General features: G+C 47.5%; 2 protein-coding genes across 6 annotated transcripts in view; one reads left to right on the forward strand and one right to left on the reverse strand.

The window, feature by feature from the left end:
* Positions 1 to 6,562: 6,562 nt before the first annotated feature.
* On the reverse strand, positions 6,563 to 71,376 carry LOC110517270 (tudor domain-containing protein 3). Of its 5 annotated transcripts, none has more exons than XM_090206732.1 (15): positions 71,133 to 71,376; positions 69,774 to 69,858; positions 68,320 to 68,385; positions 63,784 to 63,944; positions 58,937 to 59,078; positions 57,184 to 57,255; positions 55,583 to 55,732; positions 55,075 to 55,296; positions 52,245 to 52,416; positions 51,820 to 51,966; positions 24,809 to 25,592; positions 23,123 to 23,648; positions 20,868 to 20,993; positions 19,970 to 20,105; positions 6,563 to 7,018 (listed from the first exon to the last, which is right to left on the reverse strand). In XM_090206732.1, exons 1-14 carry the CDS (start codon positions 71,168 to 71,170, stop codon positions 19,995 to 19,997), a joined length of 2,802 nt encoding a protein of 933 aa, XP_090062858.1. In that variant the 5' UTR covers positions 71,171 to 71,376; the 3' UTR covers positions 6,563 to 7,018; positions 19,970 to 19,994. The 5 variants fall into 5 exon arrangements, with proteins under 5 accessions (XP_090062858.1, XP_090062857.1, XP_090062856.1 ...); XM_090206731.1 differs by having other exon boundaries at positions 19,976 to 20,105; positions 51,820 to 51,969; XM_090206730.1 differs by having other exon boundaries at positions 51,820 to 51,969.
* A 45,103-nt stretch (positions 71,377 to 116,479) lies between these two features.
* The window catches only part of diaph3 (diaphanous related formin 3), a 711,417-nt gene continuing 683,717 nt past the window's right edge, over positions 116,480 to 144,179 (forward strand). The window contains exon 1 of the mRNA XM_090206735.1: positions 116,480 to 117,073. Within this exon, the coding sequence (XP_090062861.1) occupies positions 116,954 to 117,073 (120 nt within the window). The 5' untranslated portion in view covers positions 116,480 to 116,953. The remainder of the gene's footprint in view (positions 117,074 to 144,179) is intronic.

The raw sequence follows: 144,179 nt of genomic DNA on the forward strand, positions 1-144,179 counted from the left end.
GGTGCCTTTTGGCAAACTCCAAGCGGGCTGTCATGTGCCTTTTACTAAGGAATGGCTTCCGTCTGGCCACTCTACCATAAAGGCCTGATTAGTGGAATGCTGCAGAGATGGTTGTCCTTCTGGAAGGTTCTCTCATTCTAGTATTCTAATTTCTAATTCTATGAGTCATAGTACCTTTCATGTCCATTCTAGTATTCTAATTCCTAATTCTATGAGTCATAGTACCGTTCATATCCATTCTAGTATTCTAATTCTATGAGTCAAAGTACCTTTCATATCCATTATAATATTCTAATTCTATGAGTCATAGTACCTTTCATATCCATTCTAGTATTCTAATTCTATGAGTCATAGTATCTTTCATATCCATTCTAGTATTCTAATTCTATGAGTCATAGTACCTTTCAAATCCATTCTCGTATTCTAATTCTATGAGTCACAGTACCTTTCATATCCATTCTAGTATTCTAATTCTATGAGTCGTAGTACCTTTCAAATCCATTCTAGTATTCTAATTCTATGAGTCATAGTACCTTTCAAATCCATTCTAGTATGCTAATTCCTAATTCTATGAGTCATAGTACCTTTCAAATCCATTCTAGTATGCTAATTCCTAATTCTATGAGTCATAGTATCAAATTCAAGCAAGGCTACTGTTCACTATTGTATTTCACAACACGACTGCTCCCTGCCCTGCCAAAGTTCTAAAAAGTTTGTAGAGTAGGTCACTAGGGCCCTGCGTTCAATGACAAGAGGAATCAATTCCTCCCAACTCTATACAGTCTCCAACCAACCAAGCCTTCTTCCTTTTAAACAGCTCATCTGTAACAGTGGATTTTCTGCCAGCTCTGACCACGCCACTACACTTTCAGCACTGTCTGTCTGTCTGTCTGTCTCTGCCTGTCTGTCTGTCTCTGCCTGTCTGTCTGTCTCTGCCTGTCTGTCTATCTGTCTGTATCTGTCTGTCTGTCTGTCTGTCTGTCTGTCTGTCTGTCTGTCTGTCTGCCTGCCTGCCTGCCTGCCTGCCTGCCTGCCTGCCTGCCTGTCTGTCTGTCTGTCTGTCTGTCTGTCTGTCTGTCTGTCTGTCTGTCTGTCTGTCTGTCTGTCTGTCTGTCTGTCTGTCTGTCTGAATGTCTGTCCATCAGAATGTCTCTGTCCATCTCTGTCCGTCCGTCCGTCCAGACAGACAGACAGCTCATTTGTAGCGTTCAGCGAAGCAGCTCATTAGAGTAAGACGATCCTTCCTCCTGTAATAGAGACCGCTGGAGGAGAGATGTCATTTTGCAGATTACAAAGGGAGCGAACGCCTGTCCAGTGGACCTGCACCACAGCTCTTCAGCCATGATTGGACACCACAGCTCTTCAGCCATGATTGGACACCACAGCTCTTCAACCATGATTGGACACCGCAGCTCTTCAGCCTATGATTGGACACCGCAGCTCTTCAGCCCATGATTGGACACCGCAGCTCTTCAGCCCATGATTGGACACCGCAGCTCTTCAACCATGATTGGACACCGCAGCACTTCAACCATGATTGGACACCGCAGCTCTTCAACCATGATTGGACACCGCAGCACTTCAGTCATGATTGGACACTGCAGCTCTTCAACCATGATTGGACACCGCAGCTCTTCAGCCATGATTGGACGCCGCAGCTCTTCAACCATGATTGGACGCCGCAGCTCTTCAACTATGATTGGACGCCGCAGCTCTTCAGCCATGATTGGACACCGCAGATCTTCAACCATGATTGGACACCGCAGATCTTCAACCATGATTGGACACCGCAGATCTTCAACCATGATTGGACACCGCAGATCTTCAACCATGATTGGACACCGCAGATCTTCAACCATGATTGGACACCGCAGATCTTCAACCATGATTGGACACCGCAGCTCTTCAGTCATGATTGGACACTGCAGCTCTTCAACCATGATTGGACACCGCAGCTCTTTGACCATGATTGGACACCGCAGCTCTTTGACCATGATTGGACACCACAGCTCTTCAACCATGATTGGACACCGCAGCTCTTCAGTCATGATTGGACACCACAGCTCTTCAGTCATGATTGGACACCGCAGCTCTTCAGTCATGATTGGACACCGCAGCTCTTCAGTCATGATTGGACACCGCAGCTCTTTAGTCATGATTGGACACCGCAGCTCTTTAGTCATGATTGGACACCGCAGCTCTTCAGTCATGATTGGACACCGCAGCTCTTTAGTCATGATTGGACACCGCAGCTCTTCAGTCATGATTGGACACCACAGCTCTTCAGTCATGATTGGACACCGCTGCTCTTCAGTCATGATTGGACAACACAGCTCTTCAGTCATGATTGGACACCGCAGCTCTTCAACCATGATTGGACGCCGCAGCTCTTCAACCATGATTGGACACCGCAGCTCTTCAACCATGATTGGTCACCGCAGCTCTTCAACCATGATTGGACACTGCAGCTCTTCAACCATGATTGGACACCGCAGCTCTTTGACCATGATTGGACACCGCAGCTCTTTGACCATGATTGGACACCACAGCTCTTCAACCATGATTGGACACCGCAGCTCTTCAGTCATGATTGGACACCACAGCTCTTCAGTCATGATTGGACACCGCAGCTCTTCAGTCATGATTGGACACCGCAGCTCTTCAGTCATGATTGGACACCGCAGCTCTTTAGTCATGATTGGACACCGCAGCTCTTTGACCATGATTGGACACCACAGCTCTTCAACCATGATTGGACACCGCAGCTCTTCAGTCATGATTGGACACCACAGCTCTTCAGTCATGATTGGACACCGCAGCTCTTCAGTCATGATTGGACACCGCAGCTCTTCAGTCATGATTGGACACCGCAGCTCTTTAGTCATGATTGGACACCGCAGCTCTTTAGTCATGATTGGACACCGCAGCTCTTCAGTCATGATTGGACACCGCAGCTCTTTAGTCATGATTGGACACCGCAGCTCTTCAGTCATGATTGGACACCACAGCTCTTCAGTCATGATTGGACACCGCAGCTCTTCAGTCATGATTGGACAACACAGCTCTTCAGTCATGATTGGACACCGCAGCTCTTCAACCATGATTGGACGCCGCAGCTCTTCAACCATGATTGGACGCCGCAGCTCTTCAACCATGATTGGACGCCGCAGCTCTTCAGCCATGATTGGACGCCGCAGCTCTTCAACCATGATTGGACGCCGCAGCTCTTCAGTCATGATTGGACACCGCAGATCTTCAACCATGATTGGACACCGCAGATCTTCAACCATGATTGGACACCGCAGATCTTCAACCATGATTGGACACCGCAGCTCTTCAACCATGATTGGACACCACAGCTCTTCAACCATGATTGGACACCGCAGCTCTTTAGTCATGATTGGACACCGCAGCTCTTTAGTGATGATTGGACACCGCAGCTCTTCAGTCATGATTGGACACCGCAGCTCTTCAGTCATGATTGGACACCGCAGCTCTTCAACCATGATTGGACACCGCAGCTCTTCAACCATGATTGGACACCACAGCTCTTCAGTCATGATTGGACACCACAGCTCTTCAGTCATGATTGGACACCGCAGCTCTTCAACCATGATTGGACACCGCAGCTCTTCAACCATGATTGGACACCACAGCTCTTCAGTCATGATTGGACACCGCAGCTCTTCAACCATGATTGGACACCGCAGCTCTTCAACCATGATTGGACACCGCAGCTCTTTAGTCATGATTGGACACCGCAGCTCTTTGACCATGATTGGACACCACAGCTCTTCAGTCATGATTGGACACCGCAGCTCTTCAGTCATGATTGGACACCGCAGCTCTTCAACCATGATTGGACACCGCAGCTCTTCAACCATGATTGGACACCGCAGCTCTTCAACCATGATTGGACACCACAGCTCTTCAGTCATGATTGGACACCGCAGCTCTTCAGCCATGATTGGACACCGCAGCTCTTTGACCATGATTGGACACCACAGCTCTTCAGTCATGATTGGACACCGCAGCTCTTCAGTCATGATTGGACACCACAGCTCTTCAATCATGATTGGACACCGCAGCTCTTCAACCATGATTGGACACCGCAGCTCTTCAGTCATGATTGGACACCACAGCTCTTCAGTCATGATTGGACACCACAGCTCTTTGATCATGATTGGACACCGCAGCTCTTCAACCATGATTGGACACCGCAGCTCTTCAGTCATGATTGGACAACACAGCTCTTCAACCATGATTGGACACCGCAGCTCTTCAACCATGATTGGACACCGCAGCTCTTCAACCATGATTGGACACCACAGCTCTTCAGTCATGATTGGACACCGCAGCTCTTCGACCATGATTGGACACCACAGCTCTTCAGTCATGATTGGACACCGCAGCTCTTCAGTCATGATTGGACACCACAGCTCTTCAGTCATGATTGGACACCGCAGCTCTTCAACCATGATTGGACACCGCAGCTCTTCAGTCATGATTGGACACCACAGCTCTTCAGTCATGATTGGACACCACAGCTCTTTGATCATGATTGGACACCACAGCTCTTTGACCATGATTGGACACCACAGCTCTTTGACCATGATTGGACACCACAGCTCTTTGGCCATGATTGGACACAGGGCTATTTATATGGGCCCCACTATGGACACGACTCCTCGTGCGTTTTACAGATTTTGTGCGTCTCAAATGTTACCGTATTCCTTGTAAAGTACACCTTCGACCAGAGTCCATAAGATGTTACCGTATTCCTTGTAAAGTACACCGTTGACCAGAGTCCATAAGAATAGGGTGCCATTTGTTTCAATGGCTGTATCCCAATCTCCTCACCTCCACTCTCATTTCAAGTTTGCCCCACCAGGGTCCACTGGACAGAGGAGGTGAAGGTTTGAGAGGTCCACTGGACAGAGGAGGTTAGGGTTTGACAGGTCACCCACCAGATCCATTGGACAGACGAGGTTAGGGTTTGAGAGGTCACCCACCAGATCCACCTGGACAGAGGAGGTTAGGGTTTGAGAGGTCCACTGGACAGAGGAGGTTAGGGTTAGAGAGGTCCACTGGTCAGAGGAGGTTAGGGTTAGAGAGGTCCACTGGACAGAGGAGGTTAGGGTTTGACAGGTCCACTGGACAGACGAGGTTAGGGTTAGAGAGGTCCACTGGTCAGAGGAGGTTAGGGTTTGAGAGGTCCACTGGACAGAGGAGGTGAAGGTTTGAGAGGTCCACTGGTCAGAGGAGGTTAGGGTTTGAGAGGTCCACTGGACAGAGGAGGTGAAGGTTTGAGAGGTCCACTGGACAGAGGAGGTTAGGGTTTGAGAGGTCCACTGGACAGAGGAGGTTAGGGTTTGAGAGGTCCACTGGTCAGAGGAGGTTAGGGTTTGAGAGGTCCACTGGACAGAGGAGGTGAAGGTTTGAGAGGTCCACTGGACAGAGGAGGTTAGGGTTTGAGAGGTCCACTGGTCAGAGGAGGTTAGGGTTTGAGAGATCCACTGTACAGAGGAGGTTAGGGTTCGAGAGGTCACCCACCAGATCCATTGGACAGACGAGGTTAGGGTTTGAGAGGTCACCCACCAGATCCACCTGGACAGAGGAGGTAAGGGTTTGAGAGGTCCACTGGTCAGAGGAGGTTAGGGTTAGAGAGGTCCACTGGTCAGAGGAGGTTAGGGTTTGAGAGGTCCACTGGACAGAGGAGGTTAGGGTTTGAGAGGTCCACTGGACAGACAAGGTTAAGGTTTGAGAGGTCACCTGTTATTCTATATTCCCCAGCTCAATGCAGCTCCATCAGAGAGCATAGATTAATAATAGATGGGCAGTAATATGGAAACCTATCTAGCAGGATGGATGGGCAGATAGACAGACAGACAGACAGACGGAAACAAACATTAACCTCCTCTTCTGAGCCGCTTCGCTGAACGCAACAAATGAGCTTGAGCTGAGAGGAACACATGGACTGTAGTAACAGACTGAGCTGTCAGACAGGAACACACGGACTGTAGTAACAGACTGAGCTGTCAGACAGGAACACACGGACTGTAGTAACAGACTGAGCTGTCAGACAGGAACACATGGACTGGAGTAACAGACTGAGCTGTCAGACAGGAACACATGGACTGGAGTAACAGACTGAGCTGTCAGACAGGAACACACGGACTGTAGTAACAGACTGAGCTGTCAGACAGGAACACATGGACTGGAGTAACAGACTGAGCTGTCAGACAGGAACACATGGACTGTAGTAACAGACTGAGCTGTCAGACAGGAACACATGGACTGTAGTAACAGACTGAGCTGTCAGACAGGAACACATGGACTGTAGTAACAGACTGAGCTGTCAGACAGGAACACATGGACTGAGCTGTCAGACAGGAACACATGGACTGAGCTGTCAGACAGGAACACATGGACTGAGCTGTCAGACAGGAACACATGGACTGAGCTGTCAGACAGGAACACACGGACTGAGACAATAAGGGTGCAACATGAGACAGTTCATTGGACAACAGATTTCAAATCAGACAAATAAAAACCAGAGAAATACAGGAGCAGTATTTTTATTTGTCTAATAATAAACTATTTTACAAATCTTCCCCGTGTACAGCGGCTGTGCGCTTCACAAAGTCTGTTAGCTAGAGTCCTCGTTGTCAGCCTCCTTTTGAGCAACAATTCCAATTCCTGAATGTTTCACACTTCTTGATATGGAGACACAAAGTGAACACAGAGGAAGAGTCAGTCATCGTGTATTTGGTGAAGAGGAGAGAAGGCCTGCAAAAAAATCCCACTAACTTTCCCAAAAGTCTGTTTTTCAGAAATCCACAGTTGAACGATTCTGTGGAATCAGGAGGGAACAATAAGGACGTGGAATCCTCCAAAACAGGGATTTCTGGGAAAAATCCTGGGAAAGTCGCGGGAATTTTGCAACCCCCGAGAGAAGAAAGATGTGGTTTTTTTGAGGTCAGATGCGTCGACCTCTGGGATCCTTTGTAGATTCCGTCTGAGGGGGGGAAAAGAAACAGACAGACTGTCAGTTCATCAGACCACCTCATCAAACTACCATCAACCCTGTGTTCAGTTCATCAGATCACCTCATCAAACCACCATCAACCCTGTGTTCAGTTCATCAAACTACCATCAACCCTGTGTTCAGTTCATCAGATCACCTCATCAACCCTGTGTTCAGTTCATCAGATCACCTCATCAACCCTGTGTTCAGTTCATCAGATCACCTCATCAAACCAACATCAACCCTGTGTTCACCTCATCAAACCCCCATCCACCCTGTGTTCAGTTCATCAGATCACCTCATCAACCCTGTGTTCAGTTCATCAGATCACCTCATCAACCCTGTGTTCAGTTCATCAAACCCCCTCATCAAACCAACATCAACCCTGTGTTCAGTTCATCAGATCACCTCATCAACCCCGTGTTCAGTTCATCAAACCCCCTCATCAAACCAACATCAACCCTGTGTTCAGTTCATCAGATCACCTCATCAACCCCGTGTTCAGTTCATCAGATCACCTCATCAACCCCGTGTTCAGTTCACACTGCTTTGAACCAAGATCAATCCAGCCTTGGGGAGTAAAACAATCTTTCTGTCAATAAAACACACAAACCTTACCTATCATATTATCGTGACGTAGCGCTGGTAACCGCGGTAACGGCTGCTGTCTGCTCTCTGGGGGCTGTTTACTTGACGATAAGGCCCTCAGGCTAGCTACTGACTAACTGTGTGGAGGGAGGGAGGGAGGGAGGGAGGGAGGGAGGGAGGGAGGGAGGGAGGGAGGGAGGGAGGGAGGGTCTAGTGTGAACGGTCAGCGGGGTGGTTCTCAGAACGGGACATGCGTCCAAAATAGCACTACATTTCCAATACAGTACACTACTTTAGACCAGGGCCCGTAGGACTAACCCATAGGCCAGGGCCCGTAGGACGAACCCATAGACCAGGACCCGTAGGACTAACCCATAGACCAGGGCCCGTAGGACTAACCCATAGACAAGGACCCGTGGGACTGACCCATAGACCAGGGCCCGTAGGACTAACCCATAGACCAGGATCCGTAGGACTAACCCATAGACCAGGACCCGTAGGACTAACCCATAGACCAGGGCCCGTAGGACTAACCCATAGACCAGGGCCCGTAGGACTAACCCATAGATCAGGACCCGTAGGACTAACCCATAGACCACGGCCCGTAGACCAGGACCCGTAGGACTAACCCATAGACCAGGACCCGTAGGACTAACCCATAGGCCAGGACCCGTAGGACTAACCCATAGGCCAGGACCCGTAGGACTAACCCATAGACCAGGGCCCGTAGGACTAACCCATAGACCAGGACCCGTAGGACTAACCCATAGGCCAGGACCCGTAGGACTAACCCATAGGCCAGGACCCGTAGGACTAACCCATAGGCCAGGACCCGTAGGACTAACCCATAGACCAGGACCCGTAGGACTAACCCATAGACCAGGACCCGTAGGACTAACCCATAGACCAGGACCCGTAGGACTAACCCATAGACCAGGACCCGTAGGACTAACCCATAGACCAGGACCCGTAGGACTAACCCATAGACCAGGACCCGTAGGACTAACCCATAGACCAGGGCCCGTAGGACTAACCCATAGACCAGGACCCGTAGGACTAACCCATAGACCAGGACCCGTAGGACTAACCCATAGACCAGGACCCGTAGGACTAACCCATAGACCAGGACCCGTAGGACTAACCCATAGACCAGGACCCGTAGGACTAACCCATAGACCAGGACCCGTAGGACTAACCCATAGACCAGGACCCGTAGGACTAACCCATAGACCAGGACCCGTAGGACTAACCCATAGACCAGGGCCCGTAGGACTAACCCATAGACCAGGACCCGTAGGACTAACCCATAGACCAGGACCCGTAGGACTAACCCATAGACCAGGGCCCGTAGGACTAACCCATAGACCAGGACCCGTAGGACTAACCCATAGACCAGGGCCCGTAGGACTAACCCATAGACCAGGACCCGTAGGACTAACCCATAGACCAGGACCCGTAGGACTAACCCATAGACCAGGACCCGTAGGACTAACCCATAGACCAGGACCCGTAGGACTAACCCATAGACCAGGACCCGTAGGACTAACCCATAGACCAGGACCCGTAGGACTAACCCATAGACCAGGACCCGTAGGACTAACCCATAGACCAGGGCCCGTAGGACTAACCCATAGACCACGGCCCGTAGACCAGGACCCGTAGGACTAACCCATAGGCCAGGACCCGTAGGACTAACCCATAGGCCAGGACCCGTAGGACTAACCCATAGACCAGGACCCGTAGGACTAACCCATAGCAATCTGGTCAAAAGTAGCGCACAATCAAGGGAACAGAGGGCCATTTGGGACTAAACTGCTATAGTGTTTACCTGGCCAAGGGGGACAGTTGTGTCCCCCTGTTGTGTCTGTACCGTAACTCAGTCATGTAGTGTCCAGGTGTAACCTGTCTGTACCGTAACTCAGTCATGTAGTGTCCAGGTGTAACCTGTCTGTACCGTAACTCAGTCATGTAGTGTCCAGGTGTAACCTGTCTGTACCATAACTCAGTCATGTAGTGTCCAGGTGTTGTGTCTGTACCATAACTCAGTCATGTAGTGTCCAGGTGTAACCTGTCTGTACTGTAACTCAGTCATGTAGTGTCCAGGTGTTGTGTCTGTACCGTAACTCAGTCATGTAGTGTCCAGGTGTTGTGTCTGTACCGTAACTCAGTCATGTAGTGTCCAGGTGTAACCTGTCTGTACCGTAACTCAGTCATGTAGTGTCCAGGTGTAACCTGTCTGTACCGTAACTCAGTCATGTAGTGTCCAGGTGTTGTGTCTGTACCGTAACTCAGTCATGTAGTGTCCAGGTGTTGTGTCTGTACCATAACTCAGTCATGTAGTGTCCAGGTGTAACCTGTCTGTACCGTAACTCAGTCATGTAGTGTCCAGGTGTAACCTGTCTGTACCGTAACTCAGTCATGTAGTGTCCAGGTGTTGTGTCTGTACTGTAACTCAGTCATGTAGTGTCCAGGTGTTGTGTCTGTACCGTAACTCAGTCATGTAGTGTCCAGGTGTAACCTGTCTGTACCGTAACTCAGTCATGTAGTGTCCAGGTGTAACCTGTCTGTACCGTAACTCAGTCATGTAGTGTCCAGGTGTTGTGTCTGTACCGTAACTCAGTCATGTAGTGTCCAGGTGTTGTGTCTGTACCGTAACTCAGTCATGTAATGTCCAGGTGTTGTGTCTGTACCGTAACTCAGTCATGTAGTGTCCAGGTGTTGTGTCTGTACCGTAACTCAGTCATGTAGTGTCCAGGTGTTGTGTCTGTACCGTAACTCAGTCATGTAGTGTCCAGGTGTTGTGTCTGTACCGTATCTCAGTCATGTAGTGTCCAGGTGTAACCTGTCTGTACCGTAACTCAGTCATGTAGTGTCCAGGTGTAACCTGTCTGTACTGTAACTCAGTCATGTAGTGTCCAGGTGTAACCTGTCTGTACCGTAACTCAGTCATGTAGTGTCCAGGTGTTGTGTCTGTACCGTAACTCAGTCATGTAGTGTCCAGGTGTAACCTGTCTGTACTGTAACTCAGTCATGTAGTGTCCAGGTGTTGTGTCTGTACCGTAACTCAGTCATGTAGTGTCCAGGTGTAACCTGTCTGTACCGTAACTCAGTCATGTAGTGTCCAGGTGTTGTGTCTGTACCGTAACTCAGTCATGTAGTGTCCAGGTGTTGTGTCTGTACCGTAACTCAGTCATGTAGTGTCCAGGTGTTGTGTCTGTACCATAACTCAGTCATGTAGTGTCCAGGTGTAACCTGTCTGTACTGTAACTCAGTCATGTAGTGTCCAGGTGTTGTGTCTGTACCGTAACTCAGTCATGTAGTGTCCAGGTGTTGTGTCTGTACCGTAACTCAGTCATGTAGTGTCCAGGTGTTGTGTCTGTACCGTAACTCAGTCATGTAGTGTCCAGGTGTTGTGTCTGTACCGTAACTCAGTCATGTAGTGTCCAGGTGTAACCTGTCTGTACCGTAACTCAGTCATGTAGTGTCCAGGTGTTGTGTCTGTACCGTAACTCAGTCATGTAGTGTCCAGGTGTAACCTGTCTGTACAGTAACTCAGTCATGTAGTGTCCAGGTGTTGTGTCTGTACCGTAACTCAGTCATGTAGTGTCCAGGTGTTGTGTCTGTACCGTAACTCAGTCATGTAGTGTCCAGGTGTTGTGTCTGTACCGTAACTCAGTCATGTAGTGTCCAGGTGTTGTGTCTGTACCGTAACTCAGTCATGTAGTGTCCAGGTGTAACCTGTCTGTACCGTAACTCAGTCATGTAGTGTCCAGGTGTTGTGTCTGTACCGTAACTCAGTCATGTAGTGTCCAGGTGTAACCTGTCTGTACCGTAACTCAGTCATGTAGTGTCCAGGTGTTGTGTCTGTACCGTAACTCAGTCATGTAGTGTCCAGGTGTTGTGTCTGTACCGTAACTCAGTCATGTAGTGTCCAGGTGTTGTGTCTGTACCATAACTCAGTCATGTAGTGTCCAGGTGTAACCTGTCTGTACCGTAACTCAGTCATGTAGTGTCCAGGTGTTGTGTCTGTACCGTAACTCAGTCATGTAGTGTCCAGGTGTAACCTGTCTGTACCGTAACTCAGTCATGTAGTGTCCAGGTGTAACCTGTCTGTACCGTAACTCAGTCATGTAGTGTCCAGGTGTTGTGTCTGTACCGTAACTCAGTCATGTAGTGTCCAGGTGTTGTGTCTGTACCGTAACTCAGTCATGTAGTGTCCAGGTGTAACCTGTCTGTACCGTAACTCAGTCATGTAGTGTCCAGGTGTTGTGTCTGTACCGTATCTCAGTCATGTAGTGTCCAGGTGTTGTGTCTGTACCGTATCTCAGTCATGTAGTGTCCAGGTGTTGTGTCTGTACCGTAACTCAGTCATGTAGTGTCCAGGTGTTGTGTCTGTACCGTAACTCAGTCATGTAGTGTCCAGGTGTTGTGTCTGTACCGTAACTCAGTCATGTAGTGTCCAGGTGTTGTGTCTGTACCGTATCTCAGTCATGTAGTGTCCAGGTGTAACCTGTCTGTACCGTAACTCAGTCATGTAGTGTCCAGGTGTTGTGTCTGTACCGTAACTCAGTCATGTAGTGTCCAGGTGTTGTGTCTGTACCGTAACTCAGTCATGTAGTGTCCAGGTGTAACCTGTCTGTACCGTAACTCAGTCATGTAGTGTCCAGGTGTAACCTGTCTGTACCGTAACTCAGTCATGTAGTGTCCAGGTGTTGTGTCTGTACCGTAACTCAGTCATGTAGTGTCCAGGTGTTGTGTCTGTACCGTAACTCAGTCATGTAGTGTCCAGGTGTTGTGTCTGTACCGTAACTCAGTCATGTAGTGTCCAGGTGTTGTGTCTGTACCGTATCTCAGTCATGTAGTGTCCAGGTGTTGTGTCTGTACCGTATCTCAGTCATGTAGTGTCCAGGTGTTGTGTCTGTACCGTAACTCAGTCATGTAGTGTCCAGGTGTTGTGTCTGTACCGTAACTCAGTCATGTAGTGTCCAGGTGTTGTGTCTGTACCGTAACTCAGTCATGTAGTGTCCAGGTGTTGTGTCTGTACCGTATCTCAGTCATGTAGTGTCCAGGTGTAACCTGTCTGTACCGTAACTCAGTCATGTAGTGTCCAGGTGTAACCTGTCTGTACCGTAACTCAGTCATGTAGTGTCCAGGTGTTGTGTCTGTACCGTAACTCAGTCATGTAGTGTCCAGGTGTTGTGTCTGTACCGTAACTCAGTCATGTAGTGTCCAGGTGTAACCTGTCTGTACCGTAACTCAGTCATGTAGTGTCCAGGTGTTGTGTCTGTACCGTAACTCAGTCATGTAGTGTCCAGGTGTTGTGTCTGTACCGTATCTCAGTCATGTAGTGTCCAGGTGTTGTGTCTGTACCGTAACTCAGTCATGTAGTGTCCAGGTGTTGTGTCTGTACCGTAACTCAGTCATGTAGTGTCCAGGTGTTGTGTCTGTACCGTAACTCAGTCATGTAGTGTCCAGGTGTTGTGTCTGTACCGTAACTCAGTCATGTAGTGTCCAGGTGTTGTGTCTGTACCGTAACTCAGTCATGTAGTGTCCAGGTGTTGTGTCTGTACCGTAACTCAGTCATGTAGTGTCCAGGTGTAACCTGTCTGTACCGTAACTCAGTCATGTAGTGTCCAGGTGTTGTGTCTGTACCGTATCTCAGTCATGTAGTGTCCAGGTGTTGTGTCTGTACCGTAACTCAGTCATGTAGTGTCCAGGTGTTGTGTCTGTACCGTAACTCAGTCATGTAGTGTCCAGGTGTTGTGTCTGTACCGTAACTCAGTCATGTAGTGTCCAGGTGTTGTGTCTGTACCGTAACTCAGTCATGTAGTGTCCAGGTGTTGTGTCTGTACCGTATCTCAGTCATGTAGTGTCCAGGTGTAACCTGTCTGTACCGTAACTCAGTCATGTAGTGTCCAGGTGTTGTGTCTGTACCGTAACTCAGTCATGTAGTGTCCAGGTGTTGTGTCTGTACCGTAACTCAGTCATGTAGTGTCCAGGTGTTGTGTCTGTACCGTATCTCAGTCATGTAGTGTCCAGGTGTTGTGTCTGTACCGTATCTCAGTCATGTAGTGTCCAGGTGTTGTGTCTGTACCGTAACTCAGTCATGTAGTGTCCAGGTGTTGTGTCTGTACCGTAACTCAGTCATGTAGTGTCCAGGTGTTGTGTCTGTACCGTAACTCAGTCATGTAGTGTACAGGTGTAACCTGTCTGTACCGTAACTCAGTCATGTAGTGTCCAGGTGTTGTGTCTGTACCGTAACTCAGTCATGTAGTGTCCAGGTGTTGTGTCTGTACCGTAACTCAGTCATGTAGTGTCCAGGTGTAACCTGTCTGTACCGTAACTCAGTCATGTAGTGTCCAGGTGTTGTGTCTGTACCGTAACTCAGTCATGTAGTGTCCAGGTGTTGTGTCTGTACCGTATCTCAGTCATGTAGTGTCCAGGTGTTGTGTCTGTACCGTAACTCAGTCATGTAGTGTCCAGGTGTTGTGTCTGTACCGTAACTCAGTCATGTAGTGTCCAGGTGTAACCTGTCTGTACCGTAACTCAGTCATGTAGTGTCCAGGTGTTGTGTCTGTACCGTAACTCAGTCATGTAGTGTCCAGGTGTAACCTGTCTGTACCGTAACTCAGTCATGTAGTGTCCAGGTGTTGTGTCTGTACCGTAACTCAGTCATGTAGTGTCCAGGTGTTGTGTCTGTACCGTATCTCAGTCATGTAGTGTCCAGGTGTTGTGTCTGTACCGTAACTCAGTCATGTAGTGTCCAGGTGTTGTGTCTGTACCGTAACTCAGTCATGTAGTGTCCAGGTGTAACCTGTCTGTACCGTAACTCAGTCATGTAGTGTCCAGGTGTTGTGTCTGTACCGTAACTCAGTCATGTAGTGTCCAGGTGTAACCTGTCTGTACCGTAACTCAGTCATGTAGTGTCCAGGTGTTGTGTCTGTACCGTAACTCAGTCATGTAGTGTCCAGGTGTTGTGTCTGTACCATAACTCAGTCATGTAGTGTCCAGGTGTAACCTGTCTGTACCGTAACTCAGTCATGTAGTGTCCAGGTGTAACCTGTCTGTACCGTAACTCAGTCATGTAGTGTCCAGGTGTTGTGTCTGTACCGTAACTCAGTCATGTAGTGTCCAGGTGTTGTGTCTGTACCGTAACTCAGTCATGTAGTGTCCAGGTGTTGTGTCTGTACCGTAACTCAGTCATGTAGTGTCCAGGTGTTGTGTCTGTACCGTATCTCAGTCATGTAGTGTCCAGGTGTTGTGTCTGTACCGTATCTCAGTCATGTAGTGTCCAGGTGTTGTGTCTGTACCGTAACTCAGTCATGTAGTGTCCAGGTGTTGTGTCTGTACCGTAACTCAGTCATGTAGTGTCCAGGTGTTGTGTCTGTACCGTAACTCAGTCATGTAGTGTCCAGGTGTTGTGTCTGTACCGTATCTCAGTCATGTAGTGTCCAGGTGTAACCTGTCTGTACCGTAACTCAGTCATGTAGTGTCCAGGTGTTGTGTCTGTACCGTAACTCAGTCATGTAGTGTCCAGGTGTTGTGTCTGTACCGTAACTCAGTCATGTAGTGTCCAGGTGTAACCTGTCTGTACCGTAACTCAGTCATGTAGTGTCCAGGTGTAACCTGTCTGTACCGTAACTCAGTCATGTAGTGTCCAGGTGTTGTGTCTGTACCGTAACTCAGTCATGTAGTGTCCAGGTGTTGTGTCTGTACCGTAACTCAGTCATGTAGTGTCCAGGTGTTGTGTCTGTACCGTAACTCAGTCATGTAGTGTCCAGGTGTTGTGTCTGTACCGTATCTCAGTCATGTAGTGTCCAGGTGTTGTGTCTGTACCGTATCTCAGTCATGTAGTGTCCAGGTGTTGTGTCTGTACCGTAACTCAGTCATGTAGTGTCCAGGTGTTGTGTCTGTACCGTAACTCAGTCATGTAGTGTCCAGGTGTTGTGTCTGTACCGTAACTCAGTCATGTAGTGTCCAGGTGTTGTGTCTGTACCGTATCTCAGTCATGTAGTGTCCAGGTGTAACCTGTCTGTACCGTAACTCAGTCATGTAGTGTCCAGGTGTAACCTGTCTGTACCGTAACTCAGTCATGTAGTGTCCAGGTGTTGTGTCTGTACCGTAACTCAGTCATGTAGTGTCCAGGTGTTGTGTCTGTACCGTAACTCAGTCATGTAGTGTCCAGGTGTTGTGTCTGTACCGTAACTCAGTCATGTAGTGTCCAGGTGTAACCTGTCTGTACCGTAACTCAGTCATGTAGTGTCCAGGTGTTGTGTCTGTACCGTAACTCAGTCATGTAGTGTCCAGGTGTTGTGTCTGTACCGTATCTCAGTCATGTAGTGTCCAGGTGTTGTGTCTGTACCGTAACTCAGTCATGTAGTGTCCAGGTGTTGTGTCTGTACCGTAACTCAGTCATGTAGTGTCCAGGTGTTGTGTCTGTACCGTAACTCAGTCATGTAGTGTCCAGGTGTTGTGTCTGTACCGTAACTCAGTCATGTAGTGTCCAGGTGTTGTGTCTGTACCGTAACTCAGTCATGTAGTGTCCAGGTGTTGTGTCTGTACCGTAACTCAGTCATGTAGTGTCCAGGTGTTGTGTCTGTACCGTATCTCAGTCATGTAGTGTCCAGGTGTAACCTGTCTGTACCGTAACTCAGTCATGTAGTGTCCAGGTGTTGTGTCTGTACCGTAACTCAGTCATGTAGTGTCCAGGTGTTGTGTCTGTACCGTAACTCAGTCATGTAGTGTCCAGGTGTTGTGTCTGTACCGTATCTCAGTCATGTAGTGTCCAGGTGTTGTGTCTGTACCGTAACTCAGTCATGTAGTGTCCAGGTGTAACCTGTCTGTACCGTAACTCAGTCATGTAGTGTCCAGGTGTTGTGTCTGTACCGTAACTCAGTCATGTAGTGTCCAGGTGTTGTGTCTGTACCGTAACTCAGTCATGTAGTGTCCAGGTGTTGTGTCTGTACCGTATCTCAGTCATGTAGTGTCCAGGTGTTGTGTCTGTACCGTAACTCAGTCATGTAGTGTCCAGGTGTTGTGTCTGTACCGTAACTCAGTCATGTAGTGTCCAGGTGTAACCTGTCTGTACCGTAACTCAGTCATGTAGTGTCCAGGTGTTGTGTCTGTACCGTAACTCAGTCATGTAGTGTCCAGGTGTAACCTGTCTGTACCGTAACTCAGTCATGTAGTGTCCAGGTGTAACCTGTCTGTACCATAACTCAGTCATGTAGTGTCCAGGTGTTGTGTCTGTACCGTAACTCAGTCATGTAGTGTCCAGGTGTAACCTGTCTGTACCGTAACTCAGTCATGTAGTGTCCAGGTGTTGTGTCTGTACCGTATCTCAGTCATGTAGTGTCCAGGTGTTGTGTCTGTACCGTAACTCAGTCATGTAGTGTCCAGGTGTTGTGTCTGTACCGTAACTCAGTCATGTAGTGTCCAGGTGTTGTGTCTGTACCGTAACTCAGTCATGTAGTGTCCAGGTGTTGTGTCTGTACCGTAACTCAGTCATGTAGTGTCCAGGTGTTGTGTCTGTACCGTATCTCAGTCATGTAGTGTCCAGGTGTTGTGTCTGTACCGTAACTCAGTCATGTAGTGTCCAGGTGTTGTGTCTGTACCGTAACTCAGTCATGTAGTGTCCAGGTGTAACCTGTCTGTACCGTAACTCAGTCATGTAGTGTCCAGGTGTTGTGTCTGTACCGTAACTCAGTCATGTAGTGTCCAGGTGTAACCTGTCTGTACCGTAACTCAGTCATGTAGAGTCCAGGTGTAACCTGTCTGTACCGTAACTCAGTCATGTAGTGTCCAGGTGTTGTGTCTGTACCGTAACTCAGTCATGTAGTGTCCAGGTGTTGTGTCTGTACAGTAACTCAGTCATGTAGTGTCCAGGTGTAACCTGTCTGTACCGTAACTCAGTCATGTAGTGTCCAGGTGTTGTGTCTGTACCGTAACTCAGTCATGTAGTGTCCAGGTGTTGTGTCTGTACCGTAACTCAGTCATGTAGTGTCCAGGTGTAACCTGTCTGTACCGTAACTCAGTCATGTAGTGTCCAGGTGTTGTGTCTGTACCGTAACTCAGTCATGTAGTGTCCAGGTGTTGTGTCTGTACTGTAACTCAGTCATGTAGTGTCCAGGTGTTGTGTCTGTACCGTAACTCAGTCATGTAGTGTCCAGGTGTTGTGTCTGTACCGTAACTCAGTCATGTAGTGTCCAGGTGTTGTGTCTGTACCGTAACTCAGTCATGTAGTGTCCAGGTGTTGTGTCTGTACCGTATCTCAGTCATGTAGTGTCCAGGTGTTGTGTCTGTACCGTAACTCAGTCATGTAGTGTCCAGGTGTTGTGTCTGTACAGTAACTCAGTCATGTAGTGTCCAGGTGTAACCTGTCTGTACCGTAACTCAGTCATGTAGTGTCCAGGTGTTGTGTCTGTACCGTAACTCAGTCATGTAGTGTCCAGGTGTTGTGTCTGTACTGTATCTCAGTCATGTAGTGTCCAGGTGTAACCTGTCTGTACTGTAACTCAGTCATGTAGTGTCCAGGTGTAACCTGTCTGTACCGTAACTCAGTCATGTAGTGTCCAGGTGTAACCTGTCTGTACCGTAACTCAGTCATGTAGTGTCCAGGTGTAACCTGTCTGTACCGTAACTCAGTCATGTAGTGTCCAGGTGTTGTGTCTGTACCGTAACTCAGTCATGTAGTGTCCAGGTGTTGTGTCTGTACCATAACTCAGTCATGTAGTGTCCAGGTGTAACCTGTCTGTACCGTAACTCAGTCATGTAGTGTCCAGGTGTTGTGTCTGTACCGTAACTCAGTCATGTAGTGTCCAGGTGTTGTGTCTGTACCGTAACTCAGTCATGTAATGTCCAGGTGTTGTGTCTGTACCGTAACTCAGTCATGTAGTGTCCAGGTGTTGTGTCTGTACCGTAACTCAGTCATGTAGTGTCCAGGTGTAACCTGTCTGTACCGTAACTCAGTCATGTAGTGTCCAGGTGTAACCTGTCTGTACCGTAACTCAGTCATGTAGTGTCCAGGTGTAACCTGTCTGTACCGTAACTCAGTCATGTAGTGTCCAGGTGTAACCTGTCTGTACCGTAACTCAGTCATGTAGTGTCCAGGTGTAACCTGTCTGTACTGTAACTCAGTCATGTAGTGTCCAGGTGTAACCTGTCTGTACCGTAACTCAGTCATGTAGTGTCCAGGTGTTGTGTCTGTACCGTAACTCAGTCATGTAGTGTCCAGGTGTAACCTGTCTGTACCGTAACTCAGTCATGTAGTGTCCAGGTGTTGTGTCTGTACCGTAACTCAGTCATGTAGTGTCCAGGTGTTGTGTCTGTACCGTAACTCAGTCATGTAGTGTCCAGGTGTTGTGTCTGTACCGTAACTCAGTCATGTAGTGTCCAGGTGTTGTGTCTGTACCGTAACTCAGTCATGTAGTGTCCAGGTGTTGTGTCTGTACCGTAACTCAGTCATGTAGTGTCCAGGTGTAACCTGTCTGTACAGTAACTCAGTCATGTAGTGTCCAGGTGTTGTGTCTGTACCGTAACTCAGTCATGTAGTGTCCAGGTGTTGTGTCTGTACCGTAACTCAGTCATGTAGTGTCCAGGTGTTGTGTCTGTACCGTAACTCAGTCATGTAGTGTCCAGGTGTTGTGTCTGTACCGTAACTCAGTCATGTAGTGTCCAGGTGTAACCTGTCTGTACCGTAACTCAGTCATGTAGTGTCCAGGTGTTGTGTCTGTACCGTAACTCAGTCATGTAGTGTCCAGGTGTTGTGTCTGTACCGTAACTCAGTCATGTAGTGTCCAGGTGTAACCTGTCTGTACTGTAACTCAGTCATGTAGTGTCCAGGTGTAACCTGTCTGTACAGTAACTCAGTCATGTAGTGTCCAGGTGTAACCTGTCTGTACCGTAACTCAGTCATGTAGTGTCCAGGTGTAACCTGTCTGTACTGTAACTCAGTCATGTAGTGTCCAGGTGTAACCTGTCTGTACCGTAACTCAGTCATGTAGTGTCCAGGTGTTGTGTCTGTACCGTAACTCAGTCATGTAGTGTCCAGGTGTAACCTGTCTGTACTGTAACTCAGTCATGTAGTGTCCAGGTGTAACCTGTCTGTACAGTAACTCAGTCATGTAGTGTCCAGGTGTAACCTGTCTGTACCGTAACTCAGTCATGTAGTGTCCAGGTGTAACCTGTCTGTACTGTAACTCAGTCATGTAGTGTCCAGGTGTAACCTGTCTGTACCGTAACTCAGTCATGTAGTGTCCAGGTGTTGTGTCTGTACCGTAACTCAGTCATGTAGTGTCCAGGTGTTGTGTCTGTACTGTAACTCAGTCATGTAGTGTCCAGGTGTTGTGTCTGTACCGTAACTCAGTCATGATGTGGTCAGTCAGTCCCTGGCCCTGGGCGGCTGGTAATACTGGACCGTGGGCCGCGTCCTCGTGGTGGTCCTAGGCTGCCCGTCTCCCCCGCGACGGTACTCTAGCCCCTCCTCTTCCTTCTGCCACCACACATACAGACCTACCATCAGTTTGTTTATTTATTCAATCATACTGAATACGATTCTATTCTTATTTATTTTTTTATTTTTATCTTTATTTAACGAGGCAAGTCAGTTAAGAACAAATTCTTATTTACAATGACGGTCTAGGAACATTGGGTTAACTGCCTGTTCAGGGGCAGAACGACAGAGTTGTACCTTGTCAGCTGGGGGTTTTGAACTTGCAACCTTCCGGTTACTAGTCCAACGCTCTAACCACTAGGCTACCCTGCCACCCTCCCTCCCTCTTCCTTCCTCCCTCCCTCCCTAGCTCCTTCCCTCCCTCCCTCCCTCCCTCCCTCCCTTCCTCTGCCGTTCTGACAGGCAGGACCTGATCCTAGATCTGCCCTCTGGACTAAAGACACTGAGAATACACTGGGCTGGTTTATGAGATGATATTAGAGCAGCTGACCTTCCTGAAGGCTAAACCCACGTTGTATCAGTCTGTGTATTCACACCTGAATATGAGGCGCCATCTTAGACGCAACCAAGGCCTTTCTATTAGGTAGAACGAAGGCTCATTCTCAATGAGTCTTTCCTCGTTTCCTCACATCCTCTTTTCCTCTCCTCTTTCTCTAAAACCCATCAGAGACGACGGACTAGGGGTGGGGGCCTTGGACATTCTGCTCCAATACGGTTTGAGAAGCTGGAGAGGAGAGAGGACATGAGGGAACGTGGAAAGGTGAGTCGAGACAGAGCAACTGTAGTCCCATAGATACTTACCCAGAAGTCCGTGCTGACCGGTCTGATGTTGTGTAGAAGGACCTCCTCACAGTTTCCATACTCAGTGAAGACCACGACGGCCGTGAGACCAGAGGGATGAACAGCATCTATCCTGGACCTGTAGAACTACACACAGAGGTGTCATTACACACAGCATCTATCCTGAACCTGTGAGAACTACACACAGAGGTGTCATTACACACAACATCTATCCTGGACCTGTAGAACTACACACAGAGGTGTCATTACACACAGCATCTATCCTGAACCTGTGAGAACTACACACAGAGGTGTCATTACACACAACATCTATCCTGGACCTGTAGAACTACACACAGAGGTGTCATTACACACAGCATCTATCCTGGACCTGTAGAACTACACACAGAGGTGTCATTATACACAGCATCTATCCTGGACCTGTAGAACTACACACAGAGGTGTCATTATACACAGCATCTATCCTGGACCTGTAGAACTACACACAGAGGTGTCATTATACACAGCATCTATCCTGGACCTGTAGAACTACACACAGAGGTGTCATTACACACAGCATCCATCCTGGACCTGTAGAACTACACACAGAGGTGTCATTATACACAGCATCTATCCTGGACCTGTGAGAACTACACACAGAGGTGTCATTACACACAGCATCTATCCTGGACCTGTAGAACTACACACAGAGGTGTCATTACACACAACATCTATCCTGGACCTGTAGAACTACACACAGAGGTGTCATTACACACAGCATCTATCCTGGACCTGTAGAACTACACACAGAGGTGTCATTATACACAGCATCTATCCTGGACCTGTAGAACTACACACAGAGGTGTCATTACACACAGCATCTACCCTGGACCTGTAGAACTACACACAGAGGTGTCATTATACACAGCATCTATCCTGGACCTGTAGAACTACACACAGAGGTGTCATTACACACAGCATCTATCCTGGACCTGTAGAACTACACACAGAGGTGTCATTACACACAGCATCTATCCTGGACCTGTGAGAACTACACACAGAGGTGTCATTACACACAGCATCTATCCTGGACCTGTAGAACTACACACAGAGGTGTCATTACACACAGCATCTATCCTGGACCTGTAGAACTACACACAGAGGTGTCATTACACACAGCATCTATCCTGGACCTATAGAACTACACACAGAGGTGTCATTACACACAGCCATGACTCCCATCTATCTAACTATGACTCCCATCTATCTAACCATGACTCCCATCTATCTAACCATGACTCCCATCTATCTAACCATGACTCCAGTGTTAATATAGTTGATTGTCCTCCCATCTATCTAACTATGACTCCCATCTATCTAGCCATGACTCCCATCTATCTAGCCATGACTCCCATCTATCTAGCCATGACTCCCATCTATCTAGCCATGACTCACATCTATCTAGTCATGACTCCCATCTATCTAGCCATGACTCACATCTATCTAACTATGACTCCCATCTATCTAACCATGACTCTCATCTATCTAACCATGACTTCCATCTATCTAACCATGACTCCCATCTATCTAACCATGACTCCCATCTATCTAACCATCTAACCATGACTCCCATCTATCTAACCATGACTCCAGTGTTAATATAGTTGATTGTCCTTCCATCTATCTAACTATGACTCCCATCAATCTAACCATGACTCCCATCTATCTAACTATGACTCCCATCTATCTAGCCATGACTCCCATCTATCTAGCCATGACTCCCATCTATCTAGCCATGACTCACATCTATCTAACTATGACTCCCATCTATCTAACCATGACTCTCATCTATCTAACCATGACTCCCATCTATCTAACCATGACTCCCATCTAACCATGACTCCCATCTATCTAACCATGACTCCCATCTATCTAACTATGACTCCCATCTATCTAACCATGACTCCCATCTACCTAACCATGACTCCCATCTATCTAGCCATGACTCACATCTATCTAACTATGACTCCCATCTATCTAACCATGACTCTCATCTATCTAACCATGACTCCCATCTATCTAACCATGACTCCCATCTAACCATGACTCCCATCTATCTAACCATGACTCCCATCTATCTAACTATGACTCCCATCTATCTAACCATGACTCCCATCTACCTAACCATGACTCCCATCTATCTAACTATGACTCCCATCTATCTAACCATGACTCCCATCTACCTAACCATAACTCCAGTGTTAATATAGTTGTACCTTGTTGTCTTCCCAGTAAAGCGCTAGAACCTGGTCTCCTGGTTTCAAGTTCCCCAGGCCTTGAGCCACTGCAGGCTCCATGGTCCCAACCTGCCCCTGGTCTGACCTCTGGTCTGACCTCTGCCCTTTGACCTGCCCCGTTCTCTTCTTAGGGGCGGTGTTGGAGTTGTTATGGGCGGGGTTAGTGCTGTTCCTGTTGTGTGGCTCCTCCCTCTCCCTGGGGGCGGGACCAGAGGAGTAGTTCTGTTGTTTGATTGGCCCTGTCCGGTGTTCCGTTGACGAGTCACCGTTTTGGAGGTGTGGCCCCGTGCCTGGGCCGCTGCCCACTTGGCCTTTCACTGGACGAGACTCACCACGGGACACGCCCCAGTCCTGCGTCCCGGCGCTACAGTCCTTCTCTTGCCCCGCCCACGACGTTGAAGAGTTCGACGGTCCGTTGTCCCGGTAACGGTCAAAGTTGTCAGAGTTGGGCCTTTCCCTGTGGGACTTCCCCCCTCCTCCTCTCCGTCTGCTGTTGGGCTCAGCTCTGCAATACAAAACAACGTTACTGCACATCCCAGAATGCACCTTTCTTCGTTGGCACTGCGCACACATTAGAAAACAGTCAACTCTCGCACGTTGTATTCATAAACACGGATGACATTGACAATGAGACGACATTCATAGTCAAGTCTAATCAAGTATCCATACAAACTATGCCACTTAATATAATGTTTACATACCTTACATTATTCATCTCATATGTATATACTGTCCTCTATACCATCTACTGTATCTTGCCTATGCCGCTCTGTACCATCACTCATTCATATATCTTTATTTACATATTCTTTATCCCCTTACACTTGTGTCTATAGGGTAGTAGTTTTGGAATTGTTAGCTAGATTACTTGTTAGATATTACTGCATTGTCGGAACTAGAAGCACAAGCATTTCGCTACACTCACATTAACATCTGCTAACCGTGTGTATGTGACCAATAACATCTGCTAACCGTGTGTATGTGATCAATAACATCTGCTAACCATGTGTATGTGACCAATAACATCTGCTAACCATGTGTATGTGACCAATAACATCTGCTAACCATGTGTATGTGACCAATAACATCTGCTAACCATGTGACCAATAATATCTGCTAACCATGTGTATGTGACCAATAACATCTGCTAACCATGTGTGTGTGACCAATAACATCTGCTAAACATGTGTATGTGATCAATAACATCTGCTAACCATGTGTATGTGATCAATAACATCTGCTAACCGTGTGTATGTGACCAATAACATCTGCTAACCATGTGTATGTGACCAATAACATCTGCTAACCATGTGTGTGTGACCAATAACATCTGCTAACCATGTGTATGTGATCAATAACATCTGCTAACCATGTGTATGTGACCAATAACATCTGCTAACCGTGTGTATGTGACCAATAACATCTGCTAACCATGTGTATGTGACCAATAACATCTGCTAACCGTGGGTATGTGACCAATAACATCTGATAACCATGTGTATGTGATCAATAACATCTGCTAACCATGTGTATGTGACCAATAACATCTGCTAACCATGTGTATGTGATCAATAACATCTGCTAAACATGTGTATGTGATCAATAAAAATGTGATTTGATTTGATGAGACGACGTTCCCAATCAAGTCTAATCCAGTATCCATACCTGTTGTCTGTTCCGCAGTCAGACCTCTGGACCCCTTTAGGTTCTGATACACAGTTAGAACTGGACTCTGTCTGGTGCTGGCCTGGTTTAGAGGCAGCTGGTGCAGGTCCGTTGTCCTGCTTCATCCCTCCTCCTCCTCCTCTCTTATTAAACGACAGATCGGGTACCGAGTGCTGCTCTCTCCGACTTTGGTTCTGGAACCCTCCGGAACCAGTACTAGAACCTACTCTGATTCCCTGTTGGAAGGTTCTAGAACCAGAAGAATCCCCCTGGGTTCCGTCTCTGGGTTCTCTGTTCCGCTGGCCGGGGGCAGGGTAAGTAGCAGCAGGGCAGAAAACTGATGTCTGTCCTCTGGCCTCCCTGGCTGTTTGTCTCTCATGCTGGGCCTCTCTCCACCTCTCTGACCCTCCTCCACCTCCAGGAGGGGCCTTCTCCTGTGTCTGGCCCCTTTCCTGGCCTCTGTCCTGGGCTCTCTCCTGGCCTTGCCGGCTCCCTGCTGGAGCTGGGGCTGGGGTGGATGTGGCGATGGAGGGGTCGTGGCCAGGTTTAGGGAAATCCTTGTCACTATCCCTCTGGAAACGAGGTGGTCTGTCGTTCCTGTCGTTCCTGAAGTCTGATCTGTCGTTCCTCTCGTTTCTCTCCTTCCGTGATCTGTCGTTCCTGGACCAGTCGTTCCTACCGTCTGACCTGTCGCTGCGTTGGGGGTACCTGTCCTGGGACTGGCTGTTAGGAGGGAACGTCATCTTACCCTCATGATGCCTCTGGGAGGACTGGCTCTTTGGCTCTGGAGGAGAAACCCAGAGAGAACACACACACACACACACACACACATAGGTGTGAATGTTTAAACATTAAAACATTTCAACCAAATTGGATACGCAAAAGTAGTTTTTGTTTGCCGATAGACAGGCCTAGTGCCCGGTTCTGTCTGTCTGGTGTCTGACCTGCCTATACTGATAGACAGGCCTAGTGCCCGGTTCTGTCTGTCTGGTGTCTGACCTGCCTATACTGATAGATAGGCCTAGTGCCCGGTTCTGTCTGTCTGGTGTCTGACCTGCCTATACTGATAGACAGGCCTAGTGCCCGGTTCTGTCTGTCTGGTGTCTGACCTGCCTATACTGATAGACAGGCCTAGTGCCCGGTTCTGTCTGTCTGGTGTCTGACCTGCCTATACTGATAGACAGGCCTAGTGCCCTGTTCTGTCTGTCTGGTGTCTGACCTGTCTATACTGATAGATAGGCCTAGTGCACTGTTCTGACTGTCTGTCTGGTGTCTGACCTGTCTATACTGATAGATAGACCTAGTGCACGGTTCTGTCTGTCTGGTGTCTGACCTGCCTATACTGATAGATAGACCTAGTGCACTGTTCTGTCTGTCTGGTGTCTGACCTGTCTATACTGATAGACAGGCCTAGTGCCCGGTTCTGTCTGTCTGGTGTCTGACCTGCCTATACTGATAGACAGGCCTAGTGCACTGTTCTGTCTGTCTGGTGTCTGACCTGCCTATACTGATAGATAGGCCTAGTGCCCGGTTCTGTCTGTCTGGTGTCTGACCTGCCTATACTGATAGACAGGCCTAGTGCACTGTTCTGTCTGTCTGGTGTCTGACCTGCCTATACTGATAGACAGGCCTAGTGCACTGTTCTGTCTGTCTGGTGACTGACCTGCCTATACTGATAGATAGGCCTAGTGCACTGTTCTGTCTGTCTGGTGACTGACCTGCCTATACTGATAGATAGACCTAGTGCACTGTTCTGACTGTCTGTCTGGTGTCTGACCTGTCTATACTGATAGATAGACCTAGTGCTCTGTTCTGTCTGGTGACTGACCTGACTATACTGATAGATAGGCCTAGTGCTCTGTTCTGTCTGGTGACTGACCTGACTATACTGATAGACAGGCCTAGTGCTCTGTTCTGTCTGGTGTCTGACCTGTCTATACTGATAGATAGGCCTAGTGCACTGTTCTGTCTGTCTGGTGTCTGACCTGTCTATACTGATAGATAGGCCTAGTGCACTGTTCTGTCTGTCTGGTGTCTGACCTGCCTATACTGATAGACAGGCCTAGTGCACTGTTCTGTCTGTCTGGTGTCTGACCTGTCTATACTGATAGACAGGCCTAGTGCACTGTTCTGTCTGTCTGGTGTCTGACCTGCCTATACTGATAGACAGGCCTAGTGCACTGTTCTGTCTGTCTGGTGTCTGACCTGTCTATACTGATAGACAGGCCTAGTGCACTGTTCTGTCTGTCTGGTGTCTGACCTGCCTATACTGATAGATAGGCCTAGTGCACTGTTCTGTCTGTCTGGTGTCTGACCTGCCTATACTGATAGATAGACCTAGTGCCCTGTTCTGTCTGTCTGGTGTCTGACCTGCCTATACTGATAGATAGGCCTAGTGCACTGTTCTGTCTGTCTGGTGTCTGACCTGTCTATACTGATAGACAGGCCTAGTGCACTGTTCTGTCTGTCTGGTGTCTGACCTGCCTATACTGATAGATAGGCCTAGTGCACTGTTCTGACTGTCTGTCTGGTGTCTGACCTGCCTATACTGATAGATAGGCCTAGTGCACTGTTCTGTCTGTCTGGTGACTGACCTGCCTATACTGATAGACAGGCCTAGTGCACTGTTCTGTCTGTCTGGTGTCTGACCTGCCTATACTGATAGACAGGCCTAGTGCACTGTTCTGTCTGTCTGGTGACTGACCTGCCTATACTGATAGACAGGCCTAGTGCACTGTTCTGTCTGTCTGGTGACTGACCTGTCTATACTGATAGATAGGCCTAGTGCTCTGTTCTGTCTGTCTGGTGACTGACCTGCCTATACTGATAGACAGGCCTAGTGCACTGTTCTGTCTGTCTGGTGACTGACCTGCCTATACTGATAGATAGGCCTAGTGCACTGTTCTGTCTGTCTGGTGACTGACCTGCCTATACTGATAGATAGACCTAGTGCACTGTTCTGACTGTCTGTCTGGTGTCTGACCTGTCTATACTGATAGATAGACCTAGTGCTCTGTTCTGTCTGGTGACTGACCTGACTATACTGATAGATAGGCCTAGTGCTCTGTTCTGTCTGGTGACTGACCTGACTATACTGATAGACAGGCCTAGTGCTCTGTTCTGTCTGGTGTCTGACCTGTCTATACTGATAGATAGGCCTAGTGCACTGTTCTGTCTGTCTGGTGTCTGACCTGTCTATACTGATAGATAGGCCTAGTGCACTGTTCTGTCTGTCTGGTGTCTGACCTGCCTATACTGATAGACAGGCCTAGTGCACTGTTCTGTCTGTCTGGTGTCTGACCTGTCTATACTGATAGACAGGCCTAGTGCACTGTTCTGTCTGTCTGGTGTCTGACCTGCCTATACTGATAGACAGGCCTAGTGCACTGTTCTGTCTGTCTGGTGTCTGACCTGTCTATACTGATAGACAGGCCTAGTGCACTGTTCTGTCTGTCTGGTGTCTGACCTGCCTATACTGATAGATAGGCCTAGTGCACTGTTCTGTCTGTCTGGTGTCTGACCTGCCTATACTGATAGATAGGCCTAGTGCACTGTTCTGTCTGTCTGGTGTCTGACCTGTCTATACTGATAGACAGGCCTAGTGCACTGTTCTGTCTGTCTGGTGTCTGACCTGCCTATACTGATAGATAGGCCTAGTGCACTGTTCTGACTGTCTGTCTGGTGTCTGACCTGCCTATACTGATAGATAGGCCTAGTGCACTGTTCTGTCTGTCTGGTGACTGACCTGCCTATACTGATAGACAGGCCTAGTGCACTGTTCTGTCTGTCTGGTGTCTGACCTGCCTATACTGATAGACAGGCCTAGTGCACTGTTCTATCTGTCTGGTGACTGACCTGCCTATACTGATAGATAGGCCTAGTGCACTGTTCTGTCTGTCTGGTGACTGACCTGTCTATACTGATAGATAGGCCTAGTGCTCTGTTCTGTCTGTCTGGTGTCTGACCTGCCTATACTGATAGATAGGCCTAGTGCACTGTTCTGTCTGTCTGGTGTCTGACCTGCCTATACTGATAGACAGGCCTAGTGCACTGTTCTGTCTGTCTGGTGACTGACCTGTCTATACTGATAGATAGGCCTAGTGCTCTGTTCTGTCTGTCTGGTGACTGACCTGCCTATACTGATAGACAGGCCTAGTGCACTGTTCTGTCTGTCTGGTGTCTGACCTGTCTATACTGATAGATAGGCCTAGTGCTCTGTTCTGTCTGTCTGGTGTCTGACCTGTCTATACTGATAGATAGGCCTAGTGCTCTGTTCTGTCTGTCTGGTGTCTGACCTGTCTATACTGATAGATAGACCTAGTGCTCTGTTCTGACTGTCTGGTGTCTGACCTGCCTATACTGATAGATAGACCTAGTGCACTGTTCTGTCTGTCTGGTGTCTGACCTGCCTATACTGATAGATAGGCCTAGTGCACTGTTCTGACTGTCTGTCTGGTGTCTGACCTGTCTATACTGATAGATAGGCCTAGTGCACTGTTCTGACTGTCTGGTGTCTGACCTGCCTATACTGATAGATAGACCTAGTGCACTGTTCTGTCTGTCTGGTGTCTGACCTGCCTATACTGATAGATAGGCCTAGTGCACTGTTCTGACTGTCTGTCTGGTGTCTGACCTGTCTATACTGATAGATAGGCCTAGTGCACTGTTCTGTCTGTCTGGTGTCTGACCTGCCTATACTGATAGATAGGCCTAGTGCACTGTTCTGACTGTCTGTCTGGTGTCTGACCTGTCTATACTGATAGATAGACCTAGTGCACGGTTCTGTCTGTCTATCTGGTGTCTGACCTGTCTATACTGATAGATAGACCTAGTGCACAGCTCTGTCTGTCTGTCTGTCTGGTGTCTGACCTGCCTATACTGATAGATAGACCTAGTGCCCGGTTCTGACTGTCTGTCTGTCTGGTGGCTAACCTGCCTATACTGATAGATAGACCTAGTGCACGGTTCTGACTGGTGTCTGACCTGCCTATACTGATAGATAGACCTAGTGCACGGTTCTGTCTGTCTGGTGACTGACCTGCCTATACTGATAGATAGACCTAGTGCACGGTTCTGTCTGTCTGGTGACTGACCTGCCTATGCTGATAGATAGACCTGGTGCACGGTTCTGTCTGGTGTCTGACCTGTCTATACTGATAGATAGACCTAGTGCACGGTTCTGTCTGTCTGTCTGTCTGTGTGCCCCTCCCCTCTCTCTTCCCCACCTCTCTAGCTGTTCTGTCTGTCTCTGTGCCCCTCCCACCTCTCTAGCTCGCTATGAAAAGATGTGAGTGTTTGTGTTCTCGGAAGTACGGCAACTAATCCTGTCTCCGTTTTCAAAAATACTGAATGTCAGGAGGCGATTCGTAGAGGAAGATGTATTTTCAGTCTACTAAATGTCTCCTTACTACATTTGAACACAGTGAATAAACAGAGTTTTCTATTGTGTTATTGACTGTACGTTTGTTTATGTAACTCTGTGTTGTTGTTTTTATGTTTGTTTACTCCATGTGTAACTCTGTGTTGTTGTTTTTGTCGCACTGCTTTGCTTTATCTTGGTCAGGGTTGCAGTTGTAAATGAGAACTTGTTCTCAACTGGCCTCCCTGGTTAAATAAAGGTGAAATAAAATAAATGGAATTGGCAAGTCATGGTATTTAACGAGATGTAAAGATTGGTCTGTGCTCAGGCGGCAGGCAGCAGGCAGGCTGTAAAATTGTTTATCCCACAGGCAGCTCAAGATTCATTTGATGGACGTTAGTCCCACTTCAGAAGCGACCTTCCTTTAAAGTACCCGTTCAGCGGGCGCTTCGACTCTCCAGAGAACGTTTGGTTTGGGCATTTTAAAAGCTGTCGTTGTACACTTAACAGACAAACAAACATGCCGAAGCAGAGGTGCTTTCAAGGGGATATGACTGAGGGAGATTTCACTGTCTGACTGAGGGAGATTTCACTGTCTGACTGAGGGAGATTTCACTGTCTGACTGAGGGAGATTTCACTGTCTGACTGAGGGAGATTTCACTGTCTGACTGAGGGAGATTTCACTGTCTGACTGAGGGAGATTTCACTGTCTGACTGAGGGAGATTTCACTGTCTGACTGAGGGAGATTTCACTGTCTGACTGAGGGAGATATAACTGTCTGACTGAGGGAGATTTCACTGTCTGACTGAGGGAGATTTCACTGTCTGACTGAGGGAAATTTCACTGTCTGACTGAGGGAGATTTCACTGTCTGACTGAGGGAGATTTCACTGTCTGACTGAGGGAGATTTCACTGTCTGACTGAGGGAGATTTCACTGTCTGACTGAGGGGGATTTCACTGTCTGACTGAGGGAGATTTCACTGTCTGACTGAGGGGGATTTCACTGTCTGACTGAGGGAGATTTCACTGTCTGACTGAGGGAGATTTTACTTTCTGACTGAGGGAGATTTCACTGTCTGACTGAGGGAGATTTCACTGTCTGACTGAGGGAGATTTCACTGTCTGACTGAGGGAGATTTCACTGTCTGACTGAGGGAGATTTCACTGTCTGACTGAGGGAGATTTCACTGTCTGTCTGAGGGAGATAGAACTTCACTGTCTGTCTGAGGGAGATAGAACTTCACTGTCTGACTGAGGGAGATAGAACTTCACTGTCTGACTGAGGGAGATGTCACTGTCTGTCTGAGGGAGATAGAACTTCACTGTCTGACTGAGGGAGATGTCACTGTCTGACTGAGTGAGATAGAACTTCACTGTCTGACTGAGGGAGATGTCACTGTCTGACTGAGGGAGATAGAACTTCACTGTCTGACTGAGGGAGATGTCACTGTCTGTCTGAGGGAGATAGAACTTCACTGTCTGACTGAGGGAGATGTCACTGTCTGACTGAGGGAGATAGAACTTCACTGTCTGACTGAGGGAGATAGAACTTCACTGTCTGACTGAGGGAGATAGAACTTCACCGTCTGACTGAGGGAGATAGAACTTCACCGTCTGTCCCTAGAGGTCCTTATTAGGACCATTATTCTGCTTCATGAATTAATTATTCTGCATCGTGAATGAATTATTCTGCATCGTGAATGAATTATTCTGCATCGTGAATTAATTATTCTGCATCGTGAATTAATTATTCTGCATTGTGAATGAATTATTCTGCATCGTGAATTAATTATTCTGCATCGTGAATTAATTATTCTGCATCGTGAATGAATTATTCTGCATCGTGAATGAATTATTCTGCATCGTGAATTAATTATTCTGCATCGTGAATTAATAGGACCATTATGCATTGTAAATTGACGTGGAATTTTCAGATTTGTTTTTTTTATAGTTTTAACAGAAAATTATTTGTAAAAAAAAATACAGATTAAACGTTAAGCAACATTGTCCATTGGTCACATCCCTAACGTGTCACAGACATGCTTAATACGTTCTACATACGGTCTTTTAATTGGAGACCTGAGAAACAAATCAAATCAAACGTCATTATATACTTTTATTTTAAAACAAAGAAGGCAGAAACTAAAGTCTTTGCCAGAGTTCAGTAAAAATGATCCCAGACTCTGGTTTCCAACGTCTCAATACTTGAAATGAGCCCGAACATCAAACGGTAACTTCCCCTCATGAAAGGCAGGAAATGAAACCCATCCCTCTCTGTTGACTGTGTCCATTTCCCGCTCTGTGGTGAACCATATGTCAGTTTGTCGCCATGCCGACACACTGATGATGTCAGAGACTTAACTAACAGCAGCACTGTTTTATACAGATTAATACCCTCTGTAGAGAGACACAGACCATCTGGCCTGGCTCCTCACTGTAACCACCAGAGGAGAGGACAGGACGACGGCACCAGAGACTACAGCACCAGAGACTACAGCACCAGAGACTACAGCACCAGAGACAGGACTACAGCACCAGAGACTACAGCACTAGAGACAGGACTACAGCACCAGAGACTACAGCACCAGAGACAGGACTAGAGGACTAGAGACTATAACACCAGAGACTATAACACCATAGACTACAGCACCAGAGACTACAGCACCAGAGACTACAGCACCAGAGACAGGACTACAGCACCAGAGACAGGACTACAGCACCAGAGACTACATCACCAGAGACTACAGCACCAGAGACTACATCACCAGAGACTACAGCACCAGAGACTACAGCACCAGAGACTACATCACCAGAGACTACAGCACCAGAGACTACAGCACCAGAGACTACAGCACCAGAGACTACATCACCAGAGACTACAGCACCAGAGACTACAGCACCAGAGACTACAGCACCAGAGACTACAGCACCAGAGACTACAGCACATGGGACTACAGCACATGGGACTACAGCACCAGAGACAGGACTACAGCACCAGAGACAGGACGATGGCACCAGAGACAACAGCACCAGAGACAACAGCACCAGAGACAACAGCACCAGAGACAACAGCACCAGAGACTACAGCACCAGAGACTACAGCACCAGAGACAGGACTACAGCACCAGAGACTACAGCACCAGAGACTACAGCACCAGAGACTACATCACCAGAGACAGGACTACAGCACCAGAGACTACAGCACCAGAGACTACAGCACCAGAGACTACAGCACCAGAGACTATAACACCAGAGACAGGACTACGGCACCAGAGACATGACTACGGCACCAGAGACTACAGTACCAGAGACTACAGTACCAGAGACAGGACTACAGCACCAGAGACTACAGCACCAGAGACAGGACTACAGCACCAGAGACTATAACACCAGAGACATTAACACCAGAGACAGGACTACAGCCCCAGAGTCAGGACTACGGCACCAGAGACAGGACTACAGCACCAGAGACAGGACTACAGCACCAGAGACTATAACACCAGAGATTATAACACCAGAGACAGGACTACGGCACCAGAGACATGACTACGGCACCAGAGACTACAGTACCAGAGACAGGACTACAGCACCAGAGACTACAGCACCAGAGACTACAGCACCAGAGACTACAAGACCAGAGACAGGACTACAGCACCAGAGACTACAGCACCAGAGACTACAGCACCAGAGACTACAGTACCAGAGACAGGACTACAGCACCAGAGACTACAGCACCAGAGACTATAACACCAGAGACATTAACACCAGAGACATTAACACCAGAGACTATAACACCAGAGACATTAACACCAGAGACTATAACACCAGAGACATTAACACCAGAGACTATAACACCAGAGACATTAACACCAGAGACTATAACACCAGAGACATTAACACCAGAGACTATAACACCAGAGACTATAACACCAGAGACTATAACACCAGAGACTATAACACCAGAGACATTAACACCAGAGACTATAACACCAGAGACATTAACACCAGAGACTATAACACCAGAGACTATAACACCAGAGACTATAACACCAGAGACATTAACACCAGAGACTATAACACCAGAGACATTAACACCAGAGACTATAACACCAGAGACTATAACACCAGAGACTATAACACCAGAGACATTAACACCAGAGACTATAACACCAGAGACATTAACACCAGAGACTATAACACCAGAGACTATAACACCAGAGACTACAGCACCAGAGACTATAACACCAGAGACATTAACACCAGAGACAGGACTACAGCACCAGAGACTACAGCACCAGAGACTACAGCACCAGAGACTATAACATCAGTGACTATAACACCATAGACTACAGCACCAGAGACTACAGCACCAGAGACTACAGCACCAGAGACAGGACTACAGCACCAGAGACTACAGCACCAGAGACTACAGCACCAGAGACTACAGAGACAGGACTACAGTACCAGAGACTATACCACCAGAGACTACAGCACCAGAGACTACAGTACCAGAGACTATACCACCAGAGACTATAACACCAGAGACAGGACTACAGCACCAGAGACTATAACACCAGAGACATTAACACCAGAGACAGGACCAGAGACTATAACACCAGAGACTATAACACCAGAGACATTAACACCAGAGACAGGACCAGAGACTATAACACCATAGACTATAACACCAGAGACATTAACCCCAGAGACATTAACACCAGAGACAGGACAACAGCACCAGAGACAGGACTACGGCACCAGAGACTATAACACCAGAGACTATAACACCAGAGACTATAACACCAGAGACAGGACTAGAGGACTAGAGACTATGAACCCTGGTCTCCAGAGGGGAACGGTACATGTTCATGGAGCCACTCCAACACAGATTTACACCATACATTATAACACCAGAGACTATAACACCAGAGACAGAACCAGAGACTATAACACCAGAGACTATAACACCAGAGACAGGACTAGAGGACTAGAGACTATGAACCCTGGTCCCCAGAGGGGAACGGTACATGTTCATGGAGCCACTCCAACACAGATATACACCAGAGACTATAACACCAGAGACTATAACACCAGAGACAGGACTAGAGACTATAACACCAGAGACTATAACACCAGAGACTATAACACCAGAGACAGGACTAGAGACTATAACACCAGAGACTATAACACCAGAGACAGGACTAGAGACTATAACACCAGAGACTATAACACCAGAGACTATAACACCAGAGACTATAACACCAGAGACATTAACACCAGAGACTATAACACCAGAGACTATAACACCAGAGACTATAACACCAGAGACATTAACACCAGAGACTATAACACCAGAGACATTAACACCAGAGACTATAACACCAGAGACTATAACACCAGAGACTACAGCACCAGAGACTATAACACCAGAGACATTAACACCAGAGACAGGACTACAGCACCAGAGACTACAGCACCAGAGACTACAGCACCAGAGACTATAACATCAGTGACTATAACACCATAGACTACAGCACCAGAGACTACAGCACCAGAGACATTAACACCAGAGACTATAACACCAGAGACATTAACACCAGAGACTATAACACCAGAGACTATAACACCAGAGACTATAACACCAGAGACATTAACACCAGAGACTATAACACCAGAGACATTAACACCAGAGACTATAACACCAGAGACTATAACACCAGAGACTATAACACCAGAGACATTAACACCAGAGACTATAACACCAGAGACATTAACACCAGAGACTATAACACCAGAGACTATAACACCAGAGACTACAGCACCAGAGACTATAACACCAGAGACATTAACACCAGAGACAGGACTACAGCACCAGAGACTACAGCACCAGAGACTACAGCACCAGAGACTATAACATCAGTGACTATAACACCATAGACTACAGCACCAGAGACTACAGCACCAGAGACTACAGCACCAGAGACAGGACTACAGCACCAGAGACTACAGCACCAGAGACTACAGCACCAGAGACTACAGAGACAGGACTACAGTACCAGAGACTATACCACCAGAGACTACAGCACCAGAGACTACAGTACCAGAGACTATACCACCAGAGACTATAACACCAGAGACAGGACTACAGCACCAGAGACTATAACACCAGAGACATTAACACCAGAGACAGGACCAGAGACTATAACACCAGAGACTATAACACCAGAGACATTAACACCAGAGACAGGACCAGAGACTATAACACCATAGACTATAACACCAGAGACATTAACCCCAGAGACATTAACACCAGAGACAGGACAACAGCACCAGAGACAGGACTACGGCACCAGAGACTATAACACCAGAGACTATAACACCAGAGACTATAACACCAGAGACAGGACTAGAGGACTAGAGACTATGAACCCTGGTCTCCAGAGGGGAACGGTACATGTTCATGGAGCCACTCCAACACAGATTTACACCATACATTATAACACCAGAGACTATAACACCAGAGACAGAACCAGAGACTATAACACCAGAGACTATAACACCAGAGACAGGACTAGAGGACTAGAGACTATGAACCCTGGTCCCCAGAGGGGAACGGTACATGTTCATGGAGCCACTCCAACACAGATATACACCAGAGACTATAACACCAGAGACTATAACACCAGAGACAGGACTAGAGACTATAACACCAGAGACTATAACACCAGAGACTATAACACCAGAGACAGGACTAGAGACTATAACACCAGAGACTATAACATCAGAGACAGGACTAGAGACTATAACACCAGAGACTATAACACCAGAGACTATAACACCAGAGACTATAACACCAGAGACATTAACACCAGAGACTATAACACCAGAGACTATAACACCAGAGACTATAACACCAGAGACATTAACACCAGAGACTATAACACCAGAGACATTAACACCAGAGACTATAACACCAGAGACTATAACACCAGAGACTACAGCACCAGAGACTATAACACCAGAGACATTAACACCAGAGACAGGACTACAGCACCAGAGACTACAGCACCAGAGACTACAGCACCAGAGACTATAACATCAGTGACTATAACACCATAGACTACAGCACCAGAGACTACAGCACCAGAGACTACAGCACCAGAGACAGGACTACAGCACCAGAGACTACAGCACCAGAGACTACAGCACCAGAGACTACAGAGACAGGACTACAGTACCAGAGACTATACCACCAGAGACTACAGCACCAGAGACTACAGTACCAGAGACTATACCACCAGAGACTATAACACCAGAGACAGGACTACAGCACCAGAGACTATAACACCAGAGACATTAACACCAGAGACAGGACCAGAGACTATAACACCAGAGACTATAACACCAGAGACATTAACACCAGAGACAGGACCAGAGACTATAACACCATAGACTATAACACCAGAGACATTAACCCCAGAGACATTAACACCAGAGACAGGACAACAGCACCAGAGACAGGACTACGGCACCAGAGACTATAACACCAGAGACTATAACACCAGAGACTATAACACCAGAGACAGGACTAGAGGACTAGAGACTATGAACCCTGGTCTCCAGAGGGGAACGGTACATGTTCATGGAGCCACTCCAACACAGATTTACACCATACATTATAACACCAGAGACTATAACACCAGAGACAGAACCAGAGACTATAACACCAGAGACTATAACACCAGAGACAGGACTAGAGGACTAGAGACTATGAACCCTGGTCCCCAGAGGGGAACGGTACATGTTCATGGAGCCACTCCAACACAGATATACACCAGAGACTATAACACCAGAGACTATAACACCAGAGACAGGACTAGAGACTATAACACCAGAGACTATAACACCAGAGACTATAACACCAGAGACAGGACTAGAGACTATAACACCAGAGACTATAACACCAGAGACAGGACTAGAGACTATAACACCAGAGACTATAACACCAGAGACTATAACACCAGAGACTATAACACCATACACTATAACACCAGAGACAGGACTAGAGACTATAACACCATACACTATAACACCAGAGACTACAACACCAGAGACTACAACACCAGAGACTACAACACCAGAGACTATAACACCAGAGACTATAACACCAGAGACTATAACACCAGAGACAGGACTACAGGACCAGAGACTATAACACCAGAGACAGGACTAGAGACTATAACACCAGAGACTATAACACCATACACTATAACACCAGAGACTACAACACCAGAGACTACAACACCAGAGACTACAACACCAGAGACTATAACACCAGAGACTATAACACCAGAGACTATAACACCAGAGACAGGACTAGAGACTATAACACCAGAGACTATAACACCAGAGACAGGACTAGAGACTATAACACCAGAGACTATAACACCAGAGACTATAACACCAGAGACTATAACACCAGAGACATTAACACCAGAGACTATAACACCAGAGACTATAACACCAGAGACTATAACACCAGAGACATTAACACCAGAGACTATAACACCAGAGACATTAACACCAGAGACTATAACACCAGAGACTATAACACCAGAGACTACAGCACCAGAGACTATAACACCAGAGACATTAACACCAGAGACAGGACTACAGCACCAGAGACTACAGCACCAGAGACTACAGCACCAGAGACTATAACATCAGTGACTATAACACCATAGACTACAGCACCAGAGACTACAGCACCAGAGACTACAGCACCAGAGACAGGACTACAGCACCAGAGACTACAGCACCAGAGACTACAGCACCAGAGACTACAGAGACAGGACTACAGTACCAGAGACTATACCACCAGAGACTACAGCACCAGAGACTACAGTACCAGAGACTATACCACCAGAGACTATAACACCAGAGACAGGACTACAGCACCAGAGACTATAACACCAGAGACATTAACACCAGAGACAGGACCAGAGACTATAACACCAGAGACTATAACACCAGAGACATTAACACCAGAGACAGGACCAGAGACTATAACACCATAGACTATAACACCAGAGACATTAACCCCAGAGACATTAACACCAGAGACAGGACAACAGCACCAGAGACAGGACTACGGCACCAGAGACTATAACACCAGAGACTATAACACCAGAGACTATAACACCAGAGACAGGACTAGAGGACTAGAGACTATGAACCCTGGTCTCCAGAGGGGAACGGTACATGTTCATGGAGCCACTCCAACACAGATTTACACCATACATTATAACACCAGAGACTATAACACCAGAGACAGAACCAGAGACTATAACACCAGAGACTATAACACCAGAGACAGGACTAGAGGACTAGAGACTATGAACCCTGGTCCCCAGAGGGGAACGGTACATGTTCATGGAGCCACTCCAACACAGATATACACCAGAGACTATAACACCAGAGACTATAACACCAGAGACAGGACTAGAGACTATAACACCAGAGACTATAACACCAGAGACTATAACACCAGAGACAGGACTAGAGACTATAACACCAGAGACTATAACACCAGAGACAGGACTAGAGACTATAACACCAGAGACTATAACACCAGAGACTATAACACCAGAGACTATAACACCATACACTATAACACCAGAGACAGGACTAGAGACTATAACACCATACACTATAACACCAGAGACTACAACACCAGAGACTACAACACCAGAGACTACAACACCAGAGACTATAACACCAGAGACTATAACACCAGAGACTATAACACCAGAGACAGGACTACAGGACCAGAGACTATAACACCAGAGACAGGACTAGAGACTATAACACCAGAGACTATAACACCATACACTATAACACCAGAGACTACAACACCAGAGACTACAACACCAGAGACTACAACACCAGAGACTATAACACCAGAGACTATAACACCAGAGACTATAACACCAGAGACAGGACTACAGGACCAGAGACTATAACACCAGAGACAGGACTAGAGACTATAACACCAGAGACTATAACACCAGGGACAGGACTAGAGACTATAACACCAGAGACAGGACTACAGGACCAGAGATGATAACACCAGAGACAGGACCAGAGACTATAACACCAGAGACTACAACACCAGAGACTATAACACCAGAGACTACAGCACCAGAGACTATAACACCAGAGACATTAACACCAGAGACAGGACTACAGCACCAGAGACTACAGCACCAGAGACTACAGCACCAGAGACTATAACATCAGTGACTATAACACCATAGACTACAGCACCAGAGACTACAGCACCAGAGACTACAGCACCAGAGACAGGACTACAGCACCAGAGACTACAGCACCAGAGACTACAGCACCAGAGACTACAGAGACAGGACTACAGTACCAGAGACTATACCACCAGAGACTACAGCACCAGAGACTACAGTACCAGAGACTATACCACCAGAGACTATAACACCAGAGACAGGACTACAGCACCAGAGACTATAACACCAGAGACATTAACACCAGAGACAGGACCAGAGACTATAACACCAGAGACTATAACACCAGAGACATTAACACCAGAGACAGGACCAGAGACTATAACACCATAGACTATAACACCAGAGACATTAACCCCAGAGACATTAACACCAGAGACAGGACAACAGCACCAGAGACAGGACTACGGCACCAGAGACTATAACACCAGAGACTATAACACCAGAGACTATAACACCAGAGACAGGACTAGAGGACTAGAGACTATGAACCCTGGTCTCCAGAGGGGAACGGTACATGTTCATGGAGCCACTCCAACACAGATTTACACCATACATTATAACACCAGAGACTATAACACCAGAGACAGAACCAGAGACTATAACACCAGAGACTATAACACCAGAGACAGGACTAGAGGACTAGAGACTATGAACCCTGGTCCCCAGAGGGGAACGGTACATGTTCATGGAGCCACTCCAACACAGATATACACCAGAGACTATAACACCAGAGACTATAACACCAGAGACAGGACTAGAGACTATAACACCAGAGACTATAACACCAGAGACTATAACACCAGAGACAGGACTAGAGACTATAACACCAGAGACTATAACACCAGAGACAGGACTAGAGACTATAACACCAGAGACTATAACACCAGAGACTATAACACCAGAGACTATAACACCATACACTATAACACCAGAGACAGGACTAGAGACTATAACACCATACACTATAACACCAGAGACTACAACACCAGAGACTACAACACCAGAGACTACAACACCAGAGACTATAACACCAGAGACTATAACACCAGAGACTATAACACCAGAGACAGGACTACAGGACCAGAGACTATAACACCAGAGACAGGACTAGAGACTATAACACCAGAGACTATAACACCATACACTATAACACCAGAGACTACAACACCAGAGACTACAACACCAGAGACTACAACACCAGAGACTATAACACCAGAGACTATAACACCAGAGACTATAACACCAGAGACAGGACTACAGGACCAGAGACTATAACACCAGAGACAGGACTAGAGACTATAACACCAGAGACTATAACACCAGGGACAGGACTAGAGACTATAACACCAGAGACAGGACTACAGGACCAGAGATGATAACACCAGAGACAGGACCAGAGACTATAACACCAGAGACTACAACACCAGAGACTATAACACCAGAGACTACAGCACCAGAGACTATAACACCAGAGACATTAACACCAGAGACAGGACTACAGCACCAGAGACTACAGCACCAGAGACTACAGCACCAGAGACTATAACATCAGTGACTATAACACCATAGACTACAGCACCAGAGACTACAGCACCAGAGACTACAGCACCAGAGACAGGACTACAGCACCAGAGACTACAGCACCAGAGACTACAGCACCAGAGACTACAGAGACAGGACTACAGTACCAGAGACTATACCACCAGAGACTACAGCACCAGAGACTACAGTACCAGAGACTATACCACCAGAGACTATAACACCAGAGACAGGACTACAGCACCAGAGACTATAACACCAGAGACATTAACACCAGAGACAGGACCAGAGACTATAACACCAGAGACTATAACACCAGAGACATTAACACCAGAGACAGGACCAGAGACTATAACACCATAGACTATAACACCAGAGACATTAACCCCAGAGACATTAACACCAGAGACAGGACAACAGCACCAGAGACAGGACTACGGCACCAGAGACTATAACACCAGAGACTATAACACCAGAGACTATAACACCAGAGACAGGACTAGAGGACTAGAGACTATGAACCCTGGTCTCCAGAGGGGAACGGTACATGTTCATGGAGCCACTCCAACACAGATTTACACCATACATTATAACACCAGAGACTATAACACCAGAGACAGAACCAGAGACTATAACACCAGAGACTATAACACCAGAGACAGGACTAGAGGACTAGAGACTATGAACCCTGGTCCCCAGAGGGGAACGGTACATGTTCATGGAGCCACTCCAACACAGATATACACCAGAGACTATAACACCAGAGACTATAACACCAGAGACAGGACTAGAGACTATAACACCAGAGACTATAACACCAGAGACTATAACACCAGAGACAGGACTAGAGACTATAACACCAGAGACTATAACACCAGAGACAGGACTAGAGACTATAACACCAGAGACTATAACACCAGAGACTATAACACCAGAGACTATAACACCATACACTATAACACCAGAGACTATAACACCAGAGACAGGACTAGAGACTATAACACCATACACTATAACACCAGAGACTACAACACCAGAGACTACAACACCAGAGACTACAACACCAGAGACTATAACACCAGAGACTATAACACCAGAGACTATAACACCAGAGACAGGACTACAGGACCAGAGACTATAACACCAGAGACAGGACTAGAGACTATAACACCAGAGACTATAACACCATACACTATAACACCAGAGACTACAACACCAGAGACTACAACACCAGAGATTACAACACCAGAGACTATAACACCAGAGACTATAACACCAGAGACTATAACACCAGAGACAGGACTACAGGACCAGAGACTATAACACCAGAGACAGGACTAGAGACTATAACACCAGAGACTATAACACCAGGGACAGGACTAGAGACTATAACACCAGAGACAGGACTACAGGACCAGAGATGATAACACCAGAGACAGGACCAGAGACTATAACACCAGAGACTACAACACCAGAGACTACAACACCAGAGACAGGACTACAGGACCAGAGACTATAACCCAGAGACTATAACACCAGAGACAGGACTAGAGACTATAACACCAGAGACTATAACACCAGAGACAGAACCAGAGACTATAACACCAGAGACTATAACACCAGAGACAGAACCAGAGACTATAACACCAGAGACTATAACACCAGAGACAGGACTAGAGACTATGAACCCTGGTCTCCAGAGGGGAACGGTACATGTTCATGGAGCCACTTCAACACAGATATACACCAGAGACTATAACACCAGAGACTATAACACCAGAGACAGGACTAGAGGACTAGAGACTATGAACCCTGGTCTCCAGAGGGGAACGGTACATGTTCATGGAGCCACTTCAACACAGATATACACCATACATTATAACACCAGAGACTATAACACCAGAGACAGAACCAGAGACTATAACACCAGAGACTATAACACCAGAGACAGGACTAGAGGACTAGAGACTATGAACCCTGGTCCCCAGAGGGGAACGGTACATGTTCATGGAGCCACTCCAACACAGATATAAACCAGAGACTATAACACCAGAGACTATAACACCAGAGACAGGACTAGAGACTATAACACCAGAGACTATAACACCAGAGACTATAACACCAGAGACAGGACTAGAGACTATAACACCAGAGACTATAACACCAGAGACAGGACTAGAGACTATAACACCAGAGACTATAACACCAGAGACTATAACACCAGAGACTATAACACCATACACTATAACACCAGAGACTATAACACCAGAGACAGGACTAGAGACTATAACACCATACACTATAACACCAGAGACTACAACACCAGAGACTACAACACCAGAGACTACAACACCAGAGACTATAACACCAGAGACTATAACACCAGAGACTACAACACCAGAGACTACAACACCAGAGACTACAACACCAGAGACTACAACACCAGAGACTATAACACCAGAGACTATAACACCAGAGACTATAACACCAGAGACAGGACTACAGGACCAGAGACTATAACACCAGAGACAGGACTAGAGACTATAACACCAGAGACTATAACACCAGGGACAGGACTAGAGACTATAACACCAGAGACAGGACTACAGGACCAGAGATGATAACACCAGAGACAGGACCAGAGACTATAACACCAGAGACTACAACACCAGAGACTATAACACCAGAGACTACAGCACCAGAGACTATAACACCAGAGACATTAACACCAGAGACAGGACTACAGCACCAGAGACTACAGCACCAGAGACTACAGCACCAGAGACTATAACATCAGTGACTATAACACCATAGACTACAGCACCAGAGACTACAGCACCAGAGACTACAGCACCAGAGACAGGACTACAGCACCAGAGACTACAGCACCAGAGACTACAGCACCAGAGACTACAGAGACAGGACTACAGTACCAGAGACTATACCACCAGAGACTACAGCACCAGAGACTACAGTACCAGAGACTATACCACCAGAGACTATAACACCAGAGACAGGACTACAGCACCAGAGACTATAACACCAGAGACATTAACACCAGAGACAGGACCAGAGACTATAACACCAGAGACTATAACACCAGAGACATTAACACCAGAGACAGGACCAGAGACTATAACACCATAGACTATAACACCAGAGACATTAACCCCAGAGACATTAACACCAGAGACAGGACAACAGCACCAGAGACAGGACTACGGCACCAGAGACTATAACACCAGAGACTATAACACCAGAGACTATAACACCAGAGACAGGACTAGAGGACTAGAGACTATGAACCCTGGTCTCCAGAGGGGAACGGTACATGTTCATGGAGCCACTCCAACACAGATTTACACCATACATTATAACACCAGAGACTATAACACCAGAGACAGAACCAGAGACTATAACACCAGAGACTATAACACCAGAGACAGGACTAGAGGACTAGAGACTATGAACCCTGGTCCCCAGAGGGGAACGGTACATGTTCATGGAGCCACTCCAACACAGATATACACCAGAGACTATAACACCAGAGACTATAACACCAGAGACAGGACTAGAGACTATAACACCAGAGACTATAACACCAGAGACTATAACACCAGAGACAGGACTAGAGACTATAACACCAGAGACTATAACACCAGAGACAGGACTAGAGACTATAACACCAGAGACTATAACACCAGAGACTATAACACCAGAGACTATAACACCATACACTATAACACCAGAGACTATAACACCAGAGACAGGACTAGAGACTATAACACCATACACTATAACACCAGAGACTACAACACCAGAGACTACAACACCAGAGACTACAACACCAGAGACTATAACACCAGAGACTATAACACCAGAGACTATAACACCAGAGACAGGACTACAGGACCAGAGACTATAACACCAGAGACAGGACTAGAGACTATAACACCAGAGACTATAACACCATACACTATAACACCAGAGACTACAACACCAGAGACTACAACACCAGAGATTACAACACCAGAGACTATAACACCAGAGACTATAACACCAGAGACTATAACACCAGAGACAGGACTACAGGACCAGAGACTATAACACCAGAGACAGGACTAGAGACTATAACACCAGAGACTATAACACCAGGGACAGGACTAGAGACTATAACACCAGAGACAGGACTACAGGACCAGAGATGATAACACCAGAGACAGGACCAGAGACTATAACACCAGAGACTACAACACCAGAGACTACAACACCAGAGACAGGACTACAGGACCAGAGACTATAACCCAGAGACTATAACACCAGAGACAGGACTAGAGACTATAACACCAGAGACTATAACACCAGAGACAGAACCAGAGACTATAACACCAGAGACTATAACACCAGAGACAGAACCAGAGACTATAACACCAGAGACTATAACACCAGAGACAGGACTAGAGACTATGAACCCTGGTCTCCAGAGGGGAACGGTACATGTTCATGGAGCCACTTCAACACAGATATACACCAGAGACTATAACACCAGAGACTATAACACCAGAGACAGGACTAGAGGACTAGAGACTATGAACCCTGGTCTCCAGAGGGGAACGGTACATGTTCATGGAGCCACTTCAACACAGATATACACCATACATTATAACACCAGAGACTATAACACCAGAGACAGAACCAGAGACTATAACACCAGAGACTATAACACCAGAGACAGGACTAGAGGACTAGAGACTATGAACCCTGGTCCCCAGAGGGGAACGGTACATGTTCATGGAGCCACTCCAACACAGATATACACCAGAGACTATAACACCAGAGACTATAACACCAGAGACAGGACTAGAGACTATAACACCAGAGACTATAACACCAGAGACTATAACACCAGAGACAGGACTAGAGACTATAACACCAGAGACTATAACACCAGAGACAGGACTAGAGACTATAACACCAGAGACTATAACACCAGAGACTATAACACCAGAGACTATAACACCATACACTATAACACCAGAGACTATAACACCAGAGACAGGACTAGAGACTATAACACCATACACTATAACACCAGAGACTACAACACCAGAGACTACAACACCAGAGACTACAACACCAGAGACTATAACACCAGAGACTATAACACCAGAGACTATAACACCAGAGACAGGACTACAGGACCAGAGACTATAACACCAGAGACAGGACTAGAGACTATAACACCAGAGACTATAACACCATACACTATAACACCAGAGACTACAACACCAGAGACTACAACACCAGAGACTACAACACCAGAGACTACAACACCAGAGACTATAACACCAGAGACTATAACACCAGAGACTATAACACCAGAGACAGGACTACAGGACCAGAGACTATAACACCAGAGACAGGACTAGAGACTATAACACCAGAGACTATAACACCAGGGACAGGACTAGAGACTATAACACCAGAGACAGGACTACAGGACCAGAGATGATAACACCAGAGACAGGACCAGAGACTATAACACCAGAGACTACAACACCAGAGACTACAACACCAGAGACAGGACTACAGGACCAGAGACTATAACCCAGAGACTATAACACCAGAGACAGGACTAGAGACTATAACACCAGAGACTATAACACCAGAGACAGAACCAGAGACTATAACACCAGATACTATAACACCAGAGACAGAACCAGAGACTATAACACCAGAGACTATAACACCAGAGACAGGACTAGAGACTATGAACCCTGGTCTCCAGAGGGGAACGGTACATGTTCATGGAGCCACTTCAACACAGATATACACCAGAGACTATAACACCAGAGACTATAACACCAGAGACAGGACTAGAGGACTAGAGACTATGAACCCTGGTCTCCAGAGGGGAACGGTACATGTTCATGGAGCCACTTCAACACAGATATACACCGTTTCTCACAAAAGTCTATGTCTTATAAAAAGAAATGTACAATACTTGAAGGAATTTTGAATGACAGTTCATCTTTGATGCTGGAAAAAAAAGAGTGTGAATCAGAAAGAAAAACAGGAACAGAAGAAACGTATTATCTACCTGGAAGAGAAAATTCCCCTTTTCAAAGTATGTCACAAATAGCTGTAACAAACTGCTATGTGCTTTGTGAAACAAAATGTCAGGTTGAAAGCAGGCATCACAGCGGGATAAAAGGTAGAGGAAGGGAACGATCTCTGCTGCGACCTCGCTCTCCCATCAAGGTGCAGGAACTCAGGAGCAAAGTGAAGTAGAGACACTTCTTTACTGTTAAAACCAACCAGTTTCAACTGTAGCAAAAAACCCTGATGAAGACTATTGGTAGAGGACAGGACTGTACCTTGTAGGGAGAAGACTATTGGTAGAGGAAGGACTGAACCTTGTAGGGAGAAGACTATTGGTAGAGGAAGGACTGAACCTTGTAGGGAGAAGACTATTGGTAGAGGAAGGACTGAACCTTGTAGGGAGAAGACTATTGGTAGAGGACAGGACTGAACCTTGTAGGGAGAAGACTATTGGTAGAGGACAGGACTGAACCTTGTAGGGAGAAGACTATTGGTAGAGGACAGGACTGAACCTTGTAGGGAGAAGACTATTGGTAGAGGAAGGACTGAACCTTGTAGGGAGAAGACTATTGGTAGAGGAAGGACTGAACCTTGTAGGGAGAAGACTATTGGTAGAGGACAGGACTGAACCTTGTAGGGAGAAGACTATTGGTAGAGGACAGGACTGAACCTTGTAGGGAGAAGACTATTGGTAGAGGACAGGACTGAACCTTGTAGGGAGAAGACTATTGGTAGAGGAAGGACTGAACCTTGTAGGGAGAAGACTATTGGTAGAGGACAGGACTGAACCTTGTAGGGAGAAGACTATTGGTAAAGGACAGGACTGAACCTTGTAGGGAGAAGACTATTGGTAGAGGACAGGACTGAACCTTGTAGGGAGAAGACTATTGGTAGAGGACAGGACTGAACCTTGTAGGGAGAAGACAATTGGTAGAGGACAGGACTGTACCTTGTAGGGAGAAGACTATTGGTAGAGGACAGGACTGAACCTTGTAGGGAGAAGACTATTGGTAGAGGACAGGACTGTACCTTGTAGGGAGAAGACTATTGGTAGAGGAAGGACTGAACCTTGTAGGGAGAAGACTATTGGTAGAGGACAGGACTGAACCTTGTAGGGAGAAGACTATTGGTAGAGGAAGGACTGTACCTTGTAGGGAGAAGACTATTGGTAAAGGACAGGACTGAACCTTGTAGGGAGAAGACTATTGGTAGAGGACAGGACTGAACCTTGTAGGGAGAAGACTATTGGTAGAGGACAGGACTGAACCTTGTAGGGAGAAGACTATTGGTAGAGGAAGGACTGAACCTTGTAGGGAGAAGACTATTGGTAAAGGACAGGACTGTACCTTGTAGGGAGAAGACTATTGGTAGAGGAAGGACTGAACCTTGTAGGGAGAAGACTATTGGTAAAGGACAGGACTGTACCTTGTAGGGAGAAGACTATTGGTAGAGGACAGGACTGTACCTTGTAGGGAGAAGACTATTGGTAAAGGACAGGACTCCTAACTGAACCTTGTAGGGAGAAGACTATTGGTAAAGGAGAGGACTGTACCTTGTAGGGAGAAGACTATTGGTAAAGGACAGGACTGTACCTTGTAGGGAGAAGACTATTGGTAGAGGACAGGACTCCTAACTGTACCTTGTAGGGAGAAGACTATTGGTAGAGGACAGGACTGTACCTTGTAGGGAGAAGACTATTGGTAAAGGACAGGACTGAACCTTGTAGGGAGAAGACTATTGGTAAAGGACAGGACTGAACCTTGTAGGGAGAAGACTATTGGTAAAGGACAGGACTGAACCTTGTAGGGAGAAGACTATTGGTAGAGGACAGGACTGTACCTTGTAGGGAGAAGACTATTGGTAAAGGACAGGACTGAACCTTGTAGGGAGAAGACTATTGGTAGAGGACAGGACTGTACCTTGTAGGGAGAAGACTATTGGTAGAGGAAGGACTGTACCTTGTAGGGAGAAGACTATTGGTAAAGGACAGGACTGTACCTTGTAGGGAGAAGACTATTGGTAAAGGACAGGACTCCTAACTGTACCTTGTAGGGAGAAGACTATTGGTAAAGGACAGGACTGAACCTTGTAGGGAGAAGACTATTGGTAAAGGACAGGACTGAACCTTGTAGGGAGAAGACTATTGGTAGAGGACAGGACTGAACCTTGTAGGGAGAAGACTATTGGTAAAGGACAGGACTGTACCTTGTAGGGAGAAGACTATTGGTAAAGGACAGGACTGTACCTTGTAGGGAGAAGACTATTGGTAAAGGACAAGACTCCTAACTGAACCTTGTAGGGAGAAGACTATTGGTAAAGGACAGGACTGAACCTTGTAGGGAGAAGACTATTGGTAAACACCAGGACTCCTAACTGTACCTTGTAGGGAGAAGACTATTGGTAAACACCTGGACTCCTAACTGTACCTTGTAGGGAGAAGACTATTGATAAAGGACAGGACTCCTAACTGTACCTTGTAGGGAGAAGACTATTGGTAAAGGACAGGACTGAACCTTGTAGGGAGAAGACTATTGGTAAAGGACAGGACTGAACCTTGTAGGGAGAAGACTATTGGTAAAGGACAGGACTCCTAACTGTACCTTGTAGGGAGAAGACTATTGGTAGAGGACAGGACTGAACCTTGTAGGGAGAAGACTATTGGTAAAGGACAGGACTGAACCTTGTAGGGAGAAGACTATTGGTAGAGGACAGGACTGTACCTTGTAGGGAGAAGACTATTGGTAAAGGACAGGACTGAACCTTGTAGGGAGAAGACTATTGGTAGAGGACAGGACTGAACCTTGTAGGGAGAAGACTATTGGTAAAGGACAGGACTCCTAACTGAACCTTGTAGGGAGAAGACTATTGGTAGAGGACAGGACTGTACCTTGTAGGGAGAAGACTATTGGTAAAGGACAGGACTGAACCTTGTAGGGAGAAGACTATTGGTAGAGGACAGGACTGTACCTTGTAGGGAGAAGACTATTGGTAGAGGACAGGACTGTACCTTGTAGGGAGAAGACTATTGGTAAAGGACAGGACTGTACCTTGTAGGGAGAAGACTATTGGTAAAGGACAGGACTGTACCTTGTAGGGAGAAGACTATTGGTAAAGGACAGGACTGTACCTTGTAGGGAGAAGACTATTGGTAGAGGACAGGACTGAACCTTGTAGGGAGAAGACTATTGGTAAAGGACAGGACTGAACCTTGTAGGGAGAAGACTATTGGTAGAGGACAGGACTGAACCTTGTAGGGAGAAGACTATTGGTAAAGGACAGGACTGTACCTTGTAGGGAGAAGACTATTGGTAGAGGACAGGACTGTACCTTGTAGGGAGAAGACTATTGGTAAAGGACAGGACTCCTAACTGAACCTTGTAGGGAGAAGACTATTGGTAGAGGACAGGACTGAACCTTGTAGGGAGAAGACTATTGGTAAAGGACAGGACTCCTAACTGTACCTTGTAGGGAGAAGACTATTGGTAAAGGACAGGACTCCTAACTGTACCTTGTAGGGAGAAGACTATTGGTAAAGGACAGGACTCCTAACTGTACCTTGTAGGGAGAAGACTATTGGTAAAGGACAGGACTCCTAACTGAACCTTGTAGGGAGAAGACTATTGGTAAAGGACAGGACTCCTAACTGAACCTTGTAGGGAGAAGACTATTGGTAAAGGACAGGACTGTACCTTGTAGGGAGAAGCTCCCCATCTTGGATTCCAGGAAGTCAAACAGAGTGCTGGGTCCTGACGGTCTTCCTCCTGCTCCCTCCTCCTCATCCTCACCCCCAAACCTACTGGACCGACCCCGACCCCGGCCACGACCCCTTCCTCTGTCTGCTGCATGGAGGAAACAGACGCAGCAGAAAAGTCACATTATCAATGGGATTCTATAGTTATTACGTAGTCGTAGGTCATGTTGTAGGCTTACCTCTGGGTGGGGGGGGTGGGGGGGGGGGGGGCTTACCTCTGTGTGGGGGGGGGGGGGGGGGGCTTACCTCTGGGTGGGGGGGTGGGAGCAGGGCTTACCTCTGGGTGGGGGGGGCTTACCTCTGGGTGGGGGGGGGCTTACCTCTGGGTGGGGGGGGGCTTACCTCTGGGTGGGGGGGGCTTACCTCTGGGTGGGGGTCTGCTGGGTTCCTCAGGGGGTGGGGGGGGTTTGAAGGTCCCCGTCAGTAGACTGTTGAGAGCCACCTCCATGTTGTTGTTGTTGTCCATCAGGGCCTGACGAGCATCCTCCTTATCAAACCCCATCTCCATAATGTCCCTTAGGGCCCGCTCATCCACCTAGAGGGAGGGGGGATGGAGGGATGGGAGGGGGGATGGAGGGATGCGAGGGGGGATGGAGGGATGGGGGATGGACGGATGGGAGGGAGGATGGAGGGATGGGAGTGGGGATGGAGGGATGGGATGAGGGGGGATGAGGGATGGGAGTGGGGATGGAGGGATGGGATGAGGGGGGATGGAGGGATGGGATGAGGGAGGATGGAGAGATGGGATGAGGGGGGATGGAGAGATGGGATGAGGGGGGATGGAGAGATGGGATGGAGAGATGGGATGAGGGGGGATGGAGAGATGGGATGAGGGGGGATGGAGCGATGGGAGGAGGGGGGATGGAGAGATGGGATGAGGGGGGATGGTAGCAGAGATAAATAATGCGGGGTGAAGGGAGGAGGGAAAAAGGAGAGATAAAGAGGAGAAGTTCAAATGGGGGAGGGGAGTTCAAATGGGGGAGGGGAGTTCAAATGGGGGAGGAGAGTTCAAATGGGGGAGGAGAGTTCAAATGGGGGAGGAGAGTTCAAATGGGGGAGGAGAGTTCAAATGGGGGAGGAGAGTTCAAATGGGGGAGGAGAGGTCAAATGGGGGAGGAGAGATCAAATGGGGGGGGGTTAATGAAGACCCGGAGCACATCGTTTAAACACCGTATATAGACATAATATGACATCTGAAATGTCTTTATTATTTTGGAACATAGGAGAGGTGACGCTCTTCTCTCAATTCAATTTTCTGGGCTTTATTGGCCTGGGAAACACGTGTTAACGTTGCCAAAGCAAGTGAAGTAGATAAACAGAAGTGAAATAAACAACAAAAACGAACAGTAAAACATTACACATACAGAAGTTCCAAACGAATAAAGACATTACAAATGTCATGTATAAATACAGTGTTGTAACGATGTACTCTGGTCTTCATTACCCCCCCCCCCCCCCCCATTTGAACTTCCCGCTCTCTCTCAGGTCTTCATTAACCCCCCCCCCCCCCCCCCCCCATTTGATCTTCCCTCTCTGGTCTTCATTAACCCCCCCCACCCCCCTTTGAACTTCCCTCTCCCTCTCTGGTTTTCATTGACACCCCCCCCCCCCATTTGAACTTCCCTCTCTGGTCTTCATTAACCCCCCCATTTGAACTTCCCTCTCTCTGGTCTTAATTCCCCCTCTCCCCCCCATTTGAACCTCCCTCTCTCTCTCAGGTCTTCATTCACCCCATAAAACTACATCCACAGTTCATCACCACTTCTACTGTAGTCTGCTCCAGATTAACAGCCTTTCTATTCTACTGAGACTCCTCAGATTATCTCCTTAATCTGTTACCCTCCCCCCTCCACCTCTCCTGTCCCCTGCTTCCCCCCCTCCACCTCTCTCCCTCCCCCCTCCTCTCCCCACTCTCCCCCCTCCTCCTCTCCCCACCCCTCCCGTCAAGACGCACTGAGGAGGAAACATAGCCCATGTCCCAAATGGCATTATATTCCCTACTTGCAAAACTAGTGCACTACAGAGGGAATAGGGTCTAAAGTAGTGCACTACAGAGGGAATAGGGTCTAAAGTAGTGCACTATAGAGGGAATAGGGTCTAAAGTAGTGCACTACAGAGGGAATAGGGTCTAAAGTAGTGCACTATAGAGGGAATAGGGTCTAAAGTAGTGCACTATATAGGAAATAGGGTCTAAAGTAGTGCACTATATAGGGAATAGGGTCTAAAGTAGTGCACTATAGAGGGAATATGGTCTAAAGTAGTGCACTATATAGGGAATAGGGTCTAAAGTAGTGCACTATAGAGGGAATAGGGTCTAAGTAGTGCACTATATAGGGAATAGGGTCTAAAGTAGTGCACTATAGAGGGAACAGGGTCTAAAGTAGTGCACTATAGAGGGAACAGGGTCTAAAGTAGTGCACTATATAGGGAATAAGGTCTAAAGTAGTTTTTATTTATTTTACCTTTATTTAACCAGGCAAGTCAGTTAAGAACAACTTGCAACCTTCCGGTTACTAGCCCAACGCTCTAACCACTAGGCTACCCTGCCGTGCACTATATAGGGAACAGGGTCTAAAGTAGTGCACTATATAGGGAATATGGTCTAAAGTAGTGCACTATAGAGGGAATATGGTCTAAAGTAGTGCACTATAGAGGGAATAGGGTCTAAAGTAGTGAACTATAGAGGGAATATGGTGCCCTTTGGGAGACAGCCTAATGGGGGCAGGGAGGGGTCTTACTCCAAGCCAGGAGTCTACATTACACAACTGAATGAAAGACTCGTTGTTGTTGAGGCCCAGTCCCACACCGTCTGACACCAATGAGGGTCCCCGAGATTATTTCACAATCAGACCACAGAGGGACCCTAAAACCATCATCTGACTCTGACACCAAAACGCTCAATAAAAACCTAAATCAGAGACACTGCAAGCCAGGAATCTAGATTAAACAAATTAATTAAGCTGACTTGTTGTTGTTGTTGTTGTTGTGAAGCCCTAGACAGGTCAAGCCCAAAACCAGAGAGCCCAGGCATATTTTACCAGAATTATTCTCCTGACCACAAAGACCTCAAACATCTTCAATTAAAACTGAAAGGAGCCAGGGTTGGGGGGGGGGATTTTAGACAGAGGGAAAGAGACCCACCCGCCTACACAGAGCTAAGGGAAACACTGGGTCAAAAGGTCAAAGCCCTCACCAGCTCGCGGTAATTTCCTAGTTCCCGGTAGTTTGGTTGTTCCCGGTAACTCCCGAGCTCTCTGTAGTTTCCTTCTGGACGGCTGGACTCCTCCGTCCTCTCCTCTCGTCTCTGCCGGTACGAGTCCCTGTCTCCTCGGTCTCCTCCTCCTCGTCGGTCCCGACCGCCTGTATTAACGAGGTTCCCGCCAGCATTGCCTCCGCCGCCAAACGTCCGAGTTCCCTTCAGAAGAGGTTAAAAGACACTCAGAGCTGGATTCCTCCCGGGGGGGCAGACAGACAAAGTCTCTTCCTGGACTAAACAACTGTTTTACAATGGAGAATCTAGACCTGGTCTGTGTCTGGGAAACTGGCCCTTCGTATACAACAAGCCAGTAGAAACAGTACCAACTCACACAGTGGGACACGGACAGAGTTTCACAGACATGGGTGGTCCAGTTACTATAGCTACGACAACAGGGATAAAACCACACACACACACACACACACACACACACAGACACACACACCTCTTTGTTCTTGGCCACCTCAGCGATGGCTGCTAGCCTCTGCTTCTCAAACTCTTCGTTCTCGTCAGCCGTCTTCACCACACTGGTGTTGACCAGAGTTTTCCTGGTGTCCAGCTCTCTGGAGTCCACTTCCTCATTCCTTACACACTTCTGAGGAGCACAGAGAGACGACAATTTCATCAGTCTGATTGGTTAGTCAACGGAGAGAGAATCAGTCTGATTGGTTAGTCAACGGAGAGAGAATCAGTCTGATTGGTTAGTCAACGGAGAGAGAATCAGTCTGATTGGTTAGTCAACGGAGAGAGAATCAGTCTGATTGGTTAGTCAACGGAGAGAGAATCAGTCTGATTGGTTAGTCAACGGAGAGAGAATCAGTCTGATTGGTTAGTCAACGGAGAGAGAATCAGTCTGATTGGTTAGTCAACGGAGAGAGAATCAGACTAATTGGTTAGTCAACCGAGAGAGAATCAGACTAATTGGTTAGTCAACAAACAGAGAATCGGTCTGATTGGTTAGTAAACAAACAGAAAATCAGTCTGATTGGTTAGTCAATAAACAGAGAATCAGTCTGATTGGTTAGTCAACGACGAGATAATCAGTCTGATTGAATAGTCAGCGAAGAGAGAATCAGTCTGATTGGTTAGTCAACAAACAGAGAATCAGTCTGATTGGTTGGTCAACAAACAGAGAATCAGTCTGATTGGTTAGTCAACGGAGAGAGAATCAGTCTGATTGGTTAGTCAACAGAGAGAATCAGTCTGATTGGTTAGTCAACAAAGAGAGAATCAGTCTGATTGGTTAGTCAACGGAGAGAGAATCAGTCTGATTGGTTAGTCAACGGAGAGAGAATCAGACTAATTGGTTAGTCAACTGAGAGAGAATCAGACTAATTGGTTAGTCAACAGAGAGAGAATCAGTCTGATTGGTTAGTCAACGGAGAGAGAATCAGTCTGATTGGTTAGTCAACGGAGAGAGAATCAGTCTGATTGGTTAGTCAACAAACAGAGAATCGGTCTGATTGGTTAGTAAACAAACAGAAAATCAGTCTGATTGGTTAGTCAACAAACAGAGAATCAGTCTGATTGGTTAGTCAACGACGAGATAATCAGTCTGATTGGATAGTCAGCGAAGAGAGAATCAGTCTGATTGGTTAGTCAACAAACAGAGAATCAGTCTGATTGGTTGGTCAACAAACAGAGAATCAGTCTGATTGGTTAGTCAACGGAGAGAGAATCAGTCTGATTGGTTAGTCAACAGAGAGAATCAGTCTGATTGGTTAGTCAACAAAGAGAGAATCAGTCTGATTGGTTAGTCAACGAAGAGAGAATCAGTCTGATTGGTTAGTCAACCGAGAGAGAATCAGACTAATTGGTTAGTCAACGGAGAGAGAATCAGTCTGATTGGTTAGTCAACGGAGAGAGAATCAGTCTGATTGGTTAGTCAACGGAGAGAGAATCAGTCTGATTGGTTAGTCAACGGAGAGAGAATCAGTCTGATTGGTTAGTCAACGGAGAGAGAATCAGCCTAATTGGTTAGTCAACGGAGAGGGAATCAGTCTGATTGGCTGTGCGTGGAACTGGTTAAATATTGGCAGGTCATACCTGTCCGAAGGGCACGAAGGGAGGGGCTCCACCTTCTCTTCCGATGTTACTCCTGCTGTGTTTGGCCAAGCTCTGGAGGTCAAAGGGGAGAAGAATTTACAACGCCCTTTAGTATATATTTAGACATTCTTAATTCCATTCCTTTACTTAGGTGTGTGTGTGTTGTGTATGTGTTGTGTAGATGTGTGTACGCCCTTTAGTACGCCCTTTACAACGCCCTTTACAACGCCCTTTAGTACGCCCTTTAGTACACCCTTTACAACGCCCTTTAGTACGCCCTTTAGTACGCCCTTTACAACGCCCTTTACAACGCCCTTTAGTACGCCCTTTAGTACGCCCTTTAGTACACCCTTTACAACGCCCTTTAGTACGCCCTTTAGTACGCCCTTTAGTACGCCCTTTAGTACGCCCTTTAGTACGCCCTTTAGTACGCCCTTTAGTACGCCCTTTAGTACGCCCTTTACAACGCCCTTTAGTACACCCTTTAGTACGCCCTTTAGTACGCCCTTTAGTACGCCCTTTAGTACGCCCTTTACAACGCCCTTTAGTACGCCCTTTACAACGCCCTTTAGTACGCCCTTTAGTACGCCCTTTACAACGCCCTTTAGTACGCCCTTTACAACGCCCTTTACAACGCCCTTTAGTACACCCTTTAGTACGCCCTTTAGTACGCCCTTTAGTACACCCTTTACAACGCCCTTTAGTACACCCTTTACAACGCCCTTTAGTACGTCCTTTACAACGCCCTTTAGTACGCCCTTTACAACGCCCTTTACAACGCCCTTTAGTACGCCCTTTACAACGCCCTTTACAACGCCCTTTAGTACACCCTTTAGTACGCCCTTTAGTACGCCCTTTAGTACGCCCTTTAGTACGCCCTTTAGTACGCCCTTTAGTACGCCCTTTAGTACGCCCTTTAGTACGCCCTTTACAACGCCCTTTACAACGCCCTTTAGTACACCCTTTAGTACGCCCTTTAGTACGCCCTTTAGTACGCCCTTTAGTACGCCCTTTACAACGCCCTTTAGTACGCCCTTTACAACGCCCTTTAGTACGCCCTTTAGTACGCCCTTTACAACGCCCTTTAGTACGCCCTTTACAACGCCCTTTACAACGCCCTTTAGTACACCCTTTAGTACGCCCTTTAGTACGCCCTTTAGTACACCCTTTACAACGCCCTTTAGTACACCCTTTACAACGCCCTTTAGTACGTCCTTTACAACGCCCTTTAGTACGCCCTTTACAACGCCCTTTACAACGCCCTTTAGTACGCCCTTTAGTACGCCCTTTAGTACGCCCTTTAGTACGCCCTTTACAACGCCCTTTAGTACGCCCTTTAGAACGCCCTTTAGTACACCCTTTACAACGCCCTTTAGTACGCCCTTTAGAACGCCCTTTAGTACGCCCTTTAGTACGCCCTTTAGTACGCCCTTTAGAACGCCCTTTAGTACGCCCTTTAGAACGCCCTTTAGTACACCCTTTAGTACGCCCTTTAGTACACCCTTTACAACGCCCTTCAGGACAACCTTTTTCATGGTCCTTTGAACCAGACAGGACGAACAACTGTCCAGTAACAGCGTAATAAACACTACCATTTGAGGTGCAGGCTCTCTATTCCCCGTATAGTATAAAGAGTCTAGTGCACTACTTTTGAAGTGCACGCCCTATGTAGGGAATAAGGCACTGTTTGGAACACACTCACAGAGACAGTCCGCTGTAAAACGAAGGGTATAAAACACCTCCTCTTCCTCACCCTTTGCAGTTCCCATTTCTCCATCATGTGGTCGACCTCCCCTCCGAGGACGGAGATCTTGGAGTCGTCCAGAAGCAGAATGCCATTCTTCACCTGGACCGTACCAAGGACCTTCACCTTGGTTCCTGGAGGGGTGTTCAGGCTAAAAAAAAAATATGAATTAGGGAGGCCAGAGGACAGCTCCATAGAGAACCCATTTTGTATTAAACGGAGAGCTCTCAGTAGATCAAATCAATTAAGCGGTTAATATGCCAAAACAAACAAACAAACAAACAAACAAACAGGGAGATTGACTATAATAGGTTTACATGGAACATGTTTACAGGTACATTTAATACAGACTGGCTACAGTAATGGAATGGAAGCACAGGTCATATGTTAACCTCATATTGGATAGGACAAAAACAGGAGATTGATGAACAATAGATTTCTATCTCTGTAACAACGGCACAAACAACACACAGAACAGACAGTGTATTGGTATGAAAGCAGATTTTTTGGGGGGGGGGCAGCTTTAATTAGAAAAGAGAAACAACAATTCATCACGATTCATTTTCCCTTCCTAAAACTCTTCATCCAGTCAGCTGTGCCTGTGATGGCTACTGTCCACCGAGGGCTAGCCGTGCCAGAAGAACAGCTTAGCTTACGTTACCCACAAACCTCTCCCCTCTCTGTCCTGTCAGACCACTCTTCTAAATGACACGCTGTGTTGCAGTAGGATGGTGAGACTGAGGGATTGTGTCCTAAAATAGCACCCTATAAAAACACAGATGTGTCATTTAGAAAAGTGGTCTGGATAGGGCATGGCCTGTGGCAAATTGGGACACACCCTAGGAATAATCCCATTCCCCGGTTCAGGCCGTTCTCATTTTAAATTAACAGCCCAGTTCTGATCACCACCACCTCTGAGCCCCTGGCCCGCGTCCCAAACGGGATCCTATTCCCTATGTAGTGCACTACTTTTGACCAGGGCCCTATAGGGAATAAGGTGGCATTTGGAACTCAGCCTCCCTAGTCCTCTCATTAAAAAGCACAGGGACTTAGAGGGATGTCCAGCTGCTGATGCAGCAATTAGGGATTTCACTTCCAACCCAATGGCCCAGTATGTCTCAAACGGCAGCCACTCCCCCTACATCATGTTTGACAAGAGCCCCCCCCCCAATAGGGCAAGTAGTAGGGAATAGGAAGCCATTTGGGACAGGTTGGTGCTAGCTGGGACTAGAGCAGGGTCCTCTCTCCCTCCCTCCCGCCACTATCAGAGCTAGCTGGGACTGGAGCAGGGTCCTCTCTCCCTCCCTCCCTCCCTCCCTCCACTATCAGAGCTAGCTGGGACTGGAGCAGGGTCCTCTCTCTCTCTCCCTCCCTCCCTCTCTCCCTCCACTATCAGAGCTAGCTGGGACTGGAGCAGGGTCCTCTCTCTCTCTCCCTCCCTCCCTCTCTCCCTCCACTATCAGAGCTAGTTGGGACTGGAGCAGGGTCCTCTCTCTCTCCCTCCCTCCCTCCCTCTCTCCCTCCACTATCAGAGCTAGTTGGGACTGGAGCAGGGTCCTCTCTCTCTCCCTCCCTCCCTCCCTCTCTCCCTCCACTATCAGAGCTAGCTGGGACTGGAGCAGGGTCCTCTCTCCCTCCCTCCCTCCCTCCCTCCGTCCCTCCCTCCCTCCCTCCCTCCCTCCCTCTCTCCACTATCAGAGCTAGCTGGGACTGGAGCAGGGTCCTCTCGCTCTCTCCCTCCCTCCCTCTCTCTCTCCACTATCAGAGCTAGCTGGGACTGGAGCAGGGTCCTCTCTCAGGGTACTGTCTCATAATGACACTGTGGAACGGAGCTGCACGCCATTACAAACTAACCTCTTTCTGTTTCCTTCTATCCATCCTCTCATCCATCTCGTTCTGTTTCCTTTTCTCTCTCTCTCTCTGCCTGCCTCCCTCCCTCCCTCCCTCTCTCTCTCTCTCTCTCCCTCCCTCCCTCCACTATCAGAGCTAGCTGATATCAACAGAACAGACACTAGTTAGTGTTGTCATAATAAAAGGGTTGTACTGTTCTCTCCTCGCGGATAGATTCCGGGCAAGCTCTCCTCTCCGTCCCAAATGGGACCCTAATCCCCTTTGTAGTGCACTAACATCGTTTTGAGTCCATAGATAATAGGGAACCATGTGGGACTCAGCGTTCCTCTCCGGCCACTCCACCTGTAGGGGCTGGCTGGTCGCCACGGCAGCCGTCGCCGCGGACGCTGCTTGGATGGAGTTGTAATTAAGGAAACGGATTGGTAGCGGATCAGCCACTGACGAGTGGAAATTGCAGAGAGAGGAGAAGAAAGCGAGAGAGATGGAGACCGGGGGAGGGAGGGAGGGAGTGCAGGGAGGGAGGGAGGGAGGGGAGGGAGTGCAGGGAGGGAGGGAGGGAGGGGAGGGAGTACAGGGAGGGAGGGAGGGAGGGAGGGGAGGGAGTACAGGGAGGGAGGGAGGGAGGGAGTTCAGAAAGTCACCAACATCGGTCTGTGCTTCCATTCCAAAAGCAAGATGAGAATTTTGGTTGAAAATGAGGATCTACGATACTGGCTGATTGGTAGACAGGAGTGAAGCAGTATCAGTCTACAGGTCAGTCTACAGGTCAGTCTACAGGTCAGTCTACAGGTCAGTCTACAGGTCTATACAGTCAACAGGAAGTGATTTGTAGACAGGAGTGAAGCAGCATCAGTCTACAGGTCAGTCTACAGGTCTATACAGTCAACAGGAAGTGATTTGTAGACAGGAGTGAAGCAACACCAGTCTACAGGTCAGTCTACAGGTCTATACAGTCAACAGGAGGTGATTTGTAGACAGGAGTGAAGCAGCACCAGTCTACAGGTCAGTCTACAGGTCTATACAGGTCAGTCTACAGGTCTATACAGTCAACAGGAGGTGATTTGTAGACAGGAGTGAAGCAGCACCAGTCTACAGGTCAGTCTACAGGTCTATACAGTCAACAGGAGGTGATTTGTAGACAGGAGTGAAGCAACACCAGTCTACAGGTCAGTCTACAGGTCTATACAGTCAACAGGAGGTGATTTGTAGACAGGAGTGAAGCAACACCAGTCTACAGGTCAGTCTACAGGTCTATACAGTCAACAGGAGGTGATTTGTAGACAGGAGTGAAGCAGCACCAGTCTACAGGTCAGTCTACAGGTCTATACAGGTCAGTCTACAGGTCTATACAGTCAACAGGAGGTGATTTGTAGACAGGAGTGAAGCAGCATCAGTCTACAGGTCAGTCTACAGCACCAGTCTACAGGTCAGTCTACAGCACCAGTCTACAGGTCAGTCTACAGGTCTATACAGGAGACGTGTTATTTCCTCAGCCTGAGCATCCCAAATGGCCTTAGACAGTCAACAGTCTCCATAGGGAGACCCATAAGGAGACCCATAGGGAGGCCCATAGGGAGACCCATAAGGAGACCCATAGGGAGACCCATAGGGAGGCCCATAGGGAGACCCATAGGGAGACCCATAGGGAGGCTCATAGGGAGGCTCATAGGGAGGCTCATAGGGAGACCCATAGGGAGGCTCATGTATGGTGTATGAACTAGTAGTTGTTCTCTACCTGATCTGGGACAGGTCCCTGAACTAGTTGTTATCTACCTGATCTGGGACAGGTGCCTGAACTAGTTGTCATCTACCTGATCTGGGACAGGTGTCTGAACTTGTTGTTCTCTACCTGATCTGGGACAGGTGTAGGACAGGTGTGTGAACTAGATGTTGTTTTCTACCTGATCTGGGACAGGTGTCTGAACTAGTTGTTCTCTACCTGATCTGGGACAGGTGTAGGACAGGTGTCTGAACTAGATGTTGTTTTCTACCTGATCTGGGACAGGTGTCTGAACTAGTTGTTCTCTACCTGATCTGGGACAGGTGTCTGAACTAGTTGTTCTCTACCTGATCTGGGACAGGTGTTTGAACTAGTAGTTGTTCTCTAACTGATCTGGGACAGGTGTCTGAACTAGTTGTTATCTACCTGATCTGGGACAGGTGTCTGAACTAGTTGTTATCTACCTGATCTAGGACAGGTGTCTGAACTAGTTGTTCTCTACCTGATCTGGGACAGGTGTTTGAACTAGTAGTTGTTCTCTAACTGATCTGGGACAGGTGTCTGAACTAGTTGTTCTCTACCTGATCTGGGACAGGTGTGGGACAGGTGTCTGAACTAGATGTTGTTTTCTACCTGATCTGGGACAGGTGTCTGAACTAGTTGTTCTCTACCTGATCTGGGACAGGTGTCTGAACTAGTTGTTATCTACTTGATCTGGGACAGGTGTGTGAACTAGTTGTTATCTACCTGATCTGGGACAGGTGTCTGAACTAGTTGTTCTCTACCTGATCTGGGACAGGTGTCTGAACTAGTTGTTCTCTACCTGATCTGGGACAGGTGTCTGAACTAGTTGTTCTCTACCTGATCTGGGACAGGTGTCTGAACTAGTTGTTCTCTACCTGATCTGGGACAGGTGTCTGAACTAGTTGTTATCTACCTGATCTGGGACAGGTGTGTGAACTAGTTGTTCTCTACCTGATCTGGGACAGGTGTGTGAACTAGATGTTGTTTTCTACCTGATCTGGGACAGGTGTGTGAACTAGTTGTTATCTACCTGATCTGGGACAGGTGTGTGAACTAGTTGTTATCTACCTGATCTAGGACAGGTGTCTGAACTAGTTGTTATCTACCTGATCTAGGACAGGTGTCTGAACTAGTTGTTATCTACCTGATCTAGGACAGGTGTCTGAACTAGTTGTTCTCTACCTGATCTGGGACAGGTGTGTGAACTAGTAGTTGTTCTCTACCTGATCTGGGACAGGTGTGTGAACTAGTTGTTCTCTACCTGATCTGGGACAGGTGTGTGAACTCGAGGCCCACAGCGTTGGTGTGTCCGTCTGTCATCTGCAGCCTCAGCATCCTGGGGGCTCCCTGAGACTCCTCGTTGTCCTTGGGAGCCGACACGTTCCTCACCTTCTGAACCTGCAGCACACACGGACCCTCCAACTGAGGGAGGAAAAGATGAAAGACAGCGGCCGTGTTAATTAGGGCACACTGTAGCGTTTTTTACAGCCAGAGAGTGAGTTAGGGGTCCGTATTCATTAGGCACCAAACGGATCAAAACAGACAAAGCGAGAGGGGAGCTGAACTTGTCCAATAAGAAATTAAAATTTTAGTTTTTACGTTGCAAAAAAACATTTTTTTTCGCTCCGGTGTGTCCTAATGCCAGGGTTTGTTGCAGTAAAGACATCAGCCTTGTAACCCACGAACTGGCAAACAACCTCACCAGATGGTTCCAGCATCAATAACTGCTCCTCTGGGATGAATAAAGTTTATTGAATTGAGCTACCCTCGCCGTCTCCTCGCTCAAATGGACCTTACTGCTTTTACAGATGAAGTCGGGATGTTTACATACACTTAGGTTGGAGTCATTAAAACTCGTTTTTCAACCACTCCACACATTTCTTGTTAACAAACTATAGTTTAGGAAAGTCGGTTAGGACATCTACTTTGTGCACTACACAATTAATGTTTCCAACAATTGTTTTCAAACTGATTATTTCACTTATTACTTCACTGTATCACAATTCCAGTGGGTCAGAAGTTTACATACACTATGTTGACTGTGCCTCTAAACAGCTTGGAAAATTCCAGAAAATGATGTCATGGCTTTAGAAGCTTCTGATAGGCTAATTGACATCATTTGAGTCAATTGGAGGTGTACCTGCGGATGTATTTCAAGGCCTACCTTCAAACTCAGTGCCTCTTTGCTTAACATCATGGGAAAATCTAAAGAAATCAGAAAAAAAAATTGTAGACCTCCACAAGTCTGGTTCATCATTGGGAGCAATTTCCAAACGCCTAAAGATACCACGTTAATCTGTACAAACAATAGTACGCAAGAATAAACACCATGGGACCACGCAGTCGTCATACTGCTCAGGAAGGAGACACATTCTGTCTCCTAGAGATGAACGTACTTTGGTGCGAAAAGTGCAAATCAATCCCAGAACAACAGCAAAGGACCTTGTGAAGATGCTGGAGGAAACAGGTACAAAATGATCTATATCCACAGTTAAACAAGTCCTATATCGACATAACCTGAAAGGCCGCTCAGCAAGGAAGAAGCCACTGCTCCAAAACCGCCATAAAAAAGCCAGACTACGGTTTGCAACTGCACATGGGGACAAAGATCGTACTTTTTGGAGAAATGTCCTCTGGTCTGATGAAACAAAAATAGAACTGTTTGGCCATAATGACCATCGTTATGTTTGGAGAAAAAAGGGGGAGGCTTGCAAGCCAAAGAACACCATCCCAACCGTGAAGCATGGGGGTGGCAGCATCATGTTGTGGGGGTGCTTTGCTGCAGGAGGGACTGGTGCACTTCACAAAATAGATGGCATCATGAGGAAAGAAAATTATGTGGATATATTGAAGCAACATCTCAAGACATCAGTCAGGAAGTTAAAGCTTGGTTGCAAATGGGTCTTCCAAATGGACAATGACCCCAATCATACTTCCAAAGTTGTGGCAAAATGGCTTAAGGACAACAAAATCAAGGTATTGGAGTGGCCATCACAAAGCCCTGACCTCAGTCATATTGAAAATCTGTGGGCAGAACTGAAAAAGCGTGTGCGAGCAAGGAGGCCTACAAACCTGACTCAGTTACACCAGCTCTGTCAGAGGAGGAATGGGCCAAAATTCACCCAACTTATTGTGGGAAGCTTGTGGAAGGCTAGCCGAAACATTTCACCCAAGTTAAACAATGTAAAGGCAATGCTACCAAATACTAATTGAGTGTATGTGACCTTCTGACCCACTGGGAATGTGATGAAAGAAATAAAAGATGAAATAAATCATTCTCTCTACTATTATTCTGACATTTCACATTCTTAAAATAAAGTGGTGATCCTAACTGACCTAAGACTGGGAATTTTTGCTAGGATGAAATGTCAGGAATTGTGAAAAACTGAGTTTAAATGTATTTGGCTAAGGTGTATGTAGACTTCCGACTTCAACTGTAAGTACCTGACCTCCCTTAACACTGATGTACCTGACCTTCCTTAACACTTATGTACCTGACCTTCCTTAATGCTGATGTACCTGACCTTCCTTAACACTTATGTACCTGACCTTCCTTAATGCTGATGTACCTGACCTTCCTTAACACTTATGTACCTGACCTTCCTTAACACTGATGTACCTGACCTCCCTTAACACTTATGTACCTGACCTTCCTTAACGCTTAAGTACCTGACCTTCCTTAACGGCCATGTACCTGACCTTCCTTAACGCTTAAGTACCTGACCTTCCTTAACACTGATGTACCTGACCTTCCTTAACGCTTAAGTACCTGACCTTCCTTAACACTGATGTACCTGACCTCCCTTAACACTTATGTACCTGACCTTCCTTAACGGCCATGTACCTGACCTTCCTTAACGGCCATGTACCTGACCTTCCTTAACGCTTAAGTACCTGACCTTCCTTAACACTGATGTACCTGACCTTCCTTAACGCTTAAGTACCTGACCTTCCTTAACACTGATGTACCTGACCTTCCTGAATGCTTAAGTACCTGACTTTCCTTAATGAACCAGACCTTCCTGAACGCTTAAGTACCTGACTTTCCTTAATGAACCAGACCTTCCTGAATGCTTAAGTACCTGACCTTCCTGAATGCTTAAGTACCTGACCTTCCTTAACACTTATGTACCGTTAAACAGAGTGTGTTTGTTCTTCAGGTCCATGCTGTAAACAGAGAAGCGGCAACTAAAGAGCCATAAAGAAATAACACTACTCAGATGGTTCTTTTCACAGCTCTGGTTCTGGTTCCCTTGTTTACATTCAACTGAGGTTTACACGTCCCAATTAAAATAGTTTCTGGGCTCCAAGAGCTGGCATTCTACGGCATATTCAATCACCTCTTTGTAAATGCAGTACATATTAATTGCAATCTAGTGATAACCAACTCTGGGAAAAGAGCCAAGCAAAGATGATAATAACTTAATGCAGACAGACTGATACATTCTGAATCACCAGCATTGATGGCGCTTCCCCTGTTAGACAAATGCAGAGTGGGAGTTGTACTTACCTGAAAGGAGTGCAATATCTTATACAGAGCCTTAGGAGGACCGTGGGTTATTAGCTCTCTGAGGACCGTGGGTTATTAGCTCTCTGAGGACCGTGGGTTATTAGCTCTCTGAGGACCGTGGGTTATTAGCTCTCTGAGGACCGTGGGTTATTAGCTCTCTGAGCTTTAGGAGGACCGTGGGTTATTAACTCTCTGAGCTTTAGGAGGACCGTGGGTTATTAGCTCTCTGAGCTTTAGGAGGGCCGTGGGTTATTAGCTCTATGGGCTTTAAGAGGACCGTGGGTTATTAGCTCTATGGGCTTTAAGAGGACCGTGGGTTATTAGCTCTATGGGCTTTAAGTGGACCGTGGGTTATTAGCTCTCTGAGCTTTAGGAGGACCGTGGGTTATTAGCTCTCTGGGCTTTAGGAGGACCGTGGGTTATTAGCTCTCTGAGGACCGTGGGTTATTAGCTCTCTGAGCTTTAGGAGGACCGTGGGTTATTAGCTCTCTGGGCTTTAGGAGGGCCGTGGGTTATTAGCTCTCTGGGCTTTAGGAGGACCGTGGGTTATTAGCTCTCTGAGCTTTAGGAGGACCGTGGGTTATTAGCTCTCTGAGGACCGCAGGTTATTAGCTCTCTGAGCTTTAGGAGGATCGTGGGTTATTAGCTCTCTTTGCTTTAGAAGGACAGTGGATTATTTGCTCACATATTAATTAATTAATTCATTAATTCATTAATTCATTATCTCCCTCGTCATCATCTGTGGCTTTTTCTCAGTAGAACTCAGTGCAACTCCCCACATGGCTGAAGGCAGGAATGAACGCATTTTAAAGCTGGTGTGACAGAGACATCTAGTGGCCTTTGGAAGTAGTGCATTTTTCTGTATTTCTCAAACGTGCACAGGACAGTGTAACCAACAGGGTATAAAACCCGGGTCAGGTGCATGTTGTTTTCAAGGCTGAGATAAATAGCCCACTGAGCTAAAGCCTAGGAATTCGCTTTCTATGTTGCCATGGGTCTTCAGCATGGTTACTCACCACAGCAGTCTAGCTTGACTAACCCCCATATCCACAGACCATTAGACAATCCTGTTGGTTCTAACTTTGTTTTTGTTCTGTGTCGAATCATTATGATAGGATCTTTGACAGTTTCGCTGACCCTTTGGCGTACACATATCTGTGCTAATACACGCACGCACGCACGCACGCACACACACACGCACACACACACACACACACACACACACACACACACACACACACACACACACACACACACACACACACACACACACACACACCGCCTCACCTTCTCCACCCGGCCACTGTTGATGTCCACAGGGAGAAACTTCCTGCCAATAGGCCTCAAGTCACTCTGTAGAGATAGTCACAGAGACGGGGGGGGAGAGATAAGCAACACTTATCCCAACCAACATATTAGGCCGACAATGAGATGACCTGTAGTAAACCTCGAGATGCATCATTGAAAAGCAATGTAGAGAAACCTGTTTTGAAAGCACTGGCAAATATTGGCCTGAATCTTGATTCTCCACACGTCTCTCAGAGTGGGCAAGAGCACACCCCTAGTCACGGACGTCAAAAACTATTGGATTGGTGTCGGTCTGATTAGTCTGATTGGGGCGGCAGGGTAGCCTAGTGGTTAGAGTGTAGAGGTGGCAGGTAGCCTAGTGGTTAGAGTGTAGAGGCGGCAGGGTAGCCTAGTGGTTAGAGCGTTGGACTAGTAACCGGAAGGTTGCAAGTTCAAATCCCCGAGCTGACAAGGTACAAATCTGTCGTTCTGCCCCTGAACAGGCAGTTAACCCACTATTCCCAAGTAGGCCGTCATTGAAAATAAGAATTTGTTCTTAACTGACTTGCCTGGTTAAATAAAGGTTAAAAATTAAAAAAATAAAACTGTAATGTACAATTAATTGGTATAGACAGCCAGACGTGTACAAATGTTCCTTACAAGCCAGAATGTTTAAGACATTTGCCTGCTCTAAATTTGAGACTAAATATCCACAGGAAGGTCTTGTTTACCCGACATCGTAGAGAGTCCCAAACCGTATGTGGTTTGGTACTGAGGTAAAGTGAGTTTTATGTTGGATATTTGGATTCCAATCTTAAAAAAAAAAAAGATTCAGAATATACCATTTTCATTGTCACGGCATGCTTGGTTCAATCGCTATTGACGAGAGATTCTGGGCTTTGAGCACACTAAAAAGTCACTTAAAACAATACTTTCCTGTGAAGATTTTGTCTTAAATTTAGAACAGCGGAAGGACAAACCACACAAACCAACCGGTAGAGTCAAACTTTACATGTCATTTTAATCAACATTCTGGCTTGTAAAGGAACATTTACACCATTTGTGCTCACAAATGACCCAGAGGCTGTCTATACCAATTAAGTGTGTACTACAGCCTGATTATTCAGACTAGATTGTCGTAAAGCATTGGCTGGAGGGACAGGGGGAAGTGTGCAAGTACAAACAATGGTGGAGAATTGGAATGCAGCCACATTAGTGTGACTTTCATTTATCTGACATACCGGCAAAACATTCAATAAGCAATGTAGAGGAATCTGTTTTACACAAACCTGTTTTTTGTAAAAAGCTTGATTGATTTTTTAAAAATCACGTCTCTTTTCTACTCAAACCCCTGGGGTCAGTTAAATGTACATCTACACAGGTGAAAGGTGAAAACATATTTTATTTTTTTGTTGGTATACTAGAAGAGAGATGTGAGAATACTAGCTACTTACATTGAGTGCAACGCGAATAAGGTAATTAGCTGAGGGGTTCTCAGAAGTGCCTTTCAACTCCTCTATTCCTTCGTCTGTAAGGTACCTGTGTAGGAGGTCAACCAAAAGAAAGGGCTCACGTGTCAATGGCGTAACCAATGCACTGTGGTTATTAAACAACAACACTCCAGCTAGCCACAGTGAACAAACACATTGAAAATCAAAAGCTAGCCAGCCAACTCGCATATCACTCGAAATAACATAGCTAACAACTGACTAGCAGATCAACTTTGAAGATATATTAATAGCTAGCTACAGTGCAGTAATGTAGAGCTAGCTACAGTACAGTAATGTAAAGCTAGCTACAGTAATGTAATGTATTGCTAGCTACAGTAATGTAATGTATTGCTAGCTAGCTAAAGTAATGTAATGTATTGCTAGCTAGCTACAGTACAGTAATGTAGAGCTAGCTACAGTACAGTAGTGTAGAGCTAGCTAGCTACAGTACAGTAATGTAGAGCTAGCTACAGTAATGTAATGTATTGCTAGCTAGCTACAGTAATGTAATGTATTGCTAGTTAGCTACAGTATAGTAATGTATTGCTAGCTAGCTACAGTACAGTAGTGGAGCTAGCTACAGTACAGTAGTGTAGAGCTAGCTACAGTACAGTAGTGTAGAGCTAGCTAGCGACAGTACAGTAATGTAGAGCTAGCTACAGTAATGTAATGTATTGCTAGTTAGCTACAGTACAGTAATGTATTGCTAGTTAGCTACAGTACAGTAGTGGAGCTAGCTACAGTACAGTAGTGTAGAGCTAGCTACAGTACAGTACAGTAGTGTAGAGTACAGTACAGTAATGTAGAGTTAGCTACAGTACAGTAGTGTAGAGCTAGCTACAGTACAGTAATGTATTGCTAGCTACAGTACAGTAGTGTAGAGCTAGCTACAGTACAGTAGTGTAGAGCTAGCTACAGTACAGTAATGTAGAGCTAGCTAGCTACAGTACAGTAATGTAGAGCTAGCTAGCTACAGTACATTCATGTATTGCTAGCTAGCTACAGTACAGTAATGTATTGCTAGGTAGCTACTAAGCTTCAAATGAGCATACACGGCCTTGTTAGTTAGCATATCAAAGCTAAACATGCTAAAATAATTGACAGCAATTTGCTAGACAAATTCACAACATCAACTGCCAAAATAATAATTATTAGCTACTGTTACCAGTCCGTAGGCCAGAAATGTCATATATCTATCTACATTATCACAGGCATCACAGTATGTGAGATCCTAAATGAGGTGTTAACTAGAAAAGCTAAAGCTATGCTAGCAAAGTGAACGTGTAATGTAGCTAGCTAGCACATTAGCCACAAGCTACCCACCAGCCTTCTTTAGTGAGGGCTAAGTTGATTTCAGCCATTTTCTTTCAAATAAAAAAATAAAGTATCAAATGCAAATATAGTCGATGAACTATTTAATTTGTGGATTATCCATTGTTTTTTTAATCTTTAATAATTTATCCGCTAATCAATGAGTTTAGCCGGATATTTTTAGCGTTTTGCCGGACTAAAAACAAATGACCTCCCGTTGGAAGAGACGTCAAAGTTGAATCTGATACTTGTCGGCAAAGAGGGAAGGAAGAAAAACAGCAGCCCCAGTGGCAAAGACAGTCACTACATCTACGGTGCTTTAATCAATCCAATGATCTATCTACTACACTCTGTGCAATGTCCTAACAATCCAATGATCTATCTACTACACTCTGTGAAATATAATAATGTTAGTTTCAATTCACCTTTATTTAACCAGGGAGGCAAGTTGAGAACAAGTTCTCATTTACAATTGCGACCTGGCCAAGATAAAGCAAAGCAGTTCGACGTATACAACAACACAGAGTTACTAATACAAACATACAAGTCAATAAGACTGGTTTTAATGTCTATGGTCACTGACTGCAAAGAGGCCTGGGGTTGAGTCCCGGGTCGGTCTGCACCCAGAATTAGCTACAACGTTCTTCTGTATAATTTAGGTCGAACACCTTGCATAGCCTAGTTTAGGAAGTCTAACAGTTAAGCCTATATAACAAAAGATAATTTTAGAATTAGGGGGTAACTAAAAATCCAGTAGAATGCATGGGTAAAATCACTGGGGAAGCCAAGCCAGAAAAAAAGACACATTACAACCTGTGTGTTGTGATAATTGTGTTGTTTCCTCTACAATCTTAGTTCATATGCCTCTATAACCTGTTAGTTCATATGCCTCTATAACCTGTTAGTTCATATGCCTTACCTCTATAACCTGTTAGTTCATATGCCTCTATAACCTGTTAGTTCATATGCCTCTATAACCTGTTAGTTCATATGCCTCTATAACCTGTTGGTTCATATGCCTCTATAACCTGTTAGTTAATATGCCGCTATAACCTGTTGGTTCATATGCCTTACCTCTATAACCTGTTAGTTCACATGCCTCTATAACCTGTTAGTTCATATGCCTTACCTCTATAACCTGTTAGTTCATATACCTCTATAACCTGTTAGTTCATATGCCTCTATAACCTGTTAGTTCATATACCTCTATAACCTGTTAGTTCATATGCCTCTATAACCTGTTAGTTCATATGCCTCTATAACCTGTTAGTTCATATGCCTTGCCTCTATAACCTGTTAGTTCATATGTCTTACCTCTATAACCTGTTAGTTCATATACCTCTATAACCTGTTAGTTCATATGCCTCTATAACCTGTTAGATCATATGCCTCTATAACCTGTTAGTTCATATGCCTTACCTCTATAACCTGTTAGATCATATGCCTCTATAACCTGTTAGTTCATATGCCTCTATAACCTGTTAGTTCATATGCCTCTATAACCTGTTAGTTCATATGCCTTGCCTCTATAACCTGTTAGTTCATATACCTCTATAACCTGTTAGTTCATATGCCTCTATAACCTGTTAGTTCATATGCCTTGCCTCTATAACCTGTTAGATCATATGCCTCTATAACCTTTTAATGACAATTCAGGCATTCCAGAATGTAATTTTACTCTTTTCTTTGCATATAAAATGAAAGAGAGAGAGAAAAGGTTAATGTTAATATAAATATCTATATTTGTATTCATTAGTAATAATTGACTTTGAACATGTTTTTCTATAATAACACCAGTACCAGCAACACCAGTGACAAATCTTCAGAGAATATAGAATATCTAAAATGGAGGCCACAGTAGCTCAAACAACACTTCTTAAGTTGTAAATGAATGAAAATCACGTGATTGGATCAATTATTTTAATCAAATTTCCTTTTCACCTTTTACTATAAACTGTGTAACACCAGAGACACATCTAAAAGCTTCGCATGAAATTACCAAATTAGTAGTCAAATTGCTTAACATATGACGAAAAAGTGCAGACTCATGATGTGCTTTTCAAAACAGCCCGCCTAAAAAAATTGCAATATAACTGTCTTACAAACATGTTTTATGAACAATAAAACACTTATGTTAAAAGTAAAACATATATTGTGTCATTATTTAATATTTCTAGGTGTTTTCTCCTGGTAGTTAAGGTGGGGCTGGACAGGAAAGACACCATTCTTGTATAATGACCTTCATCATCTATAGACTGAGGCTTGTGGTTAGACCTGTAACAAGTTAACAATGGACGCAACATTGCTGTCTCAGGTGGGTGCTTTACCCGAACTCACGCTCCCTGCCCCGTGGCTATGCAAGGTGTCAATCACAGGGGTTCGGGGGGGCAGCCGGTGAGCCCGACAGCCTCCTCAACTCAATTTGTGCATTAGGATACATTCACGCACTAATAATGTAAGAGGTATGCTAGGCATATGGAAGAGTAGGAAGTGTAGGAAGTGTAGGTCATTGAGTCCATGATAACATGTATCCTAACAAGTGGTCCAGGGCCTTTGGAAGAAGAACAGCCCCACAGCATCAAAGATCCACCGCCCATACTTCATAGTGGGGATGAGGTACTTTTCTAGAAGGCTATCTTTCTTTTGTCTTCGCCAAACCGACGTCTGGTGTTTGTTTACAAAAAGCTCCATTTTGGTCTCATCTGACCATAGAACCCGGTCCCATTGAAACTCTATGTTGGTCTGATCTGATCATAGAACCTGGTCCCATTGAAACTCTATGTTGGTCTCATCTGACCATAGAACCGGGTCCCATTGAAACTCTATGTTGGTCTCATCTGACCATAGAACCGGGTCCCATTGAAACTCTATGTTGGTCTCATCTGATCATAGAACCCAGTCCCATTGAAACTCTATGTTGGTCTCATCTGACCATAGAACCCAGTCCCATTGAAACTCTATGTTGGTCTCATCTGATCATAGAACCCGGTCCCATTGAAACTCTATGTTGGTCTCATCTGACCATAGAACCCGGTCCCATTGAAACTCTATGTTGGTCTCATCTGACCATGGAACCCGGTCCCATTGAAACTCTATATTGGTCTCATCTGATCATAGAACCCGGTCCCATTGAAACTCTATGTTGGTCTCATCTGATCATAGAACCCGGTCCCATTGAAACTCTATGTTGGTCTCATCTGATCATAGAACCCGGTCCCATTGAAACTCTATGTTGGTCTCATCTGACCATAGAACCCGGTCCCATTGAAACTCTATGTTGGTCTCATCTGATAATAGAACCCGGTCCCATTGAAACTCTATATTGGTCTCATCTGACCATAGAACCCGGTCCCATTGAAACTCTATGTTGGTCTCATCTGACCATAGAACCCGGTCCCATTGAAACTCTATGTTGGTCTCATCTGACCATAGAACCCGGTCCCATTGAAACTCTATGTTGGTCTCATCTGACCATAGAACCGGGTCCCATTGAAACTCTATATTGGTCTCATCTGACCACAGAACCCGGTCCCATTGAAACTCTATGTTGGTCTCATCTGACCATAGAACCCGGTCCCATTGAAACTCAATATTGGTCTCATCTGACCATAGAACCCGGTCCCATTGAAACTCTATATTGGTCTCATCTGACCATAGAACCCGGTCCCATTGAAAGTATATATTGGTCTCATCTGACCATAGAACCCGGTCCCATTGAAACTCTATGTTGGTCTCATCTGATCATAGAACCCGGTCCCATTGAAACTCTATGTTGGTCTCATCTGACCATAGAACCCAGTCCCATTGAAACTCTATGTTGGTCTCATCTGACCATAGAACCGGGTCCCATTGAAACTCTATATTGGTCTCATCTGACCATAGAACCCGGTCCCATTGAAACTCTATGTTGGTCTCATCTGACCATAGAACCCGGTCCCATTGAAACTCTATGTTGGTCTCATCTGACCATAGAACCCGGTCCCATTGAAACTCTATGTTGGTCTCATCTGATCATAGAACCCGGTCCCATTGAAACTCTATGTTGGTCTCATCTGACCATAGAACCCAGTCCCATTGAAACTCTATGTTGGTCTCATCTGACCATAGAACCGGGTCCCATTGAAACTCTATATTGGTCTCATCTGATCATAGAACCCAGTCCCATTGAAACTCTATGTTGGTCTCATCTGACCATAGAACCCAGTCCCATTGAAACTCTATGTTGGTCTCATCTGACCATAGAACCCGGTCCCATTGAAACTCTATGTTGGTCTCATCTGACCATAGAACCCGGTCCCATTGAAACTCTATATTGGTCTCATCTGACCATAGAACCCGGTCCCATTGAAACTCTATGTTGGTCTCATCTGACCATAGAACCGGGTCCCATTGAAACTCTATATTGGTCTCATCTGACCATAGAACCCGGTCCCATTGAACCTCTATGTTGGTCTCATCTGACCATAGAACCGGGTCCCATTGAAACTCTATGTTGGTCTCATCTGACCATAGAACCGGGTCCCATTGAAACTCTATATTGGTCTCATCTGACCATAGAACCGGGTCCCATTGAAACTCTATGTTGGTCTCATCTGACCATAGAACCCGGTCCCATTGAACCTCTATGTTGGTCTCATCTGACCATAGAACCGGGTCCCATTGAAACTCTATGTTGGTCTGATCTGATCATAGAACCCGGTCCCATTGAAACTCTATGTTGGTCTCATCCGATCATAGAACCGGGTCCCATTGAAACTCTATGTTGGTCTCATCTGACCATAGAACCCGGTCCCATTGAAACTCTATATTGGTCTCATCTGACCATAGAACCCAGTCCCATTGAAACTCTATGTTGGTCTCATCCGATCATAGAACCGGGTCCCATTGAAACTCTATGTTGGTCTCATCTGATCATAGAACCCGGTCCCATTGAAACTCTATGTTGGTCTCATCTGACCATAGAACCTGGTTCCATTGAACCTCTCTGTTGGTCTCATCTGACCATAGAACCTGGTTCCATTGAACCTCTCTGTTGGTCTCATCTGACCATAGAACCGGGTCCCATGAAACTCTATATTGGTCTCATCTGACCATAGAACCGGGTCCCATGAAACTCTATGTTGGTCTCATCTGACCATAGAACCCGGTCCCATTGAAACTCTATGTTGGTCTCATCTGACCATAGAACTCGGTCCCATTGAAACTCTATGTTGGTCTCATCTGACCATAGAACCTGGTTCCATTGAACCTCTCTGTTGGTCTCATCTGACCATAGAACCTGGTTCCATTGAACCTCTCTGTTGGTCTCATCTGATCATAGAACCGGGTCCCATTGAAAGTCCCAGTAATGTTTGTCGAACTGTAGGCACTTGAGTTTGTTGTTCGATGACAGCAAAGGATTTTTTAATGGAAACCCTCCTAAACAACTTGTGGTTATGTAGATGGCGTCTGATTGTAATCTTGGAGACTTTCTGACCCCAAAACCCAACTAACGTCTGCAATTCTCCTTCTGTGATCCTTGGAGATTTTTGTTGGCCACTCGAACCATCCTCCTCACCGTGCTTGGGGTCAATATAGAGACACGTTCTCTTCCAGGCCGATCGTTACCATCTCCAGTTGCTTTAAACTTCTTCATTATTGCCCTGATAGAGGAAATGGACATTTTAAACCTATTTTCTCAGTCATTTCCTGGTTTGTGCAGCTCAACAACCTTTTGTCTCAAATCGTTACTGTTTTCCCAGGTTTTTCCCATTGTGATGGATGACTATGGGAACTTGGCCTGTGTGTCACCTCATATTTATACCACCAGTGAAACAGGAAGTCATGGCTTACCACTTAAGTGTTCCTACACACTCAGGTGAACTTAAAAAATGTGAAATATGAATGGCAATATACTTCAGTTAGATTTTACTCATTAGAAATTCTAGGGGTGCCAATAATTGTGGCACACATGTTTTAGAGAAAAAATATTTATTTAATTTATTTCACGTACATTTTTCTTCAATCATTTTACTTCAATTAAAAGGTTTGATTTTTGTGAATATTTTTCAATAAAATACCAAAAGGACAAAACAGCCATTTTGCTCATATTTACCAACGGTGCCAATATTAGTGGAGGGCACTGTTCTCTGAATGACCTGAAATGTATAAATCCCCTATCGATCTTTCACATTCAGGACAAGGCCAACCCCAAGCTGTATCCAGGGCTGGCCTGGATATGTTCTTCACACCAACATTTCTAGCATGGTTCAAAACCATTATGTTGGATGCATGTCATCTGGACTTGGCTTGGCTCAGTGTCAGCTTGGTCCAGGCCAACTCATCTGGACTTGGCTTGGCTCAGTGTCAGCTTAGTCCAGGCCGACTCATCTGGACTTGGCATGGCTCAGTGTCAGCTTAGTCCAGGCCGACTCATCTGGACTTGGCATGGCTCAGTGTCAGCTTAGTCCAGGCCGACTCATCTGGACTTGGCATGGCTCAGTGTCAGCTTAGTCCCACAGTGTGTAAACCACCATTGTGTTCTTATGTTCTGAGTTCCGACAGTACAACCTTAGAAAAAAAGTGTTCCAGAAGGGTTCTTCGGCTGTCTCCATAGAAGAACCCTTTTTTGGTTCCAGGTAGAACCCATTTTGGTTCCAAGTAGAACTCTTTTTGGAAAGGGTTTTACATGGAACCCAAAAGGGTTCTACCTGGAACTGAAACGGTTCAACCTCGAACCAAAAAGGGTTCTTCAAAGGGGTTCTCCTATGGGGACAGCCGAAGAACCGTTTTAGGTTGTAGATAGCACCTTTTTTTTCCTAAGAGTGTACCTCTCTTCACACTACAGAGCCAAACTCAACTAGGCTGGCCTGGTTAGTCATTCAGCAGTTGCTGGAAGCCTGCGGAAGCCTGTGGGAGCCTGTGGAAGCCTGGAAGCCTGTGGAAGCCTGTGGAAGTGTGTGGAAGCATGCGGAAGCCTGTGGGAGCCAGTGGAAGCCTGGAAGTCTGTGGAAGTCTGAGGAAGCCTGGAAACCTGGAAGTCTGTGGAAGCCTGTGGGAGCCTGTGGAAGCCTGGAAGTCTGTGGGAGCCTGTGGGAGCCTGTGGAAGCCTGGAAGTCTGTGGGAGCCTGTGGGAGCCTGTGGGAGCCTGTGGAAGCCTGTGGGAGCCAGTGGAAGCCTGGAAGTCTGTGGGAGCCTGTGGGAGCCTGTGGGAGCCTGTGGAAGCCTGTGGGAGCCAGTGGAAGCCTGGAAGTCTGTGGAAGTCTGAGGAAGCCTGGAAGCCTGGAAGTCTGTGGAAGCCTGGAAGTCTGTGGAAGCCTGTGGGAGCATGTGGAAGCCTGTGGGAGCCTGTTGGAGCCTGTGGAAGCCTGTGCTGAAATTGAACATGTGAGATAAGGGGTTCAGTGACAATACTGCATAATATAGGCTAATGAGCTGCACTGTGCCCCTTCTATCAATTATTACAACTAGATACACCTGGACAGGAAGTTGGGTAACTGGAGAAGATGAAATACTTTTGGATGGAATTACAGAACATTATGCATCAATATACCAAGATGTACTCAAGAGCCATATAAGGGCGTTTCAGACAGACGAGGTAGTTTGACACATTTTCACTTGATATCATATTCATGCCTGTCAACATTTAAAACACCTCCAACTGTTACGGTATTTAAAAATATTCAATATTTACAACACAAATACCGTTGTTTTGATCACCTGGAATTTCATGTGAATTTCATGTCATCGTTTTAACAGTACCTCTCTGTAAGGTTATGAACACAACCTGTAAGGTTATGAACACAACCTAACTAATACTGTCTGATGACTGATGCTACAGGGAGGTTAGCTAATACTGTCTGATGACTGATGCTACAGGAACGATGGGGAGCAGGTGTTGTGTAACGATGGGGAGCAGGTGTTGCGTAACGATGGGGAGCAGGTGTTGAGTAACGATGGGGAGCAGGTATGTGTAACGATGGGGAGCAGGTGTGTGTAACGATGGGGAGCAGGTGTTGAGTAACGATGGGGAGCAGGTATGTGTAACGATGGGGAGCAGGTGTGTGTAACGATGGGGAGCAGGTGTTGTGTAACGATGGGGAGCAGGTGTTGCGTAACGATGGGGAGCAGGTGTTGAGTAACGATGGGGAGCAGGTATGTGTAACGATGGGGAGCAGGTGTGTGTAACGATGGGGAGCAGGTGTTGCGTAACGATGGGGAGCAGGTGTTGCATACCGATGGGGAGCAGGTGTTGAGTAACGATGGGGAGCAGGTGTTGTGTAACGATGGGGAGCAGGTGTTGTGTAACGATGGGGAGCAGGTGTTGAGTAACGATGGGGAGCAGGTGTTGAGTAACGATGGGGAGCAGGTGTTGAGTAACGATGGGGAGCAGGTGTTGAGTAACGATGGGGAGCAGGTGTTGTGTAACGATGGGGAGCAGGTGTTGTGTAACGATGGGGAGCAGGTGTTGTGTAACGATGGGGAGCAGGTGTTGTGTAACGATGGGGAGCAGGTGTTGAGTAACGATGGGGAGCAGGTGCAGGTGTGTTCTTAACGATGGGGAGCAGGAGCGGGAGTCAGAGTGACAGTCTCAGTGTATCAAAATCCAAGTGTTTAATATTGGTAATAAACAGTGTCCTGTTTCACACCTTTCAACATATTCACACCTGCTTTTGTGATGTGCCTTTGGCATTCAGAAGATAGCAACGGTGTTTTTAAAGTTTTAAGTTTCTCGGGGTACATATATCACTGACAATCTGAAATGGTCCACCCACACAGACGGGGAAGAAGGCACAACAGCACCTCTTCAACCTCAGGAGGCTGAAGAAAAAGAAACTCACAAACTTATACAAATGCACAATCGAGAGCATCCTGTCGGGCTGTATCACCGCCTGGTACGGAAACTGCTCCGCCCACAACCGTAAGGCTCTCCAGAGGGTGGTGAGGTCTGCACAACGCATCACCCCCGGGGGCAAACTACCTGCCCTCCAGGACACCTACACCACCCGATGTCACAGGAAGGCCAAAAAGATCATCAAGGACAACAACCATCCGAGCCACTGTCTGTTCACCCCGCTATCATCCAGAAGGCGAGGTCAGTACAGGTGCATCAAAGCTGGGACCGAGAGACTGAAAAACAGCTTCTATCTCAAGGCCATCAGACTGTTAAACAGCCGCCACTAACACAGAGAGACTGAAAAACAGCTTCTATCTCAAGGCCATCAGACTGTTAAACAGCCGTCACTAACACAGAGAGACTGAAAAACAGCTTCTATCTCAAGGCCATCAGACTGTTAAACAGCCGTCACTAACACAGAGAGACTGAAAAACAGCTTCTATCTCAAGGCCATCAGACTGTTAAACAGCCGCCACTAACACAGAGAGACTGCTGCCCTATAAACACAGACTAGAAATCACTGGCCACTTTAATAAATGGATCACTAGTTTAATAATGTTTACATATCTTACATGACTCATCTCATATGTATATACTGTATTCTATACATTACTCATCTCATATGTATATACTGTATTCTATACTATATCTTAGTCTATATATATTACTCATCTCATATGTATATACTGCATTCTATACTATATCTTAGTCTATATATTACTCATCTCGTATGTATATACTGTATTCTATACTATTCTACTGTATCTTAGTCTATACATTACTCATCTCATATGTATATACTGTATTCTATACTATATCTTAGTCTATGTATTACTCATCTCATATGTATATACTGTATTCTATACTATATCTTAGTCTATATATTACTCATCTCATATGTATATACTGTATTCTATACTATCTAGTGTATATAAGTCTATGCCACTCTGTTAATACTCATCCATATATTTATATATTCTTAATTGCATTCCTTTACTTAGATTTGTGTGTATTAAGTAGTTGTTGTGAATGTATTAGATAACGTGTTAGATATTACTGCTAGAAGCACAAGCATTTCTCTACACCCGCACTAACATCTGCTAACCGTGTGTATGTGACCAATAACATTTGATTTGTGTACAAATAGTTTTGCCTTTGCAACATCACAGTTTATTGCAGACAGACTTTCTACAAGGGGTCTTCACACGGCACAGTCTAAAACACAAAGCAGAGGGCCAGTACGGTGGTCCAGGTCCTGGTACACTATCAGGGGTCAAAACCAGAGGGCCAGCACGGTGGTCCAGGTCCTGGTACACTATCAGGGGTCAAAACCAGAGGGCCAGCACGGTGGTCCAGGTCCTGGTACACTATCAGGGGTCAAAACCAGAGGGCCAGTACGGTGGTCCAGGTCCTGGTTTACTATCAGGGGTCAAAACCAGAGGGCCAACACGGTGGTCCAGGTCCTGGTATACTATCAGGGGTCAAACCCAGAGGGCCAGCACGTTGGTCCAGGTCCTGGTTTACTATCAGGGGTCAAACCCAGAGGGCCAGTACGGTGGTCCAGGTCCTGGTATACTATCAGGGGTCAAAACCAGAGGGCCAGTACGGTGGTCCAGGTCCTGGTACACTATCAGGGGTCAAAACTGTGGTTCTTAACCAGGTCCTGGTATACTATCAGGGGTCAAACCCAGAGGGCCAACACGGTGGTCCAGGTCCTGGTATACTATCAGGGGTCAAACCCAGAGGGCCAACACGGTGGTCCAGGTCCTGGTACACTATCAGGGGTCAAAACCAGAGGGCCAGCACGGTGGTCCAGGTCCTGGTACACTATCAGGGGTCAAAACCAGAGGGCCAGTACGGTGGTCCAGGTCCTGGTACACTATCAGGGGTCAAAACCAGAGGGCCAACACGGTGGTTCTTAACCAGGTCCTGGTATACTATCAGGGGTCAAAACCAGAGGGCCAACACGGTGGTCCAGGTCCTGGTACACTATCAGGGGTCAAAACCAGAGGGCCAACACGGTGGTTCTTAACCAGGTCCTGGTATACTATCAGGGGTCAAAACCAGAGGGCCAGTACGGTGGTTCTTAACCAGGTCCTGGTACACTATCAGGGGTCAAACCCAGAGGGCCAGTACGATGGTCCAGGTCCTGGTACACTATCAGGGGTCAAAACTGTGGTTCTTAACCAGGTCCTGGTACACTATCAGGGGTCAAAACCAGAGGGCCAGCACGGTGGTCCAGGTCCTGGTATACTATCAGGGGTCAAAACCAGAGGGCCAACACGGTGGTCCAGGTCCTGGTTTACTATCAGGGGTCAAACCCAGGAAGTGTGGGGGGGGGGGGGTACATTGATGTTACTCATCATGAAGTTCAATATGTTTGTGGGCACTAGGGTGGCCCTTATTGTCAGTGCTGATACTGTTCATAAGGCTAAAGTTCCTCCCACACTCCTCTGCGCTGACAGGGAATGTTTTCACACTGTTCACAGGCGGATTGAGGTTCTTGGCCTCACTGTTAGGGCCCTATCAAGTTCAGTGATTGGTCTGGGAACAAGTTAAAAACCCTTTGAGAACAGAAGTCTTACTTCTGCTTCACCATGGCGGATGTTGGGGTTTGACGGTCATTTAGTCTGAATGCTGAGAATGCTGAGAATGCTGAGGTCTTTGATTTGATTTAATCCTCGATAAGCCAAGCGTTTCTCCGAGTTGTTAGTGAGTCTTTTGTAGGAACTGACCCGCATTGATTGACTTGAGCTTTGTTTTTGGTTTTAAGGTTATTGCCCGATACTCGGCACTCTTTTTTGTGCTTTCAAAGCCTCTGCATACTTCTCTCCTGAACTTTCCTTGAAGGAACATATCTCTCTGTGTGAATTAGAACGTATCTCTCTGTGTGATTTAGAACATATCTCTCTGTGTGATTTAGAACATATCTCTCTGTGTGAATTAGAACATATCTCTCTGTGTGAATTAGAACATATCTCTCTGTGTGATTTAGAACATATCTCTCTGTGTGATTTAGAACATATCTCTCTGTGTGATTTAGAACATATCTCTCTGTGTGAATTAGAACATATCTCTCTGTGTGAATTAGAACGTATCTCTCTGTGTGATTTAGAACATATCTCTCTGTGTGATTTAGAACATATCTCTCTGTGTGAATTAGAACATATCTCTCTGTGTGAATTAGAACATATCTCTCTGTGTGATTTAGAACATATCTCTCTGTGTGATTTAGAACATATCTCTCTGTGTGATTTAGAACATATCTCTCTGTGTGAATTAGAACATATCTCTCTGTGTGAATTAGAACGTATCTCTCTGTGTGATTTAGAACATATCTCTCTGTGTGATTTAGAACATATCTCTCTGTGTGAATTAGAACATATCTCTCTGTGTGAATTAGAACATATCTCTCTGTGTGATTTAGAACATATCTCTCTGTGTGATTTAGAACATATCTCTCTGTGTGATTTAGAACATATCTCTCTGTGTGAATTAGAACATATCTCTCTGTGTGATTTAGAACATATCTCTCTGTGTGAATTAGAACATATCTCTCTGTGTGATTTAGAACATATCTCTCTGTGTGATTTAGAACGTATCTCTCTGTGTGATTTAGAACATATCTCTCTGTGTGATTTAGAACATATCTCTCTGTGAGATTTAGAACATATCTCTCTGTGTGAATTAGAACATATCTCTCTGTGTGAATTAGAACATATCTCTCTGTGTGAATTAGAACATATCTCTCTGTGTGAATTAGAACATATCTCTCTGTGTGAATTAGAACATATCTCTCTGTGTGAATTAGAACGTATCTCTCTCTGTGTGATTTAGAACATATGTGAATTAGAACATATCTCTCTGTGTGAACTAGAACATATCTCTCTGTGTGAATTAGAGCATATCTCTCTGTGTGAATTAGAACATATCTCTCTGTGTGAATTAGAACATATCTCTCTGTGTGAATTAGAACATATCTCTCTGTGTGAATTAGAACATATCTCTCTGTGTGAATTAGAACATATCTCTCTGTGTGAATTAGAACATATCTCTCTGTGTGAATTATAACATATCTCTCTGTGTGAATTAGAACATATCTCTCTGTGTGAATTAGAACATATCTCTCTGTGTGAATTAGAACATATCTCTCTGTGTGAATTAGAACATATCTCTCTGTGTGAATTAGAACATATCTCTCTGTGTGCTTTAGAACGTATCTCTCTGTGTGAATTAGAACATATCTCTCTGTGTGAATTAGAACATATCTCTCTGTGTGAACTAGAACATATCTCTCTGTGTGAACTAGAACATAACTCTCTGTGTGAACTAGAACATATCTCTCTGTGTGAACTAGAACATATCTCTCTGTGTGAACTAGAACATATCTCTCTGTGTGATTTAGAACATATCTCTCTGTGTGAACTAGAACATATCTCTCTGTGTGAACTAGAACATATCTCCCTGTGTGAACTAGAACATATCTCTCTGTGTGAACTAGAACATATCTCTCTGTGTGATTTAGAACATATCTCTCTGTGTGATTTAGAACAGATGTGAATTAGAACATATCTCTCTGTGTGAATTAGAACATATCTCTCTGTGTGAATTAGAACATATCTCTCTGTGTGATTTAGAACATATCTCTCTGTGTGAATTAGAACATATCTCTCTGTGTGAATTAGAACATATCTCTCTGTGTGATTTAGAACATATCTCTCTGTGTGAATTAGAACATATCTCTCTGTGTGAATTAGAACATATCTCTCTGTGTGAATTAGAACATATCTCTCTGTGTGAATTAGAACATATCTCTCTGTGTGAATTAGAACATATCTCTCTGTGTGATTTAGAACATATCTCTCTGTGTGAATTAGAACATATCTCTCTGTGTGAATTAGAACATATCTCTCTGTGTGAATTAGAACATATCTCTCTGTGTGAATTAGAACATATCTCTCTGTGTGATTTAGAACATATCTCTCTGTGTGAATTAGAACATATCTCTCTGTGTGATTTAGAACATATCTCTCTGTGTGATTTAGAACATATCTCTCTGTGTGAATTAGAACATATCTCTCTGTGTGATTTAGAACATATCTCTCTGTGTGATTTAGAACATATCTCTCTGTGTGATTTAGAACATATCTCTCTGTGTGAATTAGAACATATCTCTCTATGTGTGATTTAGAACATATCTCTCTGTGTGATTTAGAATGTATCTCTCTGTGTGATTTAGAACATATCTCTCTGTGTGAATTAGAACATATCTCTCTGTGTGAATTAGAACATATCTCTCTGTGTGATTTAGAACATATCTCTCTGTGTGATTTAGAATGTATCTCTCTGTGTGATTTAGAACATATCTCTCTGTGTGAATTAGAACATATCTCTCTGTGTGAATTAGAACATATCTCTCTGTGTGAATTAGAACATATCTCTCTGTGTGAATTAGAACATATCTCTCTGTGTGAATTAGAACATATCTCTCTGTGTGAATTAGAACATATCTCTCTGTGTGAATTAGAACATATCTCTCTGTGTGAATTAGAACATATCTCTCTGTGTGAACTAGAACATATCTCTCTGTGTGATTTAGAACATATCTCTCTGTGTGATTTAGAACATATCTCTCTGTGTGAACTAGAACATATCTCTCTGTGTGAATTAGAACATATCTCTCTGTGTGATTTAGAACATATCTCTCTGTGTGAATTAGAACATATCTCTCTGTGTGATTTAGAACATATCTCTCTGTGTGAATTAGAACATATCTCTCTGTGTGAACTAGAACATATCTCTCTGTGTGAACTAGAACATATCTCTCTGTGTGAATTAGAACATATCTCTCTGTGTGAATTAGAACATATCTCTCTGTGTGAATTAGAACATATCTCTCTGTGTGAACTAGAACATATCTCTCTGTGTGAATTAGAACATATCTCTCTGTGTGAATTAGAACATATCTCTCTGTGTGAATTAGAACATATCTCTCTGTGTGAATTAGAACATATCTCTCTGTGTGAATTAGAACATATCTCTCTGTGTGAACTAGAACATATCTCTCTGTGTGAACTAGAACATATCTCTCTGTGTGAATTAGAACATATCTCTCTGTGTGAATTAGAACGTATCTCTCTGTGTGAATTAGAACGTATCTCTCTGTGTGAATTAGAACATATCTCTCTGTGTGAATTAGAACGTATCTCTCTGTGTGAATTAGAACATATCTCTCTGTGTGATTTAGAAGTTTCTCTGCTCTGAGGAGAGTTCTAGAGCGATTCTGATGCTTAGCTCATGCAGTGTATCGTGCACAAGGCCGCGGTCTAATCACCCTTTGTATGTTTTGTGTTGGTTCTCCTCTCATCTGTACAAGTGCACCCGGCGACGCACAGACAGAACAGAAACTCGCCCGGCGACCCAGCACACATCCAACACTCTGTCGGTTTCAGAACAGGTTGTGAGCCGACTCGGGCTGCTGCATCCCTGAGGTCAACGTTCATTTTCTGTTTGATATAATATGTAGAGAGTATAGAATTCAACCATTCATTGGGTTCGAACATACATTTTAGATTTGTGAACATAGCCGTCCACAACAACAACAATCCGTAAGGCACAAATAGCTAAATGAGAGAGCGGCAGTGTGATCCACATCAATGCGCTATGTAGATAACAATAACAAGGTGATATCCGTATCGCTGTAGACTACACCTCTGATGTCATCCTTTACCTCCAAGCGTTTATTCAACATGGATCATCTTTGGATGCCGACAGCAGTCACACCATTGGAGGACATAGTTTGGACTGAAGCCGACAAAAAAAAACATTCCTGCTCTTTTCCCCGCGATCCATCAAACACATTTGGTGTGTCATCATAGTGGTCTTTGATTGGTGGTTATCATTTGGTGTGTCATCATAGTGGTCATCATTTGATGTGTCATCATAGTGGTCTCTGATTGGTGGTCATCCTTTGATGTGTCATCATAGTGGTCTTTGATTGGTGGTTATCATTTGATGGGTCATCATAGTGGTCATCATTTGGTGTGTCATCATAGTGGTCTCTGATTGGTGGTCATCATTTGGTGTGTCATCATAGTGGTCTCTGATTGGTGTGTCATCATTTGGTGTGTCATCATGGTGGTCTCTGATTGGTGGTCATCATTTGGTGTGTCATCATAGTGGTCTCTGATTGGTGGTCATCATTTGGTGTGTCATCATAGTGGTCTCTGATTGGTGATTATCATTTGGTGTGTCATCATAGTGGTCTCTGATTGGTGGTTATCATTTGGTGTGTCATCATAGTGGTCTCTGATTAGTGGTCATCATTTGGTGTGTCATCATACTGGTCTCTGATTGGTGGTCATCATTTGGTGTGTCATCATAGTGGTCTCTGATTGGTGGTCATCATTTGGTGTGTCATCATACTGTACTCTGGTGGTCATCATTTGGTGTGTCATCATAGTGGTCTCTGATTGGTGTGTCATCATTTGGTGTGTCATCATAGTGGTCTCTGATTGGTGGTTATCATTTGGTGTGTCATCATTGTGGTCTCTGATTGGTGGTCATCATTTGGTGTGTCATCATAGTGGTCTCTGATTGGTGGTCATCATTTGGTGTGTCATCATAGTGGTCTCTGATTGGTGGTCATCATTTGGTGTGTCATCATAGTGGTCTCTGATTGGTGGTCAGACTCGCTCAGGTGGAACAAACTTAAACTTGCGCTTTTTTTTACAATGCTGATTTGAATGTCATCGAGAAAACATCCTTTCTGAATTTAAAAGTAGGCCTAATCCTCGAAGTAATCATCTCGTTTTTCAAAAGTATCTGTAAATTGATAACAGTATTTTTGCCCCCTTACCATGGTAACGAACCTGTTTGAGACCAACACCTGGCGGTGGTTGTGTGAGAAGCACGCCTGTATTCACTTATCATAATCTCTCTCCCGCTCTCTTCTCTGATAGACGAGAACCTGCAACTCTCATCTCTCCAGCGTTGCACTTAATACTTAGTTTATTTATAGAATCATGGCTGTGCGAAGGGTTCTGGAGGAGCCGCAGCACCCCTGATAAATTGAAAGACATTTTCCAAAATTATAGAATTATTGTTTGTTCAGGAAGAAGGAAATAATTCAGAATAGCCTAATACACCGAGATAAGGCCTATAATTTAGCCACAGAAGATCAATGGCTTCTTCTAATTATATATATATATATATCCTAGCTGTGGCTGTAGCCAAATGACAAAGCATAGCCTACAGTCCAGAACTTTCTCACAGTCAATTTACAGTCGGGAACACAGCAGCAAATCTGTCAGCGAACAAACAGCATGCAGACAAAACAGGCCGTTTTGCAATATTTCAGATATAATCGCCAGAAAACACAGGTTGGAAAGGACATAACTCCTGCTGAAAAGACACAACTGGTATCTATCTGCTGTAGGCTATAACCTACATTTTCTTACCTCTTTGTTGACTGTTTGTCCATTGAATTGTGTCCATTTTCTGTTTTTTAGAAAGATTTGCACCAACATGAAAAGATAGATGGTATGATCATAAAACAATATAAATGTTGCTCATATACAAGGGAACAACCTTACTTTAAATTGAGGAGATCTTTACATTTTTTTCAGTTAAGTGCCTTCACCTGCTGTCCTTTCAAATTCAAATCATAATGTTTCAGTTGGGCCGTTAGGTTCCTGCAAGAACCCCCCCCCACCATCTAAGGAGGTTCCACGCGGAACCCCACCTCCTATGGGGGTTCTTGAAAGAACCTTTGGGGGGAGGGGGGGGTGTAATTTTCAATACCAAGAACCCTAAGGTTCTTTGAAGAACTTTGAGGATCCTAGAAGAACCCTTGTTGAACCCCACACGTTTAGAGTTTATCCACACGTAGGCTATTGATGGCGTCGGAGGAGATGGCCGCCGTTTTACGGTCTTCTAACCTATTGTGCTGTTAGCCTGACTAACAGGTGTCTGTATGTAGCCTCGCTACTCTTATTTTCAAATGTATTTTTTACTGTTGTTTTATTTCTTTACTTACCTACACACACAAGCACGCACTCACGCATGCACACGCACACACACACGCACACGCACGCATGCACGCACACACACACACACACACACACGCCTTTTTTTTCTCACACTATTGGTTAGAGCCTGTAAGTAAGCATTTTCACTGTAAGGTCTACCTACACTTGTTGTATTCGGCGCACGTGACAAATAAATTGATTTGATTTGACGGGTTCAAGACACGGTCGTTTTTTTTATTGATCTCAGATTGTCAGATTGTCAGTGTCAAAGTAGCCTGACATTTCGATCATTTGTTCAGTATTAAAAAAAAAGATTCTGACAAAGTCTCCAGTCATGTAAAAGGATATAGAATTGCATAAAATGTTTTTATAAAAGGCCAAAAAAAAATGCGAGATGAAAAAAAAAATCGCCATGTTTGCAACTTCTATAACCGCCTCTAGTCTACTGCTCGAGGCCACTACGCAAATACAATGATATATCTTTACTGCTTTATTCTAAATGTGTTTGTTTTTTTACCTCAGAGTTCCCCAAGTCATCCCCCTCTCACGCTCACTTTCTGTTCCTGTCGCGTCTGCTCCCGCTCTTCCCTTCCTCTGGCGCTTGAGGGCGCCAGATTACCCTGCATCACTCACTTCCTGCCATCCATCACTCACACCTGCCCTCCCTCGTCACTCCATCTGCGTTATTGGACTCACTTATCACATGTTCTTTTCCTCCCCTATATTTGTCTTTTCCCTTGCTCTTTTCCCAGATCAGTTCCCCAGCTCTGTTCCCTTGCTCTGTTCCCTTGCTCTGTTCCCTTGCTCTGTTCCCTTGCTCTGTTCCCCAGCTCTGTTCCCAGATCAGTTCCCCAGCTCTGTTCCCAGATCAGTTCCCCAGCTCTGTTCCCAGATCAGTTCCCCAGCTCTGTTCCCAGATCAGTTCCCAGATTAGTTCCCCAGCTCTGTTCCCAGATCAGTTCCCCAGCTCTGTTCCCAGATCAGTTCCCCAGCTCTGTTCCCAGATCAGTTCCCCAGCTCTGTTCCCTTGCTCTGTTCCCAGATTAGTTCCCCAGCTCTGTTCCCAGATCAGTTCCCCAGCTCTGTTCCCAGATCAGTTCCCCAGCTCTGTTCCCAGATCAGTTCCCCAGCTCTGTTCCCAGATCAGTTCCCCAGCTCTGTTCCCTTGCTCTGTTCCCAGATTAGTTCCCCAGCTCTGTTCCCAGATCAGTTCCCCAGCTCTGTTCCCAGATCAGTTCCCCAGCTCTGTTCCCAGATCAGTTCCCAGATTAGTTCCCCAGCTCTGTTCCCAGATCAGTTCCCCAGCTCTGTTCCCTTGCTCTGTTCCCAGATTAGTTCCCCAGCTCTGTTCCCAGATCAGTTCCCCAGCTCTGTTCCCAGATCAGTTCCCCAGCTCTGTTCCCAGATTAGTTCCCCAGCTCTGTTCCCAGATCAGTTCCCCAGCTCTGTTCCCAGATCAGTTCCCCAGCTCTGTTCCCAGATCAGTTCCCCAGCTCTGTTCCCAGATCAGTTCACCAGCTCCTCCCCTATATTTGTCTTTTCCCTTGCTCTGTTCCCAGATCAGTTCCCCAGCTCTGTTCCCAGATCAGTTCCCCAGCTCTGTTCCCTTGCTCTGTTCCCAGATTAGTTCCCCAGCTCTGTTCCCAGATCAGTTCCCCAGCTCTGTTCCCAGATCAGTTCCCAGATTAGTTCCCCAGCTCTGTTCCCAGATCAGTTCCCCAGCTCTGTTCCCAGATCAGTTCCCCAGCTCTGTTCCCTTGCTCTGTTCCCAGATTAGTTCCCCAGCTCTGTTCCCAGATCAGTTCCCCAGCTCTGTTCCCAGATCAGTTCCCAGATTAGTTCCCCAGCTCTGTTCCCAGATCAGTTCCCCAGCTCTGTTCCCAGATCAGTTCCCCAGTTCCCCAGCTATATGGTGTGTCATCATAGTGGTCTCTGATTGGTGGTCATCATTTGGTGTGTCATCATAGTGGTCTCTGATTGGTGATCATCATTTGGTGTGTCATCATAGTGGTCTCTGATTGGTGGTTATCATTTGGTGTGTCATCATTGTGGTCTCTGATTGGTGGTCATCATTTGGTGTGTCATCATAGTGGTCTCTGATTGGTGGTCATCATTTGGTGTGTCATCATAGTGGTCTCTGATTGGTGGTCATCATTTGGTGTGTCATCATAGTGGTCTCTGATTGGTGGTCATCATTTGGTGTGTCATCATAGTGGTCTCTGATTGGTGGTCATCATTTGGTGTGTCATCATAGTGGTCTCTGATTGGTGGTCATCATTTGGTGTGTCATCATAGTGGTCTCTGATTGGTGGTCATCATTTGGTGTGTCATCATAGTGGTCTCTGATTGGTGGTCAGACTCGCTCAGGTGGAACAAACTTAAACTTGCGCTTTTTTTTACAATGCTGATTTGAATGTCATCGAGAAAACATCCTTTCTGAATTTAAAAGTAGGCCTAATCCTCGAAGTAATCATCTCGTTTTTCAAAAGTATCTGTAAATTGATAACAGTATTTTTGCCCCCTTACCATGGTAACGAACCTGTTTGAGACCAACACCTGGCGGTGGTTGTGTGAGAAACACGCCTGTATTCACTTATCATAATCTCTCTCCCGCTCTCTTCTCTGATAGGCGAGAACCTGCAACTCTCCTCTCTTCAGCGTTGCACTTAATACTTAGTTTATTTATAGAATCATGGCCGTGCGCAGGGTTCTGGAGGAGCCGCAGCACCCCTGACAAATTGAAAGACATTTTCCAAAATTATAGAATTATTGTTTGTTCAGGAAGAAGGAAATAATTCAGAATAGCCTAAAACACCGAGATAAGGCCTATAATTTAGCCACAGAAGATCAATGGCTTCTTCTAATTATATATATATATATATCCTAGCTGTGGCTGTAGCCAAATGACAAAGCATAGCCTACAGTCCAGAACTTTCTCACACTCAATTTACAGTCGGGAACACAGCAGCAAATCTGTCAGCGAACAAACAGCATGCAGACAAAACAGGCCGTTTTGCAATATTTCAGATATAATTGCCAGAAAACACAGGTTGGAAAGGACATAACTCCTGCTGAAAAGACACAACTGGTATCTGCTGTAGGCTATAGCCTACATATCCTACATATTCTACATAGTCTCATAGCCTACATATTCTACATATCCTACATAGTCTCATAGCCTACATATTCTTACCTCTTTGTTGACTGTTTGTCCATTGAATTGTGTCCATTTTCTGTTTTTTAGAAAGATTTGCACCAACATGAAAAGATAGATGGTATGATTATAAAACAATATAAATGTAGCTCATATACAAGGGAACAACCTTACTTTAAATTGAGGAGATCTTTACATTTTTTTCAGTTAAGTGCCTTCACCTGCTGTCCTTTCAAATTCAAATCCTAATGTTTCAGTTGGGCCGTTAGGTTCCTGCAAGAACCCCCCCCCACCATCTAAGGAGGTTCCACGCGGAACCCCACCTCCTATGGGGGTTCTTGAAAGAACCTTTGGGGGGGGGGGGTGTAATTTTCAATACCAAGAACCCTAAGGTTCTTTGAAGAACTTTGAGGATCCTAGAAGAACCCTTGTTGAACCCCACACGTTTAGAGTTTATCCACACGTAGGCTATTGATGGCGTCGGAGGAGATGGCCGCCGTTTTACGGTCTTCTAACCTATTGTGCTGTTAGCCTGACTAACAGGTGTCTGTATGTAGCCTCGCTACTCTTATTTTCAAATGTATTTTTTACTGTTGTTTTATTTCTTTACTTACCTACACACACATGCACGCACTCACGCATGCACACGCACACACACACGCATGCACACGCATGCACGCACACACACACACACACACGCCTTTTTTTTTCACACTATTGGTTAGAGCCTGTAAGTAAGCATTTTCACTGTAAGGTCTACCTACACTTGTTGTATTCGGCGCACGTGACAAATAAATTGATTTGATTTGACGGGTTCAAGACACGGTCGTTTTTTTTATTGATCTCAGATTGTCAGATTGTCAGTGTCAAAGTAGCCTGACATTTCGATCATTTGTTCAGTATTAAAAAAAAAGATTCTGACAAAGTCTCCAGTCATGTAAAAGGATATAGAATTGCATAAAATGTTTTTATAAAAGGCAAAAAAAAAATGCGAGATGAAAAAAAAAATCGCCATGTTTGCAACTTCTATAACCGCCTCTAGTCTACTGCTCGAGGCCACTACGCAAATACAATGATATATCTTTACTGCTTTATTCTAAATGTGTTTGTTTTTTTACCTCAGAGTTCCCCAAGTCATCCCCCTCTCACGCTCACTTTCTGTTCCTGTCGCGTCTGCTCCCGCTCTTCCCTTCCTCTGGCGCTTGAGGGCGCCAGATTACCCTGCATCACTCACTTCCTGCCATCCATCACTCACACCTGCCCTCCCTCGTCACTCCATCTGCGTTATTGGACTCACTTATCACATGTTCTTTTCCTCCCCTATATTTGTCTGTTCTTTTCCTCCCCTATATTTGTCTTTTCCCTTGCTCTTTTCCCAGATCAGTTCCCCAGCTCTGTTCCCTTGCTCTGTTCCCTTGCTCTGTTCCCTTGCTCTGTTCCCTTGCTCTGTTCCCCAGCTCTGTTCCCAGATCAGTTCCCCAGCTCTGTTCCCAGATCAGTTCCCCAGCTCTGTTCCCAGATCAGTTCCCCAGCTCTGTTCCCAGATCAGTTCCCCAGCTCTGTTCCCAGATCAGTTCCCAGATCAGTTCCCCAGCTCTGTTCCCAGATCAGTTCCCCAGCTCTGTTCCCAGATCAGTTCCCCAGCTCTGTTCCCTTGCTCTGTTCCCAGATCAGTTCCCCAGCTCTGTTCCCAGATCAGTTCCCCAGCTCTGTTCCCAGATCAGTTCCCAGATCAGTTCCCCAGCTCTGTTCCCAGATCAGTTCCCCAGCTCTGTTCCCAGATCAGTTCCCCAGCTCTGTTCCCTTGCTCTGTTCCCAGATCAGTTCCCCAGCTCTGTTCCCAGATCAGTTCCCCAGCTCTGTTCCCAGATCAGTTCCCCAGCTCTGTTCCCAGATCAGTTCCCCAGCTCTGTTCCCAGATCAGTTCCCAGATCAGTTCCCCAGCTCTGTTCCCAGATCAGTTCCCCAGCTCTGTTCCCAGATCAGTTCCCCAGCTCTGTTCCCTTGCTCTGTTCCCAGATCAGTTCCCCAGCTCTGTTCCCAGATCAGTTCCCCAGCTCTGTTCCCAGATCAGTTCCCCAGCTCTGTTCCCAGATCAGTTCCCCAGCTCTGTTCCCCAGATCAGTTCCCCAGCTCTGTTCCCTTGCTCTGTTCCCAGATTAGTTCCCCAGCTCTGTTCCCAGATCAGTTCCCCAGCTCTGTTCCCTTGCTCTGTTCCCAGATCAGTTCCCCAGCTCTGTTCCCAGATCAGTTCCCCAGCTCTGTTCCCAGATCAGTTCCCCAGCTCTGTTCCCAGATCAGTTCCCAGATCAGTTCCCCAGCTCTGTTCCCAGATCAGTTCCCCAGCTCTGTTCCCAGATCAGTTCCCCAGCTCTGTTCCCTTGCTCTGTTCCCAGATCAGTTCCCCAGCTCTGTTCCCAGATCAGTTCCCCAGCTCTGTTCCCAGATCAGTTCCCCAGCTCTGTTCCCAGATCAGTTCCCCAGCTCTGTTCCCAGATCAGTTCCCCAGCTCTGTTCCCTTGCTCTGTTCCCAGATTAGTTCCCCAGCTCTGTTCCCAGATCAGTTCCCCAGCTCTGTTCCCCAGCTCTGTTCCCAGATTAGTTCCCCAGCTCTGTTCCCAGATCAGTTCCCCGGCTCTGTTCCCAGATCAGTTCCCCAGCTCTGTTCCCAGCTCTGTTCCCTTGCTCTGTTCCCAGATCAGTTCCCCAGCTCTGTTCCCAGATCAGTTCCCCAGCTCTGTTCCCAGATCAGTTCCCCAGCTCTGTTCCCAGATCAGTTCCCCAGCTCTGTTCCCTTGCTCTGTTCCCAGATTAGTTCCCCAGCTCTGTTCCCAGATCAGTTCCCCAGCTCTGTTCCCCAGCTCTGTTCCCAGATTAGTTCCCCAGCTCTGTTCCCAGATCAGTTCCCCGGCTCTGTTCCCAGATCAGTTCCCCAGCTCTGTTCCCAGCTCTGTTCCCTTGCTCTGTTCCCAGATTAGTTCCCCAGCTCTGTTCCCAGATCAGTTCCCCAGCTCTGTTCCCAGATCAGTTCCCCAGCTCTGTTCCCAGATCAGTTCCCCAGCTCTGTTCCCTTGCTCTGTTCCCAGATTAGTTCCCCAGCTCTGTTCCCAGATCAGTTCCCCAGCTCTGTTCCCTTGCTCTGTTCCCAGATCAGTTCCCCAGCTCTGTTCCCAGATCAGTTCCCCAGCTCTGTTCCCAGATCAGTTCCCAGATCAGTTCCCCAGCTCTGTTCCCAGATCAGTTCCCCAGCTCTGTTCCCAGATCAGTTCCCCAGCTCTGTTCCCTTGCTCTGTTCCCAGATCAGTTCCCCAGCTCTGTTCCCAGATCAGTTCCCCAGCTCTGTTCCCAGATCAGTTCCCCAGCTCTGTTCCCAGATCAGTTCCCCAGCTCTGTTCCCAGATCAGTTCCCCAGCTCTGTTCCCTTGCTCTGTTCCCAGATTAGTTCCCCAGCTCTGTTCCCAGTACAGTTCCCCAGCTCTGTTCCCCAGCTCTGTTCCCAGATTAGTTCCCCAGCTCTGTTCCCAGATCAGTTCCCCGGCTCTGTTCCCAGATCAGTTCCCCAGCTCTGTTCCCCAGCTCTGTTCCCAGATTAGTTCCCAGATTAGTTCCCCAGGTCTGTTCCCAGATCAGTTCCCCGGCTCTGTTCCCAGTTTAGTTCCCCAGCTCTGTTCCCCAGCTCTGTTCCCAGATTAGTTCCCCAGGTCTGTTCCCAGATCAGTTCCCCGGCTCTGTTCCCAGTTTAGTTCCCCAGCTCTGTTCCCTTGCTCTGTTCCCAGATTAGTTCCCCAGCTCTGTTCCCAGATCAGTTCCCCAGCTCTGTTCCCAGATCAGTTCCCCAGCTCTGTTCCCAGATCAGTTCCCCAGCTCTGTTCCCAGATCAGTTCCCCAGCTCTGTTCCCAGATCAGTTCCCCAGCTCTGTTCCCAGATCAGTTCCCCAGCTCTGTTCCCTTGCTCTGTTCCCAGATTAGTTCCCCAGCTCTGTTCCCAGATCAGTTCCCCAGCTCTGTTCCCCAGCTCTGTTCCCAGATTAGTTCCCCAGCTCTGTTCCCAGATCAGTTCCCCGGCTCTGTTCCCAGATCAGTTCCCCAGCTCTGTTCCCAGCTCTGTTCCCTTGCTCTGTTCCCAGATTAGTTCCCCAGCTCTGTTCCCAGATCAGTTCCCCAGCTCTGTTCCCAGATCAGTTCCCCAGCTCTGTTCCCAGATCAGTTCCCCAGCTCTGTTCCCTTGCTCTGTTCCCAGATTAGTTCCCCAGCTCTGTTCCCAGATCAGTTCCCCAGCTCTGTTCCCTTGCTCTGTTCCCAGATCAGTTCCCCAGCTCTGTTCCCAGATCAGTTCCCCAGCTCTGTTCCCAGATCAGTTCCCAGATCAGTTCCCCAGCTCTGTTCCCAGATCAGTTCCCCAGCTCTGTTCCCAGATCAGTTCCCCAGCTCTGTTCCCTTGCTCTGTTCCCAGATCAGTTCCCCAGCTCTGTTCCCAGATCAGTTCCCCAGCTCTGTTCCCAGATCAGTTCCCCAGCTCTGTTCCCAGATCAGTTCCCCAGCTCTGTTCCCAGATTAGTTCCCCAGCTCTGTTCCCAGATCAGTTCCCCGGCTCTGTTCCCAGATCAGTTCCCCAGCTCTGTTCCCAGCTCTGTTCCCTTGCTCTGTTCCCAGATTAGTTCCCCAGCTCTGTTCCCAGATCAGTTCCCCAGCTCTGTTCCCAGATCAGTTCCCCAGCTCTGTTCCCAGATCAGTTCCCCAGCTCTGTTCCCTTGCTCTGTTCCCAGATTAGTTCCCCAGCTCTGTTCCCAGATCAGTTCCCCAGCTCTGTTCCCTTGCTCTGTTCCCAGATCAGTTCCCCAGCTCTGTTCCCAGATCAGTTCCCCAGCTCTGTTCCCAGATCAGTTCCCAGATCAGTTCCCCAGCTCTGTTCCCAGATCAGTTCCCCAGCTCTGTTCCCAGATCAGTTCCCCAGCTCTGTTCCCTTGCTCTGTTCCCAGATCAGTTCCCCAGCTCTGTTCCCAGATCAGTTCCCCAGCTCTGTTCCCAGATCAGTTCCCCAGCTCTGTTCCCAGATCAGTTCCCCAGCTCTGTTCCCAGATCAGTTCCCCAGCTCTGTTCCCTTGCTCTGTTCCCAGATTAGTTCCCCAGCTCTGTTCCCAGTACAGTTCCCCAGCTCTGTTCCCCAGCTCTGTTCCCAGATTAGTTCCCCAGCTCTGTTCCCAGATCAGTTCCCCGGCTCTGTTCCCAGATCAGTTCCCCAGCTCTGTTCCCCAGCTCTGTTCCCAGATTAGTTCCCAGATTAGTTCCCCAGGTCTGTTCCCAGATCAGTTCCCCGGCTCTGTTCCCAGTTTAGTTCCCCAGCTCTGTTCCCCAGCTCTGTTCCCAGATTAGTTCCCCAGGTCTGTTCCCAGATCAGTTCCCCGGCTCTGTTCCCAGTTTAGTTCCCCAGCTCTGTTCCCTTGCTCTGTTCCCAGATTAGTTCCCCAGCTCTGTTCCCAGATCAGTTCCCCAGCTCTGTTCCCAGATCAGTTCCCCAGCTCTGTTCCCAGATCAGTTCCCCAGCTCTGTTCCCAGATCAGTTCCCCAGCTCTGTTCCCAGATCAGTTCCCCAGCTCTGTTCCCAGATCAGTTCCCCAGCTCTGTTCCCAGATCAGTTCCCCAGCTCTGTTCCCAGATCAGTTCCCCAGCTCTGTTCCCAGATCAGTTCCCAGATCAGTTCCCCAGCTCTGTTCCCAGATCAGTTCCCCAGCTCTGTTCCCAGATCAGTTCCCCAGCTCTGTTCCCAGATCAGTTCCCCAGCTCTGTTCCCAGATTAGTTCCCCAGCTCTGTTCCCAGATCAGTTCCCTAGCTCTGTTCCCAGATCAGTTCCCCAGCTCTGTTCCCAGATCAGTTCCCCAGCTCTGTTCCCAGATCAGTTCCCCAGCTCTGTTCCCAGATTAGTTCCCCAGCTCTGTTCCCCAGCTCTGTTCCCAGATCAGTTCCCCAGCTCTGTTCCCAGATCAGTTCCCCAGCTCTGTTCCCAGATTAGTTCCCCAGCTCTGTTCCCAGATCAGTTCCCCAGCTCTGTTCCCAGATCAGTTCCCCAGCTCTGTTCCCAGCTCTGTTCCCCAGCTCTGTTCCCAGATTAGTTCCCCAGCTCTGTTCCCCAGCTCTGTTCCCAGATCAGTTCCCCAGCTCTGTTCCCAGATCAGTTCCCCAGCTCTGTTCCCAGATTAGTTCCCCAGCTCTGTTCCCAGATCAGTTCCCCAGCTCTGTTCCCAGCTCAGTTCCCCAGCTCTGTTCCCAGATCAGTTCCCCAGCTCTGTTCCCCAGCTCTGTTCCCAGATCAGTTCCCCAGCTCTGTTCCCCAGGTCTGTTCCCAGATCAGTTCCCCGGCTCTGTTCCCAGTTTAGTTCCCCAGCTCTGTTCCCCAGCTCTGTTCCCAGATTAGTTCCCCAGGTCTGTTCCCAGATCAGTTCCCCGGCTCTGTTCCCAGTTTAGTTCCCCAGCTCTGTTCCCTTGCTCTGTTCCCAGATTAGTTCCCCAGCTCTGTTCCCAGATCAGTTCCCCAGCTCTGTTCCCAGATCAGTTCCCCAGCTCTGTTCCCAGATCAGTTCCCCAGCTCTGTTCCCAGATCAGTTCCCCAGCTCTGTTCCCAGATCAGTTCCCCAGCTCTGTTCCCAGATCAGTTCCCCAGCTCTGTTCCCTTGCTCTGTTCCCAGATTAGTTCCCCAGCTCTGTTCCCAGATCAGTTCCCCAGCTCTGTTCCCCAGCTCTGTTCCCAGATTAGTTCCCCAGCTCTGTTCCCAGATCAGTTCCCCGGCTCTGTTCCCAGATCAGTTCCCCAGCTCTGTTCCCAGCTCTGTTCCCTTGCTCTGTTCCCAGATTAGTTCCCCAGCTCTGTTCCCAGATCAGTTCCCCAGCTCTGTTCCCAGATCAGTTCCCCAGCTCTGTTCCCAGATCAGTTCCCCAGCTCTGTTCCCTTGCTCTGTTCCCAGATTAGTTCCCCAGCTCTGTTCCCAGATCAGTTCCCCAGCTCTGTTCCCTTGCTCTGTTCCCAGATCAGTTCCCCAGCTCTGTTCCCAGATCAGTTCCCCAGCTCTGTTCCCAGATCAGTTCCCAGATCAGTTCCCCAGCTCTGTTCCCAGATCAGTTCCCCAGCTCTGTTCCCAGATCAGTTCCCCAGCTCTGTTCCCTTGCTCTGTTCCCAGATCAGTTCCCCAGCTCTGTTCCCAGATCAGTTCCCCAGCTCTGTTCCCAGATCAGTTCCCCAGCTCTGTTCCCAGATCAGTTCCCCAGCTCTGTTCCCAGATCAGTTCCCCAGCTCTGTTCCCTTGCTCTGTTCCCAGATTAGTTCCCCAGCTCTGTTCCCAGTACAGTTCCCCAGCTCTGTTCCCCAGCTCTGTTCCCAGATTAGTTCCCCAGCTCTGTTCCCAGATCAGTTCCCCGGCTCTGTTCCCAGATCAGTTCCCCAGCTCTGTTCCCCAGCTCTGTTCCCAGATTAGTTCCCAGATTAGTTCCCCAGGTCTGTTCCCAGATCAGTTCCCCGGCTCTGTTCCCAGTTTAGTTCCCCAGCTCTGTTCCCCAGCTCTGTTCCCAGATTAGTTCCCCAGGTCTGTTCCCAGATCAGTTCCCCGGCTCTGTTCCCAGTTTAGTTCCCCAGCTCTGTTCCCTTGCTCTGTTCCCAGATTAGTTCCCCAGCTCTGTTCCCAGATCAGTTCCCCAGCTCTGTTCCCAGATCAGTTCCCCAGCTCTGTTCCCAGATCAGTTCCCCAGCTCTGTTCCCAGATCAGTTCCCCAGCTCTGTTCCCAGATCAGTTCCCCAGCTCTGTTCCCAGATCAGTTCCCCAGCTCTGTTCCCAGATCAGTTCCCCAGCTCTGTTCCCAGATCAGTTCCCAGATCAGTTCCCCAGCTCTGTTCCCAGATCAGTTCCCCAGCTCTGTTCCCAGATCAGTTCCCCAGCTCTGTTCCCAGATCAGTTCCCCAGCTCTGTTCCCAGATTAGTTCCCCAGCTCTGTTCCCAGATCAGTTCCCTAGCTCTGTTCCCAGATCAGTTCCCCAGCTCTGTTCCCAGATCAGTTCCCCAGCTCTGTTCCCAGATCAGTTCCCCAGCTCTGTTCCCAGATTAGTTCCCCAGCTCTGTTCCCCAGCTCTGTTCCCAGATCAGTTCCCCAGCTCTGTTCCCAGATCAGTTCCCCAGCTCTGTTCCCAGATTAGTTCCCCAGCTCTGTTCCCAGATCAGTTCCCCAGCTCTGTTCCCAGATCAGTTCCCCAGCTCTGTTCCCAGCTCTGTTCCCCAGCTCTGTTCCCAGATTAGTTCCCCAGCTCTGTTCCCCAGCTCTGTTCCCAGATCAGTTCCCCAGCTCTGTTCCCAGATCAGTTCCCCAGCTCTGTTCCCAGATTAGTTCCCCAGCTCTGTTCCCAGATCAGTTCCCCAGCTCTGTTCCCAGCTCAGTTCCCCAGCTCTGTTCCCAGATCAGTTCCCCAGCTCTGTTCCCCAGCTCTGTTCCCAGATCAGTTCCCCAGCTCTGTTCCCCAGCTCTGTTCCCAGATCAGTTCCCCAGCTCAGTTCCCCAGCTCTGTTCCCAGATCAGTTCCCCAGCTCTGTTCCCCAGCTCTGTTCCCAGATCAGTTCCCCAGCTCTGTTCCCCAGCTCTGTTCCCAGATCAGTTCCCCAGCTCAGTTCCCCAGCTCTGTTCCCAGATCAGTTCCCCAGCTCTGTTCCCCAGCTCTGTTCCCAGATCAGTTCCCCAGCTCTGTTCCCAGCTCTGTTCCCAGATCAGTTCCCCAGCTCTGTTCCCAGATCAGTTCCCCAGCTCAGTTCCCCAGCTCTGTTCCCAGATCAGTTCCCCAGCTCTGTTCCCAGATCAGTTCCCAGATCAGTTCCCCAGCTCTGTTCCCAGATCAGTTCCCAAATCAGTTCCCCAGCTCTGTTCCCAGATCAGTTCCCAGATCAGTTCCCCAGCTCTGTTCCCAGATCAGTTCCCCAGCTCTGTTCCCAGATCAGTTCCCAGATCAGTTCCCCAGCTCTGTTCCCAGATCAGTTCCCCAGCTCTGTTCCCAGATCAGTTCCCCAGCTCTGTTCCCAGATCAGTTCCCCAGCTCTGTTCCCAGATCAGTTCCCCAGCTCTGTTCCCAGATCAGTTCCCCAGCTCTGTTCCCAGATCAGTTCCCAGATCAGTTCCCCAGCTCTGTTCCCAGATCAGTTCCCCAGCTCTGTTCCCAGATCAGTTCCCCAGCTCTGTTCCCAGATCAGTTCCCCAGCTCTGTTCCCAGATTAGTTCCCCAGCTCTGTTCCCAGATCAGTTCCCCAGCTCTGTTCCCAGATCAGTTCCCCAGCTCTGTTCCCAGATCAGTTCCCCAGCTCTGTTCCCAGCTCTGTTCCCCAGCTCTGTTCCCAGATTAGTTCCCCAGCTCTGTTCCCCAGCTCTGTTCCCAGATCAGTTCCCCAGCTCTGTTCCCAGATCAGTTCCCCAGCTCTGTTCCCAGATTAGTTCCCCAGCTCTGTTCCCAGATCAGTTCCCCAGCTCTGTTCCCAGATCAGTTCCCCAGCTCTGTTCCCAGCTCTGTTCCCCAGCTCTGTTCCCAGATTAGTTCCCCAGCTCTGTTCCCCAGCTCTGTTCCCAGATCAGTTCCCCAGCTCTGTTCCCAGATCAGTTCCCCAGCTCTGTTCCCAGATTAGTTCCCCAGCTCTGTTCCCAGATCAGTTCCCCAGCTCTGTTCCCAGCTCAGTTCCCCAGCTCTGTTCCCAGATCAGTTCCCCAGCTCTGTTCCCCAGCTCTGTTCCCAGATCAGTTCCCCAGCTCTGTTCCCCAGCTCTGTTCCCAGATCAGTTCCCCAGCTCAGTTCCCCAGCTCTGTTCCCAGATCAGTTCCCCAGCTCTGTTCCCCAGCTCTGTTCCCAGATCAGTTCCCCAGCTCAGTTCCCCAGGTCTGTTCCCAGATCAGTTCCCCGGCTCTGTTCCCAGTTTAGTTCCCCAGCTCTGTTCCCTTGCTCTGTTCCCAGATTAGTTCCCCAGCTCTGTTCCCAGATCAGTTCCCCGGCTCTGTTCCCAGATCAGTTCCCCAGCTCTGTTCCCAGCTCTGTTCCCTTGCTCTGTTCCCAGATTAGTTCCCCAGCTCTGTTCCCAGATCAGTTCCCCAGCTCTGTTCCCAGATCAGTTCCCCAGCTCTGTTCCCAGATCAGTTCCCCAGCTCTGTTCCCTTGCTCTGTTCCCAGATTAGTTCCCCAGCTCTGTTCCCAGATCAGTTCCCCAGCTCTGTTCCCTTGCTCTGTTCCCAGATCAGTTCCCCAGCTCTGTTCCCAGATCAGTTCCCCAGCTCTGTTCCCAGATCAGTTCCCAGATCAGTTCCCCAGCTCTGTTCCCAGATCAGTTCCCCAGCTCTGTTCCCAGATCAGTTCCCCAGCTCTGTTCCCTTGCTCTGTTCCCAGATCAGTTCCCCAGCTCTGTTCCCAGATCAGTTCCCCAGCTCTGTTCCCAGATCAGTTCCCCAGCTCTGTTCCCAGATCAGTTCCCCAGCTCTGTTCCCAGATCAGTTCCCCAGCTCTGTTCCCTTGCTCTGTTCCCAGATTAGTTCCCCAGCTCTGTTCCCAGTACAGTTCCCCAGCTCTGTTCCCCAGCTCTGTTCCCAGATTAGTTCCCCAGCTCTGTTCCCAGATCAGTTCCCCGGCTCTGTTCCCAGATCAGTTCCCCAGCTCTGTTCCCCAGCTCTGTTCCCAGATTAGTTCCCAGATTAGTTCCCCAGGTCTGTTCCCAGATCAGTTCCCCGGCTCTGTTCCCAGTTTAGTTCCCCAGCTCTGTTCCCCAGCTCTGTTCCCAGATTAGTTCCCCAGGTCTGTTCCCAGATCAGTTCCCCGGCTCTGTTCCCAGTTTAGTTCCCCAGCTCTGTTCCCTTGCTCTGTTCCCAGATTAGTTCCCCAGCTCTGTTCCCAGATCAGTTCCCCAGCTCTGTTCCCAGATCAGTTCCCCAGCTCTGTTCCCAGATCAGTTCCCCAGCTCTGTTCCCAGATCAGTTCCCCAGCTCTGTTCCCAGATCAGTTCCCCAGCTCTGTTCCCAGATCAGTTCCCCAGCTCTGTTCCCAGATCAGTTCCCCAGCTCTGTTCCCAGATCAGTTCCCCAGCTCTGTTCCCAGATCAGTTCCCAGATCAGTTCCCCAGCTCTGTTCCCAGATCAGTTCCCCAGCTCTGTTCCCAGATCAGTTCCCCAGCTCTGTTCCCAGATCAGTTCCCCAGCTCTGTTCCCAGATTAGTTCCCCAGCTCTGTTCCCAGATCAGTTCCCTAGCTCTGTTCCCAGATCAGTTCCCCAGCTCTGTTCCCAGATCAGTTCCCCAGCTCTGTTCCCAGATCAGTTCCCCAGCTCTGTTCCCAGATTAGTTCCCCAGCTCTGTTCCCCAGCTCTGTTCCCAGATCAGTTCCCCAGCTCTGTTCCCAGATCAGTTCCCCAGCTCTGTTCCCAGATTAGTTCCCCAGCTCTGTTCCCAGATCAGTTCCCCAGCTCTGTTCCCAGATCAGTTCCCCAGCTCTGTTCCCAGCTCTGTTCCCCAGCTCTGTTCCCAGATTAGTTCCCCAGCTCTGTTCCCCAGCTCTGTTCCCAGATCAGTTCCCCAGCTCTGTTCCCAGATCAGTTCCCCAGCTCTGTTCCCAGATTAGTTCCCCAGCTCTGTTCCCAGATCAGTTCCCCAGCTCTGTTCCCAGCTCAGTTCCCCAGCTCTGTTCCCAGATCAGTTCCCCAGCTCAGTTCCCCAGCTCTGTTCCCAGCTCTGTTCCCAGATCAGTTCCCCAGCTCTGTTCCCCAGCTCTGTTCCCAGATCAGTTCCCCAGCTCAGTTCCCCAGCTCTGTTCCCAGATCAGTTCCCCAGCTCTGTTCCCCAGCTCTGTTCCCAGATCAGTTCCCCAGCTCTGTTCCCAGCTCTGTTCCCAGATCAGTTCCCCAGCTCTGTTCCCAGATCAGTTCCCCAGCTCAGTTCCCCAGCTCTGTTCCCAGATCAGTTCCCCAGCTCTGTTCCCAGATCAGTTCCCAGATCAGTTCCCCAGCTCTGTTCCCAGATCAGTTCCCAAATCAGTTCCCCAGCTCTGTTCCCAGATCAGTTCCCAGATCAGTTCCCCAGCTCTGTTCCCAGATCAGTTCCCCAGCTCTGTTCCCAGATCAGTTCCCAGATCAGTTCCCCAGCTCTGTTCCCAGATCAGTTCCCCAGCTCTGTTCCCAGATCAGTTCCCCAGCTCTGTTCCCAGATCAGTTCCCCAGCTCTGTTCCCAGATCAGTTCCCCAGCTCTGTTCCCAGATCAGTTCCCCAGCTCTGTTCCCAGATCAGTTCCCCAGCTCTGTTCCCAGATCAGTTCCCAGATCAGTTCCCCAGCTCTGTTCCCAGATCAGTTCCCCAGCTCTGTTCCCAGATCAGTTCCCCAGCTCTGTTCCCAGATCAGTTCCCCAGCTCTGTTCCCAGATTAGTTCCCCAGCTCTGTTCCCAGATCAGTTCCCCAGCTCTGTTCCCAGATCAGTTCCCCAGCTCTGTTCCCAGATCAGTTCCCCAGCTCTGTTCCCAGCTCTGTTCCCCAGCTCTGTTCCCAGATTAGTTCCCCAGCTCTGTTCCCCAGCTCTGTTCCCAGATCAGTTCCCCAGCTCTGTTCCCAGATCAGTTCCCCAGCTCTGTTCCCAGATTAGTTCCCCAGCTCTGTTCCCAGATCAGTTCCCCAGCTCTGTTCCCAGATCAGTTCCCCAGCTCTGTTCCCAGCTCTGTTCCCCAGCTCTGTTCCCAGATTAGTTCCCCAGCTCTGTTCCCCAGCTCTGTTCCCAGATCAGTTCCCCAGCTCTGTTCCCAGATCAGTTCCCCAGCTCTGTTCCCAGATTAGTTCCCCAGCTCTGTTCCCAGATCAGTTCCCCAGCTCTGTTCCCAGCTCAGTTCCCCAGCTCTGTTCCCAGATCAGTTCCCCAGCTCTGTTCCCCAGCTCTGTTCCCAGATCAGTTCCCCAGCTCTGTTCCCCAGCTCTGTTCCCAGATCAGTTCCCCAGCTCAGTTCCCCAGCTCTGTTCCCAGATCAGTTCCCCAGCTCTGTTCCCCAGCTCTGTTCCCAGATCAGTTCCCCAGCTCTGTTCCCAGATCAGTTCCCCAGCTCTGTTCCCCAGCTCTGTTCCCAGATCAGTTCCCCAGCTCTGTTCCCCAGCTCTGTTCCCAGATCAGTTCCCCAGCTCAGTTCCCCAGCTCTGTTCCCAGATCAGTTCCCCAGCTCTGTTCCCCAGCTCTGTTCCCAGATCAGTTCCCCAGCTCTGTTCCCAGCTCTTTTCCCAGATCAGTTCCCCAGCTCTGTTCCCAGATCAGTTCCCCAGCTCAGTTCCCCAGCTCTGTTCCCAGATCAGTTCCCCAGCTCTGTTCCCAGATCAGTTCCCAGATCAGTTCCCCAGCTCTGTTCCCAGATCAGTTCCCAGATCAGTTCCCCAGCTCTGTTCCCAGATCAGTTCCCAGATCAGTTCCCCAGCTCTGTTCCCAGATCAGTTCCCCAGCTCTGTTCCCAGATCAGTTCCCAGATCAGTTCCCCAGCTCTGTTCCCAGATCAGTTCCCCAGCTCTGTTCCCAGATCAGTTCCCCAGCTCTGTTCCCAGATCAGTTCCCCAGCTCTGTTCCCAGATTAGTTCCCCAGCTCTGTTCCCAGGTCAGTTCCCCAGCTCTGTTCCCAGATCAGTTCCCCAGCTCTGTTCCCAGCTCTGTTCCCCAGCTCTGTTCCCAGATTAGTTCCCCAGCTCTGTTCCCCAGCTCTGTTCCCAGATCAGTTCCCCAGCTCTGTTCCCAGATCAGTTCCCCAGCTCTGTTCCCAGATTAGTTCCCCAGCTCTGTTCCCAGATCAGTTCCCCAGCTCTGTTCCCAGATCAGTTCCCCAGCTCTGTTCCCAGCTCTGTTCCCCAGCTCTGTTCCCAGATTAGTTCCCCAGCTCTGTTCCCCAGCTCTGTTCCCAGATCAGTTCCCCAGCTCTGTTCCCAGATCAGTTCCCCAGCTCTGTTCCCAGCTCTGTTCCCCAGCTCTGTTCCCAGATTAGTTCCCCAGCTCTGTTCCCAGATCAGTTCCCCAGCTCTGTTCCCAGCTCAGTTCCCCAGCTCTGTTCCCAGATCAGTTCCCCAGCTCTGTTCCCCAGCTCTGTTCCCAGATCAGTTCCCCAGCTCTGTTCCCAGATCAGTTCCCCAGCTCTGTTCCCAGATCAGTTCCCCAGCTCTGTTCCCAGCTCTGTTCCCCAGCTCTGTTCCCAGATTAGTTCCCCAGCTCTGTTCCCAGATCAGTTCCCCAGCTCTGTTCCCAGCTCAGTTCCCCAGCTCTGTTCCCAGATCAGTTCCCCAGCTCTGTTCCCCAGCTCTGTTCCCAGATCAGTTCCCCAGCTCTGTTCCCAGCTCAGTTCCCCAGCTCTGTTCCCCAGCTCTGTTCCCAGATCAGTTCCCCAGCTCTGTTCCCAGATCAGTTCCCCAGCTCTGTTCCCAGATTAGTTCCCCAGCTCTGTTCCCAGATCAGTTCCCCAGCTCTGTTCCCAGATCAGTTCCCCAGCTCTGTTCCCAGCTCTGTTCCCCAGCTCTGTTCCCAGATTAGTTCCCCAGCTCTGTTCCCCAGCTCTGTTCCCAGATCAGTTCCCCAGCTCTGTTCCCAGATCAGTTCCCCAGCTCTGTTCCCAGCTCTGTTCCCCAGCTCTGTTCCCAGATTAGTTCCCCAGCTCTGTTCCCAGATCAGTTCCCCAGCTCTGTTCCCAGCTCAGTTCCCCAGCTCTGTTCCCAGATCAGTTCCCCAGCTCTGTTCCCCAGCTCTGTTCCCAGATCAGTTCCCCAGCTCTGTTCCCAGATCAGTTCCCCAGCTCTGTTCCCAGATCAGTTCCCCAGCTCTGTTCCCAGCTCTGTTCCCCAGCTCTGTTCCCAGATTAGTTCCCCAGCTCTGTTCCCAGATCAGTTCCCCAGCTCTGTTCCCAGCTCAGTTCCCCAGCTCTGTTCCCAGATCAGTTCCCCAGCTCTGTTCCCCAGCTCTGTTCCCAGATCAGTTCCCCAGCTCTGTTCCCAGATCAGTTCCCAGATCAGTTCCCCAGCTCAGTTCCCCAGCTCTGTTCCCAGATCAGTTCCCCAGCTCTGTTCCCCAGCTCTGTTCCCAGATCAGTTCCCCAGCTCTGTTCCCAGATCAGTTCCCCAGCTCTGTTCCCAGATCAGTTCCCCAGCTCTGTTCCCAGATCAGTTCCCCAGCTCTGTTCCCCAGCTCTGTTCCCAGATCAGTTCCCCAGCTCTGTTCCCAGATTAGTTCCCCAGCTCTGTTCCCAGATCAGTTCCCCAGCTCTGTTCCCAGATCAGTTCCCCAGCTCTGTTCCCCAGCTCTGTTCCCAGATCAGTTCCCCAGCTCTGTTCCCAGCCGCTGCATTGTATTGTTTTTGTCTTTTGAATGTGTTTCTGACGCTGTTCCGATTAGTTCCCCAGCTCTGTTCCCAGATCAGTTCCCCAGCTCTGTTCCCAGATCAGTTCCCCAGATCAGTTCCCCAGCTCTGTTCCCAGATCAGTTCCCCAGCTCTGTTCCCCAGCTCTGTTCCCAGATCAGTTCCCCAGCTCTGTTCCCAGATTAGTTCCCCAGCTCTGTTCCCAGATCAGTTCCCCAGCTCTGTTCCCAGATCAGTTCCCCAGCTCTGTTCCCCAGCTCTGTTCCCAGATCAGTTCCCCAGCTCTGTTCCCAGATCAGTTCCCCAGCTCTGTTCCCAGCTCTGTTCCCCAGCTCTGTTCCCAGATCAGTTCCCCAGCTCTGTTCCCCAGCTCTGTTCCCAGATCAGTTCCCCAGCTCTGTTCCCAGATCAGTTCCCCAGCTCTGTTCCCAGATTAGTTCCCCAGCTCTGTTCCCAGATCAGTTCCCCAGCTCTGTTCCCAGATCAGTTCCCCAGCTCTGTTCCCAGCTCTGTTCCCCAGCTCTGTTCCCAGATTAGTTCCCCAGCTCTGTTCCCCAGCTCTGTTCCCAGATTAGTTCCCCAGCTCTGTTCCCAGATCAGTTCCCCAGCTCTGTTCCCAGCTCAGTTCCCCAGCTCTGTTCCCAGATCAGTTCCCCAGCTCTGTTCCCCAGCTCTGTTCCCAGATCAGTTCCCCAGCTCTGTTCCCCAGCTCTGTTCCCAGATCAGTTCCCCAGCTCAGTTCCCCAGCTCTGTTCCCAGATCAGTTCCCCAGCTCTGTTCCCCAGCTCTGTTCCCAGATCAGTTCCCCAGCTCTGTTCCCAGATCAGTTCCCCAGCTCTGTTCCCCAGCTCTGTTCCCAGATCAGTTCCCCAGCTCTGTTCCCCAGCTCTGTTCCCAGATCAGTTCCCCAGCTCTGTTCCCAGATCAGTTCCCCAGCTCTGTTCCCAGATCAGTTCCCCAGCTCTGTTCCCAGATTAGTTCCCCAGCTCTGTTCCCAGGTCAGTTCCCCAGCTCTGTTCCCAGATCAGTTCCCCAGCTCTGTTCCCAGATCAGTTCCCCAGCTCTGTTCCCAGCTCTGTTCCCCAGCTCTGTTCCCAGATTAGTTCCCCAGCTCTGTTCCCAGATCAGTTCCCCAGCTCTGTTCCCCAGCTCTGTTCCCAGATCAGTTCCCCAGCTCTGTTCCCAGATCAGTTCCCCAGCTCTGTTCCCAGATCAGTTCCCCAGCTCTGTTCCCAGATCAGTTCCCCAGCTCTGTTCCCCAGCTCTGTTCCCAGATCAGTTCCCCAGCTCTGTTCCCAGATTAGTTCCCCAGCTCTGTTCCCAGATCAGTTCCCCAGCTCTGTTCCCAGATCAGTTCCCCAGCTCTGTTCCCCAGCTCTGTTCCCAGATCAGTTCCCCAGCTCTGTTCCCAGCCGCTGCATTGTATTGTTTTTGTCTTTTGAATGTGTTTCTGACGCTGTTCCGATTAGTTCCCCAGCTCTGTTCCCAGATCAGTTCCCCAGCTCTGTTCCCAGATCAGTTCCCCAGATCAGTTCCCCAGCTCTGTTCCCAGATCAGTTCCCCAGCTCTGTTCCCCAGCTCTGTTCCCAGATCAGTTCCCCAGCTCTGTTCCCAGATTAGTTCCCCAGCTCTGTTCCCAGATCAGTTCCCCAGCTCTGTTCCCAGATCAGTTCCCCAGCTCTGTTCCCCAGCTCTGTTCCCAGATCAGTTCCCCAGCTCTGTTCCCAGATCAGTTCCCCAGCTCTGTTCCCAGCTCTGTTCCCCAGCTCTGTTCCCAGATCAGTTCCCCAGCTCTGTTCCCCAGCTCTGTTCCCAGATCAGTTCCCCAGCTCTGTTCCCAGATCAGTTCCCCAGCTCTGTTCCCAGATTAGTTCCCCAGCTCTGTTCCCAGATCAGTTCCCCAGCTCTGTTCCCAGATCAGTTCCCCAGCTCTGTTCCCAGCTCTGTTCCCCAGCTCTGTTCCCAGATTAGTTCCCCAGCTCTGTTCCCCAGCTCTGTTCCCAGATTAGTTCCCCAGCTCTGTTCCCAGATCAGTTCCCCAGCTCTGTTCCCAGATTAGTTCCCCAGCTCTGTTCCCAGATCAGTTCCCCAGCTCTGTTCCCAGATCAGTTCCCCAGCTCTGTTCCCAGCTCTGTTCCCCAGCTCTGTTCCCAGATTAGTTCCCCAGCTCTGTTCCCCAGCTCTGTTCCCAGATTAGTTCCCCAGCTCTGTTCCCAGATCAGTTCCCCAGCTCTGTTCCCTGATCAGTTCCCCAGCTCTGTTCCCAGATTAGTTCCCCAGCTCTGTTCCCAGATCAGTTCCCCAGCTCTGTTCCCAGATCAGTTCCCCAGCTCTGTTCCCAGCTCTGTTCCCCAGCTCTGTTCCCAGATCAGTTCCCCAGCTCTGTTCCCAGATCAGTTCCCAGATCAGTTCCCCAGCTCTGTTCCCAGATCAGTTCCCCAGCTCTGTTCCCAGATCAGTTCCCCAGCTCTGTTCCCAGATCAGTTCCCCAGCTCTGTTCCCAGATTAGTTCCCCAGCTCTGTTCCCAGGTCAGTTCCCCAGCTCTGTTCCCAGATCAGTTCCCCAGCTCTGTTCCCAGATCAGTTCCCCAGCTCTGTTCCCAGCTCTGTTCCCCAGCTCTGTTCCCAGATTAGTTCCCCAGCTCTGTTCCCCAGCTCTGTTCCCAGATCAGTTCCCCAGCTCTGTTCCCTGATCAGTTCCCCAGCTCTGTTCCCAGATTAGTTCCCCAGCTCTGTTCCCAGATCAGTTCCCCAGCTCTGTTCCCAGATCAGTTCCCCAGCTCTGTTCCCAGCTCTGTTCCCCAGCTCTGTTCCCAGATTAGTTCCCCAGCTCTGTTCCCCAGCTCTGTTCCCAGATCAGTTCCCCAGCTCTGTTCCCAGATCAGTTCCCCAGCTCTGTTCCCAGCTCTGTTCCCCAGCTCTGTTCCCAGATTAGTTCCCCAGCTCTGTTCCCCAGCTCTGTTCCCAGATCAGTTCCCCAGCTCTGTTCCCAGATCAGTTCCCCAGCTCTGTTCCCAGATTAGTTCCCCAGCTCTGTTCCCAGATCAGTTCCCCAGCTCTGTTCCCAGCTCAGTTCCCCAGCTCTGTTCCCAGATCAGTTCCCCAGCTCTGTTCCCCAGCTCTGTTCCCAGATCAGTTCCCCAGCTCTGTTCCCAGATCAGTTCCCAGATCAGTTCCCCAGCTCAGTTCCCCAGCTCTGTTCCCAGATCAGTTCCCCAGCTCTGTTCCCCAGCTCTGTTCCCAGATCAGTTCCCCAGCTCTGTTCCCAGATTAGTTCCCCAGCTCTGTTCCCAGATCAGTTCCCCAGCTCTGTTCCCCAGCTCTGTTCCCAGATCAGTTCCCCAGCTCTGTTCCCAGATTAGTTCCCCAGCTCTGTTCCCAGATCAGTTCCCCAGCTCTGTTCCCAGATCAGTTCCCCAGCTCTGTTCCCCAGCTCTGTTCCCAGATCAGTTCCCCAGCTCTGTTCCCAGCCGCTGCATTGTATTGTTTTTGTCTTTTGAATGTGTTTCTGACGCTGTTCCGGTCTCGTCTCTGTCCGTTATGATTAAATGTTTTACGTCCCGTACCTGCTTCGTCTCTCCAGCGTCATGTGACAGTTCCGGCACTTCCCGGAACACTGGAGGTTGTAGAATCATTCACTCATCAATTCTAAAACTCTCGCCTCCCCAAAAACTAATGTCCCGTTCTTTGACAAAAGATTACTGATACACAAATCATTGATTCTTGATATCCTTGTATGGTTTGGTAGTGAAGTGTTTGACTTGGGGTTCGCCTCCGGTCCAGTGGTTTGAGTGACAGATGGTTTTAGGCTGGATTAACCGGTCTCTGTGAATAACGCACGGCTGCACGAGACAGAGACGGTGAACACATTTGCCTCCAACAGCACACTTGTTCTGTTACACCCTCATTTACATTAACAATTTAGTCATTTAGCAGAAGCTCTTATATCCTAGGGGGAACTGTTCAACACAATCTCACATTGAATTCGTGCATAAATGTACATAATGTATTTCAGCAGATTTCGTGCGCTTTTGTGCGGATTAATTCGTGAGAAAAGACACGAATTTATGTGCTACTTAATTCGTGTGAAAAGACACACATTTTACCAGTAGACTACACACACAATACTTTCTGAACAGAATTTGCGAGAAATACACACATTTGTACGTGCGACTTAATTTATGGGAAAATGTGTTTTATTATACCAATGCTGTTTTCTATGCTTGATTTCGCTTAATACTTTGGGATACTGGTGAACTTGTAGTTAGTTAGAAAGGCCCTTTTGTTGTGAGATTGTGTTGAACTGTTTTATCATATATCCAGTCATTTCATATCCACGAGGAATTCAGTTAGTTAGGCCCTATAGGTTTGAGAGTGAGTAAGCAGATTTGAATGAGACCTAATGCCGTGCCGTTATAACGCGTTATAAGACTATCATTTCAATTGGCACCACAGGGTAGCGACAAGCAACTAACTAGTGGTCTGCCCGGGACTGATTTCTTAATCCAGCTCCCACCCACACCCACAGCATTTCATAGCGCACCCGCTGGCTTTATTTCCCGACTCCAACCCGGTACCGCAAGAACTGGTCCCAAACCCAACCGCAGTCCAGCAATGTCATTTTAGGCGTGTGTGACGAAGCTCACTTGCCAGCCATGGTCACAGCATTTTTGCGCCCTGTATAGGCAATATCAAATGCGCAAAAAATAACTGAAGAAATAGATTAAAATATGAGAGATTTTCACGAGGCACATTATATTAGGCTCTCTGTATTACTGGGCAATATCAGCTACTATGGTAGATTATTATAGTAGGCTGTCTGTATTACTGGGCTCTATCAGCCACTATGATAGATGTAGTTGGAAGAGATCAGAGTTGGAGAGATTGAGCACTTTTCTTGAGCTATTTTTATATCCTACCTTTTAGGAACGGGAGGATTTTCAGAAGGAGAAATATGGGTGACCATTATTTATTTTCTAGGCAATTTTGTAAACTATAGCCTAATCATAGGCCTATTTAGGAAGTATATTTCCTTGGAAAGGTAACTAACTGCCCCGTGCTTCTCCCTCCATGCATAGAGGCCACAGCCTACTCAATTCAATTGAGACCTCACGCGCACCTGATCTCGGAGGCAGTGATGATTTTAGCATGTAAATAAAAATCTTGGTGTGGCAAACTCTAAAACATTTTTTTTTAGATGCATGCCAGCATAGACACAACACAACACTAAACAATGCATTAATTGCACTATAACGGCGACAAGCGGAGCCCACAATCTGTTAGGGCCAACATAAAGCTGTCTCATCAGCAGAGCTGTCTGTTCAGCACCATGGAGTGAATCCTTACCACGGCTACACCTGGCTATCAGCTGAGCCTTGTCTGGCAGCGAAACAATTAATTCAGCCTAGTTTTTTTTGACTTGCGTAAACAAATGTGGTTTCTACTGACAAGTGAGATGGACAAACAATTACATAAGGGAAAGATGAGCAGATAAGAGGGTCATTTCGATTAAGACATTAATGAGCGCGCTACAGTAAGACTGGCGTAGTAAATATAACTACTGTGTTTAGCACTTTTGAAAAGTACTGTGACAGAATGCAGAACATGGGCCGTTCTTACAGTGTACACCAAGTCAGAACCGTAGGATAAATAAAGGGGACATATAAGCAGACAGTGAAAACTCTTACAATATTAGATGATGACATTTCTCAAAAACAGGTTATAGGCTTCATGTGCAGCACCACCAAGCCAGAGCAGTAACGTTAGGTGAAAATAGCCAAATTATTAGGGTGAGGCACATGGGCTACTAACAGCTTACTACACAACACACACTTAGTATTGATTTCTTAGCTACAGTATACACATCTCCCTGGCTTGTTACATCATTTATGCAGCAGCAGACAAGACATCGTTGGACTCACGTTGTTGTGATGTGCTCACTTGAACAGGAAGCTGGCGCGAGGGTCCTTCCTGTGGGTGAATTTTGTCATCAAACTTTGTCATCAAAGTCTGGCCTTCTCTGGATGTATGGTGGGAACTCTTGGAGAGAAAAACCCCCACACAGCCACTCCATTGAATAGCAGGCTACTGGTTGCTTTGCAATGCTTGCAGTTAGCCACTGATTCCTTCCAAACGACTCATTGTTGAATTTACGATTTCCAACTTGTTGTGTAATCTTTATGTCCAATGGCCGATGAGCTACGATATGTTTTATCTATAATTTCTATTCATTATGAGCACCGATACATTTTATCTTTAATTTCTCTTCATTATTTATCTTCATATGACAAGGAATAAACATGATTTACCAGTAGATTGTCGACTTGATTCATGATGATGACTGCTAGATAAGACTTTGAAAATGAGATGTTGACATGATCAGTCCATTCAAAACTACTGTACATACAATATGATTTGACATCATTCTATCTGTGGCCAATGACCTTCAGCCTTCTTGGAAGGACACTTGTAATATAACTCTATGGCAGGACCCAAAGGGCTGAAATTTTGCATGTCTACCCTTACTAAGGACTTAAACTTGGCGATGACGTAGTGTCTCCATGAGTGACAGAACACTGAGCCAATCACGGCGCAATGCTCCTATTTTTTGCTGGCTCGCTCCCACCACCACAGGAAAGCACTGAGCCTAGACTGAAACACCTGCGTTTTGGAGCTGCCTTACTCAAGAAAACAAAAGAGAGAACATGTGTGTATGAGACTTTATTAACTCAATTATATATATATATATATATATTTTTTTTTACATTGTTTGCAAACTGATATGGGACACATTTTAATGCCAAAATAACATGCAAAACAGGCAACCCACCGCCCCAAAAAATAATACATAATAATATATATATATATATAATTTGTATTTATTTAGTTTCTAAAAGTGTGGGTCTCAGCCCCACCTGCTCTGAATGATGGATCACCATTGCTTGCAGGTACTACTGAACTTGAAGCATGAAGGAAGATGACAGCTACACTTGCTATACGTTTTGCATATTGGATATACCTTTTAGGAGGACGGTTTGCAGTCAGAGACTAAATACATGCCTAATCAAATACTATACTATACCCCTTCCTGTTCAATTATCTTCTGATTAAATCTCAACTCACGAATACTATACTATACCCCTTGCTTTTCCTCTTCAATTATCTTCTGATTAAATCTCAACTCACGTTGGTTGAGCACCATCCACTTCTTTAGCCATTGTCAATAGGTATTTTACAGACACTAGTAAACTGCAGTCTAATCATATTTAAGTTCATTTCATATTAAAGTTAACTGCCACGTAATTGTCCGCCGTGTAGGCAGCATACTCACCTAAAACCCTCACAAACTTCTACAGATGCACAATCGAGAGCATCCTGTCGGGCCTGGTACGGCAACTGCTCCGCCCACAACCGCAAGGCTCTCCAGAGGGTGGTGAGGTCTGCACAATGCATCACCCGCGGGGGCAAACTACCTGCCATCCAGGAAACCTACACCACCCGATGTCACAGGAAGGCCATAAAGATCGTCAAGGACAACAACCACCCGAGCCACTGCCTGTTCACCCCGCTATCATCCAGAAGGCGAGGTCAGTACAGGTGCATCAAAGCAGGGACCGAGAGACTGAAAAACAGCTTCTATCTCAAGGCCATCAGACTGTTAAACAGCCACCACTAACATTGAGTGGCTGCTGCCAACACACTGACTCAACTCCAGCCACTTTAATAATGGGAATTGATGTAAAAAATTATCACTAGCCACTTTAAACAATGCCTCTTAATATAATGTTTACATACCCTACATTACTAATCTCATATGTATATACTGTACTCTATATCATCTACTGCATCTTGCCATCTTTATGTAATACATGTATCACTAGCCACTTTAAACAACGCCACTTTATGTTTACATACCTTACATTACTCATCTCATATGTATATACTGTACTCTATACCATCTACTGACTCTTTATGTAAAAAATGTATCACTAGCCACTTAATATAATGTTTACATACCCTACATTACTCATCTCATATGTATATACTGTCCTCGATACCATCTACTGCATCTTGCCTATGCCGTTCTGTACCATCACTCATTCATATATCTTTATGTACATATTCTTATTAATTTACACTTGTGTGTATGAGGTAGTAGTTGTGGAATTGTTAGGTTAGATTACTCGTTGGTGATTACTGCATTGTCGGAACTAGAAGCACAAGCATTTTGCTACACTCGCATTAACATCTGCTAACCATGTGCATGTGACAAATACAATTTGATTTAATTTACTCTATTCCAATGAGGCCAGACACACATGTACAACATACATGTAAGGGGCACATGAACTCGCAAGCTCAACTAGGAGAGGAGAGGTAAACTACTGACGTTGAATTCTGAGTGTGTGAATAATGTGAAAAAAGTCAAATGTTATTTTAATACAATATGTAAAATAAGGCTAACGCATACAAAGCAGAAAGACAACAGTTTACAAATAATCTCAGGGACAACGAAAATATTTTCATCCCAAAATTGCATGTCTGTCCGACCGACCGCGCCTCAATGATCTATGTCGGGACCGGCTACAAGCAATACAGTCCTCTACAAGAAACCACTAAATAATTGTAAAATACCCAAAGAAAGATTAGATGATTCCGACAGACTACACACAGTACGATTTTGCCAAGTGTCTGTTTATTTTCGACACATGAAAGAGTTGGATTCAGGGAAATGTTTTAGTCTACAAGGTAAAACTGTCAACATTTTTGTCAAAATAGCCTTTGTAGATTAATAAACAACGTGCTTTTTTCCCCGCGTCGTTTTTTTATCATGTTGCTCATCTCTTGAATGAAATGAGTGACATGACGAACGGCCAATCATTTATCTCAAAATTAAAGGCGTTTCCGTTGTCGGCAAAAACAATTGGCTAGAATAAAACAACGTCACACTGACAACTTCCGGTGGCGCGGTTTTCGGATTGAACATTTTTTTTTTGCAGTCAGAAGTTTGAGCTGTAAAAATATCAACTCGCTTTAACGTTGTCTGATAGCTTAACTGACTTTGTCAACATCGTTTTGCAAATATTTCAACAGTAGTATTCAAGAAAACGTGTTGATAACAGTAGTTTATCTTTTCTATACGTCTTGGAAGGCAAACTACCTGAAAAGCCACAAATAGGATTAAGGCAATCCGACCGTGATAGTTAGCTAGCTCGTTAGCATCTTTGAAGGCGTCGCTTTTCTCTCTCTCTCTGTCCTCGTTATCACATTGTCTGTTTGTACCCGATATCAGGTTAAAGTAACTTTTCCACCAATAATCTCTTTTGTTAACAAACCGTATTGCACGTTTCGCCGTTTTTTGTTTGTTGCAAAGGTCGGGTACAGTAGTGACAGTGAGTAGCCCAGCTAAACTACTGTAGTTATCATGGAGAACCATTGGAGTAATCTTCAATCCAGTGGACGAGACAAACAGCGAAAGAAGGGATTCACCACAGGACAAGGTGGATCGTCTGGAGGCGAGGATGGAGACCGTAAACCAAAGTTTGTAAGTAGGCCTTTTCTAAAAATCGATCGCTGAAAGTGTCACTGACTCGACACAGTTTAACTCAAGTGAAACAACTCACCCTGGATTGTAAAATGAACTCTCAGGACGAGCTAAAGTGACGTTTTGACAATGCGTTTTTTTGCCCACCATCCACAATGCAATGATTCAGGCTTGGTAGTTAAATACTTGTTCCCGTAAACCTGCTAATAATTGACATTCCAGTACAATGCCATGTACTGATTTTGTTTTGAGAGTCAATCTGTCTTGTCTGCACTCACATTGTGCTAAATCCCAGTTTTTTTTCCTCCACTGATAATGTAAAACGTTGACATTAATCATTTTTTACAAGGATTTGCTCTGTGCCAAATGCTGCAAAGCCCACTCTCTCTCTCTTCAAATGAAAGGGACATTTTGTCTCTCCTTTTTCTAATGGTCGTCTGTAATATATCATACAGTCAAACATAGCTACAAGATTGTATACCTAAGATTTGTGGTATCCATTACTAGCTGTTACAGGTTACCTTTACAAAACGTCGTTTGGATTTCAGCAAACTAAGACAGGCATGCAACGCCAGAGAACAAACACATAAGGGTGTTAAACCATGTTAAGTGTCGATGCATAGCGAGTCAGAGGTTCATTTGAACAACTCTAGTCGGTGGAGGAGTTGAGGTACTTCACTAAGGGTGTGGTAGCTGACTAATGTTAAAATAACAATGTAGGATATTCAGTCGGTTCAGGACGAAGAAGTATTGTTGATATCCCAGATACAGGCCTTTACAGTCCAGCATTACGTTGTGGTGGTTGTATTTGCTTTGCCTCAGACAAGCTGGGCTGTATCAACAGGTCAAATTAGCCAGGGGATAAGTAAGCTAGTTGTAATCCCACTGCCTCTGTACTCTACTGACCGATGTCGTCTGTCTGCTCTGGTCCGTCTTTCTCGACACCACGTGGACAAATAAGGTTTGACCTCTCCTTGGGCTGACTGGTCAGAAGTAGTGTTCTGTATAGGGAATAGGGGGCCATTTGAGACTCCGTACTGTGAGTTTGCTCCTGCCACACCAGACATCAGTCTAGTCTTTCAGATGTTCCACTTCTAGAATTAGAACGAGTCTAATGATGATTCTAATTCAAGGGTTCCGACTTCCACACATTCCTTTTTCATTGCTTTATTTTTTTCAGCAACAATGTTTCAGTTTATTCTGCAGCCAGGTTAAATTATATATATATATTTTTAAACACTTTGATTCATTTGCGTTGTCACCTGTGCCAGTATTGAAGAGAAGCATTGATGCTTGTCTTAGGAACTTTTTTTATAAGAGCTTCTTTCATCTTAGAGAAATGGTTCTTTCCTCTTTAGGCAGCAGATCACGGCCGACAAATGTTAATGACATTTTATGAGTGACACAAAACTAATGGAGTATCGCCTCTCTGTCTCTCTCTCTCTCTTCTCTGACTTTTTAATTCTAATCCAATGCAAATACGCAGGCTTGAGCAACTGACTGCAGAAGTTGGAAATAAGGCCTTTGTTCCAAACGGCACCATATTCCCTATTTAGTGCACTACTTTAGACCAGAGCCCCATAGAACCCTATTCCCTACATAGTGCACTACTTTAGACCAGGGCCCTATAGAACTCTATTCCCTACATAGTGCACTACTTTAGACCAGAGCCCTATAGAACCCTATTCCCCATATAGTGCACTACTTTAGACCAGAGCCCTATAGAACCCTATTCCCTACATAGTGCACTACTTTGGACCAGATCCTTATGGAAATAGGGGTCCATGTATATTCTGAGCTCCCTCCGTCAGCCAGAGGTTATGCTACCTTTTCAAATGGAATTGCTGACAGTCTATTACACTGCTGCCCTAGATTAAAGTTTTAATCATTATGAGAGTCTTCTCCTGAGGTCCCTGGGTCCTCTTCCAATCTGTTAAGTACCTTGGTAATGTGACACTCAAACACACACACTCGTTTAGCTCAATCTGGGCGGTACATTTTTTTTTTTTTCTTCCAGAGACGTTTCAGAGATTTGGAATGGAGGGATTGACACAGGAAGTGTAGAACAGGAAATCAGATGAACAGATTGTGATAATGGACCCGTTTCGTTTGAAATGGATCTGCGTCCCAAATTGGACCCTATGTACTATGGTGTGAAGTGCACAGTATAGGAAATAAGTTTCTATTTGGGATGGAACCCCCCCCCCCCCCCCCCCCCCGAGTGTTCAGTTGGGGTGGGGTTTTCTTGAAGGCCAGGAATCCCTGTGACGTTGTTGGAGGGAGTTAAACATAACAGAATAATAATACCCAGGGAATGTCAACTGTGGCGTTGCCATGGTTATGTCATGCTAGAGGATTCTGGAGTGTGGACTTCCTTGTTTGTCACTAGGTTCTATTTCCTGGTTCTCTCTCTTTCCCTGAGAATGTTCCGGAGACAGTATAGCGAGTCAGAACACATTTGGACTGTAGCTGTGTACTGTGTGAACTGAATTATAATTATAGTTCTCTACCTCCAACTTGTTTGTTCTCAGCAAAGCTTTGACCTAGTTACTTCCTGCTGTAGACTAGTGTCTGGTTGTTTAAACAACACTTTGACCTCGTGACCTCCTGCCGTAGACTAGTGTCTGGTTGTTTAAACACGTTGACCTAGTGACCTCCTGCCGTAGACTAGTGTCTGGTTGTTTAAACAACACTTTGACCTAGTGACCTCCTGCCGTAGACTAGTGTCTGGTTGTTTAAACAGCACGTTGACCTAGTGACCTCCTGCAGTAGACTAGTGTCTGGTTGTTTAAACACGTTGACCTAGTGACCTCCTGCCGTAGACTAGTGTCTGGTTGTTTAAACAGCACTTTGACCTAGTGACCTCCTGCCGTAGACTAGTGTCTGGTTGTTTAAACAGCACGTTGACCTAGTGACCTCCTGCAGTAGACTAGTGTCTGGTTGTTTAAACACGTTGACCTAGTGACCTCCTGCCGTAGACTAGTGTCTGGTTGTTTAAACAGCACTTTGACCTAGTGACCTCCTGCCGTAGACTAGTGTCTGGTTGTTTAAACAACACTTTGACCTAGTGACCTCCTGCCGTAGACTAGTGTCTGGTTGTTTAAACACGTTGACCTAGTGACCTCCTGCCGTAGACTAGTGTCTGGTTGTTTAAACAGCACGTTGACCTAGTGACCTCCTGCCGTAGACTAGTGTCTGGTTGTTTAAACAACACTTTGACCTAGTGACCTCCTGCCGTAGACTAGTGTCTGGTTGTTTAAACAACACTTTGACCTAGTGACCTCCTGCCGTAGACTAGTGTCTGGTTGTTTAAACAACACTTTGACCTAGTGACCTCCTGCCGTAGACTAGTGTCTGGTTGTTTAAACAACACTTTGACCTAGTGACCTCCTGCCGTAGACTAGTGTCTGGTTGTTTAAACACGTTGACCTAGTGACCTCCTGCCGTAGACTAGTGTCTGGTTGTTTAAACAGCACGTTGACCTAGTGACCTCCTGCCGTAGACTAGTGTCTGGTTGTTTAAACAGCACTTTGACCTAGTGCCCTCCTGCAGTAGACTAGTGTCTGGTTGTTTAAACAGCACTTTGACCTAGTGACCTCCTGCCGTAGACTAGTGTCTGGTTGTTTAAACAACACTTTGACCTAGTGACCTCCTGCCGTAGACTAGTGTCTGGTTGTTTAAACACGTTGACCTAGTGACCTCCTGCCGTAGACTAGTGTCTGGTTGTTTAAACACGTTGACCTAGTGACCTCCTGCCGTAGACTAGTGTCTGGTTGTTTAAACAGCACTTTGACCTAGTGACCTCCTGCAGTAGACTAGTGTCTGGTTGTTTAAACAGCACTTTGACCTAGTTACCTCTTGCAGTAGACTAGTGTCTGGTTGTTTAAACAGCACTTTGACCTAGTGACCTCCTGCCGTAGACTAGTGTCTGGTTGTTTAAACAACACTTTGACCTAGTGACCTCCTGCCGTAGACTAGTGTCTGGTTGTTTAAACAGCACGTTGACCTAGTGACCTCCTGCCGTAGACTAGTGTCTGGTTGTTTAAACAGCACTTTGACCTAGTGACCTCCTGCAGTAGACTAGTGTCTGGTTGTTTAAACAGCACTTTGACCTAGTGACCTCCTGCCGTAGACTAGTGTCTGGTTGTTTAAACAACACTTTGACCTAGTGACCTCCTGCCGTAGACTAGTGTCTGGTTGTTTAAACACGTTGACCTAGTGACCTCCTGCCGTAGACTAGTGTCTGGTTGTTTAAACAACACTTTGACCTAGTGACCTCCTGCCGTAGACTAGTGTCTGGTTGTTTAAACAGCACTTTGACCTAGTGACCTCCTGCCGTAGACTAGTGTCTGGTCCAGAGGGAGTTCATCAAGCTGCCTCACACTACAGGACATGGGCTCCTGCCCTGTGGGCCGTTCTGGCTCAGACAAGAATACTTACTACCTAGCGACTGCCGTCCCACCTTGTGTGGATCTGTGTGTGTGTGGTTCTGTGTGTTTGTCTGTGTGTGTGGTTCTGTGTGTCTGTGTGTGTGGTTCTGTGTGTCTGTGTGTGTGTGTGGTCTTCTACGTCTGTCTGTGTGTGTGTGTGTGTGTGTGGTTTTCTGTGTGTGTGTGGTTTTCTACGTTTGTCTGTGTGTGTGTGTGGGTTTCTGTGTCGCCTCTGTGTGGTTTTGTTGTCTGTGTGTGTGTGTGTGGTTCTGTTGTCTGTGTGTGTGGTTCTCTGTGTCCCTCTAAGTGTCTTGCCGTCCCTCCCTGTAGTGTAGCTGCTGGCTGTGACTGACTGACCGTGGTGATGTCATTAGTTGGATTGGTTCTACATTTAGCCTGCTGAACTTGAGCCTCCAGGTCACAGTGTGGAGTCTCTCTGTCTGTTGGTAACAGTGTGGAGTCTCTGTTTGTTGGTAACAGTGTGGAGTCTGAGAGTCTCTGTCTGTTGGTAACAGTGTGGAGTCTGAGAGTCTCTGTCTGTTGGTAACAGTGTGGGGTCTCTCTGTCTGTTGGTAACAGTGTGGAGTCTCTGTCTGTTGGTAACAGTGTGGAGTCTGAGAGTCTCTGTCTGTTGGTAACAGTGTGGGGTCTCTCTGTCTCCAGGTAACAGTCTGGGGTCTGAGTCTCTGTCTGTTGCTAACAGTCTGGGGTCTGAGATCTCTCTGTCTGTTGGTAACAGTCTGGGGTCTGAGTCTCTGTCTGTTGGTAACAGTCTGGGGTCTGAGTCTCTGTCTGTTGGTAACAGTCTGGGGTCTGGGTCTCTCTGTCTGTTGGTAACAGTCTGGGGTCTGAGTCTCTCTGTCTGTTGGTAACAGTCTGGGGTCTGAGTCTCTGTCTGTTGCTAACAGTCTGGGGTCTGAGTCTCTGTCTGTTGGTAACAGTGTGGAGTCTCTGTCTGTTGGTAACAGTCTGGGGTCTGAGTCTCTGTCTGTTGCTAACAGTCTGGGGTCTGAGATCTCTCTGTCTGTTGGTAACAGTCTGGGGTCTGAGATCTCTCTGTCTGTTGGTAACAGTCTGGGGTCTGAGTCTCTGTCTGTTGGTAACAGTCTGGGGTCTGAGTCTCTCTGTCTGTTGGTAACAGTGTGGGGTCTGAGTCTCTCTGTCTGTTGGTAACAGTGTGGGGTCTGAGTCTCTCTGTCTGTTGGTAACAGTGTGGAGTCTGAGTCTCTGTCTGTTGGTAACAGTCTGGGGTCTGAGTCTCTCTGTCTGTTGGTAACAGTCTGGGGTCTGAGTCAGGAGCTTTCTGATGTAACTTTATCGATGTAGGGGTAACAGTCTGGGGTCTGAGTCTCTCTGTCTGTTGGTAACAGTGTGGGGTCTGAGTCTCTCTGTCTGTTGGTAACAGTGTGGGGTCTGAGTCTCTCTGTCTGTTGGTAACAGTGTGGAGTCTGAGTCTCTGTCTGTTGGTAACAGTGTGGGGTCTGAGTCTCTCTGTCTGTTGGTAACAGTGTGGGGTCTGAGTCTCTCTGTCTGTTGGTAACAGTGTGGGGTCTGAGTCTCTCTGTCTGTTGGTAACAGTCTGGGGTCTGAGTCTCTCTGTCTGTTGGTAACAGTGTGGGGTCTGAGTCTCTCTGTCTGTTGGTAACAGTGTGGGGTCTGAGTCTGGAACTTTCTGATGTAACTTCATCGATGTAGGGGCATCAGTCCGTTTTCAAACTTTGGTCGTCGTACTTTGATCTGGTTTTATCCAATTTCATGAACGACGTGACTTTGACTGTTCTGAACTTTAACAAAAATATATCCTGTCTAATTTCCCAGAGGCTGAGATCGATGCACAGCCTCTCTGTGGGATGTGAGAGAACCGCTTGGTCAATTATCGATGCACAGCCTCTCTGTGGGATGTGAGAGAACCGCTTGGTCAATTATCGATACACAGCCTCTCTGTGGGATGTGAGAGAACCGCATGGTCAATTAACCACCAGTTCACCCTGAAATCAGAACAAGATTAAATCAAGTTGAATGTGGGATAGTGAACAGCTATGATTTAACAGAGGATAGGTCTCAGATGGCGCCCTGTTCCCTCTATAGGGAACTACTATTATACCGCCTTATTCCCTCTATAGGGCACTACTATTATACTGCCCTGTTCCCTCTATAGGGCACTACTTTAGTGGCGCCCTATTCCCTCTATAGGGCACTACTATTATACTGCCCTGTTCCCTCTATAGGACACTACTATTAAACTGCCCTGTTCCCTCTATAGGGCACTACTATTATACCGCCTTATTCCCTCTATAGGGCACTACTATTATACTGCCCTGTTCCCTCTATAGGACACTACTATTATACTGCCCTGTTCCCTCTATAGGACACTACTATTAAACTGCCCTGTTCCCTCTATAGGGAACTACTATTATACCGCCTTATTCCCTCTATAGGGCACTACTATTATACTGCCCTGTTCCCTCTATAGGGCACTACTATTATACCGCCCTGTTCCCTCTATAGGACACTACTATTAAACTGCCCTGTTCCCTCTATAGGGAACTACTATTATACCCCCTTATTCCCTCTATAGGGCACTACTATTATACTGCCCTGTTCCCTCTATAGGGCACTACTTTAGTGGCGCCCTATTCCCTCTATAGGGCACTACTATTATACTGCCCTGTTCCCTCTATAGGACACTACTATTAAACTGCCCTGTTCCCTCTATAGGGCACTACTATTATACCGCCTTATTCCCTCTATAGGGCACTACTATTATACTGCCCTGTTCCCTCTATAGGACACTACTATTATACTGCCCTGTTCCCTCTATAGGGCACTACTATTATACTGCCCTGTTCCCTCTATAGGACACTACTATTATACTGCCCTGTTCCCTCTATAGGGCACTACTATTATACTGCCCTGTTCCCTCTATAGGACACTACTATTATACTGCCCTGTTCCCTCTATAGGGCACTACTATTATACCGCCCTGTTCCCTCTATAGGACACTACTATTATACTGCCCTGTTCCCTCTATAGGGCACTACTATTAAACTGCCCTGTTCCCTCTATAGGGCACTACTATTATACTGCCCTGTTCCCTCTATAGGGCACTACTATTAAACTGCCCTGTTCCCTCTATAGGACACTACTATTATACCGCCCTGTTCCCTCTATAGGGCACTACTATTATACTGCCCTGTTCCCTCTATAGGACACTACTATTATACTGCCCTGTTCCCTCTATAGGGCACTACTATTATACTGCCCTGTTCCCTCTATAGGGCACTACTATTAAACTGCCCTGTTCCCTCTATAGGGCACTACTATTATACTGCCCTGTTCCCTCTATAGGGCACTACTATTATACTGCCCTGTTCCCTCTATAGGGCACTACTATTATACTGCCCTGTTCCCTCTATAGGGCACTACTATTATACTGACCTGTTCCCTCTATAGGGCACTACTATTAAACTGCCCTGTTCCCTCTATAGGGCACTACTATTAAACTGCCCTGTTCCCTCTATAGGGCACTACTATTAAACTGCCCTGTTCCCTCTATAGGGCACTACTATTATACCGCCCTGTTCCCTCTATAGGGCACTACTATTATACCGCCCTGTTCCCTCTATAGGGCACTACTATTATACCGCCCTGTTCCCTCTATAGGGCACTACTATTATACTGCCCTGTTCCCTCTATAGGGCACTACTATTATACCGCCCTGTTCCCTCTATAGGGCACTACTATTATACTGCCCTGTTCCCTCTATAGGGCACTACTATTATACCGCCCTGTTCCCTCTATAGGACACTACTTTTATACCGCCCTGTTCCCTCTATAGGGCACTACTTTAGTGGCGCCCTGTTCCCTATATAGGGCACTACTTTAGTGGCGCCCTGTTCCCTCTATAGGGCACTACTTTAGTGGCGCCCTGTTCCCTATATAGGGCACTACTTTTGATCAGAGCACTATGGGTGTGTTAAAATCAGATCACGTCTTACCCCATGTGTCGCAATGGGGATCAAATCAATGACAACAATCAATGTACTGCAGATAGTACACATGGAAACAACATCGAAGAACCAGGAACACACAGAGAAACACACAGAGAAACACACAGAGAAACACACAGTTGACGAGTAGTCTGCAGGAGACTAGAACCAGGAACACACAGAAACACACACAGAAACACACAGAGAAACACACAGTTGACTAGTAGTCTGCAGGAAACTAGAACCAGGAACACACAGTTGACTAGTAGTCTGCAGGAGACTAGAACCAGGAACACACAGTTGACTAGTAGTCTGCAGGAGACTAGAACCAGGAACACACAGTTGACTAGTAGACTGCAGGAGACTAGAACCAGGAACACACAGTTGACTAGTAGACTGCAGGAGACTAGAACCAGGAACACACAGTTGACTAGTAGACTGCAGGAGACTAGAACCAGGAACACACAGTTGACTAGTAGACAGCAGGAAACTAGAACCAGGAACACACAGTTGACCAGTAGTCTGCAGGAGACTAGAACCAGGAACACACAGTTGACTAGTAGTCTGCAGGAGACTAGAACCAGGAACACACAGTTGACTAGTAGACTGCAGGAGACTAGAACCAGGAACACACAGTTGACCAGTAGTCTGCAGGAGACTAGAACCAGGAACACACAGTTGACCAGTAGTCTGCAGGAGACTAGAACCAGGAACACACAGTTGACTAGTAGTCTGCAGGAGACTAGAACCAGGAACACACAGTTGACCAGTAGTCTGCAGGAGACTAGAACCAGGAACACACAGTTGACTAGTAGTCTGCAGGAGACTAGAACCAGGAACACACAGTTGACCAGTAGTCTGCAGGAGACTAGAACCAGGAACACACAGTTGACTAGTAGACTGCAGGAGACTAGAACCAGGAACACACAGTTGACTAGTAGACTGCAGGAAACTAGAACCAGGAACACACAGTTGACCAGTAGTCTGCAGGAGACTAGAACCAGGAACACACAGTTGACTAGTAGTCTGCAGGAGACTAGAACCAGGAACACACAGTTGACCAGTAGTCTGCAGGAGACTAGAACCAGGAACACACAGTTGACCAGTAGTCTGCAGGAGACTAGAACCAGGAACACACAGTTGACTAGTAGTCTGCAGGAGACTAGAACCAGGAACACACAGTTGACCAGTAGTCTGCAGGAGACTAGAACCAGGAACACACAGTTGACTAGTAGACTGCAGGAGACTAGAACCAGGAACACACAGTTGACCAGTAGTCTGCAGGAGACTAGAACCAGGAACACACAGTTGACCAGTAGTCTGCAGGAGACTAGAACCAGGAACACACAGTTGACTAGTAGACTGCAGGAGAGAAATATGCAATTAAACTCAATGGTATCAAAAACAGAACAGTTTATTTTTATAAACACAAGTTAAAACCAGTTAAAAAAAAATAATTAAATATGTACATATTTACAGGAGCTCTCTGCTACTGGGACGCCGCCATGGCAACTGCAGATAAGACTGAGATTGGGTGATTTAACGTTGAGTCAGGTGATGACCAGTAACAACCACACTAACACGAGTGAAACTTAACGAGAGTAAATAAAACAGTCTTCAAAGCTGCCGCCAATGAGTCACATTCAGTCTGAAATGCCTCGGGCAGACGCTGAGTCTGAGATGCCTCGGGCAGACGCTGAGTCTGAGATGCCTCGGGCAGACGCTGAGTCTGAGATGCCTCGGGCAGACGCTGAGTCTGAGATGCCTCGGGCAGACGCTGAGTCTGAGATGCCTCGGGCAGACGCTGAGTCTGAGATGCCTCGGGCAGACGCTGAGTCTGAGATGCCTCGGGCAGACGCTGAGTCTGAGATGCCTCGGGCAGACGCTGAGTCTGAGATGCCTCGGGCAGACGCTGAGTCTGAGATGCCTCGGGCAGACGCTGAGTCTGAGATGCCTCGGGCAGACGCTGAGTCTGAGATGCCTCGGGCAGACGCTGGGTCTGAGATGCCTCGGGCAGACGCTGGGTCTGAGATGCCTCGGGCAGACGCTGGGTCTGAGATGCCTCGGGCAGACGCTGGGTCTGAGATGCCTCGGGCAGACGCTGGGTCTGAGATGCCTCGGGCAGACGCTGGGTCTGAGATGCCTCGGGCAGACGCTGGGTCTGAGATGCCTCGGGCAGACGCTGGGTCTGAGATGCCTCGGGCAGACGCTGGGTCTGAGATGCCTCGGGCAGACGCTCGGTCTGAAATGCCTCGGGCAGACGCTCAGGCCGCGTACCAAATGCCTCCCTTTTCCCCTTTATTTTTTATAGTGCACTACTTTCAACCGCAACCCCACACACCCTGGTCAAAAGTAGTGCACTGTAGGGTGCCATTTGGAACACGGAACACACACCATTTGAGGAGTCACATGACGCTCGTGAGGGAATGCAGGGGAGAAGCGGCGGAGGGCTCCTAGTTTATTTTTTTTTAAAATTTACCTTTATTTAACTAGGCAAGTCAAGAACAAATTCTTATTTTCAATGATGGCCTAGTGGGTTAACTGGTCTAGGAACAGTGGGTTAACTGGTCTAGGCACAGAGGGTTAACTGGTCTAGGAACAGAGGGTTAACTGGTCTAGGAACAGTGGGTTAACTGGTCTATGAACAGTGGGTTAACTGGTCTATGAACAGTGGGTTAACTGGTCTAGGAACAGTGGGTTAACTGGCCTAGGAACAGTGGGTTAACTGGCCTAGGAGCAGTGGGTTAACTGGTCTAGGTTAAGGGGCAGAACGACAGATTTGTACCTTGTCAGCTCGGGGGTTTGAACTTGCAACCTTTCGGTTACTAGTCCAACACTCTAACCACTAGGCTACGCTGCCGCCCCTCCACTCTAACCACTAGGCTACGCTGCCGCCCCTCCACTCTAACCACTAGGCTACCCTGCCACCTCTACACTCTAACCACTAGGCTACGCTGCCGCCCCTCCACTCTAACCACTAGGCTACCTGCCGCCCCTCCACTCTAACCACTAGGCTACCTGCCGCCCCTCCACTCTAACCACTAGGCTACGCTGCCGCCCCTCCACTCTAACGACTAGGCTACGCTGCCGCCCCTCCACTCTAACCACTAGGCTACGCTGCCGCCCCTCCACTCTAACCACTAGGCTACGCTGCCGCCCCTCCACTCTAACCACTAGGCTACGCTGCCGCCCCTCCACTCTAACCACTAGGCTACGCTGCCGCCCCTCCACTCTAACCACTAGGCTACGCTGCCGCCCCTCCACTCTAACCACTAGGCTACGCTGCCGCTCCTAGTGAGGGCGACTGGCCACTACTCTGAGCTGTGGGCTTCCTGGTGCCCGGAGCTGCTGAGGCGTCACGTGGCTGATGGACACACTGTGAAGGGGGAGACGTCCAGTAGATACGACTCTGGCTGGTTCCCAGAGTCGCCCTCGCTACATGACCACACTCTTCATCAATCATCTTCCTCGTGATGATGTGTGTTGTCGCTGGGTTTTGTTTTCATTTTTGAAGTTGTATCATCGTTGTCTTTTCAATATCAGTTAAAAAAAAAAAAAAATCAAATGGCCTCCCGGTTGTAATGTCAGTCTTCTACGTCTATAGAGGTGTCTCCCCGGTTGTAATGTCAGTCTTCTACGTCTATAGAGGTGTCCCCCCCGGTTGTAATGTCAGTCTTCTACATCTACAGAGGTGTCTCCCCGGTTGTAATGTCAGTCTTCTACGTCTATAGAGGTGTCTCCCCCGGTTGTAATGTCAGTCTTCTACGTCTATAGAGGTGTCTCCCCCGGTTGTAATGTCAGTCTTCTACGTCTATAGAGGTGTCTCCCCGGTTGTAATGTCAGTCTTCTACGTCTATAGAGGTGTCTCCCCCGTTGTAATGTCATTCTTCTACGTCTATAGAGGTGTCTCCCCGGTTGTAATGTCAGTCTTCTACGTCTATAGAGGTGTCTCCCCCGGTTGTAATGTCAGTCTTCTACGTCTATAGAGGTGTCTCCCCCGTTGTAATGTCATTCTTCTACGTCTATAGAGGTGTCTCCCCGGTTGTAATGTCAGTCTTCTACGTCTATAGAGGTGTCTCCCCGGTTGTAATGTCAGTCTTCTACGTCTATAGAGGTGTCTCCCCCGGTTGTAATGTCAGTCTTCTACGTCTATAGAGGTGTCTCCCCGGTTGTAATGTCAGTCTTCTACGTCTATAGAGGTGTCTCCCCGGTTGTAATGTCAGTCTTCTACGTCTATAGAGGTGTCTCCCCCGGTTGTAATGTCAGTCTTCTACGTCTATAGAGGTGTCTCCCCGGTTGTAATGTCAGTCTTCTACGTCTATAGAGGTGTCTCTCCGGTTGTAATGTCAGTCTTCTACGTCTATAGAGGTGTCTCTCCGGTTGTAATGTCAGTCTTCTACGTCTATAGAGGTGTCTCTCCGGTTGTAATGTCAGTCTTCTACGTCTATAGAGGTGTCTCCCCGGTTGTAATGTCAGTCTTCTACGTCTATAGAGGTGTCTCCCCGGTTGTAATGTCAGTCTTCTACGTTTTATAGAGGTGTCTCGTTCAGCTGCGTCGTGGGGGAAGCTGCTCGCCAGCTTGAGGGCCTCTACGATAGGTTAATCCTTATTCTAACGCTGTAAGTTCATTTCAGTTGACTTGGATGATCCTTAGCAATTACACCCCCCCCCGGCTACTGGCTGGTTTGGATCCAAATATTTACAAAGAGGAGATGATGAGTAGGACTTTAATTCGGGGGACCATATTTTGGTTTATTGCCTTCAGGTGAAGTGACATGATTCGACCACTAGGTGGTGCTGTAACACCACAAAATAACAAAGGTGACTAGTTTCTCTATCAGAAGTTGTGACATTTAAAAAGCTGCAGATTTCAGAACTGCATACTGTCTGGGGCTCGTTTTCAATATACAACCCCCCACCCCCCACCCACTCCACCACCATAACATTCAAACAAACATGTTTACGACAATTAGCACAAAGAAGGAAGACAGAATGTGTGTTTTTTTTTAAATGTCTAAACGATGTTCTTGTATCTGTCCGTAAGAGTTGCATTTCTGAAAGGAGAATTAGTAGAGGAAATATCACCTTAGCGAGCCCCCCCCCCCCTCCAACCCAACCCCCCCCCCCCCCCCTTTTACTGATGCGTCTTGAGCTGTGAAAATGCCCTGCAGTCTTTAATTACAGTAATGGCTGTTTGCCATAATTCTGTTTTCACACAAATAAATGCTGAAGGGTTGTGCCACTACTGACTGCTGTGGGGTGAAAACACTATAATTAAATAGAAACCGGGTACAGTGCATATTTCAGAGAGACATTTCGCTGCACCTGCGATTAACCTCTGCAAATCTGTGTACGTGACCAATAAACTTTGATTTGACACACACACACACACACACACACCTTTCCTTGATTAATGAAGCCGTCATGATATAAAACCTAACTCGAGCTGCCGTTCACTGCGTCAGAAATCCCCAGAATGCCGTTGACCAGATTAGGATGAAATGCAGAGAGCAGGTGTCCGCATTTGTCACTGACATTCTGATGCGCCCTTCAGAAGGCGATGTCCTGGGTGGAACGATCTCCGCTCCCATCTGGCTTGGCCCTGTGTGTGTGTGTGTGTGTGTGTGTGTGTGTGTGTGTGATCTATCCAGTGGAGAGAACCGAACACGGTGGGGTCAACCGTAACGACAGGCATTACCGCTAATTACTACCAGCTGATTGAGTCTTTAGTCCTCAGATGTGCTGAATAGCAGCTCTCAGGTGTGTGTGTGTGTGTACAGGAGAGAGACAGAAAGGAACAACTGAGCATTCAAGCAGAATAAATCGGGGTCAGTTAGTGGCAGGGCTCGTAACATCTATAGGGGAGGTCAGTTAGTGACAGGGCTGGTAATATCTATAGGGGAGGTCAGTTAGTGACAGGGCTGGTAACATCTATAGGGGAGGTCAGTTAGTGACAGGGCTGGTAACATCTATAGGGGAGGTCAGTTAGTGACAGGGCTGGTAACATCTATAGGGGAGGTCAGTTAGTGACAGGGCTGGTAACATCTATAGGGGAGGTCAGTTAGTGACAGGGCTGGTAACATCTATAGGGGAGGTCAGTTAGTGACAGGGCTGGTAACATCTATAGGGGAGGTCAGTTAGTGACAGGGCTGGTAACATCTATAGGGGAGGTCAGTTAGTGACAGGGCTGGTAACATCTATATGGGGGTGGGGTCAGTTAGTGACAGGGCTGGTAACATCTACAGGGGAGGTCAGTTAGTGGCAGGGCTGGTAACATCTATAGGGGAGGTCAGTTAGTGGCAGGGCTCGTAACATCTATAGGGGAGGTCAGTTAGTGACAGGGCTGGTAATATCTATAGGGGAGGTCAGTTAGTGACAGGGCTGGTAACATCTATAGGGGAGGTCAGTTAGTGACAGGGCTGGTAACATCTATAGGGGGGGTCAGTTAGTGACAGGGCTGGTAACATCTATAGGGGAGATCAGCTAGTGACAAGGCTGGTAACATCTATAGGGGGGTCAGTTAGTGACAGGGCTGGTAACATCTATAGGGTCAGTTAGTGACAGGGCTGGTAACATCTATAGGGTCAGTTAGTGACAGGGCTGGTAACATCTATAGGGTCAGTTAGTGACAGGGCTGGTAACATCTACAGGGGAGGTCAGTTAGTGACAGGGCTGGTAACATCTATAGGGGAGGTCAGTTAGTGACAGGGCTGGTAACATCTATAGGGAGGTCAGTTAGTGACAGGGCTGGTAACATCTATAGGGTCAGTTAGTGACAGGGCTGGTAACATCTATAGGGTCAGTTAGTGACAGGGCTGGTAACATCTATAGGGGAGGTCAGTTAGTGACAGGGCTGGTAACATCTATAGGGTCAGTTAGTGACAGGGCTGGTAACATCTATAGGGTCAGTTAGTGACAGGGCTGGTAACATCTATAGGGGAGGTCAGTTAGTGACAGGGCTGGTAACATCTATACGGGGGGTCAGTTAGTGACAGGGCTGGTAACATCTATAGGGGAGGTCAGTTAGTGACAGGGCTGGTAACATCTATAGGGGAGGTCAGTTAGTGACAGGGCTGGTAACATCTATAGGGGAGGTCAGTTAGTGACAGGGCTGGTAACATCTATGGAGGTCAGTTAGTGACAGGGCTGGTAACATCTATAGGGGAGGTCAGTTAGTGACAGGGCTGGTAACATCTATAGGGGAGGTCAGTTAGTGACAGGGCTGGTAACATCTATAGGGGAGGTCAGTTAGTGACAGGGCTGGTAACATCTATAGGGGAGGTCAGTTAGTGACAGGGCTGGTAACATCTATAGGGGAGGTCAGTTAGTGACAGGGCTGGTAACATCTATAGGGTCAGTTAGTGACAGGGCTGGTAACATCTATAGGGGGGGTCAGTTAGTGACAGGGCTGGTAACATCTATAGGGAGGTCAGTTAGTGACAGGGCTGGTAACATCTATAGGGTCAGTTAGTGACAGGGCTGGTAACATCTATAGGGGAGGTCAGTTAGTGACAGGGCTGGTAACATCTATAGGGAGGTCAGTTAGTGACAGGGCTGGTAACATCTACAGGGGGGTCAGTTAGTGACAGGGCTGGTAACATCTATAGGGGAGGTCAGTTAGTGACAGGGCTGGTAACATCTATAGGGGAGGTCCGTTAGTGACAGGGCTGGTAACATCTATAGGGGAGGTCAGTTAGTGACAGGGCTGGTAACATCTATAGGGGAGGTCAGTTAGTGACAGGGCTGGTAACGTCTACAGGGGAGGTCAGTTAGTGACAGGGCTGGTAACATCTATAGGGGAGGTCAGTTAGTGACAGGGCTGGTAACATCTATAGGGAGGTCAGTAAGTGACAGGGCTGGTAACATCTATAGGGGAGGTCAGTTAGTGACAGGGCTGGTAACATCTATAGGGGAGGTCAGTTCGTGACAGGGCTGGTAACATCTATAGGGGAGGTCAGTTAGTGACAGGGCTGGTAACATCTACAGGGGAGGTCAGTTAGTGGCAGGGCTGGTAACATCTATAGGGGAGGTCAGTTAGTGACAGGGCTGGTAACATCTATAGGGGGGGTCAGTTAGTGACAGGGCTGGTAACATCTATAGGGGGGTCAGTTAGTGACAGGGCTGGTAACATCTATAGGGGGGTCAGTTAGTGGCAGGGCTGGTAACATCTATAGGGAGGTCAGTTAGTGACAGGGCTGGTAACATCTATAGGGGGGTCAGTTAGTGACAGGGCTGGTAACATCTATAGGGGAGATCAGTTAGTGACAGGGCTGGTAACATCTATAGGGGAGGTCAGTTAGTGACAGGGCTGGTAACATCTATAGGGGAGGTCCGTTAGTGACAGGGCTGGTAACATCTATAGGGGAGGTCAGTTAGTGACAGGGCTGGTAACATCTATAGGGGAGGTCAGTTAGTGACAGGGCTGGTAACGTCTACAGGGGAGGTCAGTTAGTGACAGGGCTGGTAACATCTATAGGGGAGGTCAGTTAGTGGCAGGGCTGGTAACATCTATAGGGGAGGTCAGTTAGTGACAGGGCTGGTAACATCTATAGGGGGGGTCAGTTAGTGACAGGGCTGGTAACATCTATAGGGGGGTCAGTTAGTGACAGGGCTGGTAACATCTATAGGGGGGTCAGTTAGTGGCAGGGCTGGTAACATCTATAGGGAGGTCAGTTAGTGACAGGGCTGGTAACATCTATAGGGGGGTCAGTTAGTGACAGGGCTGGTAACATCTATAGGGGAGATCAGTTAGTGACAGGGCTGGTAACATCTATAGGGGAGGTCAGTTAGTGACAGGGCTGGTAACATCTATAGGGGAGATCAGTTAGTGGCAGGGCTGGTAACATCTATAGGGAGCTCAGTTAGTGACAGGGCTGTTAACATCTATAGGGGAGGTCAGTTAGTGACAGGGCTGGTAACATCTATAGGGGAGGTCAGTTAGTGACAGGGCTGGTAACATCTATATGGGGGGGTCAGTTAGTGACAGGGCTGGTAACATCTATATGGGGGTGGGGTCAGTTAGTGACAGGGCTGGTAACATCTATAGGGGGGGTCAGTTAGTGACAGGGCTGGTAACATCTATAGGGAGGTCAGTTAGTGACCGGGCTGGTAACATCTACAGGGGAGGTCAGTTAGTGACAGGGCTGGTAACATCTATAGGGGAGGTCAGTTAGTGACAGGGCTGGTAACATCTATAGGGGAGGACAGTTAGTGACAGGGCTGGTAACATCTATAGGGGAGGTCAGTTAGTGACAGGGCTGGTAACATCTATAGGGGAGGTCAGTTAGTGACAGGGCTGGTAACATCTATAGGGGAGGTCAGTTAGTGACAGGGCTGGTAACATCTATAGGGGGGGTCAGTTAGTGACAGGGCTGGTAACATCTATAGGGGAGGTCAGTTAGTGACAGGGCTGGTAACATCTATAGGGGAGATCAGTTAGTGACAGGGCTGGTAACATCTATACGGGGGGTCAGTTAGTGACAGGGCTGGTAACATCTATAGGGGAGGTCAGTTAGTGACAGGGCTGGTAACATCTATAGGGTCAGTTAGTGACAGGGCTGGTAACATCTATAGGGGAGGTCAGTTAGTGACAGGGCTGGTAACATCTATAGGGGGGGGGTCAGTTAGTGACAGGGCTGGTAACATCTATAGGGGAGGTCAGTTAGTGACAGGGCTGGTAACATCTATAGGGGAGGTCAGTTAGTGACAGGGCTGGTAACATCTATAGGGGGGTCAGTTAGTGACAGGGCTGGTAACATCTATAGGGGAGGTCAGTTAGTGACAGGGCTGGTAACATCTATAGGGGAGATCAGTTAGTGACAGGGCTGGTAACATCTATAGGGGAGGTCAGTTAGTGACAGGGCTGGTAACATCTATAGGTGAGGTCAGTTAGTGACAGGGCTGGTAACATCTATAGGGAGGTCAGTTAGTGGCAGGGCTGGTAACCTCTATAGGGTCAGTTAGTGACAGGGCTGGTAACATCTATAGGGGAGGTCAGTTAGTGACAGGGCTGGTAACATCTATAGGGGAGGTCAGTTAGTGACAGGGCTGGTAACATCTATAGGGGAGGTCAGTTAGTGACAGGGCTGGTAACATCTATAGGGGAGGTCAGTTAGTGACAGGGCTGGTAACATCTATAGGGGGGTCAGTTAGTGACAGGGCTGGTAACATCTACAGGGGAGGTCAGTTAGTGGCAGGGCTGGTAACATCTATAGGGTCAGTTAGTGACAGGGCTGGTAACATCTATAGGGGAGGTCAGTTAGTGACAGGGCTGGTAACATCTATAGGGGGGGTCAGTTAGTGACAGGGCTGGTAACATCTATAGGGGAGGTCAGTTAGTGACAGGGCTGGTAACATCTATAGGGGAGGTCAGTTAGTGACAGGGCTGGTAACATCTATAGGGGAGGTCAGTTAGTGACAGGGCTGGTAACATCTATAGGGGGGGTCAGTTAGTGACAGGGAGCGCTGATAAAAGTAGTGCCCTATAAAGGGAATAGGGTCTATAGTAGTGCCCTATAAAGGGAATAGGGTCTAAAGTAGTGCCCTATACAGGGAATAGGGTCTATAGTAGTGCCCTATAAAGGGAATAGGGTCTAAAGTAGTGCCCTATACAGGGAATAGGGTCTATAGTAGTGCCCTATAAAGGGAATAGGGTCTAAAGTAGTGCCCTATACAGGGAATAGTGTCTAAAGTAGTGCCCTATACAGGGAATAGGGTCTAAAGTAGTGCCCTATAAAGGGAATAGGGTCTGAAGTCGTGCCCTATATAGGGAATAGGGTCTAAAGTAGTGCCCTATATAGGGAAGTCGTCCCCTATAAAGGGAATAGGGTCTATAGTAGTGCTCTATAGAGGGAATAGGGTCTATAGTAGTGCCCTATAAAGGGAATAGGGTCTGAAGTCGTGCCCTATACAGGGAATAGGGTCTAAAGTAGTGCCCTATACAGGGAATAGGGTCTATAGTAGTGCCCTATAAAGGGAATAGGGTCTGAAGTTGTGCCCTATACAGGGAATAGGGTCTGTAGTCGTGCCCTATACAGGGAATAGGGTCTAAAGTAGTGCTCTATACAGGGAATAGGGTCTATAGTAGTGCCCTATAAAGGGAATAGGGTCTATAGTAGTGCCCTATACAGGGAATAGGGTCTATAGTAGTGCCCTATACAGGGAATAGGGTCTAAAGTAGTGCTCTATACAGGGAATAGGGTCTGAAGTCGTGCCCTATACAGGGAATAGGGTCTATAGTCGTGCCCTATACAGGGAATAGGGTCTAAAGTAGTGCTCTATACAGGGAATAGGGTCTATAGTAGTGCCCTATAAAGGGAATAGGGTCTATAGTAGTGCCCTATACAGGGAATAGGGTCTATAGTAGTGCCCTATACAGGGAATAGGGTCTATAGTAGTGCCCTATAAAGGGAATAGGGTCTATAGTAGTGCCCTATACAGGGAATAGGGTCTATAGTAGTGCCCTATAAAGGGAATAGGGTCTAAAGTAGTGCACTATAAAGGGAATAGGGTCTATAGTAGTGCCCTATACAGGGAATAGGGTCTGAAGTCGTGCCCTATAAAAGGAATAGGGTCTGAAGTCGTGCCCTATAGAGGGAATAGGGTCTATAGTCGTGCCCTATACAGGGAATAGGGTCTGAAGTCGTGCCCTATACATGGAATAGGGTCTATAGTAGTGCCCTATAGAGGGAATAGGGTCTATAGTCGTGCCCTATACAGGGAATAGGGAGCCAGTTGGGATACATCACCGCAGCGTTTCTCCCTGATTGGTAGGCAGTGCAGCAGCAGCAGTGGGCTTAATGAACAGAACCATTTTTCTGGAGAGGCAATTATAGGATCTGCCAGTTGTGGTTCTGGTTGATCACAACACGTCTCCCTCCACTAACGGTGCAGTTAACACTGAGACCGTTCCCCTCTCTCTTTTTAAAATGGAGAGAGAAAACATCACCAGACCCCCCCCCCCCCATATGAAACAATGAAAAGGCTTCAGGTGAGGTTTCATCAAATAGGGGGGGTGGGGAGTACCTGGAACTGCACCGGGGAGTAGTACGCTGTTAGCGTATTTAAATTTATTTTTATTTTTAATATATTTATTATAAAAGTACCTGTCAGATCAACTGTTAAGTTATTCCTGCAGTTCTGAATTGTTTTGGTCGTGTGTTTGTGAGTTGCTTTCTGAAACCGTATCAGTGATCCTGTCCATGTGCCACTACACTGTTATTTCTGCTTGAGTTATTATTTACAATGTCTCCCTCTGTTTGACGGGGTCCTTCTGACACAACATGGAAATGGTGCCCATCACTGGTTGGTCTGCTGCAGTCGTAGGCAGCTTTAGCTGACTGGGTGTGTGTGTTTTTATTCCAAATGTCACCCTGTACCCTACATAGTGCACTCGTTTGGACCCAGTTAACCCTCTACCCTATATAGTGCACTCGTTTTGACCCAGGCCCTTAACCCTCTACCCTACATAGTGCACTCGTTTTGACCCAGGCCCTTAACCCTCTACCCTACATAGTGCACTCGTTTTGACCCAGGCCCTTAACCCTGTACCCTACATAGTGCACTCGTTTTGACCCAGGCCCTTAACCCTCTACCCTATATAGTGCACTCGTTTTGACCCAGGCCCTTAACCCTCTACCCTATATAGTGCACTCGTTTTGACCCAGGCCCTTAACCCTCTACCCTATATAGTGCACTCGTTTTGACCCAGGCCCTTAACCCTCTACCCTACATAGTGCACTCGTTTTGACCCAGGCCCTTAACCCTATACCCTACATAGTGCACTCGTTTTGACCCAGGCCCTTAACCCTGTACCCTATATAGTGCACTCGTTTTGACCCAGGCCCTTAACCCTATACCCTACATAGTGCACTCGTTTTGACCCAGGCCCTTAACCCTGTACCCTATATAGTGCACTCGTTTTGACCCAGGCCCTTAAGGAAAAGGAAGCCATTTGGGACGCAGGCTCACCTGTGTGATGAATAGAGTCGACAGCAGGAGCCTTGGCCTCGCCTTCACTTCACTGTGAGGTGTGTGTGTGTCAGTGTGTGTGTCAGTGTAGTGTGTGTGTCAGTGTAGTGTGTGTGTGTGTGTCAGTGTTGTGTGTGTCAGTGTTGTGTGTGTCAGTGTGTCAGTGTTGTGTGTGTCAGTGTGTCAGTGTTGTGTGTGTCAGTGTTGTGTGTGTGTGTCAGTGTGTCAGTGTAGTGTGTGTCAGTGTAGTGTGTGTCAGTGTAGTGTGTGTCAGTGTTGTGTGTGTCAGTGTTGTGTGTGTCAGTGTTGTGTGTGTGTCAGTGTTGTGTGTGTGTCAGTGTTGTGTGTGTGTCAGTGTTGTGTGTGTGTCAGTGTTGTGTGTGTGTCAGTGTTGTGTGTGTGTCAGTGTTGTGTGTGTGTCAGTGTGTCAGTGTTGTGTGTGTGTGTCAGTGTTGTGTGTGTGTGTCAGTGTGTCAGTGTAGTGTGTGTGTGTCAGTGTAGTGTAGTGTGTGTGTGTGTGTCAGTGTAGTGTAGTGTGTGTGTGTGTGTCAGTGTTGTGTGTGTTGTGTGTGTGTCAGTGTGTCAGTGTAGTGTGTGTGTGTGTCAGTGTTGTGTGTGTGTCAGTGTGTCAGTGTAGTGTGTGTGTCAGTGTAGTGTGTGTGTGTGTGTCAGTGTAGTGTGTGTGTGTGTCAGTGTAGTGTGTGTGTGTCAGTGTAGTGTAGTGTGTGTGTGTCAGTGTAGTGTGTGTGTGTGTCAGTGTTGTGTGTGTGTCAGTGTGTCAGTGTAGTGTGTGTGTCAGTGTAGTGTGGTGTGTGTGTGTCAGTGTAGTGTGTGTGTGTCAGTGTAGTGTGTGAGGAACCAGCGTTCATGACTGGCATGTTGAGAACTACTCTGCTGCAGTAGTGCACTCGGCCACCCGCTGGAAAGATTGTTTCCTCCTTGTTTCCACGGCAACGACAGAACACAACGCGTCAACAGGTTAGGAAGCAACAGCAAACAGCACAGCCGGGAATTATTAGATTTTCAGGGTTTTCACCATGCAACACTTTGATGATATGAAGAGACTAGGTTGGAGGAGGGGGGGGACTGGGTTGGAGGAGGAGGGGGGGACTGGGTTGGAGGAGGAGGGGGGTACTGGGGGGGGACTGGGTTGGAGGAGGAGGGGGGGACTGGGTTGGAGGAGGCGGGGGGGAACTGGGTTGGAAGAGGCGGGGGGGAACTGGGTCGGAGGAGGCGGGGGGGAACTGGGTTGGAGGAGGCGGGGGGGAACTGGGTTGGAGGAGGCGGGGGGGAACTGGGTTGGAGGAGGCGGGGGGGAACTGGGTTGGAGGAGGCGGGGGGGAACTGGGTTGGAAGAGGCGGGGGGGAACTGGGTCGGAGGAGGCGGGGGGGAACTGGGTCGGAGGAGGCGGGGGGGAACTGGGTCGGAGGAGGCGGGGGGGAACTGGGTCGGAGGGGGAGGGGGGGAACTGGGTCGGAGGGGGAGGGGGGGGAACTGGGTCGGAGGAGGCGGGGGGGAACTGGGTCGGAGGAGGCGGGGGGGAACTGGGTCGGAGGGGGAGGGGGGGAACTGGGTCGGAGGGGGAGGGGGGGGAACTGGGTCGGAGGAGGCGGGGGGGACCTTCTCAGGTCAGGGGAACTTGAAGCGGTCAGCTGGTTGGATTCCACGCGGCAAATCAAATCTGGTGCGTTTCCTTCCTTCCTTGGAGGACGTGACCAGGCTCCGTCTGTGTTCAGTCACAAGGAAAATAATACCAGACGTCTCGTATTCAATATCCCATCTTGATATTATGGTATAGGCAGGACAGGATTCCACCTGCCTGGCTGGCTCAGACTACGTCCAAATTGACACACTATTCCCTTTTGAAGCACACTGCTTTTTCACCATGGTCCCAGAGGGTCTCACGATAGGGAATAGGGGTTTGGGACGTACGTTGGCTCCTAGCCTCAGTGTCTGTCACCTGTGTGATGCAGTGATTGCTATTCAGACCAGGGCCCCTGCTTCTGGCTCACCGCCCAACCCCTGACCCAGCTTGGAACCCGTGGAGACCAGCTGTCGAGCCCAATCATTTCACCTCTCTGTCCGTGTCCCCTCATGGCGCCCTCTTCCCTAGATAGTGCACTACTTTTGACCAGGCCCCCCCCCCCCCGTAGGGTTGCTCTATAAAGGGAGTAGGGTGCCAATTGTGATGCGGCTGTGCTGTCAGCCCAGTCATTTCACCTCTCTGTCCGTGTCCCCTCATGGCGCCCTCTTCCCTAGATAGGGCGCTACTTTTGACCAGGCGTCAAAAGAGTAGGGTGTCGTTTGTGATGCGGCCGTGCTGTCAGCCCAGTCATTTCACCTCCTCACAGACGGACAGACGGAGAGACGGAGAGACAGAGAGCCTGGCGCTCTGCTCGTCACACACGCTAGTGACGGGGGTGGACATCACTACAGTTGCATATCGGGACGTTCTAGCGTATCGTTTAGAAAATATCGCAATGTTATTTTTTATTTTTTTGGCGCTAGTTGTCTGTAGCTGCACCAAAAACCTCAGTTTTGTTTTCCATCTCTATAAAATAAAACAGTATCCAATCGCAATGCCTCAATTCACCTCCCTCTCCAATAAAACAACCAGTGGTGGGGAATTGGACAGAGGTCAGAGGTCCTGATCACCTTATCCCACTAATATTACATTCTGGAGGAGATTCACAGCCGCTACAGGGGAGGAGGGCGGAGGACAGGGGAGGAGGAGGGGGGAGGACAGGGGAGGGGGGACGACAGGGGGAGGAGGTCCTGATCACCTTATCCCACTAATATTACATTCTGGAGGAGATTCACAGCCGCTACAGGGGAGGAGGGCGGAGGACAGGGGAGGAGGAGGGGGGAGGACAGGGGAGGGGGGAGGACAGGGGGAGGAGGTCCTGATCACCTTATCCCACTAATATTACATTCTGGAGGAGATGCACAGCCGCTACAGGGGAGGAGGAGGGGGGAGGCGGGGGGAGGAGGTGCTGGGAGGACAGGGGAGGGGGGAGGACAGGGGAGGAGGGGGGGAGGACAGGGGGAGGAGGTCCTGATCACCTTATCCCACTAATATTACATTCTGGAGGAGATGCACAGCCACTGCAGGGGCTGTCTCTGTCTCCTCCCCCTCTTTCTCTCTGTTTCTCCTCCCCCTCTTTCTCTCTGTTTCTCCTCCCCCTCTTTCTCTCTGTCTCCTCCCCCTCTTTCTCTCTGTCTCCTCCCCCTCTTTCTCTCTGTGTCTCCTCCCCCTCTTTCTCTCTGTGTCTCCTCCCCCTCTTTCTCTCTACCTTCTCTCGCTCGCCTCTCGCTCTCCTCTCACTCTCTACCTTCTCCTCTCGCTCGCCTCTCGCTCTCCTCTCACTCTCTACCTTCTCCTCTCGCTCGCCTCTCGCTCTCTACCTTCCCCTCTCTCTCTCCTCTCGCTCTCTACCTTCCTCTCGCTCTCTACATTCCCCTCTCTCTCCCCTCGCTCTCTACCTTCCCCTCTCTCTCTCCTCTCGCTCTCTACCTTCCCCTCTCTCTCTCCTCTCGCTCTCTACCTTCCCCTCTCTCTCTCCTCTCGCTCTCTACCTTCCCCTCTCTCTCTCCTCTCGCTCTCTACCTTCTCCTCTCGCTCTCCTCTCTCTCTCTAATTTTTCATTACTTGTTATCCAATACTTTAATTAGCTCTTGTTCTCCCCGACACCTGATTAGTTGGGCTGTTATTGCGGACGGTCGTCGTGGACAGTCGGTCAGTAATTGAAAGATACAGTTTGTTTATGTTTGAATTAAAGGAATGTACTGATAACCATGAAGTGAAAAGGAGTCCATTGCTGCACAGAATGTTTCCAGGTGTACTGGCCATTCTTTTTTTCAACACAGTTGGGACAGGTCAGGCTCCCACCCCAACACCGTTGGGACAGGTCAGGCTCCCACCCCAACACCATTGGGACAGGTCAGGCTCTCACCCCAACACAGGTCAGGCTCCCACCTCAACACAGGTCAGGCTCCCACCTCAACACCGTTGGGACAGGTCAGGCTCCCACCTCAACACCGTTGGGACAGGTCAGGCTCCCACCCCAACACTGTTGGGACAGGTCAGGCTCCCACCCCAACACTGTTGGGACAGGTCAGGCTCCCACCCCAACACCGTTGGGACAGGTCAGGTTCCCACCCCAACACCGTTGGGACAGGCCGGGCTCCCACCCCAACACCGTTGGGACAGGCCGGGCTCCCACCCCAACACGGTTGGGACAGGCCGGGGTTCCCACCCCAACACGGTTGGGACAGGCCGGGGTTCCCACCCCAACACCGTTGGGACAGGCCGGGCTCCCACCCCAACACCGTTGGGACAGGCCGGGCTCCCACCCCAACACCGTTGGGACAGGCCGGGCTCCCACCCCAACACCGTTGGGACAGGCCGGGCTCCCACCCCAACACCGTTGGGACAGGCCGGGCTCCCACCCCAACACCGTTGGGACAGGCCGGGCTCCCGCCCCAACACCGTTGGGACAGGCCGGGCTCCCGCCCCAACACCGTTGGGACAGGCCGGGCTCCCGCCCCAACACCGTTGGGACAGGCCGGGCTCCCACCTCAACACAGGTCGGGCTCCCACCCCAACACTGTTGGGACAGGTCAGGCTCCCACCTCAACACTTTTTTTTTTCCCCCCCAGAATGAATAAGTCATATCACATTGGGCTTGTGTGACCTGAGACTATATCCAGTCCATTGCTAAAGCTAGATGGGATTGCCGGGGGGGGGAAGGCTAGCGTCAACAAGTGGGGCCTATTGGTGTGTGTGTGTGTGTGTGTGTGTGTGTGTGTGTGTGTGTGTGTGTGTGTGTGTGTGTGTGTGTATTTAATGTCTTAGTTTGTTTGTTAAATCACTTACTCAAATATATTCTGTTCTTGACTCTTTCAGTTGAATAGAAGAAGTGTTTTCAAAAATAATAATGAATTTAAATCAACCAGGAGCACATTTAAGTTGTAACTGCTGGGGAAACACAGACTTGGAGAAAACGTGTATGAAATCCACATTGTGTGTCGGACTGAAATTAGACGAGACTAGTGTGTTCTGTCAGGCGGGGAGTGGGACTGTGTGTGTGTGTGTGTGTGTTCTGTGTGTTTGTGTCAGGTGGGGTATTTTGTGGGGAATGGAAGTGAGAGAGTGTGCCATGTTTATTTATGTTGAGTGATTTGCTGTTCATGGGGCCTCGACTTCTCACATTATGAGACCTGGCTTCTCCATCTAAATCTCACAGTGCAAATATAATGTGATTTAAAAGAGGAAGTATGTCATGAATGCAGCAGCCAGCTTTGATGAGATGGCAGCCCCAACGGGGTGGGTGTGCAGGGTTTTTTTTCTGCGTCATGAAGGGGCTTAGGCGGGTGGGGGGGGGGGCGTGGCAGGGGGGCTTGGCAGGCGGCACGGTCGGGGTCTTTTGGCGACGCTGAATTTTAGAAGCCATCATCTTGGAGGAAACACTGGCTTATAGCCACAACAGTTGAAGCGTTAGAGCCAAATTTGTAGGAAGTCGGCAGGTAGGCCCGTTAACGCGACGCGGCCTACCTCCGGTGGTTTCTCTCTCTGGTGGTTTCTCCCGTTAACCTCTGGTGGTTTCTCCCGTTAACGCTGCCTCCCTCTCCGGTGGTTTCTCTCTCCGGTGGTTTCTCCCGTTAACACGGCCTACCTCTCCGGTGGTTTCTCCCGTTAACGCAGCCTACCTCTCCGG

The sequence above is a fragment of the Oncorhynchus mykiss genome, chromosome 18 (assembly GCF_057628025.1).
Source record: "Oncorhynchus mykiss isolate SJ-2025 chromosome 18, ASM5762802v1, whole genome shotgun sequence".
Lineage (NCBI taxonomy): Eukaryota > Metazoa > Chordata > Actinopteri > Salmoniformes > Salmonidae > Oncorhynchus > Oncorhynchus mykiss.

Excerpts from the sequence above, each read along its gene's own strand:
- LOC110517270 (XM_090206731.1), bottom strand. The coding sequence starts at position 71,170 with ATGGCTGAAATCAACTTAGCCCTCACTAAAGAAGGCTG. Across the intron at positions 55,733-57,183 it reads CCTTCGTGCCCTTCGGACAG|AAGTGTGTAAGGAATGAGGA; the intron begins GTATGACCTGCC and ends TGTGCTCCTCAG. Across the intron at positions 25,593-51,819 it reads GGGGAGCTTCTCCCTACAAG|AGCCAAAGAGCCAGTCCTCC; the intron begins GTACAGTCCTGT and ends TTTCTCCTCCAG.